This window comes from Dasypus novemcinctus, chromosome 13 (genome assembly GCF_030445035.2).
Source record: "Dasypus novemcinctus isolate mDasNov1 chromosome 13, mDasNov1.1.hap2, whole genome shotgun sequence".
NCBI lineage: Eukaryota > Metazoa > Chordata > Mammalia > Cingulata > Dasypodidae > Dasypus > Dasypus novemcinctus.
The window spans coordinates 19,472,928-19,617,106 of record NC_080685.1 but is presented as its reverse complement, the minus strand read 5'-3'; the positions used below and the strand labels follow the sequence as shown (position 1 = coordinate 19,617,106).

General features: G+C 43.2%; 1 protein-coding gene and 1 long non-coding RNA gene across 2 annotated transcripts; both read left to right on the top strand.

The window, feature by feature from the left end:
• The first annotated feature begins 42,568 nt into the window (after positions 1-42,568).
• LOC131273131 (uncharacterized) lies at positions 42,569-50,774 on the top strand. The gene is made up of 3 exons (XR_009180293.1): positions 42,569-42,712; positions 50,043-50,082; positions 50,474-50,774. It is a non-coding gene; the product is annotated as an uncharacterized lncRNA (long non-coding RNA).
• Positions 50,775-59,362: 8,588 nt separating this feature from the next.
• On the top strand, positions 59,363-139,990 carry CAPN9 (calpain 9). Its single transcript, XM_058309552.1, has 20 exons — positions 59,363-59,668; positions 90,341-90,410; positions 92,485-92,603; positions 108,740-108,873; positions 111,725-111,893; positions 112,908-112,991; positions 115,590-115,675; positions 119,072-119,149; positions 123,019-123,179; positions 124,238-124,395; positions 124,531-124,739; positions 126,685-126,721; positions 127,061-127,141; positions 129,207-129,264; positions 130,509-130,573; positions 131,115-131,183; positions 131,708-131,786; positions 133,778-133,894; positions 134,774-134,832; positions 137,494-139,990. Exons 1-20 carry the CDS (start codon positions 59,456-59,458, stop codon positions 137,518-137,520), a joined length of 2,073 nt encoding a protein of 690 aa, XP_058165535.1. The 5' UTR covers positions 59,363-59,455; the 3' UTR covers positions 137,521-139,990.
• The last annotated feature ends 4,189 nt before the right edge of the window (positions 139,991-144,179 follow it).

Sequence of the window (144,179 nt, the reverse complement as noted above, 5' to 3'; positions counted from 1 at the left end):
TTTGAGGAACTGCCAAAGGTCTTCCACAGTGGCTACACCATTTTACATTCCCACTAGTAATGAATGAGTGTTCTTATTTCTCCACATCCTCTCAAATTTGTAATTTTGTTTTTGCTTTTAAATAGTAGTCATTCTAGTGGGTGTGAAATGGTATCTCATGGTGGTTTTGATTTGCAAGAAATGTATTTTTTAAGGAAACCTTGTATCACTAGAGTAAGTGGAAAACCAATATTACTTGCCAAAATGGAATAAAAATAAATACATTGAAAGGTATACCCACATCCTGGGGAGGACTGATGCCATAAAATAGAGGGAACTGTATCTCTTAAGAGAAATGGTGGCTCCCAGTGCATTAGAGCAATTGAGAATGTCAAGCCTTCAACACTGTTGCAACTATCTCTGAACATGGCCCTTCAAGCAATGAAGATTGACTGTCACTGTGGGCTCTAAGAAGGGGGAAAGAGGTATTGAATAGATGGAACCAATGTGGGCAACAGAAGTGTTTCACAAGAGTACGCAAGGATGGATATAAGACATGTAAAATTACACCAAAAGTGTATAGGGGCTGATAGGCTAAAATGTAAATCATAATGTAAAACATAAGACAACTAAAAATTTAGAAAATTGTATAGTCTAAAATATAAACCACAATGTAAACACAAATGTTACCTTATTTGAAAGCTTTTGTCTCAATATCTGTACATCAGTTCCAGTAAATATAGTATGAATATGTAAAAAGATTATTGCTGTGAAAGGGAAAAGGTTTTATGTTGGATATGTGGGAGTACTGTATATTGTATATATGAATTACTGTGATCTAAAACTCTTATGAAGATAAGCTTAATAATTAGAAAAAAGAAAAGAAAAAGATAGGACGTAGACACTGAGGAAAAGATGGAAGTAGTTGCCTTGCCAATTTGCATACAGGGCAAATTATTGCAGTGATGGAAGGCAAAACATCAAAAACAAATCTTTTGCATTTTTAAATTTTTTGATACCCCAATTTATTTTTACCTTAATTTTTCCAAATTAATATGTATTCTATATCTAACCTTTAAACTCATCACTATATTCCATTTTACTATTAAAGGAATCTGGAAATATATTGGGCTTCACTTTTCAGGAAGTTTTGGATCACAGAGAGGTTCAACAATGGCAGTGGAGGAATACTGGTGTGGGATGTTATTGACAGGGGACACACGGTTGGCAGGGAGTTCTACAGGGCATATATCCAGGGTACATAAAAATATTTGGATATTTTCATAGTGGACACAATTAAAAACAACAACTGAGGGAGTGCTGAGTTCCCAGCCAGGGGAACTCTATCACAGTCCCTAAAGGAACAGCAACAATCCCCCAAGTGCAACAGCAATGACCAAAAAAGAATGAAGGTCTAACAATGAGCCCTTGACACTAATGACTATGCTTGTGAGCCTGTACACCTGAAATAAGAAAAAGGCCTGTAGCTGCAGGGTGCCTAAGAGTTACCTCCTGAGAGCCTCCGTGTTGCTCAAATGTGGCTAGTCTCGAAGCCAAACTCAGCATGTAAATGTGTTGCCTTCCCCCCAGTGTGGGACATGACTCCCGAGGATGAGCCTCCCTGGTGCCGAGGGATTGTTGCCAAGTGCCAGCTGATGATGTAACTAGAAAATGACCTTGAATACAAGGGTCAACTTGGACCAGCAGAATATCTCAGTCTACATATAATACCAGGAGTTGAAAATGTTTTTTGACCTGAATCAAGGTGGAAATGGAAAGGACAAATTAGTTTATATGGCTTTGAATCTCCAAAAAGGAGCCAGGAGATTATCAGAGGGGTCGCCCTTATGCACGCCTCAGCAGAGTTCCAGAGACAGATAGGGTGGATGCAACCCCATGTGTTGGTTCTTCTGAGGGCTACAGAGACCCACAGGTTCTATGGTCATGGCAGATGGAGTTCAATGCCATGTCAGTTGGCCCTTCTTTGGAGTTTGTGTATCTGTGTGATGGAGCTGGACTCAGGTGTGATCCTTTTTCACAAGACTCTCCTTTATGTTTACCAGAACTGTAGTTGGTGCTGGGGTTTAATATATACCCAGGGGATCTGAATCTCTGGACTGACCATATGATAGCCAGGCCCTGATCCTCAACAGACTTCAGCTCCTACACTCTGGTTTGTTGGACTTACCCCACTCAGCCAACATGGAGTTGAAGAAAGTCAACCACCACATGATGGAGCCAAGAGTGCCTACAACTGCAAACAGGAGGATTGCATCCAGCATCCATGTGGAATCTAAGCCCCCTCTTGATATAGATGTGGAGTGGACACAACCATTCCAAGGCCCACAGGATGGAGGAATAGAATATGGATGAAAGTGGACTTACTGATATTCTATTTATGAACTATTGTGATTAGTAATTGAAGAAAATTTGGCATTGGTGTGGAGAAAGTGGCCAAGGTGGCTGCTGGGTGTGGGGAATGGGCAAAAGAGATGAGATGTGGAGGCGTTTTCGGGACTCGGAGTTGTCCTGGGTGATGCTGCAGGGACAGTTACTGGACATTGTATGTCCTCCCATGGCCCACTGGATGGAACGTGGGAGAGTGTGGGCTATGATGTGGACCATTGACCATGAGGTGCAGCAGTGCTCTGAGATGTAGTCACCAAATCCAATGACTGTCTCATGATGATGGAGGAGATTGTTGCTATGAGGGGAGGAGTGGGGTGAAGGGGGTGGGGGGTATATGGGGACCTAATATTTTTGAATGTAATATTAAAAAAATAAATGAAGACAAAATTTAAAAAATATATATATAGAAAAAAATACAATGAAAATAATAGTTAAATTCTACCTCTACATCCTTGCATGTAAAAAGCACTGGATCTAAAGTTTTCTCCCACTTTGCTAAAAAAAGGAAGATTAGGTAAGTTTGGAAAGATGTTGAAGATACAGTATCACCAAATTGAGACATCCTCCTTGATTTAAAAAGAACTTAAAAAGAATGAGAAGGACATAACCATCTAATCATGTGTTTAGAATTTATTTAATTCTATCACCATGTATCACCTGCCGATGGCAGAGGTCCCATAACTGGCCAAAGGTTGACAGAAAAGAAAGGCTTGAGACACGGGTCAATGCAAAGAAAAAGGACAAAGAGATCAGTCATTAAGAAAACAATAGTTGATATGGAGGACAAAGTAAACTGATCTAGCATAAGAGTAATTTGTATCTTTGAAGCAGAAAACCCAACAAATAGTAAAGAATATGCATTAAAAATTATAATTGAAGAAAAAGTCTCTGAAATAAAGGAACAAATACAGCTGGAGTCTGAAAGGGCAACTGTGTTCTAGGGAAGGTAATGCCTGACATTTGACACTGAGACCTGTCCTGATTACTTTGCTACATTAAAAAGATAAAAAACAAACTTCAGTGACCAGGTAAGACAAAGCACATCAATTCAAGAGGAAATACATCAGAGTGGCCTCACACTTCTTCAAATCAATGAAAAAATGCCAAAGACAATGAAGTAATAATTACTTAAGAAATTTTCTGAAGAATATGGTGACTCAAGAATATATAGTCATCTAAGTCATTAAAGGCAACAGATAATATTGATAATCAGTGAATGTGGAGACTATAACATATTTAAGCTCTTTTTGAGAGAAGAGGGAAAACTTGAGATTGAAATCTATCAACCAAGTGATAAAGCTGAATAACAGAAATTAGGAATTGAGAAGGTGTGGTAAAAATAAATATATAACTAAGACTAAATAACTCTACATAATATAAAGGTTATGTAACTGAGGATTAAGAATTAACATATAATTGTGATTACTGAATCATTATATAGAAGCCCTTTAACTTTCTAGTATATTGTAAAATAACCCAAATTACTGAAACTTGCTCAACCAGAATCCAGATGCCTTGATCTCTGAAAATGATTGTAAAACTATATAACCTTTATCTTGTGGTAGTAAAGACCTTGTGACTGGTTGTTTTGCAACTTAAAAGTCTTATGGTCACTAGACAGTTCCTTAATGCTAATTAAGGAAGGAAACTGAGCCAACCCCACCCAATTACTCATTAGCATAAACCCTCTAAACCTGGAGACTATAAAACTATCAGTTTGGGGAGGCAGATTTTAGGCCACTGGGACTCTGACCTCCTTGCTAGGTGCTGGCACTAAACTCTCTTTGTAAAAGCCCAATGTCTCAGGAAATGGTCGTTAATGAGGTGCTTCGGGTAAGGAACCCCGCTTTTCCTAAGTATAAATTTGGTGACTCTGATGGAAACAAGGAGTAAGGGCCCTTGAGGAATAAGGGGTCCAACTGCCTGAGCTTCTGAGACCCCAGCAAGAGAGGGATGCACAATAATCAAGCCTTTTGCAGCCACTAGACCCTCTTGGTCTAAGGGCTTGGGTTTTTTCTAACTTACTGGGACCCCCAGGTGCCATGGTGCTTCAAAGTTTCGAAGAGAGAAACATTTTCTGTTCTAGGATTGGACATCTGACTAGGTGAATGGGTCACTAAGGCAGAAATGGATTGGGAAATTTGTTTGGAGGTTCTGAAGCTGACTGGTAAGGGACTCAATAGATGGATCTGGAACCTGGCAAGAAGTCCACGTGGCCATCAATAACCCCAGGATGGCTGCTGGAAGACCCACCCCAAGATTCTGCCATTCAGCACAGGATTTCTTCTGGAAGCCAGGAGAAGCCCTGGATATTCCCCAAGGACTTTATCATGGGCCTTCAAGGGGGATTGATGGGTGGGGTGATCAAAACAGTAAAAAGCTGGGATTCCTCCCCTGCCATTAGCAAAGGGGTAGAATAATTAATGATTCAAAAAGCAGGTGCAAGGCCTGAATGCCCTCTCTCACCTTTGGACCCTGATTCTGGCTGCCTTCTCCCCAGCTTGGATCAGCACACAAGTAAATCTGGGGACTTATCAATATAATGGGAAACTGTAGTCTGTAAATCAGCACTATCACTCTTCAGCCCCTTCCTCTCTACCCGGGGCCCATGATCTGTTATTTTCTCCCATTTTTCTTCCCTCCCTACCTGAATAAATTACTGGCCTAACTCTCCCGAAGTGCTCTTGAAATTCATTTCTGCAAATACAAATGCAAATGAAGATATTATTTCAAATGTCAAGAACCTAGACAAAACCCAGTAACAGTCTGAGTCCCCTGGACCTGGGTTTTGAGGCCCTGGGTCCCATATCCAGAATGTTCCGCCTTGCTCTGACCTGTACTCCTTTTCATGGTTTTCCCAGTACCATTCTGTACAGGGTTTTAGGCTCCAGCCTGAATCAGTCTTTTTAGTATATTCCTGCGAAATAAGTAATCCAGAAATTAATTGGCATTTAGTAAACTGGGTAATTGTTTAATATCTGTTTATTATGTTAATCGGGGTGTTACTTAGATATATTCAATGTTTGTTAGGTGTCTGTTTAAACTGCTAAATTGGTGTTACTGCATTTGTATCTCGTGTTCCTAATTGGTTACTGGTTACTGAAGTTCTGTAAAATGGAACTTCTAATTCTACTGTCATTCCTAAAAGTAGCCCTAGAAGCCGTGTTTTGAAAACTGAAAAAAATTTTAGCCCTGAGCCTATGAAAAAGTGGAAAGAGTTTATTTCTGTAGCAAAGTTTGGCCTCAAAATAATTTAGAACAGGGATTCTTAAGGAGGAGTCTGTGAGCATGAATTGAAATTAAAAAAGAAAAACATTTTTGTGGGGACATGTTGGTACAGGTGTGATGTTTATTTATTAAATAACACACAGTATAGCATGGACTCAGTAAGGGGTCTGTGGTTTTCACCTGAATGGCAAAGGTACTTGTGGAACAAAAGGTTAAGAAGCCCTGATTTAAAATCATGAGAAAAGTGCCTAGAGTATGGTTCTATAGAAATGATCCATCAGGACTGCTCTCTAAAAATCAGTGGCTGAGCCAGCAAAATTTCTAGCCCTCTGGAAAATGCCTGTGGGAACAGACAAGCAGGGAGGCCCATTTATGTATAGGCATACCCTGTTCCCCATATCAGAGTTATATAACTGGGAAAATAATACCCCACTTTATAGAGAAGACCCAGAGAAAACAGGCAGTGTAACTGCCTCAACCTGCAATGGGCTAGTCTCCAGGCCTGCTAACCACCTTAAGAACAGGAGATGGACCAAGACTGGAAATTGGAAAGCAGACCAGGAGACAGATAGGAAAAAAAAAAAATTCTGGAGCAATTTTAGCAGCACCAGTAAGGATTCTTAAATGGAATCCAAATGGTGCTGAGGCCTGGGTTAAAGTAGAGCCAAGAGCAGCCCCTAAAACCTAAAAGATACAAAAGTAAACAAATACAAGAAGCAAAGGAAAGCCCCTCAGCTGTCCTTAAAAGTAAAGTTAAACAAAACTGGAACTTCAAAAGGTAAGATCCCCTGGGCCCACCTCCCAGCCCTGGAGGGATGGGAGAAATTCTCGAAATTAGAAAACATTAGAAAAAAGGGTTGCCCTAGCCAACCAGGGGAGAAAAAAAACCCTGGAAAAGATCAGAGGGGCAGCAAGCAGCAGGGACCTGGAATGAAGGGCCCCGGGTGGGGGGTGGGGTGGGGGGTTAAGAATTACTACGAATTAAAAGCAAATACAGTTAGCCCTTCCGCTCTGCGACCTTCCCTGTCGTGGGTTCCTTACTTTTGCGGGTGGGCGGAGCGGGATGAGCACGCTTTCCTGCAGGCCCTGGGAGAGGACAGGGGCGCGGGCGGCGGCCCAGGGGTGGCCGGGCAGGTGCGGGGCGAGACCGCGTGTCTGCGCGCGGGGACGGGGACTCGCTCCCAGACGCGGGCGGTTTCAGAAAGACCACGCGGAGAGGGAGAGGAGGGGAAGGGGCGGCGACCGAATGAGGAATCTGAGCCCCGGAAGGACGGGAAAAAAGCCCACTTCGGGCAGGACTGGAGAGAGGGCCCGAAAAAGGGCCCTGTGGAAGCACGAGCAGTGGGCCTAAGCAAGGGGCAAAGGAGGGAGGGTTCCGGGGTGCTGGGGGTTATTCCATCAGGGAAATCAGCCACCCTTGAGCAGGGTGGAACAGAAGCGGTCAAAAGGAGAGGTCAACCTCCACTTTCCCAACGCGCCACAGTCAAATACAAAAGTCAGACTTCTCCGGTATGAAGGGAGGGCCAAAAACTTTTCATGCGTGTTTTCCAGATCGCGGGGGTCGCGGCCTTAACCCGGGCAGTGTGGAAGGGGTAAATGTATTTCAGTCGTAGCCTCCGTCGCTACAAACCTGCTAACCAAGTCTATGACCAGAAAACTTTTTCTCAGATTTTTAGTAAAAGTCTCCAGGGGAGGCTTGCGCGTTGCAAGCAACACTACTGGGTGAAATAAGCGAAACACCCCTATTCCAGAGGAAATCGTGAAAGCTGTAAAAACCAGAGACGTGGGCTGGTGGAAAACCTAAAAATAAGCCATACCGAAAAGACTGCAAATTATGATTCAAATTAGTGAGTTTTATATTTACGTGTTTTTGTTTTGTGTGCCTGGCTTTCTATTTGTGTCTTTTGTGTCTGTCTGTTCATTGAACATCTTCAGACCTCCAGATGATAGTACCAAATTAAGAAATGAAAATGCTTAACTAAAGAAGCATGTATATAGATAATGAGTATTCCTGCAGTGCCAAATTAGGAAAACCAGGCTTCTAGTGCTTTTTTAAAAAAATTTAAGCTAAAAGCATTAGACCTTAGCCAATTAATTTTACGGGACTGGTAGAGAAGGTCAGGTGGAAATCTGAATAGACAAACTTAAAAAAAAACAACAAAGAAATCTTCCTAGAGTTCTTTGTCTCACCTATCCCTGCCCCCAAGGCTTCCTAGCCTTGACTGAATTCAAGAAATCTCTTCAATCCAGCTAGAGGAGCCAAAAGGGAAGGGCTGGCTGAAGAGAGATGGGGGAAGTGTGGGTTGCGGGAGAACTCTTTCTAGTGGGGCTGGAGATTAAGGATGATAGGGGATAGAGGGAATATTACAGAGTAAGCCTTGTTTCACATAGTCTGTCCTCTAATTCCCCTATTTAGAAAAATTTTCAACCTGGGGATGAAAATAATTAAATAAAATCTAATTGCCAAATTTCAGTAAGTAAAGGAAAAAATGTCCTTGAAAACTTTGGAAAGGTTTTTTTTTTTAAGATTAGGCTGGAAATAAACAATTGTGGTATATTCTCCAGAGCCTAATAATCAGTATGCTTTTGAGGTTATTGATAACTCTAAGGTATTATGAAAAACAAAGAGGTTTTAGCCTCCTGTGGAGGAAAAGAGAAAAACAGTTTTGTGTGAACTAGTATTGTTTCCATTTTTCCCTAGCTTTATACAGGTATTGCTAAAATAAGTGTGTTAGTCAGGGTTCTCTAGGGTGACAGAACTGACAGGAGAGATCCACAAATAGTATGAGATTTTAACAAATTGTCTCACATGACTGGGGATGCACGAGTCCAAATTCGGCACGAGTCCAGATTCCGTAGGGCAGGCTGCAATCCGGGAACTCTGCTTTCCCTAGGAGACACTGGCTGTCCAAAGTAGAGATGGGAATTCTCTCTCTATGCTGAAATCACTTCTCCTTATAAGGCCTTCAACTGATTGGATGAGACATCACTCATTGCTGAAGGCAATCTCTTTGGATGATTATAAATGTAAACCAGCCACAGATGCTATCAACTCACTGATGATTCAAGGCCATGAATGTCTCTGTAATACAATTAGCCCAGTGCTTGCTTGACCAAACAACTGCGCACCACTACTTGGCTGAGTTGGCACATTAGCCTAGCCATCCAGTCCACCCCTCATCAACTTGGCAGCCATACACGGCACCGTAAACCATCCTTAATCACTAAATAAAAACAATAACAGACTTTTCCCCTTCACTTGACATACTCAACTGTTCTGTAGACAACCAGAAATGTACTGAATCCCTCCAGAATAGGGCTCAAGTCCTTGGGTTATATTCACTCTTAAACTTGACATCCTTAAGTCCTACAGCATGAAGCTCATACAAGTTGTGTCTTATGATAAGGGGACTATAGAGAAGAAAACAAAAATAATCCTGTATATATTTGCAAACATATCCATAATAAAACAAGGAAGAAATATTCATGACCATTACCATCCCGGATTCTGGAAATAGCCACATGGTCATAGTTCATATTTATCGCTACTTTCTTCCACTCCTTTCAGCAAGCACATCAGTTGGCCATGGTTTTTTCCTTGGTGGGATGACCCAAACCTTCATTCCTGAACTTCCTGGGCCCCTGATAGTTGTGCCTGGATTGGGGTGATGCAGTTTTCCATTGACTTTAATCACACAGCATGGCAGTACTAAGGGACGCCCTAGGAGATCTCCTGAATTCCAGGTAAGCTCTTCCTTACCTCCACTGTGTAATTATAGTCCTATTTCCCCTTCCGGTCAAGATCGATCACCCCCGCCAGGACAGCAATTCCCTTCTTTGCCTGATGACTCAGAGGTATGAGGAACCCAAAGTGACCAGGTGGCAGTCTTAACTTCCAGTGCAAAGGAATCGTTGCTGGGTTTCTGATAGAAGCCCTCCTCTTTTGGGAACTAAGACCTGTAGACCTGCAGAGCTTAAGTTTTCAGAGACAGGAAGCAATTTTTTTCCCCTAGTGAATCACTAGGGTAATAGTAAGTGCTGCCACTTCCAATTCCATCCTTTGATTCCTGGACCCATGAATGCTGACTATGGAGGAAATGGCACCATGGCGTGGATGCTGATTTGAGCTTACACAGCCTCCTGGAGAACATTGCCCCAGCCCCGCAAGGTATTGCCACCTAGTTGGCACTTAATTGAGGGGCAAAAGGCCATTCCAGGGGATGAAGATTGACAGCATGTTAAGAGTATGGTGATACATGGGAAAATTACAACTAATGTAACTTATGGACAGTAGTTAACTGTGACATTCTAATATTTTGCACCAATAGCAAGAAGATATTATTTCAATACTAAGGGACAACAATAGGGGGTTATAAGAGGGTATGGGATTTTTCCTTTTGGAGTAATGAAAATATTCAAAAGTTGTCTGAGCTGATGAAAGCACAACTCTGTGATGAAAATGAGAGCCACTGAGCATACACTTTGAAGGGATTGTACAAGGCATGAACTGTGTAACACAGTGAATCCTGTGGTGGAAGATGGACTGGGGTTAACAGTACAAATATGAGAGTATTCTATCATCAATGATAACAAATTTATAATACTAATATAGGGTGGGTCGGGGGAAAGTACACCACATGTAAGATATGGACTATAGTTAGTAATAACATTTTTATGATGCTCTTTCACCATCTGTAAGAAATGTTCCACAACATTGCAAGGTATTTGTAGTGGGGGATCCCGGGAGTTGTATGCTCTGTTTTTTGTATAAGTTCAAAATTATTCCTATACACTTATTGAATGACATACTTTAATAAATTGTTTTTTAAAGAATAAAACTAGTAAAAATTAAAGGGAACACTAGCTCAAAAAAAAAAAAAAAAAAGCAGTAAGAATGAACTCAGGCTGACCCCAGGCCTCTCGCAGGGATGCTCTGGCCCAGCAGCAGAGCTGACTCTGATGGCAATCTGCAGTTCCTCCACACCTCTCCCTTCTGCATTCAGATGGAGGCAGAGGGCGCTCCTCTGGTTTGGGTAATGGTGATACCACTGGTTCCTGCTCACATAACCCGCGCCCCTCTGCTGCACCATGGCCATGGCCCTTGCTTTGTCAGCAGCAGACTCTGAATCCAACCTGGCTTACTAAGTCATAATTTACACCCTGCTCCTTTCCACAAGGGATTGATCCCAAGTGGTCCCTCTAACACTGTCAGTCAGTGCCTGTCAGCTGAGCCTGCCTTTCAGTTTTCCTTCGCACATGTTCATGCTTTTGATGGCCACTCTCCATTGCACAGCCTTTGCCAAGCAGTGCAGCATTTCTCACAAAGCTTCCTTCACAGACTTGCCCCCTGGGCCCTGCTGAAGCTTGTCATCTGATTCCCTCCCAGGTAAACCCAACATCTGGAAATGTTTTCAGTTTCATGGTCTGGTAAGGGAGAGGAATGTGCAAAATCAGGACTATGTTGGAAAATCTGGCTTCTGTCTGGGTGAGAAGAAAATACCATTAGTTAAATGTGGAAAGTACCAGATGGGGATCCAATTTCCCTAGGTCTGATGACTCCATTTCCAGGATGGAAGGGACAGAGCTGTGGGCAAAAGGTCCTTCGGAAAGGACGGCTATGGCCAAGCCTTCCCTGCTCTGACTTGAGGAAAGGCAAGGAAAGGGGAGGGGCCTCCCCACTCCCACCCTCCTCCTGCCCAAGGCAGAGCCCGGTGGGCCCCGTTTCTGGTGGGGAGGCAGGAGGACCACGGGGGGACTCCAAACCACACCGTGTACACTTCCTGGACAGTGGGCTTCTAAGCCAAAATGAGGGAGGAGGGTGAGGAGTCACCCCTAGGGTATTGCTTAGAAGTCAAAGCATTGAACACTGCATCTAGAAGGAGCTTTCTCTTATCTAAACCCTTCTTCTTAAAATGAAGTACCTGAGGCCAGAGGAGTGAGACCACAAAAAGGCATCATTCCACTTATGTGGACATGTAGAGTTAATTAGGGGACTAGAGTTTGAGTCTTCTCCGTTATTCATTTCCTTTAATTATCATTTTTATACATTCACAGTATCTTGGTAGGAGAATGGTATGGGTAGGAGTAAGGGGTCTTGCCTCATATCTGAGGTAAGGGTCTTCAGGTAAGGAAGGCCCAATCCCATCACAGCGTGTAGCATTAGAAGAGTCTCTCTCTACCTAAGATCTTCTACAATACTCACATTTTCATAAGAGACTCTTAAAAGATTGAACAGCTTTCAAGACTTATGCAAAGCCTTATGCACCCAGGGCTTTTTCTGGGGAGGATGTCCATAGATTTCTTGGGCTTCTCCTCCAAGGAATCTCCCAAAAGGTAACTTTCAAGAAGTTAAGAACCTCAGGTCCAGGAAAATTGCATGTATCAACTAGAGGTTCAAGCACTGAGAAAGAACTATGGGGGAGATGTTTTGGATCCAGGAGTTGGCTGGCTAGCTGGCCGACATGTTATAGAGGACAGCAAGTGCCGCATGTCCCCAAGGCCACCAGCTTGCTGCAATCTCAGGAATTCAAGAGGCTTCCACTAATGGAGAGAAATTCCTGTTCATGCCTGCCTCTCTATCTTTGTTCTCCATCAGGTGGAGCAGCTCACACGCAGGCTTCTCAGATAGATCCCACAATCATTGGGAAATCATTTATAACATTGAAGGCATTGTCACTACAGGGATGCTTTTCTTCTCTCTCTCACAACAGGGGTATTCCAGGTGCTCAGTACAAAGAATAAGGAACTCATTCATCTCAATATAAATGAAGTATGACCAAGCCAAAGCTTCTGTTTGGGAATTCAGCCGAAGTCTGGGCATAGAGGGAAGTGGACTTGGCCCAGTGGATAGGGCATCTGTCTACCACATGGAAGGTCCGCGGTTCAGACCCAGGGCCTCCTCCCTCAGGTGTCCGGTGGCTCCCGTGATTCGATTCTAGATCCGTGTCCATTCGCACAGCAAAAACCCTGAGGAGAACACCACGCTGGCCAGTCACAGAGGCTGATCACGGCAGTAGTGATGGGGGGAGGTGCAGGAATCAGAATGGCCGAGGGTTGGAAAAAGCCTCCCAGGTGGTATCAATATTTCCTCTCCCCAGGGAATGTTGTTGACCCTGGCACCTCGGACTGTGGCTCGTGTCTAGCGGCCTCGGACCACTTGGGAGATCAGTAGAAAGGCAAACTCTCAGGCCCATCTCGATCTACTGAATCAGAATCTCATTTCCACAAGATCCCCTATGCACATGAAAGTTTGAGACGTGCTGGCAGACATTCTCCTGCTCAAAGTCAGGGGTAAACTGTGGAACGCTGTCCTTAAGTGGTTTTCATGATGTTTATTTCCCATTTGTGCCTTCTCGCCCTGTGTCTTTCTGGGCAGTTCTGCTGTCGCTTCGACCAAACAATACTAAACCAGGGAGCCTGTGCCTCGTCGTCAATCTCTGTGCTATTTATTTCTTCTCTTTACTCATTTCCGTACTCACACTGCACACACCAACTCATTTCAAAATTCAGTAGTAACTTTGATCTTCATAACAAATATAGTGTATTCCAAGAGAAAAAATGTGGAGACAGGCTGATACGTTATTAGACAGTGGGAGGAACCCTCCTCCCCTTCCTTGCTCTCTGACTGTGATCAGCCTGCTCGTGCCTCAGTTCCACCATTTGCAGTAAGAGATAACCCTAAGCCTTGAACTTATGCAAAAAGTTTTGTTGTGTTACAATATAATATAATTTGGTGGTTTGAAATGTTGAATTGGTAGTAATTTTCTCGTGTGTGTCTCATCTCCCTAGATGCTTTATAATTTCCTTGAGAACAGAAAATGGGTATTTTTCTTTTCTGGTGTCTTCTTTCCTTGTTAAAATATATTCAAGAAAAATATCAGCCTTGAGTGATAACTGTATAAAACACCCCAGGATTCCAATGAAAGTTGTACGTAACTTATTCTCTTACGAAAACAAGAGGCACATTGATACTCACTTTTTTCCCCATCCTTTTAAAAATCTCGTTTAAATTTTAAAACAGTTTTATTGAGATATATGCACATGCTATACAATCTAACCAAAATGTATGATTAATGACCTTTAATATAATCACAGTCTTGTACATTATCACTGCAAAAAAATTTAAAAGAATTTCATTACTCCAAAAAGAAAAACTCGGGAAACGGACTTTGGCCCAGTGGTTAGGGCGTCCGTCTACCATATGGGAGGTCAGTGGTTCAAACCCCGGGCCTCCTCGACCCGTGTGGAGCTGGCCATGCGCAGTGCTGATGCGCACAAGGAGTGCCCTGCCACGCAAGGGTGTCCCCCGCGTGGGGGAGCCCCACGCGCAAGGAGTGCGCCCGTGAGGAAAAGCTGCCCAGCGTGAAAAGAAAGAGCAGCCTGCCCAGGAATGGCGCCGCCCACACTTCCCGTGCCGCTGACGACAACAGAAGCGGACAAAGAAACAAGACGCAGCAAATAGACACCAAGAACAGACAACCAGGGGAGGGGGGGAAATTAAATAAATAAATAAATCTTTAAAAAAAAAAAAAAAACAAAAAGAAAAACTCCATATACCTTAACTGTCACCTCTTCATTTCTCTGTCCATCCTCAGCCTACATAACCACTAATCTAATTCTATCTTTATAAGTTGATTTATTTTTACATTTTCGATAAATGGAATCATACAATATTTAGTACTTTGTATCTGGTTTCTTTGCCTTAGCATAATTTATAGGTTTTTTTTGCCTGATATTAACATCTTGTAACATTAACACACATAACATTTGTTCAATGTCAAAGGAAAACTCTTATAGATGCAATATTACACATATTCATATTTTATATGCAGTTTTCCTATACTATACAGTCTCATGTTACATTTTTTAGCTTTTCTTCTAGTAATGACATGACCTTAGACTTTCCCTTTAAACCACTGTCATACCCATATAATAGCACTGCTAGTTACAAACATTACATTCTGCTTTCACCTTTTCTATTGATTTCCAAAGACTAACACACAACCTTTTTACTAGTTCTGCACAAGTTAACCCTCAGTTTTCCATTCTCTAACCTCATTCTATTTTCTGGTGGCCCATATTCTAGTTATTATCACCATGAGTTTACACACAATATTTAGTTCATAATAGCACAGTCATACCATATTTGTCCTTCTGTGCCTGATTTGCTCCACTCAACATAATGTCCCCTAGGTTCATCCATGTTGTCATATACTTCACTGCTTCATTTCTTCTTACAGCTGCATAATTCCATTGTAAGTATCCACCACAGTTTGTTTATCCATCCATCAGCTGATGGACACCTGGGTTGCTTCCTTCTTTTGACAATTTTTCATGTCATCACTCTCAGTTTTTCTGGTAGTGGTATTGCTCTGTCTCATGGCAAAACTATATTCAACTTCTTTGGGAACTGCCAAACAATCCTCCTTAATGTCTGTACCATTCTACATTCCCATCAACAGTGAATAAGTGTTCCTATCTTTCCACATTCTGTCCAATACTTGTATTCTCTGTCTTTTGAATAGTGGTCATTCTAGTAGGTGTGAAATGATATCTCATTGTAGCTTTGATTTGCATTTCCCTAATTGCTAGTGATGCTGCACATTTTTACACATATTGTTTTTGCAATCTGTATTTCTTTGGAGGTCTATTCAAGTCTTTTGTCCATTTTTTGATTGGTCTTTTTTTTTTTATTTTAGAGTTGTAGCAGCTTGTCATATATCATGGATATTAAACCCTTATCAGATTTGTGATTTCCAAATATTTTCTCCCGTTGGGTCGGCTGCCTTTTTACCCTTTTGGTAAAGTCCTTTGAGGTGCTTAAGTGTTTAATTTTGAGAAGGTCCCATTTATTTTATTTTTCTTTTGTTGCTTATACTTTGGGATTAAGATTCAAGAAATCACCACCTACCACAAGATCTTGAAGATGTTTCCCTACATTTTCTTCTAGTAGTTTTATGGTCCTGGCTCTTATATTTAGGTCTTTGATCCATTTTGCATTGATTCTGGTATAGGGAGTGAGATAGGGATCCTCTTTCATTCTTTTGGTTATGGATATTCATTTTTCCCAGCACCATTTGTTGAAAAGATTGTTGTGTCCCATTAACATGAACTTGGTAGTTTTGTCAAAATCAAGTTGGCTGTAGAGGTGAGGGTTTATTTCTGGATTTTCAATTCTATTCCACACTGATCAATGTGTCTCTCTTTATGCCAGTATAAGCTGTTTTGACCACTCTAGCTTTGTAACATATTTCAATGTCAGACAGTGAAATTTCTCCCACTTTTGTCTTCTTTTTTAGGATGCTTTTGCCTATTCAGGTATACTTTCCCTTCCAAATAAGTTTGGTAATTGCCTTTTCAGTTTCTGAGAAGTAGGCTGTTGGAATTATTTTTAACTTCTATGTTTATTTTTTTTTAATTTTTAAAAAATCTTTTCATTTATTGAAATACATCACTTATACATAAACATACATAAGCAAAAAGGGTATATAGTAAGAGTTGTGAACTTACAGAACAAACATATATAACATCATACAGGGCTTTCATACATCACCCTACCACCAATACCTTGCATTGTTGTGAAACATTTTTAACTAATGATCAAAGAGCATCCTCAGAATAGTAACACTAACCAAAAGTACCTTACATTTAGTGTGTTTATCCCCCAACCTACCCTATTATTATTATTATTTTATATCATTTATACATGAATATACATAAATAGTAAGTATATAGTGAAAATTGTGAACTTACAAAGCATGCATGTATAACATCATACAGGGGTCCCATATATCAACCCACCACCAATGCCTTGCATTATTGTGAAACATTTGCTACAAATTATGAAAGAATATTTTCAAAATCTTACTACTAACTATAGTCCTTATCTTACATTTGGTGTTTTTTTCCCCTAACCCACCCTATTACTATTTTTTAAATATATTTTTGTGACAGAAGTTGTAAACTTACGAAGCAATCATGCACATGTGCAGAATTCCCTTACAACACCCCTCTAGCAACACACCACACCATGGTGGAATATTTTTTATAGATTATGAGATAATATAATCAGATTATTACCAGGTCCATAGCATACATTTGGCACACGTTTCCATACTCTCCCACTATCAACACAGTACATCTTTGGCAGAGATGCATGAATATTACATTATTAAGGTTAACCACAGTCCATAGGTTACTCCAGTTGTATTTTTCCCAATTCTCTTCACATTCCCACCACCCTGCAATAGTGATGTACATCTGCTCTAGCTCACAAAGGACACTCTTGAATCTGTACCATCAACCGCAATTCTCATCCTCCTCTTGGTTTACTGTGCTATTCAGTCCCTAGATTATTCTCTTTTTTTCTCTCAATTGGCATTTCCATCCCTAGACTATCCTTTTCAGCCATATTCCCAATTATAAACCAACTGTTACTCACTATAATGTGTTACCATCAACTCTATACATTTCCAACTTTTACAGTAAAGTTAATTAAAACTTCTACATATATTAACCATCAGTAGTCCATCTCAGTCCTCCTCTTATGTCCTTTAAGAATCCACCATCTACCACCAAGAAGCTTTATGGTTCTTCTTTTTATATTTAAGTTTTTTACCCATTTTGAGTTAATTTTTGTAAAAGATGTGAGATAGGGGTCCTCTTTCCATTTTTTAGCTATGGTTATCCAGTTGTCTCTGCACCATTTGTTGAATGGACTGTTCTGCCCAAGCTGGTGGGTTTGACAGGCTTGTCAAAAACACTTGATCAAAGATGTGAGGGTCTGTTTCTGAACAATCAATTCTGTTCCATTGGCCGATCTGTCTGTCTTGATGTCAGCACCATGCTGTTTTTACCACTGTAGCTAGGTAATATGATTTAAAGTCTGGAAGTGAGAGTCCTCCAACTTCGCTTTTCCTTTTGAAGATGTTTCTGGCTATTCAGGACCTGGTACTCTTCCAAATAAATTTGATAATCATGCTTTCCATTTATTTTTAAAATTCTGGTGGAATTTTTATTTGGATTGCATTGAATCTTTATATCAATTTGAGTAGAATTGACATCTTTTTTTTACCCCAACAATTGACATCCTTTTTTTTTTTAAAGATTTATTATTTCTTTTCTCTCCCCTTCCCCTCCCCCCCAGTTGTCTGTTCTCTGTGTCTATTTGCTGTGTCTTCTTTGTCCGCTTCTGTTCTTGTCAGCGGCACGGGAATCTGTGTTTCTTTTTGTTGCATCATCTTGTTGTGCCAGCTTTCCGTGTGTGTGGCACCATTCCTGGGCAGGCTGCACTTTCTTTCACACTGGGCAGCTGTCTTTACAGGGTGCACTCCTTGTGCATGGGGCTCCCCTACACTTGAGACACCCCTGCATGGCACGACACTCCTTGCGTGCATCAGCACTGCGCATGGGCCAGCTCCCCACAGGAACAACTGACATCTTAATGATATTTAGTCTTCAAATTTGTGACCATGAAATGTTCTTCAAAGTATTTAGATCTTTTCAAATTTCTTTTAACAATGAGTTGTAGTTTTCTGAATACAAGTGCTTTACATCATTGGTTAAGTTTATTCCTAAATATTTGAGTTTTATCTGTCATATTTTATTTTTGCCACTCTTTTGACAGTTTTAGTTACTTTTACTGATATAATCTTTATTTCTAGACTCTCTTGCAAGCCTTTCTCTCTTTTCTTTTCAGGCTGTAGCATACGCTAGTATTTCCTGCAAAGCCAGTTTCTTGGTTACAGACTTTCCAGTTTCTATTTATCTGCGAATATTCTAAATTCACCCTCATTTTTGAAGGACAGTCTTGCCAGAATAAAGATTCTTGGCTGGAAGTTTTTATCCTGCAGTATCTTAAATATATCATACCACTGTCTTCTTGCCTCCATGATTTCTGATGAGAAATCGGCACTTAATCTTATTGGGTATCCCTTACATGTTATGCATTGCTTTTCTCTTGCTCTTCTCAGAATTCTCTCTTTGTCTTTGGCATTTGACATTCTGATTAGTATGTGTCTCACAGTTGGTCTATTCAGCTTTTTTCAGTTGGGAGTATGTTGTTCTTCGTGTACATGGATATCTATGTCCTTCAATAGGGTTCGGAAATTTTCTACCATTATTTCTTCAAATATTCCTTCTGTCCCTTTCCTTTCTCTTCTTCTGGGACACCCAATACACTTATGTTTGCATGTTTCTTGCTGATGTTTAGTTCTCTGAGAACTTGTTCAATTTTTTCGATTCTTTTCTCCAGCTGTTCTTTTGTAAGTTGGCTTTCAGAGGCTATTTCTTCAAGCTCACCAATCCTTTCTTTTGCCTCCTCTAATCTGCTATTATATGATTCCAGTGCATTTTAAATTTCATTTATTGCAACTTTCATTCCCATAAGATCTGCTCTATTTCTATGTATGCTTTCAAATTCTTCTTTGTGCTCATCCAATGTCTTCTTAATATTCTTAATCTCTTTAGCCATCTCATTGATTTTATTAAGGAGATTTGCTTGAACATGTATGATTAGTTGTCTCAACTCATTTACGTCATCTGGAGGCTTATCTTGTTCCTTTAACTGGGCCATATCTTCCTGTTTCTTGGTGTGGATTGTAATTTTTTGTTTGTGTCTTGGCATTTGGCTTACTAGATGTATGTATTCTGGGTGTAGTTTCTCACTTTAGTTTAGGATATTTTTGCCTTTTCTCCCTTGCTAGTTGTGTAGTAGGAGCCAAGGAAGTAGTTGGTGCTATAAACTGTGGCGGCTTAAGCTGTGCTCATACCCCAGGGACCAATGAAGCTTCTTCCAACTTTTTCCTTTGCCAGGGGTAGGGACAGAGTCACAGCTGTGTGGAATAATCCAAGTAGTGCAGGCCTAGACTGTAGTTGTCCAGAGAGACTGATGAAGCTTCATGCCCCTTTCTCCCCTGCCTGGAGCAGGGATGGAGCTGCGGGTGTGGGCTGCAATTTATGCCCTATGGGTCCAAAATGGCCAGAGTTGCCCCAGGTGACTTCTACCTCTGTCCAGCCAAATGTACCTGCAGTTATCAGGACAGGCTGGTGCAGGGCCCACCAGCTTGCTCCCTGCCAGAGGTGGGCTAAAACCTAGGCTAGGGCTGCAGGCTGATCTGGGTAAACAAGCTGGTCCCTGTGGTCACTGTGATTTTCGTTCAGCCCGGTTTCCCCTCATGCTGGGGGCGGAGTTAAAATGTCAGCTAACAGCTTCTTTCCACCTTAGATAGTTTTAAACTTTAATTGCTCTTAGGGTTATACTTTAGCCCACTAAATTTACTCATCAGTAGTTGGAGTTGGTGCCCAACCGCCTCCTCCTCCCCCATTTTTGGGAAGTGGAGCTTTCAATTCCAGCCACGGAACAGCTTCCGAGGTGGCTTGAGCCTCCAGTGGAGGATGGGCACCGGCCTCCGGGGCCTCTACTTATGAGTCTTCTCGGCAGATGGGCAGTCTCCTCCTTTAGTTCCTCCAAGGATGTTGCAGGATGCTCTTCTAGCCTCCTGGAGCCCCCAAACAGGTTCTTTAGACAGTTCTGGGTGATTACTAACTACCCTGTAGCATGAGCTGACTCTTGGAGCTCCTTACAGCCATCTTGCTGGTTGTCTCGGGCTGTTGGAATTTTGATTGGTATTGCATTGAATCTATAAATCAGTTTGGGTAGGATTGTCATCTTCATGATATTTAGTCTTTCAATCCATGAATATGGAATGTCTCTCCATTTGTTTAGGTCATCTTTGATTTCTTTTAACATTGTTTTGTAGTTTTCTGAATATAGGTCCTGTACTTCTTCAGTTAAATTGATTCCTAGGTATTTGAGTCTTTTTGTTGCTATTGTAAACGAAATTTTTTTCCACCTGATTTCCTCTTCAAATTGTTCAGTACTAACGTACAGAAACGTTATTGATTTTTGCCTATTGATCTTGTATCCTGCCACTTTGCTGAACTCATTCACTAGCTCAAGTAGTTTTGTCATAGAAATTTCAAAATTTTCCAAATACAGGATCATGCCACCCATAAATAGTTGAGTTTTACTTCCTCTCTTCCTATTTGGATGCCTTTTTTCCCTTGTCTAAGGGCTCTAGTTAGAATTTCTAGCACAATACTGAATAAGAGTGGTGACAGTGGCCATCTTTGCCTCATTCCTGATCACAGAGGGAAAGCTTTCAACTTTTCCCCATTGAATATGATGCTGGCTGTGGGTTTTTCATATATGCCCTTTATCATACTGAGGAATTTTCCTCCTCTTCCTATCTTTCAAAGCATTTTTTAAAAAGATTTATTGATTTTATTGATTGATTGATTGATTGATTACTCCCAACCCCACCCTGAGGTAGCTCCCTTGTCTGTCTGCTCACTTTCTGTTCGCTGTGTCTGCTTGTCTTCTCTAGGAGGCACTGGGAACCAAACCCAGGACCTCCCATGTGGGAGGTGAGTGCCCAACCACCTGAGCCATATCCACTCCCCCTCGAAGTGTTTTTATCAAGAAAGGATCCTGGATTTGTCAATTAGCTTTTCTGTGTTGATCAAGATGATCATGTATTTTTTTCTCTTCAATTTGTTAATGTGGATTATTATGTTAACTGATTTTCAAGCACCCTTGCATACCAGGAATATGTCCCACTTGGTCATGGTATATAATTCTTTTGGTATACTGTTGCATTCAATTTGCAAGTATTTTGTGGAGATTTTTTGCATCTAGGTTCATTAGAGAGATGGATGTGTAATTTTCTTTTCTTGTAGTATTTTTATCTGGCTTTGGTATGAAGGTGATGTTGGCTTTATAAAACGTGTTAGGTAATTTTACCTCTTCTTCAATTTTTTGGAAGAGTTTAAACAGGATTGGTGTTAATTCTTCTCAAAAACCTTGGTAGAATTCAACTGTGAAGGCATCTGATCCTGGACTTTTCTTTATTGGGAGATTTTTGATGACAGATTCGATCTTTTTAAATGTGATGGGTTTGTTAAATTCTTGTATCTCTTGTAGAGTCAATGTAGGTTATCTGTCATTTCTAGCAATTTTTCCATTTCATGTAGGGTGTCTAGTTTATCGGCATATGGTTTCTCATAATATCCTCTTATGGTCCTTTATATCTCTGTGGGGTCAGTTGTAACTTCCCCTCCTTTTATTTCTGATTTTATTTATTTGCTTTTTCTCTCTTTTTTTCTTTGTTAGTCTAGCTAAGGGATTGTCAGTTTTATTGATCTTCTCATAGAAGCAGCTTTTGGTTTTGTTATCTCCTTTTTTGTTGTTATCAATTTCATTGATTTCTGCTCTACACTGTATTGTTTTTTTATTTTCCTTCTGCTTGCTTTGGGAATGATTCAATGTTCTTTTTCTAGTATCTCCAGTTTTTCAGTTAGATATTTGATTTTAGCTCCTCTTTTTTAATATAGGAGTTTAGGGCTCTAAATTTCCCTCTCAGCAGTGCCTTTGCTGTATCTCATAAGTTTTGACAAATTGCGTTCTTTCTTTAATTCATCTCAATATATTTACTAATTTCACTTAAATTTTTTCATTTGACCATTGATTGTTTAGGAGTGTGTTGTTTGGCCTCTACACATTTGCAAATTTTCCCCTTTCTCCTCTATTATTGATTTCCACTTTCACTCCAGTATGATCTGAGAAAGTGCTTTGTATAATTTCAGTCTTTTTCTATTTATTAAGACCTATCTTGTGACCTAAACTGTGGTCTAGCCTGGAGAAAGATCCATAAGCACTTGAGAAGAATGTATAACCTGCTGATTTGGGATGCAACATTCTGTATATGTCTAAGTCTAGCCCACTTATCATCTTGTTCAAGTTCTCTGTTTCTTTATGTTTTAAGATTTATTTTATTTATTTCTCTCCCTCCCCCCGCCCCACTGTCTGCTCTCTGTCTCTTTGCTGTGTGTTCTTCTGTGTCCGCTTGCATTCTCGGTGGCACCAGAAATCTGTCTCTCTTTTGTTGTTGTTGCTTCATCTTGCTGTGTCAGCTTTTCATGTGTGCAGCACGTCTCCTGGGTGGGCTGCTCTTTTTTCACATGGGGCGGCTCAAAGGAAGGTGCACTCCTTGCACGTGGGGTTCCCCTACGCAGGGGAGACCCTGCGTGGCAGGGCACTCTTTGTGTGCCACAGCACTGCACATGGGCCAGCTCACCACATGGGACAGGAGGCCCTGGGTTTGAGTCCTAGACCTCCCATATGATAGGTGGATGCTCTATCAGTTGAGCCACGTCCACTTCCTTTATCTTCTGTCTAGGTTTTGAATCTAATACTGTGAGTGGTGTGTTGAAGTCTCCAACTATTACTGTAGAGATGTCTATTTCTCCTTTCAGTTTTGCCATAGTTTGCCTCATATATTTTTGGACACTGTGGTTAGGTGCCTAGGCATTTGTGACTGTTAATTCTTTCTGGTGGATTGTCCCTTTTATTAATATATAATGGTCTTCTGTATTTTTATAAATTTTTTTTGCATTTAAAGTCTGTTTTGTCTGATATTAGTGTAGGTACCCAAGTCTTTTTTTTTTTTAAAGATTAATTAATTTATTTATTTCTCTCCCCTTCCCCCCTACCCCCGCCCCGGTTGTCTGTTCTCTGTGTCTATTTGCTGCGTCTTCTTTGTCTGTTCCTGTTGTCAGTGGCATGGGAATCTGTGTTTCTTTTTGTTGCGTCATCTTGCTGTGTCACCTCTCCGTGTGGGCAGCGCCATTCTTGGGCAGGCTGCACTTTCTTTCACTCTGGGCGGCTCTTCTTACGGGGCGCACTCCTTGCGCGTGGGGCTCCCCTACACGAGGGACACCCCTGGTTGACAGGGCACTCCTTGCGCGCATCAGCACTGTGCATGGGCCAGCTGCACACGGGTCAAGGAGGCCCGGGGTTTGAACTGCGGACCTCCCATGTGGTAGACGGATGCCCTAACCACTGGGCCAAGTCCGCCACCCGCCCCAGTGTTTTTTGGTTACTATTTGCATAGAGTATTGCTGAGACCAGCTCAGCAATGGGTTTGCATGAAGGGAAGGCGACGCAGAACTGAAGAAATAAAAGGACAGAAAGAAAGACACAAAAGAGGAAATAAAGATGGGACCAGGGAACTCACAGCTTCTGAAGTTGAGCGCCTCAACCCTAGTTTCCACATGGTATTTATTTAGGAACTAACAAGCAGCTGTTTGTTATTTACTATAATAAGGGACAGGTGCAACATTTAGATAATAAGGTACAGGTCATACAAAGTTCAAATGCCTCCTCACACAAACCTTTTTTTATGCTGACCAGACAGTGTTCCTTCTAGTCAAGGCCTGGTGTTTCTAAGCCCGCACTTTTTGTCTGCATTATGGAAACATTTCAACTTCAAACATGTTCCTTACTGTTTTCCCACAACAGATTATCTTTTTCCAACCTTTCACTTTCAGCCATTTTTATCCCTGGGTCTAAGGTGAGTTTCTTGTAGGCAACATATGGATGGCTCATATTTTTCAATCCATTCTGTCAGCCTATATCTTTTTTTTTTTAGAAGGTGCTGGGGATTGAACCCAAGACTTTGTATATAGGAAGCAGGCACTCAACCACTGAGCTACATCTGTTCCCCAGTGAGTGTTGGGTTTGTTTGCTTGTGTTTGTTTTTAGGAAGTATGGGGGCTCAAACCTGAGACGTTATACATGGGAAGCCGGTACTCAACCACATGAGCTACATCTGCTGCCAGCCTATACTTTTTGACTGGGGAGTTTAATCCATTCATATCAGTGATATTACTGTAAATGCATTATTTACTTCCATTTTATTCTTTGGTTTTCATATACCATACCTTATTTTCATCTGTCTTTTCACTTTTTTGGTTGTTCTTTATGCTATTCTTGCCTTCTACATGCTCTTCCAAACCTCTCTCTTATCTTTTTCTTTCAGGCTGTAAGGCTTTCTTTAATACTTCCTGCAGAGGTGAATTCCTTTTTACAAACTCCCTTAGTTTCTGTTTATTTGTGGATATTTTAAACTCACCTTCATATTTGAAGGATAATTTTGCCAGATAAAGAGTTAATGGCTGACAATTTTTCTCTTTCAGTATCCTAATTATGTCATACCCCTGTCTTCTTGCCTCCATGGCTTCTGATGAGAAATCCATACTAAGTCTTACTGGGCATCCCTTGTATCCTATGGTTTGGTTCTCCCTTGCTGTTCTCAACTCTCCTCTTTATCTTTGATATTTGACATTCTGAGTAGTATTATATGTGTCTTGCAATAGGTCTATTCAGATTTATTCTGATTGGGGTATGCTGCACTTCTTGGAAATATAAATTCATTTCTTTCTTGAGAGGTGGGAATTTTTCAACCATTATTTCCTCAAATACTTTTTCTGCCCCTTTCCCTTCTCTTCTCCTCCTGAGACTCCCGTGACACATATATTGTCATTGCGCTTTGTGTTATCATTCAATAGCCTGTTCCCCTGCTCAATTTTTTTTCCATTCTTTTTTCTCTCTGGTCTTTTCTTTAATTTCAGCTGTTCTGTCTTCTGTGTCACTTATTGTTTCTTCTACCATTTTAATTCTTCTGTTGTATGCCTCTAATGTTTTTTTTTCTTTATATTTTTAATGTTACATTAAAAAAATATGAGGTCCCCATATTTACTTCTAATTTCTCCATAGAATTCCTTTTTCAGCCAGCAGATGGAGGTCTTCAGTAGGCCTCTCATTTCAAAGCCTGGTTGGAGTATGTTCCCTACAACACAGACCAGATCAATGAGACAGAGGGTTTTGCCTGGAGGTTAAAAGTCTTAAAAATCAAACTTTCTCAGAGACAGTTCTCCAACTTTGCTGGCAGCCCACTCTCATTTCCTGGGTAAGAAGGGATTCCATGTCCCTCTGCATCCTCAACAACCAGTCTGGTCAGTAGGGAGGGTGATTGAGAGGATCAGAAATCTTCAGTCCTGTGCCAGCTTCCAGGACAAACAATGACACGGCTCCAACCAGCCTGGAAGTGTTTTGGGGACACAGCAGTCCAAATTTGTGTGACAAAAGTTAACTCAGCATTAGTCTTCATCCTTCTCCCAGGGAGTTGGACCCCTGCAGCACCCTTATGTCTGTAACCTCTGGCCCAGGGCTGGAGAATTCAAGGCTCTCTGCTCCAGGGGAAAGAGGGACATGGTGGCTCAAGCTGGATCTTCTGTAACTCACAGTCTTAATGTCAAGGGTCTTTACCTGTGCCCCTCTCACTTGTGGATGGTGCCCAGCCTTCCCTGGTGTCCTAAACCTTAGAACTTTTTTCCCAGGGCACTTCTGCCAGTCCTCCAACTATTTTTATAGTCTCATGTCTTTCTAATCTGCCATCTTCCTAGAAATCAATTTTATTTCTCATTTACTTCAGAGTTTGGCCACTAATTAGCACAAAAAAGGATAACAGTAGCCACATTTGTACATAGTGGAAGGGAATAGTGACTACGTTTGTTATTCAGGAGCCTCTTAGCCAGTTCAAAACCCAGTAGTACCAGAGGAATGTTGAATACTTCCCATTGCTTCAAGTTCAAAGTGGGTCTTCCAAGCTTAGTGCTCAGGGCATGGGGGCTAGAGTGGTCTCTTTATCACATCTCCATTGCTCCAACAGTGACAAATTATGTGGATCCAAAGACTGGATCTTAACCCTTACTCACTTATAGTCACTACTCTTCAGAAAAACTTTAGAATTTTATCCCTTTTCTCCCTTACCTTAAATGTGTTATTCTTAGCTCTGGCTGCATGTTAGCATCACCTGGGGATATTTCAAAATTCCAGTGCCTAGGCCTAGGCCATTGGACCAATCTCTGGGGTTGGTACCAAAGCATTAATGTTTTTCGAGGGACCCTTCATGATTCCAATATGCAGACAAGTTTGAGAACCTCTGTTGTAACCCCATTCTCTCCACCATAGACACGTCTACCCTTTCCCCTGCCTGAGAAGGCCTCACCTCAGTTACTACGTTAAGAGTCTTTGTCTACTCCACCTAGCCACCTTCTAGTCTCCTAGCCTTGGCATATGCCATGTCCTAGAAGAAGCACATTGAGGAGAGAAGAAAATCTGTCACATAATCATATTCCCCAAAGACACCATATTGTGATAAATAACCCTGTGGGAAGGAGGAAGTGGGATGGATTTAGGAATGAGGAGGGACCTCCAGGCTAATTAGCCGAACCACATACATCTCCTCTAGGCCACTTGTAAAGAGTCCCCAGACATGAGCCTGCTTCCCTTCCCCGCAGCACCTCAGTGATGGAGAACTGCGGCTTCAAAGGGGAAGGAGCTTTATACTGCCCTGCCCAAGCTACCTCGGAGAGGATGTGCTGCTTCAACAGGGAGAAACCACATTTCTTCATCTCTTTCACCACCTGTACTTGATTTGAGACACTGACAGAGGGCTCAGAATCTCTGGAAAACCTAAAGTGCTGAGAAGTCATTTACTTTTAAAGAGTTTCCTATTGAAGCAGATCTCTAAGATTGGAGGCAAAATGATCATATGGCAAAACTTCCGTGATATAAATAAACCAGGGCCATTCTTGAGGCTGGCAGGAAAGTAAGGGAATAACAAGCCCTTATCTCTCTCTCTTTTTCTTCCAGTTCATCAACTTGACAATGAACACCTGAAGCTGTTCTGGTGGCAATGCAGGTTGTCCAGCTGAGTCTTGACTTTTGGACGATGAACTTCTCCCCCTTAAGAGTATCCTGCTAAGGGCTCTCTTTCCCCTTCTGTTGTCCTTCTCTGTCCTTCCCCTTCCCTGTACTTCGAACTGGGAAGAATAAGACGGTCTCAGCTATGTTCTGGGATGTTGTGTTACATGTTATGAAATCACTGCTCTAAGACGACTGATGCCTCCACACTTGTCTTACCCCAGAGGCAGGCATCTCCAGCAATTACTCTCTCAACCCCTCTACTTTCCCCACCTCCCCCATTAATAATTATTGAAAGTTCCAGCGCATAGCACCTCTGGGTTCAATGTAGCCTCAGACATCATACTTGAACATCCTTTACAAAGGAATATTTTTATAAATGTTTCTGTGAGGTATGTGATCATAATTAAACATTTTCTGTATCTTAATGTGTATTTCCTTTTGGAAACACATATGGGGGAATTCTAGATGCTTGCTGGTAAGAGTGGAACAATGTGAAAATCCTACCTCCTTGTTAGGCATTGAATTATGTCCCCCCAAAAGATATTTTAAAGTCCTAACCCTGGAACCTCTGAATGTGACCTTATTTAGAAACAGAGTCTTTTTTAAAAACAATTTTTTAAAAAGATTTATTTATTTATTTTCCCCACCACCACCATTGTCTACTCTCTGTGTCCATTTGCTGTGTGTTTTTCTGTGGCTGCTTGAATTCTCATTAGGAGGCTCTGGGAACTGATCCTAGGACCTTCCCGAGTGGGAGAGATTTGATCATTCTCTTGCGCCACCTCAGTTCCCTGGCCTGCTGCGTCTCTTATTGTCTCTCCTCTGTGTCTCTTTTCATTGCATCATCTTGCTGCGTCAGCTCTCTGAATGGACCAGCACTCCTGCGCGGGGCAGCATGCCTGCACAGGGCAGCACTCCGAATGGACCAGCACTTCACGTGGGCCAGCTCACCTTACAGGCCAGTTTGCTTTCACCAGGAGGCCCTGGTGAACCCTGAACCTCCTATATGATAGACAGGAGCCCAATTGTTTGGGCCACATCTGCTTCCCTGGAAATAGAGTCTTGTAGATGCAACTGTGTTAAGAAGAGGTCACATGCATATGTGCATAATGCATATGACTGTATCCTTATAAAAAGAAGGGACTAGACATGGGCAAGAAGGCTCTGTGATGATAGAGGCCGAGACTAGAGTGATGCAGCTTCAAGCCAAGGAATGACAAGAACTGCCAACCACCACCAGAAGCTAGGAAGAGGCAAAGAAGGCTTCTGTTCTAGACCCTTCAGAGGGAGCATGGCCCTGGTGACACTTTGGCTCTGGACTCTAGCCTTCAGAATGGTGAGAAAAGATGGGTCTGTTTGTGGTACTTTCTTATGTCAACTATAGGGAGTTAATACACTCCTCCAGTGAGAGCTAGTAACTGACGGTTCCTGTCCAGTTTTTAGACATTGCAGCAGAAAAGCCAAGGGCAATGTTAATTTTTCTTAAGTAGTTCAGATTCTGGTCACATTTGATCCCATTCATCTCCACCATGACAGGGGAGAACAGAGTGGAGAGGTCTCATTATAGCTTTCCTGACACTGAACAGGGAAATCCCACTGAATTAGGAAAAAAAAAAAAAAGAAAGAAATAACATGAGATGATACTGGCTCAATAAATAAGGTCCCATTTTAAATAAATATATTTTGTAGCAGGTGATATGGAAGATAGTGGGCTTGATGTGCAGAGAGAGAAGTTTTTAATTTTTGGCATGAAGAGCAAGTTAGTAGTGGAGTTTCATCAGAACCTTATCTCCTGACTCATGGCTGAAGATATCAGGGCAAAATGGTCTCCTCTCGAGCCACTCACCTTTTATGCTCACCAGCAGTGGTTGTAAGACAAGAGCACTACTTCTCAGAAGCAAGGTTAAGACCCAAGCTTTCTGGTGGGGCACACCAATCCATCACGTCATCCTCTCTTCTTGCTCCATGCCCCACTCTCATTGGTTTCTTTTGCCACCACACTTTCTTAATATTGTGAACCCTATCCCTGCTCACAGGCAAAACTTGAAGGAGTCTCGCCATATTAACCCTTTCTCCTAGTGTTGTCTCTACAGAGTGCTTTTAGGCCTTTATGTCCATGTGCACACAGCTGTCACTCAACTGATTTTTCAATTGATTGGAAGAAATAGAATGGTGTTCATAAACTGGGCAGCCTCTTCCTCTCCCAGATGTGTGTTCCTGAGAAGCTTACTATCTTCTCTGAGAATTTCTTCAATTTCTAAAACAGGGACAATAATTCCTGCCTCACAGAGATCATGCAATGAACAAATGAAATCGTATGTAGAAAGCATCTAGCACAGTACTTGCACATAGTAGGTGCTCAGCACAACTTAGGTTCATTCCCATTTCACATTCCTCAAAGAGCCAGTGGTTTTTAAACTCCCCAAAGTGTTAGCTGGTAGCAGATATTTTGTATATGCCTCTGCCCTTCATTTTGAGAATGTAAGTATTACAGAGCCATCAATTTTGAACTGTCAGTGAGGTTATATGGACTGGTTTATGATCATGAGGCCAGAACCAAAAAAAAGGGGGTGGGGGACAGCAAGTGCAGTGTGTGTGTATGTGGTTTCTATTTGTTTCTGCATTGTATGATCTGATACTGACACTCAAAGGCCAAGGAAGATGTTTCACATGCATCAGTCAAGTCAAATATTATTAGAGTGATTATATAACTTATAATTCAAACCAGAAGCTATTAAGGGATAATATAGTTATTATACCAGGAAAATTGATGTAAGTTAGAACTGTCCTCAGCAAGTTGGGATTTATACTTCCTATATATGATTTCATTTGCTCATTGCAAGATCTCTGTGAGGCAGGAATTATTGTCCCTGTTTTAAAGATGAAGAAACTAAGTCTCAGAGAAGTTAGTAAGCTTCTCAGGAACACACATGTGGGGAAGAAAGGAGGATGTCCAGTTCATAAACACCAATTCATGCCTTGCTACCTTTAAATAAAAATTGTATGAATGAGCTGTCATACTATTCACAAATATATTCTTTTGCACCAGAATCACAGGAAACACAAAGAGATATATACCTACACACATCACAAACTGTTGAGAGAAAAAGAGAAAATCTTGAAAGCAGTGATAACTCATCACATACAGTAGAATAATAATGCAATTAATGCTGCCCTCTCATCATAAATAAGGGGTGACAGAAGACAGTGAAATGATATTCAGGGTTCTAAAAGGAAAAACGTTCAATCAAGAATTTCATATCCAGCAAAATTGAAAAATGAGAGGCAAAATAAAGATATTCCAAGATAAATAAAAATTGAGAGAATTCATTACTAGCAGATCTGCCATAGAAAAACATTAAAGGAAGTCCTTCAGAATAAAAGAAAATAACCCCAGAAAGTAACTTGAAACCACAGGAAGAAATGAAGAACACTGGAAAAGTACCTTTTGATAAATATAAAAGAATGTATGTTTCTTTTCTTCTCTTAATTTTGTTAAAAGATATAAGATTGTATAAAGCAATAATTATGACACATAAAGGAGATGGGAGAAAACAAATTTATATTGGAACAACTTTGCTCTATTTTACCAGAATTTAGTTGGTATTAATCTGAAGCGAATGGTGATAAGTTGAGATGCATATTGTAATTTATAGAGCAACCATTAAGAAAATAACTCAGAAAAATACAGTAAAGGAACAGAGGAATTAAAATGGTGCACTAAAAATAATTGTTTAACATAAAATCAGGATAGGAAGAATAGATGATCAAAAAATAAGACAGAAAACAAGTAACGAAATGGCAATCTTAAATCCAACCAACATCAATAATCATATTAAATATGGATAATCTCTCTTGCAAAGAAGTGGCTGAGTAGGGTTGGAGTCTTGCTGGACCGGGGTGTTTTGGGTGTTTGCAGGGCAAGAGGTGTCTGGAAGTCGATTTAGTGTGACGGGGACAGAGGAGATTCTTATAAGAGGTAGAATTTTGGGTCTCTTTCATGGAGATCGGGTCTGCGCACGGGACCCTTCCCCCTGGGGCTGGTGGCCCGGCAGCAGCGATTCCTGGAGGCTTTGCTGTGCTCGGGAGTTCCCAAGCTCTGAGCAGGCTGCGTCAGGGGCTTCCAGGGTGGGAGGTGGCTGGAAGTCGATTTGGTGAGACAGTGATGGAGGAGATTCTTGTGAGAGGTGGGATTTTGGGAATCTGACACAGAGGTCAGAGCTTCTGGCTAGAGCCCCCCCATAGGGCTGGCGGTCCAACTGTGGCAGTCCCTGAATTGTTGTAGTGCACTAGCGCCCCCCTGCAGGCTGTTTTGGGGGCTTGCAGGGCGGTAGGTGTCTGGAAGTCGATTTGGTGAGACAGTGACAGAAGAGATTCTTGTGAGAGGTGGAATTTTAGGTTTCTAACATGGAGGTCAGAGGTTGCAGGTGTGACCCCTCCCCCTAGGGCTGGTGCTCAGCTGCGGGGATCCCTGAAGGCTGTGTTGTGCTGCAGTGCTCCTAGGCTCCCTGTCAACCGGATGCATGGTTCCTAGGTCTGTGTCCCCTAAACCCTGGTGGCCCACACTCCAGAGACTCACACCTCTTAAGTCTGCAATATCACAGACTTCCCATCCCTGAATCCACTGCACCCTGAGGTCCATCTGAGGTCCTTGATTATCCTAGCCCTCGGTGTTTTCTTTTTTTTTTCTCTCTTTTTTCTTTTTTTAAAAAATTGTCTTGGGTGCTAATATTGCATTATCTCCTGGTCTTTTCTCCCATTTTATCCCCCAAGGTCCTTTTTTGTTTATTTAGGTTTTTGTCCTTCTTTCCTTTTTCTTGCTTGTTTCCCTCCCTTTTCTTTGCCCACCCCCTTTTTTCTTCTCTCTTCCTTTCTTTTTCTTCTTATTTTATTTTATTTATATGATAGGTACTGCAGGGAACACTCCACATTTGCTGTGTTTCCTCATTCTCCATTTCCTCATTTCCCTGTGAATTGATTTTGGCCACCTACACTATCTCCTTTCCCCCACATCTTGCTATCCTCCATCATCTACTGTCTCTCTTACATTCCACCTCCCTTTCTTTTGCCCCCAAATTGCCTGAATTTAATTTCTAATACCTCTGTTCTGTTTTCTCTCTATTATCCACTCTTGATATTATTGTCTTTCTTTCCTCTTTCCCTCTCTCATGAAAACACTGGTTTTTAAATTCATACTATATTCCTCCCTATATTCAGTTGACTATCTCATTATAGGTACTCTACTTACTGCTGTAACTCTACACAACTTACATGAGTCTAATATCCATTCTTCCAGATCTTGCATTGTTGCTCTGTTAAGAATTATTACCAATACTACTTTACACATTTTCTTTTCTTACACATTTTCCTTTCCCTGGCCCTAATATTTTCCTTCAAAGTGAACTTAGCCAGGAACAAGAAAATAGAGTAAGAAGAACAAAGTGACAAAGAGAAGACATAACACTTATGCAAGATCAACAACAAATTAATCCCCAAGACTAGACAAAGAAACTAAGAAACTGATTAAACCCATCAAGATAAAATGATGAACAGACAGCAACAAAAAACTACAAACCAACCAATAATCAGGAAAACATGGCTGAATCCAATGAACAAACTAAAAACCAGGAAGGGGAGCAGAACATCAGACGAGTAATTAAAGATCTCAAAACATATATTAGAGACCAACTTAATGAAGTACAGATAGAGATTAACAATATGAAGAAAACACTTGGAGAGGAAATTGCAGACATATGCAAAAAGATAAGAGATATAATGGGGATGAACACCACAGTTCAAGAAATCAAAAATACACACTCTGCAAATAGCAGCAGATTAGAAGAGGCAGAGGAGAGAATTAGCGACGTGGAAGACAGTACATCTGAAATCAAACAAATAGTAGAACTGATCGATAAAAAGATAGAAAAAAATCCAGCTAGGATGTAGGGACCTGAATGACAATGCAAAACACACAAACATACATATTATAGGCATCCCAGAAGGAGAAGAGAAGGGAAAGGGGACAGAAAGGGTGTTGGAGGAAATAATGGCTGGAAACTTCCCAAATCTACTGAGAGAGATGGATGTACATGTCCACGAAGCACAACTCACCCCAAACATCATAAATCCCACCAGGCCCACCCCAAGACATATACTTGTCAAATTATCCAATGCTCAAGACCAAGAGAAAATTCTAAAAGCAGCAAGAGAAAAGAAAACCATCACATACAAGGGAAGCTCCATAAGATTAAGTGCTGATTTCTCATCTGAAACCATGGAGGCAAGGAGGCAGTGGTATGATATAGTCAAGGTACTAAAAGAAAAACATTTCCAACCAAGAATACTCTACCCAGCTAAACTAGCATTCAAAAATGATGGAGAGTTCAAAATATTCACAGATAAACAGAAATTAAAAGAGTATGCCAACAAGAACCCTGCCCTTCAAGATATAATAAAGGTAGTTCTGCAGGAAAAAAAGGAAAAAACAAGAGAGGCAGTGTTGGAGGTGAGTGTAAGAGCAACAAAAAAGACAAAAGGAGAAGGAAAAAAACAAAATATGACAAACACAAGTCCAATCAAAATATGGCTAACATAAATAATTCCTTGAAAGTAATAACACTGAATGTCAATGGATTAAACTCACCTATCAAAAGATTCAGATTGGGAGATTGGATAAGGAAATATGACCCATCTAATGTTGTCTGCAAGAAGCACCTCTTAGACCCAGGGATTCATGGACGCTGAAAGTGAATGGTTGGAAAACAATCTTACAAGCAAACAATAACCAAAAAAGGCAGGAGTAGCTATATTAATATCAGACAAAATAGACTTTAAATGTGAAACAATTGTGAGAGACAAAAAAGGATACTACATATTAGTGAAAGGGACTATCTCTCAAGAAGAACAGACAATCATAAATATTTATGCTTCTAACAAGGACACCTTAAAATACATGAGGCAAACACTGGAAAAACTAAGTGAAAGAATAGATGCCTCGACAATTATAGTGGGAGATTTTAATACACCACTATCAACTTTGGACAGAACATTTCAAAAGAGACTCACTAAAGAAACAAAAACTTTGAACAGATCTAATAGACATATACAGATCATTACACCCAAATACAGCAGGATATACATTTTTCTCAAGGGCACATGGATCATTCTCCAAGATAGACCATATGCTAGGCCACAAAGAAAGGCTCAATGAATTCAGAAAGATCAAAATCATACAAAATAATATCTCTGACCACAGTGGAGTGAAGCTGGAAATCTGCAAGGGCCAGAGGGCTAGATTTCACACCAACATATGGAAATTAAACAGCACACTCTTAGAAAAAACTGGGTCAAAGAGGAAATCTCAAAAGAAATTAATAACTACCTTGAAACTAATGAAAATGATAACACAACATACCAAAACTTATGGGATGTGGCAAAAGCAGTACTGAGAGGGAAATTTATAGCCATAAATTCATACATCAAAAAAGAAGAGCCAAAATTGAAGAACTAACTGCACATTTGGAGGAATTAGTAAAAAAACAACAAAGTAACCCCATAGGAAGAAGAAAGAAAGAAAGAAATAACAAACATAAGAGCAGAACTGAATGAAATAAAAAATAAGAAAGCACTTGAAAAGATAAACAAGACCAAGAGCTGGTTCTTTGAGAAGATCAGTAAAATTGACAAACCCTTAGTGAGACTAACAAAGAAAAAAAGAGAGAAGGTGCAAATACAGAAAATAAATGAGAAAGGAGATATCACCACTGACCCCACAGAAATAAAGACTATCATGAGAGGATGCTTTGAAAAACTATATCCCAACAAAAATGACAATTCAGAGGAAATGGACAAATTCCTATAAACACATAAGCAGCCTATATTGACAAAAGAAGAAATTGATGATCTCAACAAACCAATCACAAGTAAACAGATAGAATCAGTCATTAAAAACCTTCCAGCTAAGAAGAGCCCAGGGACAGACAGCTATATATATGAGGATCGGTGAATTCTACAAAACATCCTGGAAAGAACTAACACCAATCCTGGTGAAACTCTTCCAAAAAATCAAAACAGAAGGAACATTACCTAACTCATTCTATGATGCCAACATTACCCTAGTACCAAAGCCAAACAAAGACACCACAAGAAAGGAAAATTACAAACCAATTTCTCTAATGAACCTAGATGCAAAAATCCTCAACAAAATACTTGCTAACCGTATTTAACAACACATTAAACGAATTATACACCATGACCAAGTGGGATTCATTCCGGGTATGCAAGGATGGTTCAACATAAGAAAATCAATCAATGTAATACACTATATAAACAGATTGAAGGGGAAAAATCACATGATTATATCTATAGATGCAGAAAAAGCATTTGACAAAATACAGCACCCTTCCTTGATAAAAATACTGCAAAAGATCAGAATACAAGGAAATGTTTTGAACATGATAAAGAGTATATATGAAAACCCCATAGCCAACATCGTTTACAAAGGTGAAATCCTAAAATCCTTCCCTCTAAGATCAGGAACAAGACAAGGATATCCACTCTCATTTCTTCTATTTAACATTGTCTTAGAAGTACTTGCTCGAGCACTGAGGAAAGAACCAGATATAAAAGGCATTCAAATTGGAAAGGAAGAAGTCAAAATTTCATTATTTGCAGATGACATGATCCTATACATAGAAAACCCTAAGAGGTCTAAAACAAAACTTCTAGAACTCATAAATGAGTTTAGTAAAGTCACAGGTTATAAGATCAATGCACAAAAATCAGTAGCATTTCTGTACTCCAATAATGAGCAAGCTCAGAAGGAAATCAAGAAACAAATACCATTTACAATAGTAAACTAAAAAAATCAAATACCTAGGAATAAATTTAACTAAAGATGTAAAAAACTTATACACAGAGAACTACACAAGACTGTTAAAGGAAATCAAAGAAGACCTAAATAAATGGAAGAATATTCCCTGTTCATGGATAGGAAGACTAAATATTATTAAGATGTCTATCCTACCAAAACTGATCTACACATTCAATGCAATCCCAATAAAAATCAACAAAGCATTCTTTAAGGAACTAGAAAAACTAGCTCTGAAATTTATTTGGAAAGGAAAGAGGCCCCGAATAGCCAAAGACATATTGAAAAAGAAAAACGAAATTGGAGGAATCACAGTACCTGACTTCAAACCATACTACAAAGCTACAGTAGTGAAAACAGCATGGTATTGGCACAAGGACAGACACACAGACCAGTGGAACCGCATTGAGAGTTCTAATATAGATACTCGTATATATAACCATATAATATTCGATAAAGCCACCAAACCCTCTCAACTGGGAGAGAATGGCCTATTCAACTAATGGTGCCTGGAGAACTGGATATCCATATGTAAAAGAATGAAGGAGGATTACCATCTTACACCTTATACAAAAGTCAACTCAAGATGGATCAGAGACCTAAGTATAAGAGCCAAGACCATAAAGACTTTGGAAAGCAGTGTAGGGAAGCATATACAAGACCTTGTAATAGGAAATGGTTTCATGAACTTCACACCAAAAGCACAAGCAGCAAAAGAACAAATAGATAAATGGGACCTCCTCAAAATTAAAGCCTTCCGCACCTCAAAGGTGTTTGTCAAAAAAGTGAAAAGAGAGCCTACACAATGGGAGAAAATATTCGGTAACCCTATATCGGATGGGAGACTTATAACTTGCATATATAAAGAACTGCTATATCTTGAAAATAAAAAGATAAACAACCCATTTTAAAAATGGGAAAAAGATTTAAACAGACACTTCTCCAAAGAAGAAATACAAATGGCTAAAAAGCACATGAAAAAATGCTCCAAATCTCTAGTTATCAGGAAAATGCAAATCAAAACCACAATGAGATACCATCTTACTCCCATAAGATTGGCAGCTATGAAAAAAACAGAAGACTACAAATGCTGGAGAGGATGTGGAGGAATGGGAACACTCATCCACTGCTGGTGGGAATGCAGAAGGATCCATCCATTCTGGAGGACAGTTTGGCGGTTTCTCAAAAAACTAGCCATCGATTTGCCATATGACCCAGCAATTCCACTGCTGGGTATATACCCAATAGAACTGAAAACAAGGACACAAACCGATATATGCACATCAATGTTCATAGCAGCATTGTTCACTATTGCCAAAAGTTGGAATCAACCCAAATGCCCATCAATAGATGAATGGATAAATAAAATGTGGTATATACATACAATGGAATACTACTTGGCTTTAAGAACAAATACACTACAAACACATGTGATAACATGGATGAATCTTGAGAACCTTATGTTGAGTGAAGCAACCCAGGCATTGAAGGACAAATACTACATGACCTCAATGATATGAAATAAGTAAACCAAGCTGCCTCAGAGAGCTAGAGACTGGATGATAGGCTTAGGGGAAATCGGGGGGTAGAGGAAGGATGTAAGCTGACACCTACATGGGTGAAATCTGTGATAAGCTGGAGGTAAGTATTTGTACAAGGAAGAGATAAAATGGGCGCATAGGGTTACCTTTGGGTGGGGCTTTATGGACTTCAGGGGGGCTAGGGATGGGAAGATGGGTAATATTTCCCAAGATATTTGGGGGAGGGTGGGGCAACATATGAACATAGGAGATTGTCAGGTATTTGGTTGAGAGTATAATGATGAGAAAACATTTTCAAAAATATTATAAGGAAAGTTATCTGTTCAAGATGCTTAAAGGGGATAATCTGGTGCAGGACAGGCTCCTAGGGAATATGTGAATGCTCATTTTGCCATAGTGGGTTATATCATTGGATAGACACCTGTAGAATGAGAGTGAAGGTATACCCACATCCTGGGGAGGACTGATGCCATCAAATAGAGGGACCTGTATCTCTCAAGAGAAATGGTAGCTCCCAGGGCATTAGGGCAGTTGAGCATATCAAGCCCTCAACACTGTTGCAAGTATCTCTGAACATGACCGACCCTTCAAGCAATGAAAATTGATTGTCACTGTGGGTCCTAAACAGAGGGGGAAAGAGGTATTGAATAGAGGGAACCAATGTAACTGTGTGGGCAATAGAAGTGTTTCACAAGAGTACAGAAGGATGGATATAAGACATGTAAAATTACACCAAAAATATATAGGGGCTGATAGGCTAAAATGTAAATCATAATGTAAAACATAAGATAACTAAAAATTTAGAAAATTGCATAGTCTAAAATATAAACCACAATGTAAACACGAATGTTGCCTTGTTTGAAAGCTATTGTCTCAATATCTGTACATCAGTTTCTGTAAATATAATATGAATATGTAAAAAGATTATTGCTGTGGAAGGGAAAAGATTTTATGTTGGATATGTGGAAGTACTGTATATAGTATATGTGAATTACTGTGATCTAAAACTCTTGTGAAGATAAGCTTAATAATTAGAAAAAAGTAAGGAAAATGATGGGGGGTAGACACTGAGGAAAAGACGGAAGAAGTTGCCTTGCCAATGTGCATACAGGGCAACACTTATTGCAGTGATGGAGGGCAAAACATCAAAAACAAAGCTTTTGCATTTTTTAATTTTTTGATACCCCAATTTATTTTTACCATAATTTTTCCAAGTTAATATGTATTCTATATCTAACCTTTAAACTCATTGCTATATTGCATTTTACTAATAAGGGAATCTGGCAATATATTGGGCTTCACTTTTCAGGAAGTTTTGGATCACAGAGAGGTTCAACAATGGCAGTGGAGGAATACTGGTGTGGGATGTTATTGACAGGGGACACATGGTTGGCAGGGAGTTCTACAGGGCATATATCCAGGGTACATAAAAATATTTGGATATTTTCATAGTGGACACAATTAAAAACAACAACTGAGGGAGTGCTGAGTTCCTAGCCAGGGGAGCTCTATCACAGTCCCTAAAGGAACAGCAGCAATCCCCCAAGTGCAACGGCAAAGACCAAAAAAGAATGAAGGTCCAACAATGAACCCTTGACACTAATGACTATGCTTGTGAGCCTGTTCACCTGAAATAAGAACAAGGCCTGTAGCTGCAGGGTGCCTAAGAGTTACCTCCTGAGAGCCTCCGTGTTGCTCAAATGTGGCTAGTGTCAAAGCCAAACTCAGCATGTAAATGTGTTGCCTTCCCCCCAGCGTGGGACATGACTCCCGAGGATGAGCCTCCCTGGTGCCGAGGGATTGTTGCCAAGTGCCAGCTGATGATGTAACTAGAAAATGACCTTGAATACAAGGGTCAACTTGGACCAGCAGAATATCTAAGTCTACATATAATACCAGGAGTTGAAAATGTTTTTTGACCTGAATCAAGGTGGAAATGGAAAGGGCAAATTAGTTTATATGGCTTTGAGTCTCCAAAAAGGAGCCAGGAGATTATCAGATAGGGTGGATGCAACCCCATGTGTTGGTTCTTCTGAGGGCTACAGAAACCCACAGGTTCTATGGTCATGGCAGATGGAGTTCAATGCCATGTCAGTTGGCCCTTCTTTGGAGTTTGTGTATCTGCGTGATGGAGCTGGACTCAGGTGTGATCTTTTTTCACAAGACTCTCCTGTTATGTTTACCAGAACTGTAGTTGGTGCTGGGGTTTAATATATACCCAGGGGATCTGAATCTCTGGACTGACCATATGATAGCCAGGCCCTGAGCCTCAACAGATTTCAGCTCCTACACTCTGGTTTGTTGGACTTACCCCACTCAGCCAACATGGAGTTGAAGAAAGTCAACCACCACACGATGGAGCCAAGAGTGCCTACAACTGCAAACAGGAGGATTGCATCCAGCATCCATGTGGAATCTAAGCCCCCTCTTGATATAGATGTGGAATGGACACAACCAATCCAAGGTCCACAGGATGGAGGAATAGAATATGGATTAGAGTGGACTTAATGATATTCTGTTCATGAACTATTGTGATTAGTAATCAAAGAAAATGTGGCATTGGTGTGGAGAAAGTGGCTATGGTGGCTGCTGGGTGTGGGGAATGGGAGGAAGAAATGAGATGTGGGGACATTTTTGGGACTTGGAGTTGTCCTGGGTGGTGCTGCAGGGAAAATTGCCGGACATTGTATGTCCTCCCATGGCTCACTGGACGGAACGTGGGAGAGTGTGCACTATGATGTGGACCATTGACCATGAGGTGCAGTGGTGCTCAGAGATGTATTCACCAAATGCAATGAATGTCTCATGATGATGGAGGAGATTGTTGCTGTGGGGGGAAGGGTGGTGTGAGGGGGGTGGGGGGTATATGGGGACCTCATAATTTCTGAATGTAATAAAAAACTTAATTAAAAAACACTGCTAAAGAGCATTATTAGTGGGAATGAAGAATATGGTAGCTTTCTTTTTGGAGTAATGAAAATATTCTAAATTCATTGTGGTGATGAATGCAAAGCCATGTGATTATACTGAGAGCCATGGGTTGTACATTATGGATGGAGTGTGTGGAACTCAAAGAATAAAATTTTAAAAAGAGAAAAAAAAATCATATTAAATATGAATGGACTAAACATAATAACCAGAAGGCAGAGATTGCAGACTACTTTAACTAATAAAATCAAACTATATTATACTGTCAACAAAGTACACATTTCAGAAAAAAGACACAAAAGATTTGAAAATGATGAAAAAGAGTATACCAAGGTAGCATTAAGAGAGCTGGAGTGACTATATTAATAATGGACAAAATAAAATTTAAGACAAGAAACATTTCATAATGATAAAAGATCAACACATCAGGAAGATCTAAAAATTAAAAATGTAATAGTACCTGTTGTTGCCTGATATGATATTCCTGTGAATATGGTCTTAGGGAAAAACAATCTTTGAAGATGTGGTTAAGTTAAAGATCTTGAGATAAGATCATCCCAGATTATCCAGGCAAGCCCTAAATTCAATGAAAAGTGGCCTTATCAGAGACAAGCAGAGGAGAGACACACAGACACAGAGGGTAAGGCCATCTGAAGATGGGGCAGAAACTGGAGTTTTGCTGCCACAAGCCAAGGAACACCTGGTGAGACCAAGAGCTGGAAGAAGCAAGGAAGAATTCTCCCCTAGAGAGGGGCCCTGTGGATATCTTGATTTTGGGCTTCCAACTTCCAGAACTATGAGAGAATAAATGTCTGGGGTTTTAAGCCACCATGTTGTGGTAATTTGTTACAGCTTCCATGGGGAACTAATACAGTGTCTAACAGCAGGGCCTCAAAATTCAGAAGTAGACAGAATTGAAAGAAAACATAGACATTTTAACAATTTAAATTGTAGATTTCAATACCCCCTTTTCAGTAACTGATAGGACAACTACACCAGAAAATCAGCAAGGATATAGAACACTTGAATAACAGTATCAACTACTGACTGATATTTATAGAATGCTCTATCCAAAGATATTGAATACACATCCTTTCAAAAGCACATAGAACATTCACCAGGACAGACCATATGCTAGGCCATAAATGATTTTTTCAATATATTTATTTATTTATTTATTTTTAAGATTTATTTTATTTATTTCTCTCCCCTTCCCCACCCCAGTTGTCTTGTTCTCTGTGTCCATTTGCTGCGTGCTCTTCTTTGTCCACTTCTGTTGTTGTCAGTGGCATGGGAATCTGTTTTTGTTGTATCATCTTGCTGTGTCAGCTCTCCATGTGTGCGGTGCCACTCCTGGGCAGGCTGCACTTTCTTTCACACTGGGCGGCTCTCCTTTCAGGGCACACTCCTTGCGCATGGGGCTCCCCTATGTGGGGGCACCCCTGTGTGGCACGACACTCCTTGCGCGCATCAGCACTGTGTGTGGGCCAGCTCCACATGGGTCAAGGAGGCCCGGGGTTTGAACCACGGACCTCCCATGTGGTAGATGGACGCCCTCTCCATTGGGCCAAGTCCACTTCCCTTTTCAATATATTTAAAAGTATTTAAATAATTCAAAGGATGTTCTTGAGCAATAAAACTAGAAATCAGAAACAAAGAAAACTGGGAAGTCCTCAAAATTAAAAAATTAAACAACACATTTCTAAATAACACTTGGGTCACAGAAAATAATCCCAAGGAAAATTATAAATATTTTAAAGTGAATGAAAAATCAAGAACATATAAATATTAATGGCATGAAACTGGGAAGCAAGTGGATATGGCTCAAGCAATTGGGCTCCCATCTGTCCTGGGTTCAATTTCAGGGCTCCTAGTGAAGGCAAGCTGGCTCCCACCACAGAGAGCTGGCAGCCCCTGCCATGGAGAGCTGGTGCAGCAAGATGATGCAATAAAGGCAGACACAGAGGAGAGACAGCAAGAGATGCAGCAGACCCAGGAGATGAGGTGACTCAAGCAGTTGAATGCCTCTCTCCCATACCGGAGATCGCGGGATTGGTTCCTGGTACCTCCTAAAGTGAAAGATGAGAAGACAAGACAAACAGACTTTCCATGAAAGAACACACAGCAAGTGGACACAGAGAGCAGAAAGTGAGTGCAAACAATGGAGTGGGGAGGGGGGTTGAGGATTAATGGCATGTAACTAAAGCAGGATTTTATTTTATTTTTTTCATTGTTTTTAAATATATTTTTTATTTTTAAGATACATAGATCACTTAAAATGTTGCATTAAAAATAAACAGGGGATTCGTATATTCCCCACTCCCCACACAACCTCCCCCCCACACACACACACTTTTCCCAGATCAACAACTTCTTTCATTAGTGTGGTATATTCACTGCAATTGATGAACACACTTTGGAGCACTGATACACAGCATGGATTGTAGTTTACACTCTCACCCAGTCCATTTGGGAGGTTATGGCAAGGTATAAAGTCTTGTATCTGTCCCTCCAATGTCATTCAGGACAATTCCAAGTCCTGAAAATGCCCCTGTGTTATACATCTTCTTCCTTCTCCCTGCCTTCAGCAACTTCAGTGGCCACCATCTCCACATCAGTGATATAATTTCTTCCATTTAAAGCAGGACTTTAGAAAGAAGAAATTTCTCAAATGAAAAATTTAACCTTAAGAAACAAAAGAAGGAGGAAGAGAAGGAAGGAAGGAGGAGAAGGAGGGAGATGGGTAAGGGGAAAGGGAAGAAAAAGGAGGGGAAGAGGGAGGAGGAAGAGAAGAAGAAGAAGAAAGGGTGGGGAAAGAAGGAGGAGAAAGGGGAAGGGGAGGAGAACATGAAACCCAAAGCAAACAAAGCAAAAGAAATAAGGAGCAAAGCAGAAAGCAATGAAATAGAAAACAGGAAAAGGAAAAAATAGCAATAAAGAAAATCAATGGAGCCAAATGTTGGTTCTTAGAAAATATGAACGAAATTGATTAACTTTTAGCTAAACTGAGTGTCAGTGACTTTGTAAATAATTCTTTCATGAGAATCCCAAGCTAATAAATTCCCTTTGAAAGCTGGATCATAAGGATTGCCATGAGACTTTATGAAAGCCATTTGCCCAGAGACTGAGCCACTCATCCAGGCAAACAGTAGGTGTTTGCTGCATAACGCTGCCTTCTCAATGTGGGAGAATACATCATTTATGAAAAACTGAAATTGGTATGTCAGAAAGAGGAAAGGGAAAGTATGGAAAGGGGCAAAGGATGAATCACATGAAGAGACACTAAAGATAAACTGTTACCACAGAGAAGATTCAAGTTAAACTAAGAAGAGCTATGTCACATAACTAAATACGCCACCCTATGGCTCCCAGGGCATTAGGGCAGTTGAGCAAGTCAAGCCCTCAACACTGTTGCAAGTATCTCTGAACATGGCTCCTCAAGAAATGAAGATTGACTGTCACTGTGGGGCCCAAGGGGAGGGGGAAATAGATATTGAATAGATGGAACCAAAGTAAATGTGAGGGCAAAAGAAGTGTTTCACAAGAGTACACAAGGATGGATATAAAACATGTAATATTACACCAAAAACATATAGGGGACGACAGACTAATAATGTAAACCATAATGTAAAACATAGGATAACTAAAAAATTTAGAAAACTATATAGCCTAAAGTATAAACCACAATGTAAACACAAATGTTACCTTGTTTGAAAGCTATTGTCTCAATATCTGTACATCAGTTTCAGTAAATATGATATGAATAGGTTAAAAGATTATCGCTGTAGAAGGGAAAAGGTTTTATAATGGATATGTGGGAGTACTGTATATTGTATGTATGAATTACTATGATCTAAGCCTCTTGTGAAGAGAAGCTCAATAATTAGGAAAAAAGAAAAGAAAAAGATAGGATGTAGAATTTTTCCAAATCAATATGTATTCTATATCTAACCTTTAAACTCATCGCTATATTCCATTTTACTAGTAAGGGAACCTGACATTATATTGGGCTTCACTTTTCAGGAAATTTTGGATCACAGAGTGGTTCAATAATGGCAGCGGAGGAATACTGGTATAGGATGTTATTGACAGGCGATATATGGTTGACAGGGAGTTATACAGGGCATGTGTCCAGGGTGCATGGAAATGTTTGGATATACTCATAGTGGAAACAATTAAAAACAACAGCTGGGGGGGTACTGGGTTCCTGGCTGGGGGGGGGGGGGGCTCTGTCGTGGTCCCTAGGGGAGCAGCGGCAGTCCCCCAGGTGCAACGGTAAGGACCAGGAAGGAATGAGGGTCCAACAGTGAGCCCCTGATACTAATGACTATGCTTGTGAGCCTATACACCTGAAATAAGAACAAGGCCTAGAGCAGCACTGTGCCTAAGAGTTCCCTCCTGACAGCCTCCGTGTTACTCAAATGTGGCCAGTCTCGAAGCCAAACTCAGCATGTAAATGCAATGCCTTCCCCCCAGCATGGGACATGACACCTGGGGATGAGCCTCCCTGGCACCGAGGGATCACTACCAAGTACCAGCTGATGACGTAACTAGAAAATGACCTTGAATTAAAGGTTCAACGCGGACCAGCAGAATATCCCTGTCTACATATAAAAACAGGAGTTAAAAATGCTGTTTGACCTAAAGTAAGGGGGAAATGGAAAGGACAAATAAGTTCATATGGCTGAGTCTCTAAAAAAGAGTCTGGAGGTTATCAGAAGGATTGCCCTTGTGCACACTTGAGCAGAGTCTCAGAGACAGATAAAGTAGATACAACCCCAGGTATTGGTCCTTTTGAGGGCTAAAGAGACCCACAGGTTCTATGGTCATGGCAGATGGGGTTCACTGCCATGTCAGTTGGCCCTTCTTTGGAGCTGGTGTTTCTGTGTGATGGAGCTGGACTCATATGGGATCTCTTTTCACAAGCCTTTCATGCTACTTTACTGGAATTGTAGTTGGTGCTGGGGTTTAAGATATATCTAGGGAATTTGAATTTCTGGACTGACAATATGATAGCCAGGCCCTGAGCCTCAACAGACTTCATTCCTACACTCTAATTTATTGGACTTACCCCACTCAGCTAACATGGAGTTGAAGAATGTCAACCACCACACTATGGAGCCTAGAGTGTCTACAACTGAAAGCAGGAGGATTGCATCCACTATCCATGTGGAACCTAAGCCCCCTCTTGACATAGATGTGGAATGGACACAACCAAGCCAAGGTCCACAGGAAGGAGGAATACAGTAAGGATTAGTGTGGACTTAATGATATCCTATTCATGAACTACTTGTGGTTAATAATCGAGAAAATGTGGCATTAGTGTGGAAAAAGTGGCCATGGTGGCTGCTGGGTGCGGGGAATGGGAGGAAGAGATGAGATGTGGAGGCATTTTCGGGACTTGGAGTTGTCCTGGGTGGTGCTCCAGGGACAATTGCCGGACATTGTATGTCCTCCCATGGCCCACTGGATGGAACGTGGGAGAGTGTGGGCTATGGTGTGGACCACAGGCCATGGGGTGCAGCAATGCCCACAGATGTACTCACCAGATGCAATGGATGTGTCATGATGATGGGGGAGAGTGTTACTGTGGGGGGAGTGGTGGGGTGGGGGCAGTGGGGGTGAATGGGGACCTCATATTTTTTGAATATAATATTTTTTAAAAAATGAATAAATTGAGTAGAATTTGGAAAAAAAAGGGTTACAGAAAAATGATGAATTCAAAAAAAATAATGATTTAGAATGACTACTGTTGAAAAAGATTTTGAGTTTTTCTGCCTCATAAAATTATAACTTGGCAAAAAATAAATAATAAATAAATAAATAAATAAATACGCCACCCTAGATGATAGGAGAGAATTCAGATGAGATTTTTGAAAATAATTATTTTAATAAACCTCAATGAAATGTATTGTACATCAAGAATATAAAACCTCTATAATGAAAGGATTTTTATTATGTCTCCTCTGCTGTAGAAAAACTTCATAAACTTTGACCTCTGGTATCAAAGAACCTCATTTGTCAGTCATGATTAATATTACTGATCTTCCTGCTACTAAACCCCTGGTTGTGTATGGAAGTGACTTCATCAATTAAAAGTAATTAATGAACAATCATAGGATATTGTTGATAACATTAAAATACATGTGAGGTGAAACTTTTGGGGGGGTTCTGATTATTGCTTTATATTACCGAATTACAAAAATTACAAAAATGTTAGAGCAGGAAGCCACATTGTGGAATCTGTTGTGGTTTTTGACTTAAAGAAAACAAGATCATTTGAGAAAAATGAAAAGGATGGACTCTTCCCCTAGAAAAATGAGCACATACCATTTACAATGTCAGGGTTGTAAATTTGCAATCCCTAATCTAGCTTAACTGGTAGGGTTGTGAGTGGCAACTAGAGAATGGTAGGTGTTTTAAAAATTGAAGTGTATCATTCATACATGAAAATACATAAACAATAAGTGTATAGTAAAAGTTGTGATCTTACCAAACAAACATGCACATCATCATAAAGGGCTTCTAGGCATTACCCTATCACCACCACCATGCATTGTGGTGAAACATTTTTTACAAACTAGGAAAGAGCATCATCAAAATATTACTACCTCTATAGCCCAGTTCTCACATTTAGTGTATTTTCCCCTAACCCACCTGATTATTAACATCCTGTATTTGTATTTTGTATTTATTATAGTTCATGACAGAACATTCTCATATGTGTCCTGTTAACCACAGTCCACCTTCCACCACTGGATTCCCTGAGTTATACAGTCCCATGCTTTAGACAATCCATTCAAAATGTACCCTCAGTGGCGCTTGTTTTTATCACAGAGTTGTGCTGTTATCACCTCAGTCGAGTTTTGAATGTTTTCATTATTCCAAAAGGAAAAATTCCATACCCCTTCATACCTACCCATTTGTTGTCCCTTAGAATTGATACAATATCTTCTTTGCATTGCTGCAAAAATATTACAATATTAATGTTAACTGTCATTCAATAGTTACATTATTTATAATTTTCCTGTGTGTCAACCATATTCTTACACTTTGTAAAATAACGTTTTTATATTTATACCATTAACCACAGTCTTCATCCACCACCACATTGCTGTAATATATTCCCTAGATTATTCTCTAACTTTCTTTAAATTGTCATTTACATCCACAGACTATCCCTTTTAGTCCCAATCTCCATTTTTAAAAAAGATTTATTTATTTATTTCTCTCCACTTCCCCCCGCCCCCCCACCCCGGGTGTCTGTTCTCTGTGTCTATTTGCTGCGTCTTCTTTGTTCTCTTCTGTTGTTGTCAGTGGCATGGGAGTCTTTGTTTCTTTTTGTTGCTTCATCTGTTGTGTCAGTTCTCCATGTGTGCGGCACCATTCCTGGGCAGGCTGCACTTTCTTTCGCACTGGGCGGCTCTCCTTATGGGGTGCACTCCTTGCACGTGGGGTTCCTCTAGGCAGGGGACACCCCTGCATAGCATGGCACTCCTTGCATGCATCAGCACTGCACATGGGCCAGCTCTACATGGGTCATGGAGGCCTGGGCTTTGAACCGCGGACTTCCCATGTGGTAGACGGACGCCCTAACCACTGGGCCAAGTCCGCTGCCCCAATCTCATTTATAAATCAGCAGTTTTAGTTATAGTCACTATAATGTGTTACCATCAACTCTATTTGTTGCCACACTTTTACAAGAAATCTTATTAAAAATTCTAATACATTAAGCATCAACTCTCATGCTCAACCCACACTCTATCTCTTATAACCTATACTCTAGAGTTTACCACCTTCAGTTCACTAATTGTATTTAGTTCGTATTAGTGAGACCATACAATATTTGTCCTTTTGTGTTTGGCTCATTTCACTCAATATAATGTCGTCAAGGCTCACACATGTTGTCATATGCATCCCGGTTTCATTTCTTCTTACAGCTGAATAGTATTCCATTGCATGCATTTACTACAGTTTGTTTATCCACTCATCAGTTGTTGGACACTTTGGCTGGTTCCATATTTTAGCAATTGTGAAAAATGCTGCTATGAACATTGGTGTAGAAGTGTCAGTTTGCACACTTGTTTTTGATTTTTCTGAATAAATTCCTAATAAGGGGATTGCTGGATCATACAGTAGTTCTATATTCACCTTCTTGAGGTACTACCAAACTGTCTTCCACAGAGGCTGCACCATTCTACAATCCCACCTACAGAGAAGGGGTGTTCCTATTTCTCCTCATATTTTCCAGCAGTTGTAGTTTTCTGTTTTGTTTTTTTAAAAAAATGGCTCTTTTATAAGGGTTGAAATGGCATGGCATTGTTGTTTTGATCTGCATTTCCCTAATAGCTTGTGATGTTGAGCATTTTTCATGTGCTTTTTGGCCATCTGTTTTTCTGCAACCAGAGAATCTTACCTGCAGGATTCTCGCAGAACAGATTTCCTTAGAGTCTGCTGATTGGGCAGATAGAAAATTAAAACCCAGGTCGATGAGAACATTTGGGAATTGGAATCTCTAGGCAGAAGGCAAGCAAGTTGCCTCCAGTGGCTGCTTGTAACTGTCCTTCCTCCTACATAATGGTAGATGCACCAAGCCATTTCCTACTCTACACAGTTCATGCCCAAGGCCATGTGACTCAGTGGCAAAGTCCCCTGACAAAGGTCCTTCAGGTCCCCCTTATTCCAATTGCTGTAGGTATATGAGCTCAAAATACAATCAGGATTAAAGGGTTTTACTACATTTTACGATAAACCCAAGGGCTCCCCTCAAGTGTAGGCTAATCCCAGGATTCTGAAACAGGCTGAGTAACTGTGAACCTTCTGGATTTGCAATGATGAAGAACAGTGAAAGTTCTGCCTGATATTCTGGGATATTCCCTGTGATGTATCAGAGGATGCTTGAAATGTCCTCCTTGGATTTGGGATGAAACAACCTTCCCCTCTAGGAATGAGTCTCTCAAATCAACCCAGTTTATTTCCATTGGATGATCTGGGGAATGAATATGAATGGACTAAAAGCAGGGACAAGAGACCTGATTCGGGGTTTTAAGGGACTGTGGTCAGGGTCATTTACATCCTGACAAACTCAGTGGGTGTTGGGAATCCTCTTCAGCACTTTTATTCTGCTGTCCCACCAAAGCACCAATGCCTGAGAGGTAGCTGATCACTGCACTTGATGAGCAGCTCATACATCTTTGGAACCTTAGGAAGGGGGAAGAGCCCTTTTGAAAGATAATTGAACTTATATTTTCCACCAGTCCTGTAGACTGGGAGCCTAGAATAAGATTTTTTGTTTTGTCTTATTTTGTTTTAGGAGGCACCAGGAACTGCACCTGGGACCTACCATGTGGAAGATGGGCTTATAACTGCTTGAGCCGCATCTTCTCCCTGCTCATTTTTGTTTTTCCTTGTTGTCTGCTCATTGTCTTGCTCATTGTTTTTGCTTGTTCTCTGCTCGTTGTTTGTTTGTCTTCTTTAGGAGGCACCAGGAACTGAACCTAGGACCTCCCATGTGACAGGTGGGTGCCCAACTGCTTGAGCCACATCTGCTCCCCAGAGCCGGATTTAATTTGATTTAAAAAGTGATGCCTAACAAGGATGTTTTAAGACTCTAAATCCTAAAACAATGCATTTTTATACCAAGTAATCTTAGTTCCTAGTTGTCTCATGGCTACTCTTCCATTGATTCAATGATATTTACTATTTCATTGGGAGGTGGATCAGTTTTTGCTACATAACAAACCACTTCAAACGTAAGGGCATAAAACAGCAATTCATTCTTTTTCATTTTTCTCTGGGTTGACAATTTGCATCAGGCTCAATTGGCCTATCCTATTCTGGGCATTCATTCATCTGAGCCATTTGCACTTCTGGGACATCAGCTGAGATGGCTTGGGCCTCTCTCCATAGGCTTCTCATCATCCAGAAAGCTGGTTGGAGCTTGTTGACACGATGCTGAGAGGGCTCTCAGGACAACAGCAGAAGATCCAAGGTGCTTAGAGGCCAAAGTCTGGAACTCACACATTATCACTTCTGCATCATTGTCTTGACACAAACAAGTCACAGAAGCAGCCCCAATTCAAAGAAGGGGGAAATAGATTCACCTCTTATCAGGAGGAGCTGCGAAGAAATTGTGGCCATGTGTGCAATCAACATAAGGGGGACAGAAGTCAAGCAAGTTTTTGTTCAGCACTGAGTTTCAAAATAGAGATTTTCAATTCCATAACAGTCTTAAGGTATCCTCTGTAAACTAAAAAATGAGGAAAGAAGGAGTGCATGGTGTAGGAAATGTTCCTAGTAGACATGAGGAGACAATTCTCCTGGTGGACAGGTAGATGAGTTGGGAGAGAAGCTGAAAGCAAGTCCTGGGTCCAAAGCCCATGTTCTCAGGCATTCTGCCTGCATGCTTACTCCTTCTGGTTCACCCATAGAGAGGAGAGCAATAGAAAAACCCCAGAATGTCTGCAGGGAACTCTGAAAACAGAGGGTGTTTGTACTCCCCTTTCTGTTTGGGACCATGGGAGGAGACTACTTCACAGGGCTCCCCCTGCCAGCAGGGCCTCAATAGACAAGAATGGTATCATGACCTGTTTAGGTGGAGAGCCCCACACCTCCCCCCCCCCTGCGGCGGCTTGCTCGGTCGGTAGAGGTGGGGTCTGGCTGCGGACGAGGGGTCGGTCCAGCTCTGGATGAGGGGTCGGTCCCGCTTGGGACGAGGGGTTGGTCCCACTTGGGACGAGGGGTCGGTCCCACTTGGGACGAGGGGTCGGTCCGGCAGCAGATGAGGGATCGGTCTCACAAGGGGTTGCGCGGTTCGGCTGACGGGGTCGCCCGGCAAAGCCGGCGACGAAGGGGTCGCCTGGAGAAGCAGGCAACGAACTGGAGACAAGGGAGGCCAGGCCCTTGTCGGGGGCTCTCAGGACTGGAGGGCGCACGGCAGAAGAACTACCGCGGAGACAAGGTAAACACGCAAGTCCACTTTATTGAGGGAGAGGCAACAGTTTTATAGGGGCTGGGGAAGGCTGATTGGTCGAAGCCACGCCCTGTTCTGATTGGTTGCCGGCGAAAGGTCAGTGGGCGGTACTGGACGGGGGAGGGGTGGTGGTTAGGGATTGGCTGTCGCTGTTGCTGGGGGAAGGGGCAGGGTTTAGGGATTGGTGGCTGCTGTTGCTGGGGTGGAGGGCAGACTTGAGTTTCCCGCCCACGCCTGGCTGTTGCTGCTGTCGGGGGAGGGGAAAAGGGAAGACTGGATTTTTCCGCCCTGCGCCTGCGCAGGGAGAAAGAAGAAGAAGGGTGCCGCCCCACAGGCATCGTGTGGCGCCATCCGGGAGGAGGGGCGGCCGCGGAAGCATGGCTGCCGAGAAGGGGAGATCCGAGGGCACTCTGCGCCCATGCCGAGCTCCCTTCAGGGGTGGCGGTGAGTCCGACCAGCCACCCTATTATGGGGGCAGCGGCTTGGCCTGCCGCAGCTGCTCCCCCGCCAGGCCAGCAAACCACACTTCAGCCCGAGGGGTGACCACACCCCCCCATTGCCCCAAGCCTGCAAATAGCATGGGAATAAATCAGAGTTCCCCCTCACCTCGAGAGGGGCAGGGTAGCATACAAGTCAGGATTCGTGGTTGCAAACAAAAGTTGCTAGTTTAAGCAGAAAAACAATGTATTAAAGGATATTCAGGAGCTGACGATTTCAGGAGGTGGGGAAGAGGACAGAGAGCCAGGCTCAGAAATGATGTCCAGTCCCATCGTGAGTCCATCTTGGTCTAATAGACATTGTTTCTCCGACTGATGATGCAGGACACTCACAGCTCATACCGATGGTGCCAAGATGTAGGCTCTGGGGGGTGGACGCTGGTAGCACCAGTACACTGCCCACAAAGTCCTACACGCCTCCACTGCCCCATTTGCACACAATACGCAAGGTTCACATGGAAGCATCTACTTAGCAGGGTCTAAGTCACGTGCCTGTATCCTGGCAGCAAGAAAACTGGAGAATAAGTTCAGGCTTCACATTGGGAAGCTCAGGAAATGGAACTTGATGAACGGTGAAACCCTCTAGTTAGAGAAGATGTGTTCAGATGATGTGGGGCAGCCCACACAATTTCCACCATCGGGAAGGTAGCTGAGAATTAAGAGTCAGCTATCTCACACAGTATTGCCCTATGCAGGGCAAGAGATTCATGTAGCAGAGCCTGCAATTGAGAGGCCAAAGCTGGGGCCAGCTCGAAAATGAAACTGAGATTCAGAGCTTCAGCAGGTTCAGGGAGATCTAAGTGGAGGGGTCCATCATTAGGGGAAAATGTGGGAGCCATGCCAAGGCCACCAGGGCTTATTACAGTGCACTGAGCATGCTAAGAAAATCAAATACAAGTTACACTAGCTGTGACCCTTCAGCAGCTAATACAGTGAGGAAAGGGGCTCATTCCTAGAGACACCTAAACAAAGAGACCTCAAAGTACCAAGACCCCTGCCCAATGCTCTGGATAAACACACCCCCACATTCCAAATATACTATTAGAAAGAGTAAGAGAGAGGATGACTACTTGAGCAGGGAGAAATCAACATTATAGGGTGTATGATCTTGAATTTATTACTAGTTCATTGAAAGAGAGAGAGAATCATTTTAAAGTGAAAAAGCGTGTTATATAGCAATTTTTGAAATTAAATTTCCAATATTGCATGGGAATTGGAGCTCCAAAGCAAGAAAAGATAGAATATATATTGTTTAAAATTTAAGTTAGGATTTTTGCACACCTAAGTGAAGTGTAAATTCCTGTTGGGATTCCAAATTCCTAAGAATCTATGCAAAGCATCAATTTACAGCCCCTAGAGAACTAAAAAGCCAAATCATCTTGGCCAAGGTCAAATTCCCACAGGAGAAATGGCAGGTGGAGGCATGTGCCCCAGAGTCCTAGAAGAAAGAAGACTGAACAGTCCTCAGCACTGAATTTTCAAAGAACAAAATCTCAGGGATAGAAGGGCAATTTCAAAGTTTCAGCCTAAACTGTAGGGCCAAGGGCCTAGAGCTATTTTGGAGAGATTAGGTTTTGGAAGCAAACTACATTCCACAGGTGGGTGGAAAGAAAGCACACAGCTGAGCGAGGCTCCTGCATGTTGAGCAGGGCTATGAACCGGAGAAGAACCACCCGGGCCATTCATGAGCCCATGTCCAAGCGAGGATCTCTGGTGGGTTAGACAACTGTACCCTGTAGAGCAGGGGGCATGAGGGAGCTCTGGGTTGGATACCCTGCTGCCTTTCAGAAAGATCGCCTCTCATCCCTACGATACAAGGCCCACCCAAGGCTTCTTTCTACTCAAGGGAAGCTTCGTCATTGTCCAGGGCCGGGCTCCCCACTGGGGATGAGGAGTGGACAGGCAGATGGTGGAATGGGGAGTGTTCCAGAGAAGGAAGTGAGGTGCTCACCTGGCTGCCCGACTTACCAACACAAACTCAGGAAGTAGTGAGATCGAAAACCAAATTCTGGATGAGAACTCGCTCCTGCCTTCTATGATAGGGGGTGGGCAGGCGTCAGGTGGCAAGGAACATCCTTTGCAAGGGCACCACGCCTCCTTAAGGGAGAAATGTGGGAAGGGAAAGCAGCGTCCACATAGAACAAAGTCATCACTGCTCAGCTTTGTATTTCAAACTAGACTTTTGTTGTTGTTGTTGTTCTTTTGTTTCTTTTTTTCTTTTTTGTTGCTGTTTCAAACTAGACTTTTTAAAGTCTATTGTGTGACTTTGGAAGGCAGGGCTTTCAAGGAGAGAGCAAAGGATTTCCCTAAATCCCACAAAATGGGATTGTTGTAGTCAAGACCAGAGCTTGTGGGATCAACGATAGAGCAAATCTTTTAGTAAACCAGCAGGGGAAAAAATTTACATCAAAAAGGAAATTCCCACCTCCCCAAAAGTAAAGTCCTTCTGGGCTGTGGAGAGGAGGTAGGGTAGGCTGAGAAACTCCAGGGGCCTCCAGCCTGGGCCAGGCATCATGGCAGGACAGCAAGCTGCTGGGGAAGCCCTGGTCTGGCTCAGCTGTGCACCTGACCTTGAGGGGGGCTGGGGAGCCCTAGTCCTAGCCCAGGGGAAAACCGAAGCCAAGCTGGGAAGAAAGAGGAAGGGGGAAGAAATACCGAGAGAAGATGTTTAACCCAAGGTGCCTCCGCTCTGAGAATAGCTGAGCTCATAATACTTGGAAGCGACTGCAAAATTATCTTCTTGGACCTGAACACCATGGAAAGGGGAAGAATGGGCTGCGGGCTCTGGGCAGTCTGGGGGCTCAAGAGCCAAGCTGAAGTGAGTACTAGAAAATAAAGATGACATTTCTGCCCACGTGGGAAACGCTCTGCACCCCCATCCCCATTCCCCCGCCACACACGCGAGCACGCGCACGCACGCACTTCCCCTAGCATTTGCTACAGGCACTGGCACATTCACACACTGTCAAGCTGAGGGACCAAAGACCAGCGCGAGTGAGCTTTGCGGGCAGCCAGGGGGTAAGGGTGGAGAATCTTCTGGGCAGAGGGGAGCAGCAGGAGCCTGGGCCTGGCGAGGCGTGGCACTTGAGCGAAGGCGGGCAGGCCAGTGGGACCAGGGCCAAGGGCGCGAGGGAGGGCCGTGCACCCGGGCCGCGCAATGCGCCAGGACCGCCCCCTTCTGTCTCTGGCTCACACATCTAACTGCCTGCTTCGTATCCTCCTTCTAACAGTTCATGGGCATCTCAAACTCAAAGAAACACTCAACCAGGTAAATCTACAGGCTTAAAAACGTAAAAAGGTAAAAAGGCAAATATAGAAATAAAACTTAAGACCAAAAAAAAGGTATACAGAGAGGTATCCCTGACATCCCGGTCCCCTACCCACTTGATCCACCCCCAAAAGAGAACACCACTATGATAGTTCTTAGTGTAGCTTTCAATACATTTTACGCAGGTACAAATAAATATTCTTTTCTCTCTTTTTACTCAAGTGGTAGCATTCTCTATGCACTGTTCTGCCCTTGACCTTTTAATTTAACAGCATGCCATGGAGACCTTTCCATACCAGGGTAAAAATTCTCCGCATTCTTTTTTATGGTTGCATCGTATTCCATTTTACGCTGAGCTATAATTCCTTTGCTCATCCCTCTAATTGAGAACACTTAGTGTTTTCCCATTTTTTCCTAAATAATGCTCCAACAAATGACCTGTGCAGCTTTCACTTTGCAGGGGGAACTTAACATCTGCAAGGAAAAAATGGCAAGAAGTGAAATGACAGGACTGAAGTGTAGGTGCATACGCACTTTTGACAAACATTAATGGGTTGCTCTCCCAAAGGGTTATACCAATTTCCACCAGCGATTATGAGGGCATTTTGATGTCAACATGTTCATGACATCCTTTGACCTTTTCTTCCAAGCCTGCCCCTCCTCCTGTTACCACCATCCATTTGTTTCTTCAAGTCGGAAAGCAGGAGCAGGCTTTGACTCCTCCACTCTCTCACCCCAAAAGCAAACCCTGGCGATGTTCTTCTAGAACACTTCTCTCCCTCCCTGCCTCTACCACCTCATTCAAGCCATGTCCCCCTCCCACCTGGACACCTGTGAACATCTCGTAGCTCATCTCCCAGGTCTACTCTTACTCCAGCCCCGCCTGTTCTCTGCACCACAGAGGGACTCACACACGTGAGAGCACAGCAGGCCATCATCAGCTTTTACAGGTGTGGACTTCAGAGCAATTCCCTCTTGGCAGGATTCAAATCTGCTTTCCATAGCCGTGAAAAGCTACCGAGGAGTCTGCTCTGCTGTCGTGTCTCTGAGTCCACTCGAGCTCACGGACAGCCACTGACCCACGTGGAGCCTCACGCTCTTAGCCCTTAGGGTTTGCCCACAATGTTTCACGGTCCACCCCCGGCAGGGAGGAGAGCCACAGGGACCACAGCTGCGCCTGCTCACGGCCCTGTGTCACAAACACCCAGGCTAACTCAGCCTGCTTCTGGGGAAAAAGAAGCAAAGAGCATTCTTCGTAGCAGTAGGCAGGTTCAGGAGTGTGAGGACACAAAGAAAGGACGGTGACAAGGCTGAGGACCGTCAGGCAGGGGGTCAAAAGGCCCCAGGTGCCATGGCCAGGATCAATTAGATCGCTCTGGTTAGAAGAGGAAAATACAGCTGAAATGACAAACGATCCCTGTGGGACTTGTGTCTCTAGGATGGGCTTCTACAACTGGTGGCAAACAGGCAGGGCATTGCCGCAACCGAAACTGGGCACCTTCTTCTGGGGCATTCCAAGCATTTCCCAGAGAGTGAGAGGTGGGCTGCTTTAGAAAGGTTGCGGGGCCTCAAGATGGTGGTGCTGAAGTTTCTCTAACTGTTTGCCAGCTTGAGCAGAAGCGAAGGTTTGGAAATTTAAATTGCCTTTCGAAGAACCTCAAGAGTCTGTGAGAGACTCAAGGACGGAACTCGCTTTCCTTAGTCATTTGCTCAATGTGCATCCAGCAAATGTGCATTTGGCTCTCGCTACGTGCCAGGGCTGTGCTGGAAGCTGGAATTAAAGACGCATTGCTTCTGGCCTGCAGGAAGTCCAACGCCATTAGCTCTGCAGGAAAGACGAGCACAGAAGGCTCAGGAGTCCCGCACTGGGGGCCTCCCACTCTGCCTGCGGGCGGGGTCATGATGACTTCCCCCAGGGCGAGACGAGGGGGCGGCTCTTAAAGTACGACCAGGTCATGGAGCCCGAGAAAGGCGTTTCCAGGCAGGTGCAGCAAGCAAGAGGTCCTGCCGGGTCTTCCACACAGAATCAAGTCCACTCCCTGCGGAGGGACAGCTGCTGTTGAGGGGGGGAGGAAGAGGAAGCCTGGCAGGCTGGAGGAAATGGCCCGTCCTTTCAGGCTCTTTCCCCTTCCCCCTCCAATGGCTGCACAACTCCCTGGGCAAGAATACGCAGGACCCGCCCTACAGAAAGTGCAGCGGGAAGCGGATTTGGCTCAACAGATAGAGCGTCTGCCTACCACATGGGAGGTCCAGGGTTCAAATCCAGGGCCTCCTGACCGTGTGGTGAGCTGGTCCACAGGCAGTGCTGATGCATGCAAGGAGTGCCCTGCCATGCAGGGATGGCCCCTGCAAGGAGTGCACCCCATAAGGAGAGCCACCCAGAGCAAAAAAAGTGCAGCCTGCCCAGGAGTGGCGCCGCACACATGGGGAGCTGACACAGCAAAAAAGAGATGCAGTTTCCCACTGCCACTGACAAGAATTTACAAGCAGACACAGAAGAACACACAGCGAATGGACACAGAGAACAGACAACTGGGAGGGGGGCAGGAGGAAGGGGAGAGAAAAAAAAGTGTGTCAAACTAAGAGAAGGTGCTGGGGATTTTGACGTTACAATCTTAGCTGCATGAACACAAGCCCCCTTGGCTCCAACCCTAACTTTGACCAGTTAGAGGAATGCACAGAAATCATTGTACAATACTTCGAGCATCAGTGGTTTCACGTGCAGGCTAAGACTTTTGTTAAACTGCCTCCATCCTCTGAACTTCATTTTTTTCTCAAATATGAAATTAAAAGTCTTGATGGAGGGAAACGGACTTTGGCCCAGTGGTTAGGGCGTCCGTCTACCACATGGGAGGTCTGCGGTTCAAACCCCAGGCCTCCTTGACCCGTGTGGAGCTGGCCATGCGCAGTGCTGATGCGCGCAAGGAGTGCCGTGCCACGCAAGGGTGTCCCCCACGTAGGGGAGCCCCACGCGCAAGGAGTGCGCCCGTGAGGAAAGCCGCCCAGCGTGAAAAGAGAGTGCAGCCTGCCCAGGAATGGCGCCGCCCACACTTCCCGTGCCGCTGACGACAACAGAAGCGGACAAAGCCGCTGACAACAGAAGCGGACAAAGAAACAAGACGCAGCAAACAGACACCAAGAACAGAAAACCAGGGGAGGGGGGGAAATTAAATAAATAAATAAATCTTTAAAAAAATAAAAAAATAAAAAAAAATAAAAGTCTTGATGGAGCCTATTTTTGGATCCTATTTGTAGAAGTTTACAGAGCAGGCTACTTCATTAATATGATGTCTACTTTTGAAAATTTCTCCCCCAAGCCCATCTGCCAGGAATGTAGAAAGGGACATCTGGGCACCGGCAGAGGAAGAACGTGGATGTCTTCTGTGAGTTCCTGCACGTCGGGGGTGGAGGTCGGCAGAACTGGGCAAATCTGGCCCAATGCCAACTTTGTAAATAAAGTTTTATTGGCACATGGCCACGTCCACTCATTTACATATCCCCCGTGGCCACCTTTGCACTCCAACCCTGGAGCTGGGTAGTTGGGACAGAGACCTTTTAGCTCACAAAGATGAAAAAATTTACGGTCTGGCCCTTTACAGAAAAAGTTTGCCCGCTCTTGCTCAAAATCAGAATGCGGTCGTGCCTGTGAGAGAGCCGGGTAAACTGTATTAATGTAACATGCTACTGTTATGATTCACTAAGCTCCCTTCCAACGACAAAACTGCAACTCTCTGTCTTAGGCGAAATGATTCCAGGAAAGAGCCCACAGGGCACCGTCCCCCCGGAAAGCCTACCCTGCGCTGGAATGCTCTGGTTCCTCACTCTCCTTCCCCGTGAGGCTAGCCTCTCTCCCTCTCCCTCTCCCTCTCCCCAGTGCATTAAGCACCAGCTGCTTCCTCTGCCCGGAACCAGCGTTGGCAGGCCGGAGCTCCCTCTGGGCCCAGGGGAGCCCCCCCACGCCCGGGGGCCGAGGGCTCTCTCTGCAGTTTGCTCTCAGGGTGTGTCCATTTCAGGCTAAGAGGGAGGTGCCCGGGCAAACAGGTGTAGGCTGGGAGGGTGACTTAGTGCGAGATGCTGAGCTGGCTTCTCCTTGACTGCCACAGGCCTGTTGCTCTCCCACCCGTCGCCCACCCCCGGGCCAGCAGGCTGCGGCCATGCCTTACCTCCACCGGGCCTCAGGACCCCAGGAGCACCCGGCTCCCAAGGACGCCCGGATCACCCACTCCTCAGGCCAGAGCTTTGAGCAACTGAGGCAGGGGTGCCTGCAGAAGGGCATCCTGTTTGAGGACGCAGACTTCCCGGCCAACAACTCCTCCCTGTTCTACAGCGAGAGGCCCCAGATCCCCTTTGTGTGGAAACGGCCAGGGGTGAGTGCAGCGAGTAGGGGATGGGGGAGAAGAGGGGCCACGGGGCTGGGAGGCCGCTCCAGGCGCGCTGGGAGACGGTGGAAGCTCCTGGAGAGGGAAGACACTGGGAAAGAAGGGCCTGGGAGAGGGTGGGTCACAGACGAGCCCGACCTGGGCACAAGTCTGGTTTGTGAAGCTTTGCGGTTTGGAGGCAGGGGTGACTGCACCCACCCCGACCCGGATGCTCAGGGTGGGTGCCCGGGGGTGTCTGCCTGCTCCCCTCAGCCCCATCCCCAGCTCTCTGGCTTCCACCTTGTCAGCAGGCCACGAGCAAGAGCTGTGGATGATTTGCTTTGGTCAAGCAGGGCTGGGCGGGAAGGTGTTAGGAGAACACCCAGGTGGCTGATGATGCTGGTGAACGTGTGTAGCATGGTCGTAGCTGAGCACCGCCCGTCGCCTTCCGTACCTGGTTTCTGAGAGTGTGGGGGATGCTGGACTCAGAGCCCCTTCCCAATGTGTGAAGAATGAAAGGCCCAGGAGGCGGGGGTTTCCTCCCAGAAGCACGCACCCGATGTGCCCCGAGGCTGCCGGAGCCAGGGCCACGTCCACCAGCTGGTGCCTGGCACAGGAGGTCAATATTTGCCGTGCTGGCTCAGCCAGGGCCCTGCCTCTGCCCCGGCACAGCTGGCGCTCATTCCCTTTGGGTGGCTACTGGCTTGGGAGTGGCACCACGGGGACCGGCTGCCGCTGGCAAGGAGGCACAGGGCAAAGGGCGCCGGACCTTGAGGCGAGAGGCCGAGGGCTGGTGCCACTCCGCTGCTCACTCTTACCTGCCTGCGGCACATCGCTTCACTTCCCCCAGCCTCGGTCTCCTCACCTGTGAAATGGGAGCAATTATGATCAATTGAAGGATGGTTGTGAGATATTAAATGACGAATGTGGCCCAATATCCGGGGCCCAGAGGTGGTCCAAAAGGAACGGCTCTTGCTGCTCTTCCTGTTCCGGTTATTATCACTATGATGACTAGCTCCAAAGCTCAACTGACTCGTGAGCAGCTCAAGAGTCATCAGCTCTGCCTCTCTACCCACCTCACTATCTCCCCACATTAAAATAAAATCGGTGGCTTACACCCATGACCTCAGATTTTTAAAAGTACAAAAGCCTCTGGACTCTTCAGGGATGGGTCCAAAGTCCACACAAGCTGGTATGTATATTGGGGTGAGCTCTTGATTGCTATTTCTTCTTGTGAGCTGTGTGTGTGTGTGTGAATGGTCCACCTGGGTTTGTGTGTGGTTGCACATGTGTGTGAGAATGCGAGGGTGTGTCCTTGTGGGTGTGTGGAGGTGTGCTGCTCGTGTGAGAGTGTGTGGACACACACAAGCACACACTTGCCTCAGGCTTTCTCCACTCAGGTCATTGATTTTCACATAGCAATAGCACACTCATGTCCAGGCGCCACATAAATGGGAGAAATAGTCTTAATTGTGGAATTTGGTAGATCTGGGGTGGAAGCCACAAGGCTCTGTCTCCCAGGCACCTTTCTCATGATAATCTAAAGCCACTCTTTAAAATGGCTTTTCGTTTTTTCCAGCATGTTGCCAACAAAGCTGAGAGGTGGCTGCACTGGCACAGTGGAGGGGCTGGGATGCACTTAATTGGCCACGATAGACTGAGCTCTGCTAAATAAGAAAAAGGATACTTCCAAAATAAGCATAAAATTGAAAGGATACAAAATAGTGACCTCCCAGGGATGCTAAGGGTGCTGACTGTGGCTCCCAGGATTTATTTTCGCTCTCAGCACGTGAACAAATGAAAATACTGCTGTGTGCATTGGGTCATATGCTTGGGACCGTTTTTAACTGAGGGGATTCCCAAGGGAGTCGGGCAGCAGCAGGTAAACCACATGCAGGGAAGTGGATCCTGTCTGCTCCTCAAGCCACAGCAGCCCTGCTCTCTCACCCGCACCTCCAGTCCTACCCTGCTCAGGTCTCCTGGCTCCTCCTGGAACTTGCCCATGACCCCTCCTTAGCCCAAAAGTGTGGCTCCAACCCAGGAACCCGCCCAGTGACTGCCCCCGCTTCCTCAGCTTAGGCAGCATCTGGCCGGTGGGGACGGTCACTGCATGGGAATACTGACAGCCCTGCGGAGGTGGAGCCAGGGCTGGGAAATCCCATTCCACATGGGGCCAGGTCAACTGTGTCAGAACCTTTGGCCTGCAGGTCTGCACTCATGAGCCTGAAGCTCATGGAACTAGATCCGCCATGGCAAACAGCTTTCACATTGAGGGCTAAGTCTGACTCATTTGTCATAATTGCTTGTGGCACTGTTGAGGAGAGGGCAACAGGGCTGCCATTCAGTGGTGAAGTCTGCCATGGGCACATCATTTTGCACTGATAACACAGATGCTCCTCTGGCTGATCCTCTGCTACTCATTGAGAGTGAATGTTGAAGGCACTGATGGAAATGAGATAAAATTCATCGAAAATGCACAAGAGCAATATACAAACATGTACTGGGTACTGCTGTGTTAGGCCCAGATAGCTCTTCCTATAGACACTCACAACTTCTGGTATACCCCATAACACCCATCAACTTTTGATCATCTCTTCAGGTATCTTCCAAGAGGCCACAGGAAACCCCACTTCTTTTATGAAATCTCACCCTTTTGCAGAGATCAGAAGCTTTCTCTCAATCATCACTCATCCTCCCCAAAGGGGTGGAGAGAGGAAGGAAGGAAGGGAGGGAGGGGAGGGAGGGAGGGAGGGAGGAAGGAAGGAAGGAAGGAAGGAAGGAAGGAAGGAAGGAAGGAAGGAAGGAAGGAAGGAAGGAAGGAAGGAAGGAAGGAAGGAAGGAAGGAAGGAAGGAAGGAAGGAAGGAAGGAAGGAAGGAAGGAAGGAAGCTACTAAAGAAAATTAAGTGTACCAGAGTCACATCGTGGACACTGGAATTTTTTTAACTTGAATTTCAATTTATTCTTAATTCTTAACAACGCAAATCTTTCAAATGGTTTCATTTTAATAATTTTAAAAACTGAGGCCTGAAGAACTCAGGAAAGGTTCCTGGGTCATTCACTTTTTAAACCAGTTGCTCTTGAGGCCTTCAGGGAAACAGCCTTGTTCAGGCACTGGAGGTGGCAGCTGAACTGGGGAGCAACGGTCCTGGCCCCTGACTCCTCAGTCAGGCCTGGTCCAGCGCCAGCCTGCCCTGCCCCTTGTGTAAGTTGCTTCTGGTTCTCTAGTATTTTCCTAAGTCTGGCGAGGTTATTGCCTGCCGATGAAGCCTCTCTTCTGAGAAAGTCACAGAGCTTCTCACCTCCTGACTGGTCTCCCTGCCCCTTAGCCATCCTCCGACTGCCTCCAGGGAGCATGTCATCGCTGCTTAAAGTCCTTCATCAGGCCTCCTTGTCCAAGAATCAAGCACAGCTCCCCAGCCAGCTCCTGCCACATGTCCACCCCACCTCTGGCCCTGCGCGCTCCCTGAGCCCCCTCGTGCTCATGCTCCGACCTCGTGGACTTTCCCACCATGTTTCACAGGCTTCCTACCCGCATATTCCATCTCTCAGGAGGGCCCTTCTCTGCCCAGAAAGTTTCAACGCATCCCAAGTCACCCCCCCGTGACCCTTCTTTACTCTGCCAGTCACACTTACATGCCTCTGTTCTAGCACTTGTGCCATTTTCATACAAGCTGCCTGGTCCTGTGCTGAGACCAGCTCAGCAATAGGTTTGCACGAAGGGAAGGCAATGCGGAACTGAAGAAATAAAAGGACAGAATGAAAGACACACGAGAGAGACTAAAGATGGGACCAGGGGACTCAACAGCTTCTGGAACTGAGAGCCTCGACCCTAGTTTCCACATCGTATTTATTAGAAATTGCAAAGCAGTAGTTATCTATGTTTATTTTCTTTGTTTTTTTATTTATTGATTTTGTAAAAATATTACATTAAAAAAAATTATATGAGGTCCCATTCAACCCCTCTATGTTTATTTTCAAGGCTGCTTGTTATTAAAGTTGTAGCATCGGCAGTGCTAGGGAGCAGGCCATAACAAAGTTCAAATGTCTCCACATGTAAACAATTTTCGTGCTGACCAGACAGCGTTCTGTCTAGTCAAGGCTGGTGTTCCTAAGCCCACACTTCTTATCTGCATTATGGAAACGTTTCAACTTCAAGCCAGGTTCCCACATTCAAATTCAAGCTGTTTTCCCACAGTCCTGCACTACAGCACAAGAGCTGTGAGGGCACAGGCCTCACCATCCCGGGTCCTCCTGTGTCCTCAGCCTCGGCACATCATTTGCCTCATCCAAACAATGACAAGACCCAAAAGTTGCTGTGTCCCAGGCAACATCTGGTATCGACTAGAATTATACCACTTGATCCCAAGCAATCCTAGAAGCTGAATTTTTATTTTTTTTCACACTTTTTAAAATTAAAGTTAATAGATCACAAAGAATGTTACATTAAAAAACATGAAGTTCCCATATAACCCACTCTCCACCTTCCCACCCCCATCAATTTTGTAAGTTGTATTTTTTTTGAAGATATATACATGACAAAAAAATGTTACATTAAAAAACATAAGAGGTTCCTGTATACTCCCCACCGCCCTACCCCACTCCTCCCACACCAACAACCTCCCCCCTTCATTGTGGCACACTCATCGTGCACGGTAAACACATTTTGGAGCACTGCTGTACCACATAGATAATAGTTTACCCTGTAGTTCACACTCTCTCCCAGTCTATTCAGTGGGTTATGGTAGGATATATAAAGTCCAGCATCTGACCCTGCAATATTATTTAGGACAACTCAAAGTTCCAAAAATGCCCCCACATCACATCTCTTCTTCCGTCTCCCTGCCCTCAGCAACTACTGTGGCCACTTTCTCCACCTCAATGTTACTATTTCTTCTATTACTAGTCACAATAGTTTTATAGTAGAATATCAGTAAATCCAGTCTAATCCATACTCTATTCCTCCATCCTGTGGACCTTAGAATGGTTGTGTCCACTCCACATCTATATCAAGAGGGGGCTTAGATTCCATCTGGATGCTGGATGCAATCCTCTTGCTTGCAGTTGTAGGCACTCTTGATTCCCTGGAGTGGTGGTTGACCATCTTCACTTCCCTGTTAGCTGACGTGGGTAAGTCCAACAAACCAGAGAATAGGAGTTGCAACTCTGTTGAGCCTCAGGGCCCAGCTGGCACATGGGCAGTCCAGAGATTCAAGCCCCCTGAGTTACACCATCCCTAGCACCAACCACAAGTTCAATAAAAGTGACTGAAGAAGCATGTGTAGAAATGTCACATCTGAGTCCAGGTCCATTACACTCAGGAGCACAAATTCCAAAATAGGGCCCTCTGACATGGCACAGAACTCCAAACCACCTGCCAAGACCATGGAGAACCAGTACCTGGGATTGTATCTACTTTGGCTTTTTCTGGGGTCCTGCCAAGGCATGCATAAGATTACCCCTCTGATGACCTCCCGACTCTTTTTTGAAGCTTCTTAGCCATATAAACTCATTTGTCTTTGCCATTTCCCCCTTTTATTAAATGTCAAAAAGCAGTTTTTAACACATGATCCTACATGTAGGCTGAGATATTCTGCTGGTCTGAGTTGACCCTTTTATTCAAGGTCTCTTTTTAGTTGCATTACCAATTAGTGATTGGTAGTAATCCCTCAGCACCAGGGAGGCTCATCCCCAGGAGTCATGTCCCATGCTGGGGGGAAGGCAACTCATTTACATGCTGAGTTTGGCTTCAAGACTGGCTACATTTGAGCAACACGGAGGCTTTCAGGAGGTAACTCTTAAGCACCCTGCAGCTCTAGGCCTAGTTCCTATTTCAGGCACACAAGCTCATAAGCATAGTCATCAGTATCAAGGGCTCATCATTGCACCATCCTTCCTTTTGGTCTTCCAAAACTTCTTCAACAATTAAGCCTAATATATTGCCGAATTCAATTAATAGGAAATTGAAGTATAATGATGGGTTTAAAGTTTAGAAACAGAATACATACTAATTTAGAAATACTAAGATAAAGGAAAAATAAATTGGTGTGTTAAAAGAATGAAAAATATTAAAAGGCTTTGTTTTTAATGTTTTGCCTTTCATCACTGTAATAGATGTTGCCCTGTATATACAGTGGCAAGGCACTTTATTTCATTTCTTCCTCAGTATCTACATTCTTTCTTTTCTTCTAATTTTTTGTCTTTATTTTTTTAATAGTACATTAAAAAATATTAGGTCCCCATATACCCCCAACCCCCTTCACCCCATACCTTCCCCCATAGCAACAATCTCCTCCATCATCATGAGACATTCATTGCATTTGATGAATACATCTCTGAGCACTGCTGCGCCTCATGGTCAATGTCCACATCATAGCCCACACTCTTCCACGTTTCACCCAGTGGGCCATGGAAGAACATACAATGTCTGGTGACTGTCCCTGCAGCATCACCCAGGACAACTCCAAGTCCCGAAAAACCCCCAACTTCTCATCTCTTCCTCCCATTCCCCTCACCCAGCAGCCACCATGGCTACTTTCTCCACACCAATGCCACATTTTCTTCGATTACTAATCACAATAGTTCGTGAATAGAATATCAGTAACTCCACTCTCATCCATATTCTATTCCTCCATCCTGTGGACCTTGGAATGGTTCTGTCCACTCCACATCTATATCAAGAGGGGGCTTAGATTCCACATGGATGCTGGATGCAATTCTCCTGCTTTCAGTTGTAGGCACTCTTGGCTCCCTGGTGTGGTGGTTGACCTTCTTCAAATCCACGTTATCTGAGTGGGATAAGTCCAACAAACCAGAGTGTAGGAGCTGAAGTCTGTTGAGGCTCAGGGCTTGGCTATCATATGGTCAGTTCAGAGATTCAGATCCCCTGGGTATATATTAAACCCCAGCACCAACTACAGTTCTGGTCAAAGTAACAGGAGAGGGTTGTGAAAAAAAATCACATCTGAGTCAAGCTCCATCACACAGAAATACAAACTCCAAAGAAGGACCAACGGACATGGCACTGAACTCCATCTGCCATGACCATAAAACCTGTGGGTCTCTGTAGCCCTCAGAAGAACTGATACTTGGGGTTGTATCTACTTTATCTGTCTCTGGGACTCTGCTGAGGTGTGCATAATGGCAACCCCTCTGATAACCTCCCAGCTCTTTTTGGAGACTCATAGCCATAAAAATTCATTTGTCCTTTCCACTTCACCCTTGATTCAGGTCAAAAAGCATTTTAAACTCCTGGTATTATATGTAGACTGAGATATTCTGCTGATCCGAGTTGACCCTTGTATTCAAGGTCATTTTCTAGTTACATCATCAGCTGGTACTTGGTAGTAATCCCTCAGCACCAGGGAGGCTCATCCCTGGGAGTCATGTCCCATGCTGGGGGAAGGCAACTCATTTACATGCTGAGTTTGGCTTCAAGACTGGCTACATTTGACAACACGGAGGCTCTGAAGAGGTAACTCTTAAGCACCTTGCAGCTCTAGGCCTTGTTCTTACTTCAGGTGTACAGGCTCACAAGCATAGTCATTAGTGTCAAGGGCTCATTGTTGGAACGTCATTCTTTTTTGGTCATTGCCGTTGCACTTGGAGGATTGTTGCTGTTCCTTTAGGGACTGTGATAGAGCTCCCCTGGCTAGGAACTCAGCACTCCCTCAGTTGTTGTTTTTAATTGTATCCACTATGAAAATATCCAAACATTTTTATGTACCCTGGATATATGCCCTGTAGAACTCCCTGCCAACCATGTGTCCCCTGTCAATAACATCCCACACCAGTATTCCTCCACTGCCATTGTTGAACCTCTCTGTGATCCAAAACTTCCTGAAAAGTGAAGCCCAATATATTGCCAGGTTCCCTTAATAGTAAAATGTAATATAGCGATGAGTTTAAAGGTTAGATATAGAATACATATTAATTTGGAAAAATCATGGTAAAAATAAATTGGGGTATCAAAAAATTTTAAAAATGGAAAAGCTTTGTTTTTGATGTTTTGCCTTCCATCACCGCAGTGAGTGTTGCCCTGTATGCAAATTGACACGGCAACTACTTCTGTTTTTTCCTCAGTGTCTACATCCTATCTTTTTCTTTTCTTTTTTCTAATTATTAAGCTTAACTTCACAAGAGTTTTAGATCACAGTAATTAATATATACAATATACAGTACTCCCACATATCCAACATAAACCCTTTTCCCTTTCACAGCAATCATCTTCTTACATATTCATACTATATTTACTAAAACTGATGTACAGATATTGAGACAATAGCTTTCAAATAAGGTAACATTTGGATTTACATTGTGGTTTATATTTTAGACTATACAATTTTCTAAATTTTTAGTTGTCTTATGTTTTACATTATGATTTACATTTTAGCCTATCAGCCTCTATATATTTTTGGTGTAATTTTACATGTCTTATATCCATCCTTGTGTACTCTTGTGAAACACTTCTATTGCCCACACAGTTACATTGGTTCCATCTATTCAATACCTCTTTCCCCCTCCTGTTAGGGCCCACAGTGACAGTCAATCTTCATTGCTTGAAGGGCCATGTTCAGAGATACTTGCAACAGTGTTGAGGGCTTGACATGGTCAACTGCCCTAATGCACTGGGAGCCACAATTTCTCTTGAGAGATACAGTTCCCTCTATTTCATGGCATCAGTCCTCCCCAGGATGTAGGTATACCTTCACTCTCATTATATGGGTCTCTATCCAATGATATAACCTACTGTGGCAAAATGACCATTCACATATTCCCTAGGAGCCTGTCCTGTGTCAGATTATCCCCTTTAAGTATCTTAAACAGGTAACTTTCCTTAATATATTTTTGAAAATGTTTTCTCAGCATTATATTCTCAACCAAATACCTGACAATCTCCTATGTTTGTATGTTGCCCCACCCTTCCCCAAATTTCTTGAGCAATATTACCCATCCTCCCTTCCCTACCCCCCCTCAAGCCCGCAAAGCCCCACCCAAAGGTAACCCTATGCCCCCATTTTATCCCTTCCTTGTACAAATACTTACCTCCAGCTTATCATAGATTTCACCCATGTAGGTGTCAGCTTACATCCTTCCTCTACCCCCCAATTTCCCCTAAGCCTATCATCCAGTTTCTAGCTCTCTGAGGCAGCTTGGTTTACTCATTTCATATCATTGAGGTCATGTAGTATTTGTCCTTCAATGCCTGGGTTGCTTCACTCAACATAAGGTTCTCAAGATTCATCCATGTTATCACATGTGTTTGTAGTGTATTTGTTCTTAAAGCCGAGTAGTATTCCATTGTATGTATATACCACATTTTATTTATCCATTCATCTGTTAATGGGCATTTGGATTGATTCCAACTTTTGGCAATAGTGAACAATGCTGCTATGTACATTGGTATGCATATATCGGTTTGTGTCCTTGTTTTCAGTTCTATTGGGTATATACCCAGCAGTGGAATTGCTGGGTCATATGGCAAATCGATGGCTAGTTTTTTTAGAAACCACCAAACTGTCCTCCAGAATAGCTGGATCCTTCTGCATTCCCACCAGCAGTGGATGAGTGTTCCCATTCCTCCACATCCTCTCCAGCATTTGTAGTCTTCTGATTTTTTTAAAACTGCCAATCTTATGGGAGTAAGATGGTATCTCATTGTGGTTTTGATTTGCATTTTCCTGATAGCTAGAGATTTGGAGCATTTTTTCATGTGCTTTTTAGCCATTTGTATTTCTTCTTTGGAGAAGTGTCTGTTTAAATCTTTTTCCCATTTTTTAAATGGGTTGTTTATCTTTTTATTTTCAAGATATAGGAGTTCTTTATATATGCAGGTTATACGTCTCCTGTCTGATATATGGTTACCAAATATTTTCTCCCATTGTGTAGGCTCTCTTTCCACTTTCTTGACAAACTCCTTTGGGGTGCAGAAGGCTTTAAATTTGAGGAGGTCCCATTATCTATTTGTTCTTTTGCTGCTAGTGCTTTTTGTGTAAAGTTCATGAAGCCATTTCCTATTACAAGTCTTGTATATGCTTCCCTACACTGCTTTCCAAAGTCTTATGGTGTTGGCTCTTATATTTATGTCTTTGATCCATCTTTTTTTTTTTTAATATTTATTTATTATTATTATTTTTTAATTACATTAAAAAAAATATATGAGGTCCCATTCAACCCCACCGCCCCCGCCCCCCACTCCCCCCACAGCAACACTCTCTCCCATCATCGTGATATATCCATTGCACCTGGTAAGTTCATCTCTGAGCATCACTGCACCCCATAGTCAATGGTCCACATCATAGCCCAGACTCTCTCACGTTCCATCCAGTGGGCCCTGGGGGGATCTACAGTGTCCCGTAATTGTCCGTGAAGCACTATCCAGGACAACTCCACGTCCCGAAAACACCTCCACATCTCATCTCTTCCTCCCGTTCCCCACACCCAGCAGCCCCCATGGCTACCGTTCCCACACCCATTTCACATTTCCTCTGTGGACATTGGATTGGTTGTGTCCATTCCACACCTATGTCAAGTGAGGGCTTAGATTCCACATGGGTACTGGATGCACTCTTCCCGCTTCTAGTTGTAGACACTCTAGGCTCCATGTTGTGGTGGTTGACCTTCTTCAACTCCATGTTAGCTGAGTGGAGTAAGTCCAATAAGTCAAAGTGTAGGAGCTGAAGTCTGTTGAGGCTCTGGGCCTGGGTGTCATATTATCAGTCCAGAGATTCAAATCCCCTACATATATCTTAAACTCAGCACCAACTACAATTCCAATAAAGTAGCATGCAAGTCTTGTGAAAAGAGATCCCCTCAGAGTCCATTTCCATCACGCAGAAACACCAGCTCCAAAGAAGGGCCATCTGTCATGGCAGTGAACCCCTTCTGCCATGACCATAGAACCCGTGGGTCTCTTTATCCCTCAAAAGAACCAATACTTGGGGTTGTATCTACCTTATCTGTCTCTTAGACTCTGTTCAGTTGTACATAGGGGTATTCCTTCTGACAACCTCCAGACTCTTTTTTAGAGACTCACAGCCTTATAATCTCATTTCTCCTTTCCATTTCCCCCTTACATTAGGTCAAACCGCTTCCCGAAGTCATGTTATTATATGTAGACAGGTATATTCTGCTGTTCCGCATTGAATCTTTAATTCAAGGTCATTTTCTAGTTGCTTCTTCAGCTGGTATGTGGTAGTGATCCCTCGGTGCCAGGGAGGCTCATCCCCGGGTGTCGTGTCCCACGCTGGGGGGAATGCATCACATCTACACGCTGAGTTTGGCTGTGAGAGTGGCCACAGTTGAGTAACATGAAGGCTGTCAGGAGGAAACCCCCAGGCACAATGCTACTCTAGGCCTTGTTCTTATTGCAGGTGCATAGGCTCAAAAGTGTAGCCATTAGTATCAAGAGCCCACTGTTGGGCCCTCCTTCCTTCCTGGTTCTTGCCGTTGCACCTGGAGGATTGCCGCTGCTCTCCCAGGGCCCACAACAGTGACCCACCGGCCAGGAGCCCAGTACCCCCCCAGCTGTTGTTTTTAATTGTTTCCACTATGAGTATATATAGACATTACCATATACCCTGGGCATATGCCCTGTATAACTCCCTGTCAACCATATATATCCTGTCAATAACATCCCATATCAGTATTCCTCCGCTGCCATTGTTGAACCACTCTGTGATCCAAAACTTCCCGTAAAGTGAATCCCAACATAATGTCAGCTTCAGAAGAGTCTTAGATCACCAAAATTCAATATACAATATACAGTATTTCCCCAGATCCACCATAAAACCTTTTCCCTTCCACAGCAATAATCTTTTAACTTATTCATATCATATTTCCCGAAACTGATGTACAGATTCCGAAACTATAGTTTTCAAACAAGGTAACATTTGTGCTTACTATGTGGTCCATACTTTAGGTTGTACAGTTTTCTAAATTTTTTAGTTATCCTATGTTTTGTCTTATGGTTTTCATTATTAGTCTGTCGTCCCCTATATGTTTTTGGTGTAATATTAGCTGTTTTATATTCATCCTTGTGTACTCTCACATAACTCCTCTTTTGCCCCCTTATTTACCTTTGTTCTATCCATTGCACGTCCATTTTCCCCTCCCCTTAGGGCCCACAACGCCTGCCAATCTAATGCCCTGGGAGCTGTCCTTTCTCACGAGAGATACAGTTCTCTCTATTCGACGGCATTAGTCTTCCCCAGGATATGGGTCCACCCCACCCAATGGTAGAACCCACCTTGGCAAAATGAGCCTTCAGCTATTCCCTCCGGAGTCCGTCCCGCATCAGACCATACCCCCTGAGCGTCCTAACCAGGTGACCCTCCTATTTATACTTTGATACGTTTTACTCAACATTTAGTTCTCAACGAACTTCTGGCACTCTCCCATGTTTGTATGTTGCCCCTCCCTCCCACCTATTTCTTGAACCATATTACCCCTCTTCCCATCCCCAGCCCCCCTCAAGCCCAGAAAACCCCACCCGAAGGTAACCCCTTGCCCCCATTTTGTCCCTTATTTGTGCTCATACTTACCCCCAGCTCATCACAGATTCCACCCCTACAGACATTAACTCACATCCTTCCTCCACCCCCCGATTTCCAGTAAGCCACTTTTCCAGACTCTAGCTCTCTGAGGCAGTTAACTTATTTCATATCATTGAGGTCATATAGTATTTGTCCTTCAATGCCTGGGTTGCTTCACTTAACATAAGATTCTCAAGGTTCATCCATGTTATCATGTGCGATTGTAGTGTATTGGTTCTTACAGCTGAGTAGTATTCCATTGTGTGTATATACCACATTTTATTGATCCACTCATCTGTTGATGGACTTTTGGATTGATTCCAACTTTTGGCGATGGTGAACAATGCTGCTATGAACATTGGTGTACATATATCGGTTTGTGTCCTTGTTTTCAGATCTGATGGGTATATACCCAGCAGTGGTATTGCTGGGTCATATGGCAAATCTATGGATAATTTTTTGAGAAACTGCCAAACTGTCCTCCAGAATGGTTGGATCCTTCTGCATTCCCACCAGCAATGGATGAGTGTTCCCCTTTCTTCACATCCTCTCCAGCATTTGTATTCTACTGTTTTTTTCATGGCTGCCAATCTTATGGGAGTAAGATGGTATCTCATTGTAGTTTTGATTTGCATTTCCCTGATAGCTAGGGATTTGGAGCATTTTTTCATGTGCTTTTTAGCTATTTGTATTTCTTCTTTGGAGAAGTGTCTGTTTAAATCTTTTTCCCATTTTTTAAATGGGTTGTTTATCTTTTTGTTTTCGAGATCTATGAGTTCTTTATATATGCAAGTTATAAGTCTCTTATCAGATATATGGTTGCCAAATATTTTCTCCCATTGTGTGGGTTCCCTTTTTACTTTCTTGACAAACTCCTTTGAGGTGCAGAAGGCTTTAATTTTGAGGTAGTCCCATTTATCTATTTGTTCTTTTGCTGCTCGTGCTTTTGGTGTGATATTCATGAAGCCATTTCCTATTACAAGGTCCTGTAGATGTTTCCCTACACTGCTTTCTAAGGTCTTTATGGTCTTGGCTCTTATATTTAGGTCTTTGATCCATCTAGAGTTGATCTTTGTATAAGGTGTGAGATGGTAATCCTCTTTCATTCTTCTACATATGGCTATCCAGTTCTCCAGGCACCATTTGTTGAATAGGCCATTCTCTCCCAGTTGAGAGGGTTTGGTGGCTTTATCGAATATTATATGGCTATATACATGAGGTTCTATATCTGAACTTTCAATTCGATTCCATTGGTCTGTGTGTCTCTCCTTATGCCAGTACCATGCTGTTTTCACTACTGTAGCTTTGTAGTATGTTTTGAAGTCAGGAAGTGTGATTCCTCCTATTTTGTTTTTCTTTTTCAATATGTCTTTGGCTATTCGGGGCCTCTTTTTATTCCAAATAAATTTCATAGTTAGTTTTTCTAGTTCCTTAAAGAAGGCTGTGTTGATTTTTATTGGGATTGCATTGAACGTGTAGATCAGTTTTGGTAGGATAGATATCTTAATAATATTCAGTCTTCCTATCCATGAACAGGGAATATTCTTCCATTTATTTAGGTCTTCTTTGATTTCCTTGAACAGTCTTGTATAGTTCTCGATGTATAAGTTTTTTACCTCTTTAGTTAAATTTATTCCTAAGTATTTGATTTTTTTTATTTACTATTGTGAATGGTATTTGTTTCTTGATTTCCTCCTGATCTTGCTCATTATTGGTGTATAGAAATGCTACTGATTTTTGCGCATTGATCTTATAACCTGCGACTTTGCTAAACTCATTTATGAGTTCTAGGAGCTTTGTTGAAGATCTCTCAGGGTTTTCTATATATAGGATCATGTCATCTGCAAATAATGAAATTTTGACTTCTTCCCTTCCAATTTGAATGCCTTTTATATCTGGTTCTTGTCTCAGTGCTCGAGCCAGTACTTCCAAGACAATGTTAAATAGGAGCGGAGACAATGGGCATCCTTGTCTTGTTCCTGAGTTTAGAGGGAAGGATTTCAGGACTTCGCCATTGTAAACAATGTTGGCTTTAGGTTTTTCATATATACTCTTTATCATGTTCAAAAAGTTTCCTTGTATTCCGATCTTTTGGAGTGTTTTTATCAGGAAGGGGTGCTGTATTTTGTCAAATGCCTTTTCTGCATCTATAGATATAATCATGTGGTTTTTTTCTCTCAATCTGTTTATATGGTGTATTACATTGATTGATTTTCTTATGTTGAACCATCCTTGCATACCTGGGATAAATCCCACTTGGTCATGGTGTATAATTCATTTAATGTGTTGTTGAATACGATTAGCAAGTATTTTGTTAAGTATTTTTGCGTCTAGGTTCATTAGAGAAATTGGTCTGTAATTTTCCTTTCTTGTGGTGTCTTTGTTTGGCTTTGGTACTAGGGTAATGTTGGCATCATAGAAGGAATTAGGCAGTGTTCCTTCTGTTTCGATTTTTTGGAATAGTTTCAACAGGATTGGTGTTAGTTCTTTCCGGAATGTTTTGTAGAATTCACCTGTGAAGCCGTCTGGCCCTGGGCTCTTCTTAGTTGGGAGATTTTTAATGACTGATTCTATCTCTTTGCTTGTGATTGGTTTGTTAAGATCATCAATTTCTTCTTTCGTCAGTATGGGCTGCTTATGTATTTCTAGGAATCTGTCCATTTCCTCTAAATTGTCATTTTTGTTGGAATATAGTTTTTCAAAGTATCCTCTTATGATAGTCTTTATTTCTGTGGGGTCAGTGGTGATATCACCTTTCTCATTTCTTATTTTGTGTATTTGCATCTTTTCTCTTTTTTTCTTTGTTAGTCTCGCTAAAGGTTTGTCAATTTTGTTGATCTTCTCAAAAAACCAGCTCTTGGTCCTGTTTATTTTTTCAAGTGCTTTCTTATTTTCTATTTCATTTAGTTCTGCTCTTATCTTTGTTATTTCCTTCCTTCTTCTTCCTGTTGGGTTACTTTGTTGTTGTTTTTCTAATTCCTTCAAATGTGCGGTTAATTCTTCAATTTCTGCTCTTTCTTCTTTTTTGATATATGAATTTATGGCTATAAATTTCCCTCTCAGTACCGCTTTTGCTGCATCCCATAAATTTTGGTATGTTGTGTTACCATTATCATTTGTTTCAAGGTAGTCATTGATTTCTTTTGAGATTTCCTCTTTGACCCACTGTTTTTCTAAGAGTGTGCTGTTTAATTTCCAAATTGTCGTGTGAAGTCTGGGTCTCTGTCCCTTGCAAATTTCCAGCTTGACTCCACTGTGGTCAGAGATACTGTTTTGTATGATTTCAATCTTTCTGAATTCATTAAGCCTTTCTTTGTGGCCTAGCATATGGTCAATCTTGGAGAATGTTCCATGTGCACTTGAGAAAAATGTATATCCTGCTGTGTTTGGGTGTAATGATCTATATATGTCTATTAGATCCAGCTCTTCTAATATACTGTTCAAATGTTTTGTTTCTTTAGTGATTCTCTTTTGAGATGTTCTGTCCAGAGTTGATAGTGGTGTATTAAAATCCCCCACTATAATTGTAGATGCATCTATTCTTTCACTTAGTTTTTCCAGCGTTTGCCTCACATATTTAGAGGCGCCCTTGTTAGGAGCATAAATATTTATGATTGTTCGATCTTCTTGACAAATTGTCCCTTTCACTAAAATATAGTATCCTTCTTTGTCTCTCACAATTGTTTCGCATTTAAAGTCTATTTTGTCTGATATTAATATAGCTACTCCTGCCTTTTTTTTGGTTGTTGTTTGCTTGTATGATTGTTTTCCAGCCATTCACTTTCAACCTCCATGAGTCTCTGGGTCTAAGATGTGTCTCTTGTAGGCAGCATATAGATGGGTCGTATTTCCTTATCCAGTGTCCCAGTCTGAATCTTTTGATAGGTGAGTTTAATCCATTGACATTCAGTGTTATTACGTTTAGAGAGTTATTTATGGTAGCCATATTTTGGTTGGATTTGTGTTTGTTATATTTTGTTTGTATTATTTTATTTTCCCCTTCTATTTTTGTCTTTCTTGTTGCTTTTACACTCTCCTCCATCTCTGACTGTCCTGTTTTTTCCTTTCTTCCTGCAGAATTCCCTTAAGAATTTCTTGAAGGGGAGGTTTCCTGTTGATATACTCTTTCAGTTTCTGTTTATCTGTGAATATTTTGAACTCTCCATCATTTTTGAATGCTAGTTTAGCTGGATAGAGTATTCTTGGTTGGAGATTTTTTTCCTTTAGTACCTTGACTATATCATACCACTGCCTTCTTGCCTCCATCGTTTCAGATGAGAAATCAGCACTTAATCTTATGGAGTTTCCCTTGTATGTGATGGTTTTCTTTTCTCTTGCTGCTTTTAGAATTTTTTCTTTGTCTTGAGCATTGGATAATTTGACAAGTATATGTCTTGGGGTGGGCCTGTTGGGGTTTATGACCAGTGGAGTGCGCTGTGCTTCTTGGATATGTACATCTGTCTCTTTCAGTAGATTTGGGAAGTTTTCATTCATTATTTCCTGCAACACTCCTTCTGACCCCTTTCCCTTCTCTTCTCCTTCTGGAATGCCTATAATACGTATGTTTGAGCGTTTTGCGTTATCATTCAGGTCCCTAAGTCCTATCTGGATTTTTTCTACCTTTTTATTGACCACTTCTACTATCTGTTTGATTTCCAATGCACTGTCTTCCACATCACTAATTCTCTGCTCTGCCTCTTCTAGTCTGCTGATATTTGCTGCAAGTGTATTTTTGATTTCTTGAATTGTGGTGTTCATTTCCATCATATCTGTTATTTTTTTGCGCATGTCTGCAATTTCCCCTCCAAGTGTTGTCTTCACGCTGTTAACCTCTTTCATTACTTCATCAAATTTGTCGGTGATAAATGTTCTGAGATCTTTCATTGCTTGTGCGAAGTCCTGCCCCCCTTCCTGATTTTCAGTTTGTTGATTGGATTCAGCCATGTTTTCCTGATTACTGGTTTGGTTTGTAGATTTTTGTTGCTGTCTTGTCAACATTTTTTCTTGACGGGTTTAATCAGTTCCTTAGCTTCTTTGTCTAGTCTTGGAGATTAATTAGCTGTTGTTTTTGCGTAAGTGTTATATCTTCTCTTTGTCACTTTGTTCTTCTTATTCCAATTTCTTATTGCTAGTTAAGCTCACTTTAAAGGAAAGTATTAGTGCTAGGGAAAGTCAATTGTGTAAGGAAGGAAAAAGTGTGAAGTAGTATTGGTGATATATGTTTACAAAGCAACAATATGAGTTCTGGGAGGATGGGGGTTAGATCATGTAAATTGTGTAGAGTTATAGTAGTAGGAAAGTACCTATAATGAGGTAGACGACTGAATATGGGAGGAATGTGGTACGTACTAAGAGGCTATTGTTTTCGTAAGAGAGGGAAAGAGAAAAGAAAGGTAATAGTTTCAGGGACGAATACCAGATGGAAAACTAAACAAAGGTATTAGAAATTAAGAGTTAGACACTTTGTGGATCAAAGAAAGGGAGATGGAATATAGGAAAGATAGCAGATGGTGGAGGATATCAAGTTGTAGGGGAAAGGGGATAGTGTAGATAGGCTAAATCTATTCACAGAGAAATGAGGCAGTGGAGGGTGAGGAAACCCAGCAAATGTGAGGTATTTCCTGTAGGACCTATTGTATTGTTAAGGTAAAATAGTATAAGAAGAATATTGGGGACAAGAAAGAGAGGATTGGAAAAAAAAAAAAAGAACAACAAGAACAACAACAACAAAAAAAAATAAAAAATAAAAAAAAAATAAAATAAAAAATAAAAAACAAAGAACAGAAACCCCGCCGCCAGGCTCAGCTGGGCTCAGCTGGGCTCCGGTCCCCCGCCCGCCGCCCGCCGCGGCTCGGCTGGGCTCGGCTGAGCTCGGCTTTCCCGCCCGCCGCCCGGCGCGGCATGGCTGGGCTCGGCCCCCCCCCCCGCCCGCTGTGGCTCAGCCGGGCTCGGCCGGACTCGGCTTCCCCGCCCACCGCCTGCCGCCGCGGCGCAGCGCGGCTCGGCTCTCCTGCCCGCCGCCCGCCGCGGCACGGTTAGGCTCGGCTGGGCTTGTCTCCTTCACCCGCCACGGCACAGCGCGGCTCGGCTCTCCCGCCCGCCACCCGCCGCGGTGCTAGCTGCCTCGGCTCCGCCTACCCAAGGAGGGAGTCCTCCACACGTAGCTGGGATCTCCGTGTATATTTCACAGATGGATCCTCTCTGTTACCTTCCCTCCAAATCGATGTCCAGACACCTCCGGACCAGGAAAAATCCCGAAACAGCCGGTCCCAAAGAGTCTCCGACGCCTCCCAGCCGATTCCCCCCAGGAGCTAGTAACCGGGAAGTTCACTCAGCTGCCATCTTGCCTCCCCCTCTCCTCTTTGATCCATCTTGAGTTGATTTTTGTATAAGGTGTGAGATGGTAATCCTCTTTCATTCTTTTACATATGGATATCCAGTTCTCCAGGCACCATTTGTTGAATAGGCTATTCTCTCCCAGTTGAGAGGGTTTGGTGGCTTTATTGAATATTATATGACTATATATATGAGGATCTATATCAGAACTCTCAATTCGGTTCCATTGGTCTGAGTGTCTGTCCTTGTGCCAATACCATGCTGTTTTCACTACTGTAGCTTTGTAGTATGGTTTGAAGTCAGGTAGTGTGATTCCTCCAATTTCGTTTTTCTTTTTCAATATGTCTTTGGCTATTCGGGGCCTCTTTCCTTTCCAAATAAATTTCTTAGTTAGTTTTTCTAGTTCCTTAAAGAATGCTGTGTTGATTTTTATTGGGATTGCATTGAATGTGTAGATCAGTTTTGGTAGGATAGGCATCTTAATAATATTTAGTCTTCCTATCCACGAACAAGGAATATTCTTTCATTTATTTGATTTTCATTTATTTGATTTCCATCTTTGATTTCCTTGAACAGTCTTGTGTAGTTCTCTGTGTATAAGTTTTTTACATCTTTAGTTAAATTTATTCCTAGGTATTTGATTTTTTTATTGACTATTGTAAATAGCATTTCTTTCTTGATTTCCTCCTGAGCTTGCTCATTATTGGTGTACAGAAATGCTACTGATTTTTGCGCATTGATCTTATAATCTGCGACTTTACTAAACTCATTTATGAGTTCTAGAAGCTTTGTTGTAGACCTCTCAGGGTTTTCTATGTATAGGATCATGTCATCTGCAAATAATGAAATTTTGACTTCTTCCTTTCCAATTTGAATGCCTTTTATATCTGGTTCTTGCCTCAGTGCTCAAGCAAGTACTTCTAAGACAATGTAAGAGAGAAGAGGTGAGAGTGGGTATCCTTGTCTTGTTCTGGATCTTAGAGGGAAGGATTTTAGGATTTCACCATTGTAAATGATGTTGGCTGTGGGTTTTTCATATAAACTCTTTATCATGTTCAAAAAATTTCCTTGTATTCCAATCTTTTGCAGTGTTTTTATCAAGAAAATGTGCTGTATTTTGTCAAATGCTTTTTCTGAATCTATAGATATAATCATGTGATTTTTTTCCTTCAATCTGTTTATATGGTGTATTACATTGATTGATTTTCTTATGTTGACCATCGTTGCATACCCGGAATGAATCCCACTTGGTCATGGTGTATAATTCATTTAATGTGTTGTTAAATACGGTTAGCAAGTATTTTGTTGAGGATTTTTGCATCTAGGTTCATTAGAGAAATTGGTCTGTAATTTTCCTTTCTTGTGGTGTCTTTGTTTGGCTTTGGTACTAGGGTAATGTTGGCATCATAGAATGAGTTAGGTAATGTTCCTTCTGTTTCGAATTTTTGGAAGAGTTTTGGCAGGATTGGTGTTAATTCTTTCCGGAATGTTCTGGAGAATTCACCTGTGAAGCCGTCTGTCCCTGGGCTCTTCTTAGTTTGGAGGTTTTTAATGACTGATTCTATCTCTTTACTTGTGATTGGTTTGTTGAAATCATCAATTTCTTCTTTTGTCAATATAGGCTGCTTATGTGTTTCTAGGAATTTGTCCATTTCCTCTGAACTGTCATTTTTGTTGCAATATAGTTTTTCAGAGTATCCTCTCATGATAGTCTTTATTTCTGTGGGGTCAGTGGAGATATCTCCTTTCTCATTTCTTATTTTGTGTATTTGCATCTTCTCTCAACCAGCTCTTGGTCTTGTTTATCTTTTCAAGTGCTTTCTTATTTTCTATTTCATTTAGTTCAGCTCTTATCTTTGTTCTTTCTTTCTTTCTTCCTCCTGTGGGGTTACTTTCTTGTTTTTTTTACTAATTCCTCCAAATGTACAGTTATTTCTTCAATTTTGGCTCTTCTTTTTTGATGTATGAATTTATGGCTATAATTTTCCCTCTCAGTACTGCTTTTGCAGCATCCCATAAGTTTTGGTATATTTTGTTATCATTTTCATTAGTTTCAAGGTAGTTATTAATTTCTTTTGAGACTTCCTCTTTGACCCACTGTTTTTCTGAGAGTGTGCTGTTTAATTTCCATATGTTGGTGTGAAATCTGGCCCTCTGGCCCTTGCAGATTTCCAGCTTCACTCCACTGTGGTCAGAGATATTATTTTGTATGATTTCGACCTTTCTGAATTCATTGAGCCTTTCTTTGTGGCCTAGCATATGGTCTATCTTGGAGAATGATCCATGTTCACTTGAGAAAAATGTATATCCTGCTGTATTCAGGTGTAATGATGTGTATATGTCTATTAGATCCAGGCCCTCTAATATACTGTTCAAAGTTTTTGTTTCTTTAGTGATTCTCTTTTGAGATGTTCTGTTCAAAGCTGATATGGTGTATTAAAATCTCCCACTATAATTGTAGAGGAATCTATTCTTTCACTTAGTTTTTCCAGTGTTTGTCTCACATATTCAGAGGTGCCCTTGTTAGGAGCATAAATATTTATGATTGCTCATACTTCTTTAGAGATTGTCCCTTTCACTAATATGTAGTATCCTTTTTTGTCTCTCACAATTGTTTCACATTTAAAGTCTATTTTGTCTGATATTAATATAGCTACCCCTGCCTTTTTTTGGTTATTGTTTGCTTGTAAGATTATTTTCCAACCATTCACTTTCAACGTCCATGAATCCCTGGGTCTAAGATGTGTTTTTTGTAGACAGCATATAGATGGGTCATATTTCCTTATCCAATCTCCCAGTCTGAATCTTTTGATAGGTGAGTTTAATCCATTGACATTCAGTGTTATTACTTTCAAGGAATTATTTATGTTAGCCATATTTTGATTGGACTTGTGTTTGTCATATTTTGTTTGCTTTTTTTCTTCTCCTTTTGTCTTTTTTGTTGCTCTTACACTCCCCTCCAACTCTGCCTCTCCTGTTTTTTCCTTTCTTCCTGCAGAACTCCCTTTAGTATTTCTTGAAGGGCAGGGTTCTTGTTGGCATACTCTTTCAATTTCTGTTTATCTGTGAATATTTTGAACTCTCCATCATTTTTGAATGCTAGTTTAGCTGGGTCAAGTATTCTCGGTTGGAATTTTTTTTCTTTTAGTACCTTGACTATATCATACAACTGCCTTCTTGCCTCCATGGTTTCAGATGAGAAGTCAGCACTTAATCTTATGGAGCTTCCCTTGTATGTGATGGTTTTCTTTTCTCTTGCTGCTTTTAGAATTTTCTCTTTGTCTTGAGCATTGGATAATTTGACAAGTATATGTCTTGGGGTGGGCCTAGCAGGATTTATGATGTTTGGAGTGTGTTGTGCTTTGTGGACATGTACATCCATCTCTCTCAGTAGATTTGGGAAGTTTCCAGCCATTATTTCCTCCAACACCCCTTCTGTCCCCTTTCCCTTCTCTTCTCCTTCTGGGATGCCTATAATACGTATGTTTGTGCATTTAGCATTGTCATTCAGGTCCCTAAATCCTAGCTGGATTTTTTCTATCTTTTTATCGATCAGTTCTACTATCTGTTTGATTTCAGATGTACTGTCTTCCACGTTACTAATTCTCTCCTCTGCCTCTTCTAATCTGCTGCTATTTGCTGAGAGTGTATTTTTGATTTCTTGAACTGTGGTATTCATCACCATCATATCTGTTATCTTTTTGCATATGTCTGCAATTTCTTCTCCAAGTGTTTTCTTCATATTGTTAATCTCTTCCTTTACTTCATTAAGTTGGTCGCTAATATATGTTTTGAGATCATTAATTACTTGTCCGATGTTCTGCTCCCCTTTCTGGTTTTTAGTTTATTCATTGGATTCAGCCATGCTTTCCTGATTATTGGTTTGGTTTGTCGTTTTTGTTGCTGTCTGGTCATCATTTTATCTTGACGGATTTAATCAGTTCCTTAGCTTCCTTGTCTAGTCTTGGGGATTAATTAGTTGTTGTTCTTGCATAAGTGTTATGTCTTCTCTTTGTCACTTTGTTCTTCTTACTCTATTTTCTTGTTGCTGGCTAAGTTCACTTTGAAGGAAAATATTAGGGCCAGGGAAAGGAAAATGAGTAAGAAAAGAAAATGTGTAAAGTAGTATTGGTAATAAATGTTAACAGAGCAACAATGTGAGATCTGGGAGAATGGATATTAGACTCATGTAAGTTGTGTAGAGTTAAGTTATAGCAGTAAGTAAAGTACCTATAATGAGACAGTCAGCTGAATATGGGGAGGAATATAGTATGAATTAAAACGCCAGTGTTTTCGTGAAAGAGGGAAAGAGAAAAAAAGACAATAATATCAAGAGTGTATAAAAGACAGAAAACAGAACAAAGGTATTAGAAATTAAAAGTCAGACAATTTGGGGGCCAAAGAAAGGTAGGTGGAATGTAAGAGAGATAGTGGATGATGGAGGATAGTAAGATATGGGGGAAAGGGGATTGTGTAGATGGGGAAAATCAGTTCACACAGAAAAGAGGAAATGGAGAATGAGGAAACACAGCAAGTGCGAAGCACTCCCTGCAGCACCTATTATATAAATAAAATAAAATAAGAAGAAAAAGAGAGAAGAAAAAAGGGGGGTGGGCAAAGAAAAGGGAGGGAAACAAGCAAGAGAAAGAAAAGGAGAAAAATCGATAAATAAATGAAAAAGGGCCTTGGGGGATAAAATGAGAGATAAGACCAGGAGATAATGCAATATTAACAACCAAGACCAAAAAGAAAAAAGAAAAAAAAAAAAAAACACAAACACCCGAGGGCTAGGATAATCAAGGACCTCAGATGAACCTCAGGGCACAGTGGATTCAGGGATGGGAACTCTGTGATATTGCAGGCTCAAGGTGTGTCAGTTTCTGGAGTGTGGGCCACCAGGGTTTAAGGGACACAGACCTGGGAATCACGCATCCATTTAACAGGGGGCCTGGGAGCACTGCAATGCAACACAGCCTTCAGGGATCCCTGCAGCTGAGAGCAAGCCCTAGGGGGAGGGGTCCCACCCACAAACTCTGACTTCCATGTCAGAAACCCAAAATTCCACCTCTCACAGGAATCTCTTCTGTCACTGTCTCACCAACTCAACATCCAGACACCTTCTGCTCTGCAAGCCCCTGAAACACCCTGTTGGGGGTGCCGCTGCACTACAAAGAGTTCAGGGACTGCCACGGACAGGCCGCTAGCCCTAGGTAGAAGGGTTCCTCCTAGAACTTCTGACTTCCGTGTCACAAACCGAAAGTTTCACCTCTTGCAAGAATCTCTTCTGTCACTGTCTCACCAAACCGACATCCAGACTCCTCCTGCCCTGCAAGCCCCTGAAAGAGCCCGCTCAGGGTTTGGGGACCCCCCACACGACAAAGATCCCAGGGATCACCACAGCCCAGCTGCCAGCCCTAGGGGGAGGGGCTCCAGCCAGAACATCTGACCTCTGAGTCAGAAACCCAAAATTCCACCTCTCGCAAGAATCTCCTCCATCACTGTCTCACCAAATCGACTTCCAGACACCTCCCGCCCTGCAAGCCCCTGAAACAGCCCACTCACGGCTTGGGAACTCCCCAGCACAGCAGAGGCTCCAGGAATCGCCACCACCGGGCCGCCAGCCCCAGGTGGAAGGGTCCCACGCATGACCCCGACCTCCATGAAAGAGACCCAAAATTCTACCTCTTACAAGAATCTCCTCTGTCACTCTCCCACCAAAGTGATGTACAGACACCTCCTGCACTGCAAACACCCAAAACAGCCCGGTCCAGCAGGACTCCAACTCTACTCAGCCACTACTTTGCAGGAGAGATTATAAGGTACACTCATTCAGACGCCATCTTGCCCCGCCTCTCTTCTTCTAATTTTTAATTTTGTTTTCAAAAAAGTTTTAGATCACAGTAAGTCACATGTACAATATAGGGGACTCCCATATATTCAACATCAAACCCTTTTCCCTTTTCCCCAGCAATGATCTTTTTACACGTTCATGTTATATTTGCTGCAGCTGATGTACAGATTTTGAAACATAGCTATCAAACATGGTTCAATTTTGGTTTACGTTATGGCTTATATTTTAAACTGTACACATTTTTAAGTTTTTAGTTTCCTTACGTTTTACATTATGGTTTACATTTTAGTTTATAGACCTTTATACACTTTAGTTGTAAGTTAATATGTCCTATATCCATCATTGCATGATCTTGTGGAGCATTTCCATTGCCCCCCAGTTGCCCTGCTTCCATCTATGCTATACCTCTCTCTCCCTCCACTCTGGGCCCACAGTAACAATCAATCTTCACTACTTGAGGACCAGATTTACAGATACTGCAACAATGCTGAGAGCTTGACATACTAGACTGCCCTAAATGATTGGGAGCCACCGATGCTCTTGAGAGACACAATTCCCTCTATTTGGGAATATCAGGTCTCCCCTGGATGTGGGTACTCCTTCACACTCATTGTATGGGTCTCCATCCAATGATATCACACACTATGACAAAATGAGCACTCACACATTCCCTAGAAGCCTGCCCCTGTTGAATGTTAATTTCAGCCCCAGTCTCCTGAGGAGGAGAAATCAAAGCTCAGCACTGACATGACTGACGTCACACAGCCAGTAAATGGTGGTGCCTCCAGCGTGTGGGCACTGGCCATTATGCTCACTAATAAATTGCTTTCTATTGAGCGGGAGCCATCTCTCCTTGTCCTTAAAAGCAAACTGTGGTTGTCAGTAGACTGTGCTAGTCTGAGCGCAGGGAGCTCTGAGCATTTATTCCACCTATGACACCTTTGGCCTGACTTCAGACAGAAATGTTCCTTCAGGCAGAAAATGGCACCTCCCATCCACCAGAAAGCAATGCCACTTACCTTCTCTCTGGGGAGAAGACACTAGGCAGAGACCAGTGTGAAGTATGTTTATTATGGTGTACTCTTAGGATCAGCACCTGTGGAAGGTGAGAGAAGGAAGCAGGGTGAGGCACAGGGAGAGACTGATCATGCTATTGTCCCAATGAAGCCTCAGCCAACTGCACTGTCTGCTCTGGGGTTGGGATAGACCCTCTGACTTGTCCCAAACTGGGCAAACAGGTTCACTCCATGTTTTCAGTCATCTGAGGTAGGTACCCTGAAAGGAGATGTGGACTAGGCCAAGGTAGTTTGCTTTAGCAATCCCCAAGGAGGGCTGGCAACTGAGGGCCACCTTCCAGCACCCCCCAGCAGGTGGGAAGAGACCTTCCTTCCTGAAGGCAGATCTAAGTGGCACATCACAGCCTCCATGCAGACTCTCAGTTTTCTCTTCCATAAAATGGGGAAACAATACAACTTACCTTACAGAACTATAGTGAGGATCAACTCTCTTACCACATGGAAAGCACCCAGAAAGGAGCTGGGACCTAAATAAGAAATATCAGTTATTATTATTTCTATTGTTATATTTATTTCCACTTTCCAGGAAGACTATACCCAACCTTTCAGGCTATTTGAGGTTCACTGAAATCATCAGATAAGAAAAGAGTGAACCTGGAAGAAAACCTATAACTCACCTTCTGTTTGCCAAGAAGTTTGGCCTCTTTCACTTTAGAGAAGGTGGAATTTCTCTGAGATAAAAGCCGGAAGCATACCAGCAGACAAGGAGGGCACCTCTGTTTGCGCCCACAGATGCCCCCACCCGCCAGACCTGCTGAGGGGGACAGAGCTGCAGATCTAGGCTGAGGGGAAACCTGTGTCCTGGCCATCATGCGCGAGCAGCAGGCAGGGCCAAGGTGCAGGGGCCACACACCAAGTCTGGCCCTCCACCCTGCCCCACTCACATCCCTGCCAAGATGTCCCCGTGCCACCCAGCCCGGCCCCCTTGCCCGGCCCTGCTGTTCCTCCTGCCACCACCCCAGCCTGGAGTCCCCTAACTCAGGCCTGTTGCATTGCTGTCCTGGATTCCCTGCCAGCTTCCATCCTGCCCTTTCCTTTGTAGCTGAGGTTGTCTCCTTTGTCCTTCCCACAAGCACTCCTCCGTCGGTTTTATTCCAGGGAGCTTGAGGTGTTGCAGTCTACCTTACAGACATCTGTACGCCGAGAGCAGATGGGGCTGGGGCAGGCTGAGTGCCCTCTTGAAGCACAGAGGTCTAGGGGAGCACACCAGGAGGTGGTCAGTGGTGGCCTCCCTCCAGCAGGCCCAGCACTGCCTCCCCCTGCGGCCTGGGTGCTTCCCAGCACGTGCCGAGCTGCTGAGCAGGCCCATGGAGTGGGGTCCCTCCCCAGGACCACCTCCTTGTCAGACCCAGCAGGGCTTCGTGGAAGTGAGAGGAGCTGAACACAGAAGCTGCTGGAACCAGGGATGCCAAGGGGACAGCAAAGTCTGGCTGGACAGTCAGGCTTGCCCTGGAGGAAGGCCAGGACCCTGGAGGGAGTTGCCTGCTTGGCTTGAAGAGCCAGGGAAATGGCCCTGGGCACTTGCAGAGAGTGGTCTGTACCCCCGCCTCGCTGAAGGGCCCAAGGCCTGAGGGTGGACGCAGTCCAGAAGAAGAGGGCGAGGCCTGCGGGGGACCTGGTTGTCCCAGCACAGCCTGAGGGGGCAAGACGGCACTTCCCAATCCGGGACTTGTTCCTGTGGTTCCTTGGCTCAGCCTGACCTCCTCGGCCTGGAACTGCCTCGGCCTCCTGTCTCGCCCCCGCTCCTGCCTGCACCCCTCTCTGTTCTTGCTGTGCTTCAGCTGCAATTCCCTCACCCACTTCTCAGCCTCGACCCAGGAAGCTGCCGGCCTTCTCCAGCCCTGGGACACTCCCCGGGGGCCCTGTCCTCTCCTGCCGAGCCGTCCTGATGCGCCCCGTGATTGCTTCTCTCCCTCCGCAGGACCCCAAGCTGCTCCGGGACAGTTCCTGGCGTCCCCCCCCACCCCCGCTACCACAGCCCTGGCACGTGGTCGGGATCAATGTCGAGCTATTGACCTTCTGCATCTGCAGACCTTGTTAGCAATGTGCTTTCTTCCGTTTTGAACGCCACTACTCAGTAGGGAAAAGCCTTTATCTGGGGCTTAGCCCTGATGATTTACTGGGTAAACAGAGCAGGCCCTGAGAGCAAACACGCCAGGGCGCCCGGCCCTGCCTGCACCACGGGCAACCACCTCGGGCCGCCAAGGGGCCTCGCGTGTCTGAGTCCGTTTAATGCTTTTTGAGACCCTGCTGTCACCCTGTCTCTAGACCATAGATTCAGGTAACCCACACCCTCAGTGCCCAAATAATATTTCACATAAACAAATGTGCACCTCAGCAGGACGGTCACGCACAAACACATTGCACTTAGAGTACATGCATACCCAACACCCACGTGGAGTCTACCGGTGGGCACCCCTGTGCCACGTACCCAGGCAGGTCACCTCCTGTCCTCACACATGTCCCCACATCTATCCAGCACACACTGTTAATGCAGTCTACCTCACAGACATTTCACCCGCACCCACAGCACATACAAGTATCGCACCCGTTCACGCCTAGTGGCTAATCTATGCTCATGTGGTGGGCATTGTGAGTTTTCTCCTAGTTGGATTAGATTTTATAAAATCCTGAACAAAAACCACCACATGCAAGAAGGGAGCTGGGAGGAGGGGGCAGCTGCAGGCACAGTTGGCAGAGCTGGGCCACAGCAGGTGGAGGGCAGGGGTGGGGTGGGCACGGGTGGGGAGGAGGCCAAGGCCCCCATGCAGAGACTGTCTGGGGCAGGGGTCCAGCTGGGTCTCTGCTGGTTCTCAGAGTCCATTTTAAGTCAATTTTAGGAAGTAGTTGCAAGGGCAATGCTGACCGTCACTTACTAGGGCTATTGACCAATTCCGCTGACAGGTACTGGACAATGAGGCAGAGAGGGCTGTGGGGACTCCCCAGCTTCCCTTTGCATCAGGGCCCTCTGTACCCGTTCTGCAACAGAATCTGAGCTGGAGATGAGAACACAGCCCTGGAGAAATTAGATCACTGGTTGATCAGGGGCACTTATATTCTTATATTCTCAAGGCCCACTTATATTTTCCTGCTTTGCACCCAACTCCAAGCCATCTGCAAAAGCCTTTGGGAGACAAGGTCAAGGAGAACAAAGAGAGTATCTATGCCTCAACAGATGGATGGGAAATGAGCAGAAAAGGCAAGTCACTGACTGAAGAAGCAGTTGAGGAAACCTGGTACCCAGGAGCCATCTCCCTGACCTTCAGCTGACCTTCCTGCCAGGAAATACAGCACGTTGGAAATGAGGGAAATTTAATGAAAAGAACCCAAATGTTACTTGAACTGAGAACAAGAATGCGAGGACGTGAGTGAGATGGCGCCAAGTAAGATCGGGCAATTTTGTGATTCTGCCAGGTCTGAGCAGGCGGCACATCTGGTGGTTGACCTCACTTCAAGATGCAAAAGCCCAGTAAATCCATGCAGCCAGCTGCAGGCAGAGGCTCTGAGTCTCCGTCACTCCAGGAGGCTGGCAGAGAGGACACAAAGAGGACACACATCATTCTTCACTTTAGCCCCTTGCCCAACAGGAATTTCCCTTGACGTCAAAGAAATCTCTCCTGTTGATTCTTTGGGACACAAGACCAGAGGAGGAGCTGGGCTCCTGGGAAACTTAAGGCAAAACAAACTGAAGGCAGGGGGCTCATGGGAGAGGCGTGTAGCTTGCGTTTTCCCCCGCTGCCAGATACCAGTGTGAAGGTTCAGCCTCTGACCTGGGCTCCCTTTCAGGGCTGGTTTCTGAACACATTCTGCATTGAGAATCGGTTAAAATAACTGAGCATGTGATGTGTGCCAGAACTTTCCAGTAGGTCTGTCATTTGTGTTTTCCTCTCCGGGATCTTCACATGGCTTCCTCCCTCCCTGCACTGAGGTCTCAGCTCACCTGTCGGCTTCTTAGAGACCCCCTCTCCTTCCACTCCATCTCAAGCAGCCCCCATCCCACCCCAGCCCTTGTTATCCTGACACTGCCCACTTCCTGAATCCAGGTATTTGCTTATGTGCTTACTGTCTGCCTCCTCCAGGCAACCATAAGCTCCACGAGGGCAAGGACCATCTCTCTTGTTCACGGCTATAGTTCGGGGCAGGACTGGAGCTTCCACCACACACACACAGGAGAGAATGTATAATGTTTGTATACTTGCTTCTAAACTTTTCATTTAATTTTTATCCAAATCCCCCATATTTTATACCATAACATATCAATATAAATGTATTATGTATTTAGGTAAATAGGTATATTTAGGTATATATTAGGGATATATGAATAATACATGTCTAAATATTATAATTATTTAGGTAGACATATATATATAATATGGGTGCACACACATATTTTATATATATATATATATATAATTATATATATATAATTTTTCCTAAACACATATTTTTCTGGGCAGGTGGTGCATACATTACTAATCTCACTTTAAGATGAGGAACTTGAAGCCCAAAGTTCAGTGGTAGAGCCAGGGTTTGAACCCACGGCCTCTGACTCCCAGCCAAGTGCCTGAAAGCTGCCAGGATCCTAAGGGCCTGGTCGCAGCCTGACATCATGGGATCTGGTTTGGCCAGAGGCTGCACCGAGGGGCCGCCCAGGAGTGCTGAGGGGAAGACGTCTCCATGGAGGATGGGATTTACCAGAGGTCCCAGGTTTCCCGAGGCACAGTGACACCGCACCTTTCTCCTCTTTAGGTCCCCCCATGGGAAAAAATAGATCAAATGTAGAAAAGAGTGCCCTTCCTCTGAGAGAGAGGAGGGAGGCCCGGAGCCGTCTCCATCTTACTGGCACACTCCGGGGCACTCGCTTTAATAAAGCTCTTGTTCTTCTAGGAGATAGTGAAAAACCCAGAATTCATCCTTGGAGGGGCCACCAGGACTGATATCTGCCAGGGAGAGCTTGGTAAGTGTGAGAGGACGGGGCACGGCAGAGCTGTCAGGCCGTCGGAATTCAGCGGGACGGGGCACAGCAGGAGCTGCTCAGGGTCCCCTGACTCCCACGGGGCCCAGGGGTGCTGGGAGGGTCACGAGGCGTCCCCCTTCTTCCCCCTTCCCTCCCTCCCGAGTCTGCCCGCCGCTGCCCTCCAAGTGGAGCACCAGCGATGCCAGTCACATCCCCCCGTTCTTCCTCTGCCTCCCTCACCCCCCGTATCCCCCCACTGCTCTTCCATAGAAAGTCATTCTTGATCTCAAAGTTTTGGGTTGTCACATTGATGTAAACACATGTCTGGAATTACAACCTTATATTTAACCTTAGTTGTTGGGAGTTCTAAATATTATTTTGTAACATTTTATTACCTCCAAATACTGCACATAGCATATAGGTGTAAGTTATGAAAAACAGTGACACAACGAACACCCCTGAGCCCGCCACCCGAAAGAAGCCTAGAACATGCCAGCGCCACGGCTTCTCCCCAGCAGAACCCCCCGAACACGAGTCTCCATCCAGCCATCCAAAAAACTGCCTGTCCATGGGCACCCTCTCCTGGGCACAGCCCTGGTTGGGCAGTCCCACCCATCTGCATAGGCTGTCTTGGTTGTTGTGGGGGTTTTCCATTTCTTTTAATTTGCATAAATGACACCGGCTTCTGCACGTCCCCTTTCTGAATCTCAGAGTGTTTGGGGCTAAATAGAAACAAGGTGTTGTGCTCTCAGGCCAGAAAAAGAAACCATTGTCCAAAATTGGACAAAATTGACCCTTGGAGAGGAGCGGGGAGGAAGCCAGCCCTCACAGGGGCTTGCTCTTCGCCTGGCTGGCTCCAGGCACCCCCAAGCTGAAAGCAGGGACCCCATATACTCACCTCTGTATGCACAGCACCCAGCCCAGTGACTGCCACCTGGGAGGTGTTCAGTAAAGTTTGCTGAACGTGTGGTCACTGAAGTCTGTAAGCTATGACACTTTCCCATCAGCACCTCCCAAAAGCTGGACCAGGGGCTTCCAAAGAGCAGCCAGTGCATTAGAAACTAAAACCTCAGTGACTCGGCTCAGGTGTGGGGTGTTGTACCAGTCCAAGCCAGGAAACGGAGTGATTCAGAAGTAGCTTGCTTGATTTTTGGCTCACTGTGGTTCTCTCTTGCCTGTGCACAATAACCTGAAAGAAGCCGTGCCATGATGTCCACGAATGCCCTGGAAAATGATAAATGGTACTTTCCAGAAATGTGAACTTTGAGGAAACCGAGTGTGATGGGATCTTGAGTTCTACTGGCTTTTTTGTGTGAGTTAACTATAATAAACAAAGACATCTGGAAAAAAACGAAAAAGTCCTGTCTGTTAAATGGATGCTTCCATATATCTGCTCATACATATTTCAAAAGAAGCACCGAAAACACTGCTAGGTACATAGGATGTCTTAGTCAACTCTAGGTGAGGGCAGGTGGATACAGCTTGGTGTCCGGTACAACAAAGATAAAATGCTCTTTGATGTGTGATACTTTTTAAAAGTTTCCTCCAGATGTGTGTTAGCAGGAAGACACAGTTTGGGAAGTCAGTAGATTCATCAACAAATCTTGAAAATGCAAGCTAATCGAAAGCAAATGCCCAGTGAACTAGCCTTACCTATAACTAACTGGAGTCTGGGTCGGGGAGCCCCAGAAATGTGCTCCTAAATATGGGGAGGGGGACGCTTTCTGAAGACCCCCAAGTGTTGCAGAGGGAGGTAACATCCATAAGCCTGTTCCTGCAGCCGATGGTGACGGAAATTCCTCAATGGGGTTTCACGGTGCTGATGCACAATGGAGCCATATGGTCGAAGGCTTGTCCTATAACATTGCCAAGAAAATGACAGCTGTTCATGACAAAGTGGGCAGAAGAGCAGGGAGGAGGACAGAGGGGAACACAGAGCTATTGGTTAGCATCTTAAAAATGCAGAAGAGATGTGGCCACATCTGGAATTCTCCACATCTCCTTCCGGCACATAGTTTCCCCGTTCACTGTGACTTAGTGATGAAAACTCTGATTTATGGTTTTCGTTTTGCAGGCGACTGCTGGCTCTTAGCTGCCATTGCCTCCCTCACGCTTAACGAGAAAGCGCTGGCTCGAGTCCTCCCCCAGGACCAAAGCTTTGGCCCCGGTTATGCTGGGATATTCCATTTCCAGGTAAGAGGGAACCCTGGCACCAGTGGATCTGCCCCTTTGGGGCTCCTCGTGGCGCCACGTGTACCTTCCCGTTGCTTGACAACCCTAGCAGGAATGCAGCCTGACCTTGCCCGTGAGAGAAGTGCTTCTAAACAGCGCGTGAAAATCACGCTTTGTCGTGGAATTGTTTCTAAACGCACTGAGCAGTAGTGACGGTGTATGGCAAGTCCTTTCATAAACTGTGTGCCTGATATTCCGGTAAGTCTGGATGTCTATGCATAATGGGTTTTAGTATTTGGCATTTCTTGGTCTTTAAGCCTAAATTGCCTAAAACAATTATACCTCCAAGGACCTGGATAAGCTAAGGTATTCTCCTTACTTAAAAATAAATAGATAAATTTGGAGACATTGAGTGAGCTTTTCAAAAAGCTGAGAGAGAAAGCCGGGATAAGAGGCAGGAGGAGCCAGGCTGCCACCGCGGGACCCCGGGTGAAGACGTGCTGTCAAGCTGGCCACCCCCAAGAGGCCAGGGAACACGTCCTCTCGCGGACCAACCTGTGAGAAGCAACTTAAGCTGCCTCCCAGGGCAGGTGGTGGGGAGAAAGGGGGAGAATTCCCTGTCCCCCAGCTCTTATCTGCCGCTCATTAAAAGCTCCACACAGAATGTAACTCCCTGCATTTCCAGACCTCACAGGCAAACGTCACCTTGAGGCAGGGGGTCCTCAGGGGAGCCCGATGTGAACGGGGTGCGGTCAGACTGCGCCGGCATGAGGCTCTCAGAGCAACCCAGGGCGGTCCCACCAGCAGCGGCTGGCCAAGGGGATCTGAATTAGGGCAGGTATATGATAGGCCGGGACACTGAAGCAGTTTGGAAGGCTGCCGGGCTCGGCTCCCTTCGGGCGTGCCTTTGCATTCTGGTCGACTTTAGCAGCACCACCTTTGGAAATTATAGACAGTGAACGTGGTTTGTGGGAACCTCACACCCCCACCCCCAAAAAAGGCCTTGGCCTTATATCAAAAGATAGTTAAATGAATGTGCTCTTGTAGGTTTTAAGTTGGAATAAATGTTTACAGTTTGTCATAAAAAATAAACACTGAGGGAAACACAGAGACCACATCTGCTGGAATTGTGTGGAGATGCCAGCACACTCACACGTGGCACAGACGCCCTACAGGTTTCCTAAGAACTAAACAGGGTAGCACATGAGGTGCCTCCACAGGTGCCTAACCCTAACCTTCTGGCCCTACCACTGTCACCTTCTCCACACAAGCCACCAAGCTGGGGGCTGGCCCTGGTCCCTTCTAACTCTGAGGCCAGCATCCAACAAACAGATGTCTTCTTAGGTCTCTGGAACTGATGATGCAAAAGTGTTTCAAGAGCAAAGGTCAAGAGACGACAATGTGTCCCTCAAGGAATGAATCTCCACTCTCAGGCATCAGGACTTCCTTGGTGCCTGCTGGTAGTGTTGGCCTGGTGATCAGAGCTGCACCTGGGCCGCCCTCCCTCCACCCCACTGGCCTGCCACTATCTGGCTGTCTCCCCTCCCTGTCCTCAGGCTCCTGCTGAAACCACAAGCACCAGTTTCATGGGCCACCAGCATCGCCAATCACGGACTCTCTTGGACATGCCAGACTGGGAGGTGGGGGGTGTTTAAACCCAGCTAATCCAATGGAACTGCTCCCTCTAAACTGAAACTGCCGCCCCCTCTGATCGTGGGCTTCCCCAGTGAACGTGTTCTTTGATGACTCGTAGAACATCAGAGCTAGGAGGACCTCGGCAACCATGCAATGCAGCCTCGTCATTCACCAGTGGGGACATTGAGTCCCAGGGAGGGGAAGTGACTTCTCCAGGTCGCTGAGCAAAACCAGCCTAGAACCCAGGTTTCTGGTGCGCTTTGCCCTACCACACTGCCTCTGTTGAGTTCCTATCTGTGGCACTCGGACAACCAATGACCATACTTGCTGCATCTCCCCTCTTCAGCCTTGAAGTGAAGAAGAGCATTAGAAATAAATCCCCATCCTTCGTGCTCCTCTTTGGACCCTCATCCAAACGACAGCTCTGCGAGTCTCCAGGTCAGCAATCATCTGGGCAAGTGGAGTCACCTCTCTGGTGACCACACCCAGCCCTTCCAAGCTGAGCAGCTGTAGGCACTCCTCCCTCACCTTCCTCCCTCTCCAGGAAGCCAGAGGCCAGGCATGGACTTTAAACCTCTGTCCAAACAGTGCCTCTCCTAAACTCAAACCGCAAATGCCACCGAGGAAGCCTGAAGTGAACAACACAAGCAGGCCTGGCACATCTGTCAGGAGGGTTGGGGCACCCGAGGGAAGACGCTGAAGGGGAGTGGCTGTGCTGGCTGCCCCCCACACACTGATCATTAGGACCCCATTACCAAGAATCTAAGAAAATGTTTCTTTAAAATATACACATTTGAAAAATAAAAATAAAATAAAAATTTAAAAATAACTTAAAAATTTTTAAAAATAATTTTTTAAAAATTAAAATACACATGTCCTAGAAGCACACTGACTCAAGAAGAAATAGATTAATCTCAACAAACCAATAACTAGTGAAGAGATCGAATCAGTAATCAAAATTCTACCACAAAGTAAAGGCCAGGACCAGATGGCATCACAAGGGAATGTTACCAAATATTCCAAAAACTGACATCAGTCATGCTCAAAATTCTACCAAAAATTGAAGAGGTGGGAGTACTCCCTCACTCATTTTATGAGGCTGTCTTAGTTTGCCAAAGGGCTGCTGAGGCAAAGTACTGGAAATGGGTTGGCTTATAATAGGATTTTTATTTGGGGTAAAAATTTACAGTTCTGAGGCCATGAAATTTTCAAATGAAGGTCCCATCAGAGATGCTTTCTCACCAAAGTCAGCTACCGCTGATCCTGGTGTCCCGCCATGTGGCAGCTAGGCACATGGCAGGGCTCATCTCCTCAGCCTTGAGCTGTTCCACAGGCTCAGCACCTCGGGGGCCTCTTTCTGTGCTCAGCTGATACCAGACTCCGGGACCTCTCTCAGTTCCTTGGGGCTTCTCTGTTTTCCTGCAGTTCTCTCTTTCACATGGCAGGATCAATAGAGCAGCTTCCTTTCTCTGTGTCTCTGTTTAGAGTTCCAGTAAGAGGCAGACACCCAATCTGAGTCAGACCTCACTAACATAGTCCAATCAAAAGGGTCCCACCCACAGGAATGGATTAGTTCAAAAACATTAGCTTTTTCTTCTTGGGATTCATAAAATAACTTCAAACTGTCACAGAGGCCAACATCATGCTCATACCAAACCTGATGAAGATACCACAAGAAAAGAAAATTACAGACCAATATCTCTTATGAAAATAGATTCAAAAAAGCCTCAACAAAATACTAGCAAACATAATCCAACAAGACATGAAAAGAATTATATATCATGATCAAGTGAGATTTATCCTAGATATGTAAGTGTGGTTCAACATTAGAAAATCAAGTAATGTAATACACCATATTAGCGGAATGAAGGAAAGAGAAAACACGTGAACAAATCAATTGATACAGAAAAAACATTTGACAAAATACAACGTCCTTTCTTGGTTTAAAATAAAACACTTAGAAAACTAGGAATAGAAGGAAATGTCCTCAACTTGATAAAGGGCATATATGAAAAACTCACAACTGGTATCACACTTAATGTTGAAAGACTGAAAGCTTTTCCTCTTAGATCAGGAAAAAAACAAGGATGCCCACTGATACTGCTGTTATTCAACATTATATTGGAAGTTCTAGCCAGAGCAATTAAACAAGAAAAATTAATAAAAAGAATTTGAATGGAAAGGAAGAAGTAAAACTTTCCCAATTTGCAGATGACATGATCTCTATACAAAAAGTCCTGAAAAAACACAACAAAACTTCTAGAGCTAATAAATGAATCAGCAAAGTGGTGGGGTATAAGATCAATACCCCAAAATCAGTAGTGTTTATATGCACAAGTAATAAACAATCAGAAGAAGAAATTTTTTAAAAAATCCTTTTTCAGTAGCAACTTAAAAAAAACAAATATCTAGGAATAAATCTAACCAAACATGTAAAGCACTTATACACAGAAAAATACAAAACATTGCTTTAAAAAAATCAAAGAAGACTTAAATAAATGGAAGGATATTCTGTGTTTATGGATTGGAAGACTAAATATTGTTAAAATGTCAATTCTACTTAAAGCATTTTGCAGAATCAACACCATCCCAATCAAAATTCCAGCAACCTTTGTGGTAGTTTAAGGTTTTTTATTGACCCCAGAAAAATGATGTCCTTAAAGCTAATCCATTCCTATAGATGTGAACCTATTGTAGATGGAATCTATTGATTAGGTTATTTCAATTAGGTGTGACCAGGATGAGTCTTAATCCTCTTACCAAAGTCCTTTGTAAATTGGAGGGAGATGGAGAAAACAACAGAGAGAAAAGCTGCAGAAGAAGAGAGAAACTTGCAGAAGCTGAGAGAGAATGCCCTGGAAGCCACAAGCTGAAAGCAATAAAACTCAGAAGAGGACTGCCACCAATTTTCAGAGAGGGATCCTTGGGTAGGGAGCATCACCTGATGATGCATAGATTTGGATATTTCCATGGTCTCAGAACTGTAAGTTTTTAAGCTAATAAAACACCATTGTAAAAGCCAGCCCATTTCTGATATTGCACTCTAGCACCTAGCTAACTAAAACAAACTTCTTTGTAGATATGGAAAAACCAATCAATTAAATTTATGTGGAGGGGCCAGGGGCCCCAAATAGTTAAAGCCATCTTGAAAGAAGAAGAGTGATGTTAGACTCATACCTCTCAATTTTAAAACTTATTACAAAGCCACAGTAATCAAACCAGCATGGAATTCAAACAAGGACAGGATATAAACCAATGGAATAGAATTGAGAGCTCAGAAATAACTCTCCAGCACATTTATGGCTAACTAACTTTTGACAAGAACGCCATGCCCACTCAGTTGGAAAATAATAGTTCCCTCAACAAACAGTGCTGGGAAAACTGGCTCTCCATTTGCAAAACTATGAAGGTGGACTCCTACCTCACACCATATGCAAAAATCAACTCAAAATGTATCAAAGAACTAAATATAAGACCATGTGGGAGGTGTGGGGAGTGGGGCATATGAGAACCCTCATTTTTAAAATGTAATCTAAGTATCTTTTTAAAAAAAATTTAAAAATATTTAAAAAAACACAAAACTATCATTATTATTTTTTTAAATAAAAGAATATAAGAACCAGAACTATAAAATTCATGGGAAAAAACTTAGGGAAGCATCTTCAGCACCTTAAAATAAGCAATGTTTTCTTAGAGTTACATCTAAAGCACAGGCAACAAAGTTAAAAAAAAAAAAAAAAGTGGGGCAGGAACCTCAAGAGACTTCCAGGAAGATGGCATCAGAATGGGTAGGCAGGGCTGAATTTTCTCACAGAAACAATGGAGGAAGAGCAAAAAGTTGCCTAAAAGATCTACTTTGAAGATCTGCAGACCAGAAGACTGCTCCACACCCGCCACAAGGGCAACAGATAGAATGATGAAGAAGCCAAAACAAAAACCACGAGTTACTAACCCCAGCAGTCAGGAACAGAACCCATTCCCCACCCTCAAGGCAAACAGCCTGGACAAAACCTATGCCTCATGGCAGCCATCTGAAAGTAGAACAGAATCTTCCTCCCTGGGAAGAAGGAGAGTGCAGCAAAGGAAAGAGGGAGGTTTCTCTTCAGTGAATTTCACCGGCAGAGTCCACTTTGAATTTGGACAGGCCAGAATCACCCGCAAATGGAGGTGGAAAGAATCACCTCTGTGAAAAGATTCGCCAACAAGCGCCATCTGCTGGTCGGTTGGAGATCTGCAAGGAGAAAAACCACTTTTGGGTGTTGCTTACCCCAATCACCCCATTAGTGAAACCCTGGTCCTATTTTAATAACTTAAGCTGGACAATTTTAAAGACTTGTAATAAGGTGAACCAAAAATCAAAGAAGAGCTGAGAAAACCACTAGACAAGAGAGAATAATTGACATCAGAGTAAATCCATCAACATATTCAGATGCCTAGACATCAGCAAAACATTACAAGCTATACTAAAAACAGGAAGATGTGGTCAAGCCAAAGGAACAAATAAAAAATCCTGATGAAGCAAAGGACTTAAGACAAGTAATCAATGATAATCACACTAATATCCTAAATCAATTCAAAGTGTTAAAAGAAATATGACTAAAGAGATAAAGGATATTAAGAAGACACTGGGTGAATATTTTAAAATTTTTTAAAAAATTGAAAGTCAGAAAAGAAAAATAACAAAGACTGTGGGAATGAAAGACACAATGGATGAGATTAAAAATACATTAGATGAAGAAGTGGATTTGGCCTAACAGATAGGGTATCTGCCTACCACATGGGAGGTCCAAGGTTCAAACCCAGGGCCTCCTGACCCGTGTGATGAACTGGCCCACACACAGTGCTGATGTGCACAAGGAGTGCCATGCCATGCAGGGATGCCCCCATTGAGCCACCCTGTGCAAAAAAGCACAGCCCACCCAGGAATGGTGCCACACACATGGAGAGCTGATGCAGCAAGATGATGCAACAAAAAGAGACACAGATTCTGGGTGCTGCTGACAAGAATACAAATGGGCATAGAAGAACACACAGTAAATGAACACAGAGAGCAGACAACTGGGGGTGGGGAAGGGGAGAGAAATAAATAAAAAATAAAATCTTTTAAAAAGGCATTAGATGCATATACAGCAGATATTATTTGATGGAGGAGAGAATTAGTGAAATTGAGGACAGAACATCTGACTTTGAATAGACAGAACAGAAAGAGAAGAGAATAGAAATATGAAACAGTACCTTAAGGAATTGAATGACAATGTGAAACACACAAACATGCACATTATCAGTGTCCCAGAAGTGAAAGAGTACATAAAAAGGGGAGAAAATATATTTGAGAAAATAAAGACTGAAAACTTCTCAACCTTTATGAAAGATATAAACACCAATATCCAAGAAGGACAATTCACCCCAAAGAGAGTAAATCTGAATAGACTTACTGATAGACAATTACTATTCAGAATGATAAATACCAGAAATAAAGAGAGGATTCTGAAAGCAGCAAAAGAAAAGCAATGCACACATACAAGGGAACCTCAATAAGACTAAGTGCAGATCTCTTATCAGAAACATGGAGGCAAGAAGAAAGTGGTATGGTATATTAAAGGTACTGAAAGAGAAAAACTGTCTGCCAAGAATTCAATATCTGGAAAACTGTCTTTAAAAACTGAGGGTGAGGGAAGCAGACTTGGCCCAATGGATAGACCATCTGCCTACCACATGGGAGGTCCGTGGTTCAAACCCCGGGCCTCCTTGATCCATGTGGAGCTGGCCCATGTGCAGTGCTGATGCGCACAAGGAGTGCCGTGCCATGCAGGGGTGTCCCCACATAGGGGAGCCCCATGTGCAAGGAGCACACCCTGTAAGGAGAGCCGCCGAACATGAAGGAAAGTTCAGCCTTCCCAAGAATGGCACCACACACATGGAGAGCTGACACAACAAGATGATGCAACAAAAAGAAACAGATTCCTGGTGCCACTGATAAGGGTAGAAGCGGTCACAGAAGAATACATGGCGAATGGACACAGAGAGCAGACAACTTGGGGTTGGGGGGAAGGGGAGAGAAATAAATAAAAAATAAATCTTAAAAAAAACTGAGGGTGAATTTAAAGTGTTCACAGATAAACAAAAACTGAGAGAGTATGTTATACAAAGACAAGATTAACAAGAGATACTAAAGGGAGTGCTATAGCTTGAATAGAAAAAACAAGGGCAAGTGACCTGGAGAAGAGTGTAGAAATGGAGAGTATTAGTAAGGGTGACTTAAAGGATAAAAGGATAGACCATAGTACAATATGACAATGGAAAGCCAAAGGATAAAATGGATAAAGTAAGAAAAGCCTTTCAGGAATACCATTGAAAGTTAATGGATTGAATTCCCAAATCAAAAGACATAGACTGTCAGAATGGATTTTAAAAATGAGCCATTGACATGCTACTTAAAAAACGACTCATCTCAGAAATAAGGACCCAAACAGGTTAAAAGCAAAAACTTGGAAAAATTTATTCTAAGTAAAAAATAATAAAAAAAGATCTGGCATAACTATACTAATATTGGACAAAATAGATATAAAATGCAAAACTGTTACAGGAGATCAAGAAGGTCATTATATATTAAGTAAAAGAGCAACTCACTGAAAAGAAATAACAATAATATAATAAATATTAATGCACCTAACCTAGGTACCCCAAGAGACATGAAGCACACACTGGCAAAACTGAAGAGAACTTGAATAATATGATAAATGAACTAGACTAACAGAAATTTATAGAGCATTACATGCCAAAACAGCAGGATATAAATTCTTCTCAAATGCTCATGGATCCTTCTCCAGGATAGACCATATGCTGGGTCACAAGACAGGTTCCAATAAATGTAAAAAGATTGAAATTACACAAAACACTTTCTCTGATCATAAAGGAATGAAGCTGGAAATCAATAAGGGATGGAAAAAGGGAAAATCCACAATAATATGGAGATTAAGCAACACACTCTTGAATAATCAGTGGGTGAAAGAAGAAATTGCAAGAGAAATCGGTAACTATCTTGAGATGAAGAAAACTAAACATAGCATATTAAAACCTATGGACTTTCACACAGGCTCATGGTGCTGTCAAAATGGGTAAGTGCCAAGGTCTTCGTACTACCAGGAGCCTCCGTAGCCATTGATGGGACCAGAAGTGGCAGAATCAACAGTTCAAGAAAACCTATCTGGGCACAGCCCTGAAGGCCAACCCTTTTGAAGGCGCTTCCCATGCAAAAAGAATTGTGTTGGAAAAGTAGGGGTTGAAGCCAAAGAGCCAAATCTGCCATCAGGAAGTGTGTCAGGGTCCAGCTGATCAAGCATAGCAAGAAAATCACAGCTTTCATACCCAATGATGGTTGTTTGAACTTTATTGAGGAAAACAATGAAGTCCTGATTGCTGGATTTGGTCCCAAAGGTCATGCTGTTGGTGACATTCCTGGAGTCCACTTTAAGGTTGTCAAAGTGGCCAATGTCTCTCTTTTGGCTTTATAGAAAGGCAAGAAGGAAAGATCAAGATCACAAATTTTGATGATGCAAAGCAAGCAGTAGTAATAAATTTTCATATGCAAAAACAGACGAACAAAAAACCTATGGGATAAACCAAAGGCAGAGCTGAGAGGGAAATTTATAACACTCGGCACTAACATTTAAAAAGAAGAAAGAGTTGAAATAAAAAATTTAACTGCATATCTGAAGGAACTAGAAAAGAAGAGCAAAGTAACCCCAGACCAAGCCAAAGGGAAGAAATAATAAAGACTAGAGCAAAAATAAATGAAATCGAGTATGAAAAAAAACAGTAGAGAGAATCAACAAAACCAAAAGTTTATTTGAGAAGATCAACAAAATCAACAAATTCTTAGCTGATTGACAAAAGAAAAAAAGAGAAAACATGCAAATAAATAAAATCAGAAATGAAAGGGAGAAATTACCACTGGCCTGACAGAAATAAGAGAAATCATAAGAGGATACTATGAAGAACTGTAGGCCAACAAACTAGACAACATACACAAAATGGACAAATTCCTAGAAAGACACAAACAACCTAAACTGACCCCAGAAGAAATAGAAGTCCTCAACAAACCAATCACAAGTAAAGAAATTGAAACATTCATCAAAAAACCCCCAAAGATGAAAAGCCCAGGACCAGATGGCTTCACAGGTGAATTCAAAGGTGATCTAATACCAATCTTGCTCAAGCTCTTCCAAAAAAATAAAACAGGAAGGAGCACTACCAAACTCATTCTATGAAACCAACATCACCCTATTACCAAAACTAGATAAAGACAACAAGAAAAAAAGAAAATGTCTCCAATTTCTTTAATGTATATAGATATATAGATGCAAAAATCTTCAACATAATACTTGCAAATCGAATCCAAAAGCACATCAAAAGAATCATACACTGGGAAGAGGATGTGGCTCAAGCAGCTGGGCACCCGCCTACCACATGGGAGGTCCCAGGTTTGGTTCCCAGTGCCCCTAAAAAATATGGGCTGATGTGGCAAGATGCCTTGTTGAAGAGATACAATGAGAAACACAATAAGAAGGGAGTAGAGGTGGCTCAAGTGATTGGGTCCCTCCCTCCCACATGGTAGGTCCCAGGTTCCATTCCCAGTGCCTCCTAAAAAAGAAGATAAGCAGACATATAAAGCAGACAGTGAAAACAAACAACAAGGTGGGGGAGAGAAATAAATAAAAATAAATCTTTAAAAAATGTGATTAAAAGAATTAAACACCACAATCAAGTGGGTTTTATCCCAGACATGCAAGCGTGGTTCAACACAAGGAAATCAATTAGTGTAATAACCCTCATTAATAAATTAAAGACAAAAAAACACACGATCCTCTCCATAGATACAGAAAACTCATTTCATTAATACAGCATTCTTTCTTGATAAAAAACACTCCAAAGATAGGAATAGAAAGAAACTTTCTCAACATGATAAAGTGCATATATGAAAAAACCCACATTATAAACCTATTATACTCAAGTAATGTTATATACCCAGTGAAAGACTGAAAGCTTTCCTGCTGAAATCGGGAATAAGACAAGGCTGCCCACTGTTACCACCATTGTTCAATATTGTGCTACAAGTTTTAGCTAGAAAAATTAGGCTAGATAAAGAAAAAAAAGGCACCCAAATAGGAAAGGATGTAAAACTGTCACTATTCGCTGAAATGATTCAGCTTCTTAAGGTACTACCAAACTGTTTTCCACAGAGGCTGCATACTTTTACATTCCCACCAATAGTTCCTATTTTTCCACATCCTCTCTAGCACTTGCAGTTTTCTAGATTTTTTTTTTTTTTTAAATAGTTTAAAAGGGAAACGGACTTTGGCCCAGTGGTTAGGGCGTCCGTCTACCATATGGGAGGTCCGCGGTTCAAACCCCGGGCCTCCTTCACCCGTGTGGAGCTGGCCCATGCGCAGTGCTGATGCGCACAAGGAGTGCCGTGCCACGCAAGGGTGTCCCCCGCGTGGGGGAGCCCCACGCGCAAGGAGTGCGCCCGTGAGGAAAGCCGCCCAGTGTGAAAAGAAAGTGCAGCCTGCCCAGGAATGGCGCCGCCCACACTTCCCGTGCCGCTGACGACAACAGAAGCGGACAAAGAAACAAGACCCAGCAAATAGACGCCAAGAACAGACAACCAGGGGAGGGGGGGAAATTAAATAAATAAATAAATCTTTTTTTAAAAAAAATAGTTTAAAAAAAACTGCAACAAAGAAAAAATCGACAAGTTCAGCAAAGTGGCAGAAGACAAGATTAATATGCAAAGGTCAGTAGTATTTCTATACACTACTGATAAGCAATCTGAGGATGAAGTCAGTAAAAAGAATTCCTTTTATAATAGCAACTATTATAAAAGAATCAAATATTTAGGAATAAACTTAACCAAGGATATAAAGCACTTGTAGTTAGAAAACTGCAAAACATTGCTAAAAGAAACCAAAGAAGACTTAAATAAATGGAAGAACATCCCGTGTTCATAGATTTGACTTCTAATCAATTCTGCACAAACAGATGTACGGATTCAACACAATTCCAATAAAAATTCCAACAGCCTTTTTTGCAGAAATGGAAAAGCTAATTATCAAATTCATTTGAAAGTGTGAGGGGCCCTGAAGAGCCAAAGATGTCTTTAAAAAGAAGAGCAAAATCGGAGGACTCTCACTTCCTAACTTTAAAGGATATTACTTAGCTACAGTGTTAAAAACAGCATGGAAATGGCATAAAGATAGACATAATGACCAATGAAACCAAATTGGGAGCTTAGAAATAGACCTTCATATCTATGGTCAAGTGATTTTTGGCAAGGCCTTCAAGCCCCACCCCAGTTGAGCCAGAACAGTCTATTCAACAAATAGTGTTGGGAGAACTGTATATCCATATTCAAAAAAAAAGAAAGAGGACCTCTATCTCACACCTTATACAAAAATTAACTCAAAATGGATCAAAATATAAAATAAAATATAAAAGCTACAACCAGAAAACTCCTAGAAGAAAATGTAGGGAAACATCTTTAAGCCCTTGTGGAAGGTGGTAGTTTCTTAAACCTTACACCCAAAACACAAGCAATGAAAGAAAAAAAAAAAGAGAGAAATGGGACTTCCTGAAAATTAAACACTTTCGTTCTTCAAAATACTTTGTCAAGAAAGTAAAAAGGCAGGCTACTCAATGGGAGAAGATATTTGGGAAACACATATCCATCAAGGTTTTGATATCCATGTATATTAAGAGATCATATACCTCAATGTTAAAAAGACAAGCAATCCAATTTAAACATGGGCAAAAGACTTGAAAAGCTTTTCGCCAAAGAGGAACTACAAATGGCCAAAAAGCACATGAAAAATGTTCAACATCACTAGCTATTAGGGAAACGCAGATCAAAACTACAATGAGAAACCATTTCACACCTTGTAGCAAGGCCATCATAAAAAACAAAACAAAACAAAACCCCCCCGAAAACTACAAGTGCTAGAGAGGATGTGGGAAAATAGGAACTCTTGGTGGTAATGTAAAAGGGTGCAGCCTCTGTGGAAAACAGTTTGGTAGTACCTCAAGAAGCTGAATATACAATTGCCATATGATTCAGCAATCCTGTTACTAAGAATATATTGAGAAGAAGTGAAAGCAAGGACATGAAGTGACATTTGCACACCAATGTTCATAGGAGCATTTTTCACAGTTACTAAAATATCAGACTAGCCCAAGTGTCTATCAACTGATGAATGACTAAGCAAAATGTGGTATATACATGCAATGGAATACTATTCAGCTGTAAGAAGAAATGGAGTCAGGATGCATTTGACAACATGGATAAACCTTGAGGATACTATGTTGGGTGAAATAAGCAAGACACAAAAGGGAAATACTATGTGGTCTCACTAATATGAACTAAGTATGATGAGTAATCTCATGGAGGTAAGCTCCAGAGTATAGCTAACTAGGAAATATAATGTTGACTAAGAATGGTAGCTGATGCTCAATGTATGTAGAATTTTTAATAAGGTTTATTGTAAAAGTGTAGAAATGAATAGAGTTGTTGGTAACACATTATAGTGAGTATAATAACATTGCTGAAGGGGGTAGTCTGTGGACTTAAATGTCAATTAAAAGAAAACCATAGAATAATCTATGGTATATGTAACAGTGATTTTGGTGGTGAATTAAGATTGCAGTTAATAGCATAAATATAAGAATTTTCTTCTTTTAGAAAGTATCAAGACAATGGTGATACACGGAAAAAATTACAACTAATATAACATGGATAATAGTTAACGGTAATATTGTACTATTTTTGCAGCAATGGCAAAGAAGATAGTATATCAATTCTAAGAGATAACTGTAGGGTGTATAAGGGGGTATGAGATTTTTCCTTTTGGAATCATGAAAAGTTCTAAAATTGCTGAGGTGATGACAATACAACTCTGCAATGAAAATAAGAACCTCTAAGTATTACACTTTGAATGGTTTGTACAAAACATGGGGCTGTATGTCACAGAGAATCCAGAGGCAGAAAATGGACTTTGGTTAACAGAATAAATATGAGAATGTTCTCTCATGAACTATAACAAATATATAATACAGTGTGTTAATAACCAGGCGAGTTGAGGGGAAAATATACCAAATGTAAAATATGAGCTATAGATAGTAGTAATATTTTATTGATAGTAATAGTAGTAGTAGTAATATTTTGGTGATGCTATTTCATAGTTTGTAACAAGTGTTTCACAACAATGTACGTATACTGGTGGTGGTGGGATGATGTATGAGAGCCCTGTATTATGATATGCATGTTTGTTTTGTAAGTTCACAACTCTCACTATACACTTATTGCTTGGGTATGTTCATGTATGAATGAGACACGTCAATAAAATTTTATTCAAAGAAATAAATGGGCCCTCATCAAAATTAAAAATTTTTGTGCCTCAAAGGACTTTATCATAATAGTAAAATGACAAGCTACACAATGGAAGAATATATTTAGAGACCACATATCTGATAAGGTATAAATATACAGAAATCCTACAACTCAACAACAGAAATAGAAACAACCCAATTGACAAAGGACATTTATCCAAAGAAGATATGCAAATGGCCACAAAGCACATGAAAAGATGCTCAACGTCATTAGCCATTAGGGAAATGCAAATCAAAACTATAATGAGATACCATTTCATACCCAACTAGAATGGCTACTATTTTTTAAATGGAAAATTACAAGAGTTGGAGAGAATGAGGAGAAAGAAGAACTCATATTCATTATTGGTGTGAACATAAAATGGTGCCACCACTGTGGAAGAGAGTTTGGCAATTTCTCAGAAAGTTAAATATAGAATTATCATATGACCTGGGAATCCCACTTCTAGATATATCCCGACAGAATTGAAAGCAGGGACTCAGAAATATTCACACACCAATATTCATAGCGCCATTATTCACAATTGCCAAAAGATGGAAGCAACCCAAGTGTCCACCAACCGAACAAAATGTGGTATATACAAACAATGGAATTTTATTCAGCCATAAAAAAAATTACATTCTGATACATGAGACAATATGGATGAACACTAAAGACATCATGTTGAGTGAAGTAAGCCAGATAGAAAAGGACAAATATTGTATGAGACTGATATAAAATAATTAGGATAAGCAAATTCATAGTCATAAACCAGAATATAAGTTACCAAGGACCCAGATAAGGGTAGGGAATAGGGAGTTAGTGGTTCAATTGTACATATTTCCTATTGGGAATGATAGAAAAGGTTCAATAATGGATTATGGTGATGAAAGCACAATAGTGTGAATGTAATTAACAACACTGAATTAGATATTTGAATGTGGTTTACAGGGGTAATTTTAGGTCATCGATATGTTACTACAACAAAGGGTTTTTGAATCCATAGGACTACTCAGCACTAACGATGAACCATAAAATAAACCACAGACTACAGATAACAGTACAATTAGAAAAAGTTCTTTCACCAATTGTAACAAATGCATTACACTAATGCAAGGTATTAATAATAGGGTGGTATCTGGGAATTCTGTATTTGACGCATGATTTTTCTGTAAACCTACAACTTCTCTAATAAACACACACACGCCTTCAGGCTGAATGATTCTGACTGGGGTAAAATCACTGGTATAGAGAATTCTCAGGGCCCCCCAGCAAAGCATTAAATAAGAGGTTCCCATGTCCCTGTACCTACCCCTTCTTTCAATCTTCTCTTTCTTCTTTCGCTTCACTGTTAACTCAGAATCTCTCTCAAGCCAATGAATGAGAAGGAATGGGGAGGAGGTGGGACCCTGCAGAGCAAAAGGAGGTGTAGAGAAAACACAGCCTTCTTCTCGACTTATTTCTGCTTCTACCCCTTTTCCCTGGAGACCATACATATACAACACACACACAAACCACGCCTCTCACTGCTCACAGCGGCACCTGGGAAATAGCAAGCCCAGCTGTCTATTCCAGCCGCCCTGTCTGTAGCTGGGAACATCCAAACCTGAATGTAAAGGAGACTCTTGCTCCACCTCTGAGCAGGGAGAGAACCAAAGGTCAAGGGACCTCTAAGACCAACGCCTCAAACTGGGGGTCAGAGGATTGTAGAGCCGGGCTGACAGAAGGAGAACCCAACTCCACACACGTCATCAAACCCTCCCCCACCAACCCCTCCCCCCCAAAAAAAAACCCACAAGAAAACAAGAAAAGAACAACTAATTCAGGTCATGGTAGTGACCTTGTCTGTGACTTACTCTGCTCCCTTCCCCTGACTTTCAAATTGAGTCTTTGGGCTAATGTCAGTGGTGGGGTGGGAAGCGCCATTCATGGCTGAGTGGATGAAATCTAAGTGGCTCCATCCTGGAACCCTCGTGGGAGTTCCCTCAAGATTATAGGGGCAGTTTGGTCAGGGGGGAAATGTGATAAACATTTATCCATGGGACCCAGACCTCAAGTGTGACTCCCCCCCAATAATTTCTGTCTCCGTCCTGGGTAACAGTTCTGGCAGCACAGCGAGTGGCTGGACGTGGTGATTGATGACCGGCTGCCCACTTTCAGGGACCGCTTGGTTTTCCTCCATTCTGCTGACCACAACGAGTTCTGGAGCGCCTTGTTGGAAAAAGCCTACGCCAAGTGAGTGGTAGCTTCCCTGGGCTCCTGGAAGTTTCTCTGCCTAGTCTCTACTCCCCAGGAGGCCTTTTCATAGATTTTTTATGGAGGGGGAAGCTAGGGTTAAGGAAGGAGGAAACTGAGGGTCAGGGTGTACCAGGCAAGGCATGGCAGGGCCCTCTGCTTCAGGGCTCAGCCAAGGTTGGAGGTGGAAAATGGAGCATCCCAAACAGTTCTGCTATGATGGGTGTGAATCCATCCAATCCTCATGCATACTGCAACACATGCCCTTTTCTCCCCTGCATCATGATCGGCCTTTGGAAGAGATGATGCAGGAGAGCTGGGAGGGAACATGCACAGAAATTCCAGATGTGCCTGAAACGCTTGGTTCTTCAGATTTCCCTACCCAACACTGCCATGGCTCCAACATCTGGGTTATTAAACCGCATGGCTATGGAGACATTCATGTTTAATACCATTCAGATGACCTCAGTCTCTCCCACCTCCTTAATTTCTAGCGAAAGCTCACAGCTGTCCATCTGTCCTCAGGTGACAGCAGAACTCCCCTGGGAGACAGGCCAGGTGGGGGTCTCTCGAGGACATGCAGGCCTGCCTGGGTCGTCAAGCCCCAGGCACCCACCCTGGCAGAGACAGGAAGCAAGAAGGGCCATCTTGCTAATCTCTACCTCCAAGTGGGGTACAGAATGGCAAAACGAACTAAAGGCAAACTGGGTTCAAATTAATTCCGAAATCAGCAGTTCAGAACTAAAGCCAGCAAGGAGAACCAAAGATTCTCCCACCTGCCCCAGCCCCTACACTAACCCAGATCCACAGCCTGTCCAGACACCCTCAGTGCTCCCCAACACAGGTTTGAGGTGGGGACGGGACCCTCCTTCCAGGTCCAGTGAGGGGAACCCAGACCTGGCCCCACCCCTCTGAGAGGCCGCATCAGGTGAGCTTCAGGGAATCCTCTCCGGGACCAGACGCTCTGCTCTTGTAGGCTGGGGGATGGGGGAGAGAGGGAATTTCATTCTCAGTGAGCCCAGGAAAGGCAAGTCCCCAACCTGCAGCTTGCACAAGGCTTGGGCCAGGGACTCCAGCCTGTGGGGTTCAACAGGGAGAGGTATGACGGGAAGGCAGAAGAACAGCTAAGCTCTGCCTTTGCCTCAGAGAGAAAAAGAACGCATAGGTGTCCTGCGGAGCAAATCTTTGTTTATGAATTGATTTGGTCATTATAAAAGGTCACAAACGGTTGGGAGGACTCCTCAGCACAAAAGATAGACAGCAAATAAGCATCTGAAAAGGTGCTCAACAGCGTTCATCATTAGGGAATTGCAAATTAAAACAGTGAGATCAGGGCACACCTATTAGAAATGGTCACCATCCAGAAACCCAAAGGTGCCAACTGCTAACAAAGATGTGGAGCAACAGAAACTCCCATTCCCTGTTGGTGAGAATGCAAAATGATACAGCCATTTTGGAAGACAGTTTGTCAGTTTTTTATGCAGCTCAACATAGTCTAACCATAACGATCAAGCAATCCCTCCTAAACCTATATTCAAATGCTCGTAGCACCATTACTCGTAATTGCCCAAAAAGCAACCAAGATGTCTTTCAAGGTGAATAGATACATAAACCGTGGTACATTCATACCATGGACCATTATTCAGCAATAAAAAGAAATGAGCTATCAAGACACGAAAAGACATGGATAAATCTTAAATGCATATTGCTAAGAGAAAGAGGCCAGTCTTAAAGTGTATGGTATGTTTCCAATTATATGACACTTTGGGAAAGGCAAAACTATAGTAGTGGTACAAAGATCAGAGGTTGCCTGAGGTTTGGTGGGAGGCTTGAATTCATAAAGCACAGGGGAGTTTTTTAGGGAGGTGAAACTATTCTGTATAGAACATATTGGTGACTACATGACACTCTGCATTTGTCAAACTCTTAGAACTCTACAGCATAAAGCGTGAACACGAATGTATGCCAATTTCAAAAAATCACTTAGGAGGTCAGGAATCCCAGAATGGAATGCAGAAAGTGACAAAAACATTTTAAGTATATTACAAATATATGAAACAACCCCCCTGGAGGGAGTGGGAAAGAGAGGTGCTCAGGGGAGCTGGTGTGGCTCTGTGGTTGAGCACCATTTTCCCACATACAAGTTCCTGGGATCAATCCCCAGCCCTGGTACCTCAACAAAAAAAAAATTAAGTGTGGCGTATATGGGAGCTCTCTCTATTATTTTATGACTTTTTCTATAAATCTGAAACTGTTCTAAAATTTAAAATGTATTTAAAACAGTCAAGTACAGTACATATATAAATAATGCCTATTAATAAAAGAGACACCTATGAGAAATGGTAGGGAGTATTGTAAAGTGGGAAAAAAAAAGAGAAAGGTACTTGACTCTCAATCTACATAGAGGTAACACCTCACAATATATTACTATTCCTTTAAACCTCAGAGCAGTCCTAGGAGAGAGGGTACAATTGTTATCCCCATTTTACAAATAAAGAAACCGAGGCACGAGGTAAGTGAATTGGCCCCCAGTCACACAGCTTGCAAATGGTGAGTCTGGATTTGAAGCTGCAGAGTCAGGGACCAGCGCTCACGCCCTTCGCCACCACACCACACTGCCCCTCTCAGACTACCCAGGGCCTCGTTTCCTCTCAGACAGAAGCGGACCCGAATCCCTTTTTCCCTCCTTGCACGCCACCCAGCCAGGTCCAGCCGTGGGATAGGGCTCTGGCTTAGCCGGAAAGGGGTCAGGAAACCGGCGTGAATTCCTCCGGCGAGGCAGAGGGCGCCACCTGGCGGCGCCTCTTGTGCCCTGCACCACCGTGTCCAGGCTTTCCCGCTGCCCTTCCAGGCTCCACGGCAGCTATGAAGCCCTGAAGGGAGGCAGCGCCCTGGAGGCCATGGAGGACTTCACCGGGGGTGTAGCAGAGACCTTCGAAACCAGAGAGGCGCCCGAGAACTCCTATGAGATCCTCGAGAAGGCCTTGAAGAGGGGCTCTTTGGTGGGCTGCTCCATCGATGTAAGTGCTCGCTAGCCGGCCCCCTCCCGCCACCCCCTCACTCGTTCACCAAACATTGCGCTGCAGACTCTGTGCAAGGACCAGAGGTGTGAGCCAGGTGCCCTGGCCGAAACAGGAGGGGCGGGCCGACGGGGGTGGGGGTGGTGTCAATAGTTATTTACCTAAAGCAAAGTGTTTTCCAAATTACAAAGGTAAGATACACTCGCTGTATCCCGTGAACCAATCCCGAGACTCGTAATGACATTTATCATCGCCCACCCCCCCCACTTCCTGCCCTTGCCTCACTCCTTCAGACTCACCCAGAAACAGCCTGGTGTCCCTCTGTACCTTTCTCCTTGCTCATGCAAATATTTGCAAATATTTATATACACACACACAAATGTGGGGGGTTGGTTCGTTTTTACTAAAATGGAATCATACTATGCCCATTTTTGAAACTTACCACTTAATAAGTCATGAAAAATATATACCTAGTAATCAAGCCATAGTTTTCTAATTTTTATGCATAAAAATACACACATATAATTTTACTCGAACTGTTTTTTTTTTTTTAATTTGTTCAAGTTTTCTAGTTCCTCCTGAATTAATTCCAAGGACTTACTCTTTGCTAACAGATCATCCATTTTTGGTTGATCAGACTTGTGACCTAGCGTTGCATGTCACGTTGTTCTGTGATCCCAGAATCTCTCCAGTGGGTCACTGTGTCTTTCCTCTCCTGCTGTGCTACAGGAGAGCGATGGCCAAGTTGTTCTCTTTGCCGCCAGGAAAAAGGCGACTCTCCATTAGCGTCTGAGCTGAGAATGAGGGTCTCGCACCCTGGGAAGGGGCTCGGACTTTCTATAGCTCCCTGCTAACCAGCTCCAGGGAGTCTGTTTAACCATCTTCTAAGCTCGCCACGCAGCCCCAACCTGGGAAAGCAGAAGGGGCTTGGGGAGTGTGACGGGCCAGGCGAAGGCCAGCTGGGGACGGCTGCACTTGGACAATGTGTCTGTCGTTGCTCTTTCCGCGTTTTAGGTCAGAAACGCTGCCGAATCCGAAGCCCAGACGCCTCTCGGCCTTATTAAGGGCCATGCCTACACTGTAACGGGAATTGCGCAGGTAGGTGCCGTGAACCCGCGTCAGCGGCGGCGGGGAGACGCAGTAACGCTAGGCGCTTGTACCTATTCAGGACGGGACAATGCGAACAGCACATCCCGAGAACGCCTCGTCTGAAGACGTTTAACCCGCACAGCAGGAAAGACAGAGAGGCCCAGGGGCTCCACTACAGCCCCAAACTTTTTTTCAAATTGTAGAAACCTGTATGTATATGTTGTAATACATACATACATGTCATGTAAATTTTCCCATTTTTCCCCTTTTTAAGCATACAATTCAGTGACATTAATTTCATCTACTGTTCTATCATCACCATGATCCATCACCAGACTTTGTCAACACTCCAAATAGACACTGTGAACCCACTAAGAAATAACACCCCATCTACCCCTGCCCCCCACCCTGGGTAACCTCTAATCTACTTCCTGTACCAATGTATTTGCTTATTCTAGGTATTTTATATAAATGGAACCATACAAGGTTTGTCCTTTTGTGTCTGGCTTATTTCACTCAGCGAAATGGTTTCAAGGCTCATCCATGTTGTAATGTGTATTGGAACGTCATTCCATTTTATGGCTGAATAATATTCCATCATGTGTGTATACCGTATTTTGTATATCGCTTCATCTGGTGATGGACACTTGGGTTACTTCCATCTTTTGGCTATAGTTAATAATGCTGCAAAGAACATTCAAGAACAAGTATCTCTTTGAGTCCCTGTTTTCGACTCTTTGGAGTATATACCTCAAAGAGGAATTACTGGGCCATATGATAATACTATATTTAATTTTGGGGGTAACACCAAACTTGTTTTCCACAGTGGCTGCACCACCCACAGTGAACAAGGGTTCCATTTTTGTCCACTTTCTTGCCAAACTTATTTCTCTTTTTTTGTTTTGTTTTCTTCTCTCCCACTCCCCCCCCCCCCCCCGCCCCGCCCATTGTTTGCATTCACCCTCTGCTCTCTTTGTCTGTTCATTGTTTACTCATTTTCTTTTTAGGAGGCTCCCAAAACCGAACCCAGGACTTCCCATGTCGGAGGGAGGTGCCCAATGGCTTGGGCTACCTCTGTTCCCTGTTTGGTTTTTTGTTTTGTTTTGTTTTGTGTTCTAAGTCAAACTTTTTTTAGCAAGTTTCGGAGCCTGGTCTTTACTTTACTTTTTACTTTTCTTCCCAAATTCCACATCAGTTTCACCCTCTGCAGCTATATGCTAGGCTGGAATTAATTTCTGGGGACACCACACAGAACCTCCCCAATTTCTAGTGGGTGCCTGGTTTTGGAGCAAAGATTCTTGAGGGTTGCTTGAGAAAAATAAGGGAGGAAGATTCGATGAAATAGAAAGGTGAGAAGCCATGGGTTGCACCCTCTCAAATTCAAGTTCAGCAAAGTTCAGGCCATGTCATTGCCCACTCCCTGCCTCCCATGCACGAGCCTCAGCCCCGTTTGTAGAGGATTCAGGTCTGGATTCTTTGGGGATTCTTCAGGAACTGTAGCTATGTGCACTGGTTCTTTTGTCTTCCTTCCCTGTGTATGGACTCGCCTTGCTGATGGCTGAGTAGGCATTTTTTTAAATATTCTTTTCTGAGTATTATTTCAAGTAACAACAGAACTCTCCCATTGTCCTGGTTAGATTGCTTTTGCTTTCCCTCCCTGTAGAAGGGACTTGTTTTCCCTGAACATTTCACATCAAGGAACCTCTTAAATGATGACCCGCAAGCCACACCTTGGACTCTGTGGGGCTGTGTTACTTGAATTGTTTTTACAAATCAAACTGACAGTTTATGCCAAGTGCAAAGAGGGTAAAGTATTTTGCCCTGCTAGAAAGTTTGGTTAGTTGGTAAGTAAAGCCTTTTAATTCTGTTACCTTTCCTCTGAAATCTTCCAGAGGTCTCCGTCCTCTTCCCTGCACAAGCTGAGTCTTTATTGAGCCTCCTGCCTGCCTCAGGGTGTGACTCGAGAGCAGTGCTCCTCACCTGATGCGGAAGCACACAGTGCTGGGGTTCATCAAGATTAGAGCCTGTTTTTTGTTTATTGATGTTGTTTAAATTCCCAGCAGGGACTTAAAATCTCATCGTTCATCTGTGAGTAGAATGCTCAGGGTGAAGAAAATTCAACTCTAGCTCCACCAACATTTTGAGGATGATTTTTACCTCTCACTGTGCTAGTCGCTGGGGACACACAGATAAAAAGAGGCGGTCCCTGACTCAAGGGAGCCTGTAATCGAGAGAGAAAACGTGTTTGTCTGAAGATCCATGCAAACCAATGTCCTGTTAATTACGTTTCAGTTTTATTTCCTGGATGCCCCATCACCCTTCTGGAGTGATTAGTATAATGTCACGTGTAACACTGACCAGTATCTTCAGGGCGAACTAGACGAGTCCAGGGGCTGGTTACAAGTTGCTGAGGTTTTAGATGCCTTTAGCTTCTGCCTCTGAGAGGTTGAAGGGGGTAATCATGCTGCTGGGTTTTAGCCTAGAAACTAAAGCCAGCTCCGAGCACGGTCACTGCCAAGAGGCCAAGCTCCCTGAGCATGGGCGCCCAGCGGCCAAGCCTCCGCTGCGTTCAGCATCTCCCGTTTCCCTGATGCTTTTCCCTTCTAGGTCAACTTCCGAGGCCAAAACGTCCAGCTCATCAGAGTCCGGAATCCTTGGGGCCAGGTGGAGTGGAGCGGGTCGTGGAGTGACAGGTCAGTAGCGCTGCCCCCTCGCTTTGGCTGTTTCCAGCCTTCCTGGGGTGTGTGGCCAGGGCTGGCTGGGAGCAAAAGTGTATGTGGGGGCAGCTTGTCCTCAGGTCTCCCCCTGGCTCTTAGTCAGTGTCCTTTCCTGCTTCTGGAGAGAGCCTCCTTCCTCCCCTTTGGGCCTCAGGGCCCACTTTTCAGTCAAACTTCTAGTATCTCTGTAAGTTTTCATATAATTGTGTTTATGTCAATGAATGCGCTGCCTCCCCTGGGCGTACTGAACAGGTTCTACCTCAACTCTGACGGTGAAAGCCTTATCTCCTAGTTAAATTATGAGAGCTCCAGCAAGCAGGGTGCATGCATGTGTGTGTGTGTATATGTTCGGGTGAAATGACGTACAGGCCTGTATTTATAGGAGGAGAAAAGATAAAGATGATCCACCCAGAAATTTTTGTTTCTCTAACTTCCTTATAAGAAAAATGTATTTAATGCCTCCTTGTCTTCTGAGAATAACTTTAGCACTATCATGGCTTAAGGTTTTTTCTTGCTTGGAATTGATCCGAGTCATTCTTTCTTTCTTTTGGAATGACCTTCATGCCAATATAGCACCAATATTGTGATAGATTCATACATAAGCACTTACATTTTTACCATAAGCTAATGTGTACTCAAAAGACAGACAATTGAGCATTCTGGAAAGACTGCTAAGTAGGTAACTGCAGGGGTCTCCCGAAGGCCGCTGATCTTTGGCCAATGGAGAAAGAGAGGAAGTAGAATAGGAGATTCGTCCTGTTACAGAGCAGTTAACTGGGGTTTTTTATTTGGCGCCCAGTTATAAAGAACTGTCTGCTTCTCTGATTCATGCCCCCTCCTCGTCCCTTGGAGACTCGCCCAAGTGGGAGACCAGGGGATGTTTAGTGGGGGTGTGGCAGGGTGCCCTGAGCTGCTCTCCCCCACCCCCTCACCCCCGGGCTGGGCCCTCTGCCTTCCTTCCTTGCCCCAGCCATGGCCCCTGAGGCTCTGGGAACCCTGAAGCAAGTCCAGAGCTAGAGCAAACCTGAGCTGGTATTTGTCCTTGGTTCAGACAAAGCCCCCAGGTCACCAGCAGTGGGCCAGGTTGGGACAGAGCCCCTAGGTCACCAGCAGTGGGCCAGTTTTTGCGTTAACTGCCTCCAGCACTAGGACAGGGTGTGCAGGTGCCAGCGCTGACCCACTTCCCAGCCGTCCTCCCCCTCGCTGCTCTCGTCCTCCCCCCTGCTCCCTTTCCTTGGCTTTTGCCTCCCTGGAACCCAGGGGCAGTGACACAGACACTGAATTAGAGCGGCCCAGTATCAGTGTAGGAAATGATTTTGGCAGACATAGAAAGAACAGAGAACTATTGAATCCGAAATGCAGGAGACGGCTTCATATCCTGACAAGGCACGAAGAGCTCCTCAGATTAGCTCAAGCCGTCCACGAAAGGAAAAGGGCCATTTTTTATTTTCTTTTCCTGGGAAGGACACAGAGGTAGTCGTCAGAAAGTACATTTTTAACTGGGAGTCAAACCTGGAAACAAGCCTCCAGGACTGATGGTGAGCAGATCAGTGTCCTGGGCTGCACTGCCTGTCACATGAGAATAGGGCCAAAAAGAACGGCCTAGAAGAACCTGGAAATCACTGTGCTGAGTGAAATAAGCCAGACCCAAGAGACAGAGATTTAAGATCCCAGTTAGAGGAAATACCTAGAATAGGAAAATTCATAGAGACAGAAAGAGAGCAGAGGTTAGCAGGGACAGGGGGTGAGGGGATGGGGAGTTATTGCTTAAGGGGTACAGGGTTTCCATGTGCAGTAATGAAAAAGGTTGGCAATAGTGGTGGGAAACGGATGTGGCTCAAGCAATTGGGCTCCCGTCTACCATATAGGAGATCCAGGGTTCGATGCCCAGGGCCTCCTGGTGAAGGCGAGCTGGCCCACGCGGAGTGCGGCCCCTGTGGGAATGCAGCCCCGGGCAGGAGAGCCGCCCTGAGTGGGAATGCCACCTCACAGGGCAGGAGTGCCAGCCGGCATGGAGAGCTATCGCAGCAAGATGACGCAGTAAGATGATGCAACAAGAGACACAGAGGAGAGAAAATAAGAAGACATAGTAGAACAGGAGAGCTGAGGTGGCGCAAGAGAGTAATTACCTCTCTTCCACTCGGGAAGGTCCCAGGATCGGTTCTAGAGCTGCATAATGTGAATACAAACAGACACAGAAGAACACACAGAGGGCAGACAACAGGGGGACTGGGGAGAAATAAGTGAAAATAAATAAATATTCTTTTAAAGATAGGTAGTGATGATGGTTGAACAACACTGTGTAAGTAAGTAATACCACTGCATGGTACACTTTAAAATGGCAAATGTGCTGTTATATATGTTTTACCACAGTACCTTTTTTAAGTTATGAAATACTACGAACAACTTTATGGGGGAAAAAAAAAGCTCTGCTTAACCTTTCAGCCTGATTAACTGGTTGTGAGCCTCTTAAAAAACATGGCTTTGAATTTTACTCTTCCTACTCAGGCACTAGTGACCTAGAAAGGTGCAGCCTTCACTCAAATTTCCTGATTCTCTCTCTGAAGTTAAATCAAGGCCTATGTGGTGTAAATGAAGTAGTGAAGTAGCCACACCAGTGATAACATGATATTAGGAATAACTTAATTTGAACCATTTGGAGGCAGCTATGGAGTCATAACCAATGCAGTAAGCTTGGCTGGAGTCCACTCCAGAGTTTGAGGAGCAACTGTAGCTCCTCTCTGAGGATGTCCACTGGTGAGGCTAGGTATCCTTGTCTGTGTGTGCGTGTGTGTGTGTGTGTGTGTGTACTGGATAAGGCTACTTCTCAGAACTGCAAATCTGAAAGGAAGTCATGTACACAAAGGTACATTGTACATAAAATGTAAAGCATGGGCCAAATCTAAGGTATTATCACTTTTCAAAGTGTCAGCTTATAAACAACAAAGAACACAATTGAGCGATTTGCCCAGGTCACATGGCAAGCTGGTGGCAAAGGACTAAAGTCCAACTCACAGTTTCCAGTTGCACTCCATCATCTACCCTGCTGATGTTTAATTTCTTGTGATTGTCTAATGACAGTGTAACAGAGGAGGCTCAAATGGTCCCATGGGATTTTTTCCATCAGTAGTTCATGACTTACTTGGATGTACTTTCAGACCAGCCCACATATCTGAGGGCCAGTGGCTAACTGGTCTCTAAATCCCTTGATACATTTCTTAGGCCAGTGAACAGTCACTGAACAGGACTTGTTTACCCCAAAACTGACACCTTGGATTCCCGGTGGGGGACACTCCTCTGCCACCAAGTTCAGGGTGGCTGCAGCTGCTGGTCATGGTCCTCTCCCTAAACGTGGACTCTGTTTACTCGTAGTTCTCCTGAGTGGCGATCCGTTGACCCAGCCGAGCAAGAGCGCCTGTGTCATACTGCTCTCGATGACGGGGAGTTCTGGTACAGTGCTTGTCCCTTTTTTCACTGCTGTATTATTGGCATCACAGGGATGAGTGTTCCAGTCACCCTTGGGTGTAAGAAACACTGGATTTTAATTCTTTGTAAATCAAACACATCTGCCTCAATTCTCTTATAGCCACCCAGGCTGGCAGGAAATTTAATTTCAGCCATGTTGTGAGGGAGCTCACCCCTCTCTAGGTTTGTATGCGTTAGCGCTATCCACAAGATGGAGGCAGAGCCTCTGGTCTCCTGTCCAGCATCTTGCCTCTGAGCTATTCCTCATCCAAGTTTGTAGGATATATTTGAAGTCAAGGAGCTCTGATACTCACAGTGTCTACTCCCTCATGCCCAACTTGATGATGGAGACCTTTGAAGGTGACTGACTACTTTGAGAGCATAAAAAAAAGCTGAATTGGGAAGGAAACCTTCCTAATCTGGCCTTTCTCCAGGGCTGAATCTCTGTTTAACTGAAAATCTTAACGAACTTTTGTCTCTAGAAGTCTTTTCCAATTTGATTTCTTGCTGTTTGAAGCAGAAGCAGTTGACTCTTGCAACCCTACAAGAGTCCAAACTTGTGGTTCCTACTTCTCTTCCCTTTCATGCTCTCAAACTCGTAAGTTCTTGTCCAAGCTCATCTCTTTCTTGTAACACCTTGTTAAATACACTTAAAAATCAGTACATACTAATACTCCAGCTTTTTCCATTCTTGTCCCCCAGAGCAGTCTCAGTAGGCAGTCGCTTCGCCTTCCATATTTTTATTAGCAACAGTTTCACCAAATATTTTGTCACTGTACAATATGGATATGATTTTCCAGCTTCAATATTTCTTTGTGTCTTCCCTTACTCTTTTGAACCCATTCCACTATAGCTTTTGCCCCCACCATTCCACTGAAACTTCTCAACTGCTAAGCTATATCACATATTTTAGAATTTTATTATGGCAGCTCCATACTTCAGGGTACTAATGGCTTTGGTAACATCAGCTGCTGTAACAAATAGACCCAAAGTACATAAAAACCCAAACACAATGGTGTTTATTCCATATTCATTGTAATAGATCAAAGAGGATATTCCTGTTTTGTCGGTGGCTCTCTCCATGCAATGAATCAGGAACCCAAGCTCCTTCCAACATGGAGCTCCACCATCCCCCGGGATCACTATCAGAAGGTGAAAAAAGAGGAAAGTCTGGAGAAGATACCTTCACTTCCTAAAAGCCTTGGCCCAGAAGTAACACACATCACTCCGTCCATTCCTCTGGTGACGTCTAGTCATGTGGCCACCCCTAGATGGAAGAGGTGGAGTGCAGTCTCTGGATGAGTCCCATTCTGATGGATAAATTTAGGTGGCCGGCTAGCCATCTCTCCTCATGAGGGCGTAAGTCCCAAGAAGTTGGTAGAAAACATATAAGGTTCTTTAGAGATTTACAAGCTGAATTGAAAAGCAGAGATAAATTTACCCACAAGTTTGAATGCAGAGAGACTCTAGGTGACATCAGGATTAATGAATTACATGAGAAGAGCAAAAACTGTGAGCAAGGAGTAGGAACCAAACTTTGAGAGGCCACTTAAGCTCAAGCAAGTGGACGGTCTGGCAAAGAAGGAAAGAGAAGATGGGCAGAGGAAGCTAGGAAATATGTACTGGGAGTCCCAGCAAAGAATTGCCTTTTGGATGATCCATCACCCTGTCCCACAAACATTGTCTGCTCATCATAAAGGAACTGTACCTAAAACCTGGACCTGAAACCGTACAAGTTCACACATGGAATTAAAATCATCAGCACTCTATGTATTGGGAAGCAGATATGGCTCAATGGATAAGCTTCTGCCTACCATATAGGAGGCCCAGGTTTTGATACCCAGGGCCTCCTGGCCCATGTGGTGAGCTGCCCACATGGAGTGCTGCTACATATAAGGAGTGTCACACCGCACAAGAAGTGGCCCCCACGCATGGAGTGTAACCCCACACAGGAGTGCAGAACACCCAGGAGTGGTGCCGCCCACACAGAGAGCTGATGCAGCAAGATGATGCAATGAAAAAGAGACACAGAGTAGAGTCAATATGCGACTCCGCAAACTAGGGAGCTGAGGTTGAGCAAGAGAATGGTCGCCTCTCCCACTCCAAAAGGTCCCAGGATGGGTTCCTGGAGCCACTTAATGAGAATACAACAGACACAGAGGAACACACAGCGAATGGATACAGAGAGCAGACAACAGGGGGTGGGGGGAGAAATAAGAGGGAAAAAAAGGCAAAACACTCTATGTATTGAGACTTCCCTTCAAGAATCTTGACATAAAAGCCCTTTCCAATCTCTCATTTTTCTTCTTTTACCCACTCTAGTACATTACTCCTGTAATCCTCTCTTCTCCTCTCCATTTTGAATTGTCCTTTTCTACTGAATCATTTCCATCTGCATGCAAATACTATAATTTCTCCTACCTTTAAGAAAAAGAGCTTCTCTTGACCCATGTAAGCCACAAATACATTCCTCAACTCTTCTATAACATCATCAATTCCTCCTCTTCCTTACCCCTTGAACCTGATTCACTATGGCTTTTGCCCCTACCACTGAAACTGCTCTTACCAAGGTCTCCACTGACTTTCACTTTGCTAAATCTAATTTTGTGCATTTGACACAGTGGCCCTGTGGTCACTGGACTCAGGGGACCACACAGTCTCATCGTTCTCCTGTATAAGCGTTCCTTTTCAATGTCCTTTTCTGGGTCCGCTTCACCCCTCTAGTCTCTTAATTTTAAGAGCCTTAGAGTTGTCCTTGGACCTCCCCCTCTTACCTACATCTGCTTTAGGTGATCTCTTCTAGTTTCCTGACTATAAATACTGTCTTTACCCTCATAACTTGCATTTTTTATATCTTCAGCTTTTCCCCCTGAATTCCAGATTCATTTATTCAATTGCCTACTCAACATCTCCTTTGAATATCTAATAGATATCTCGAACTTAATGTGTCCAAAACTGAATTCCTGGGATTCTCTCCCACACTTGCTCTACCCATACCCTGTCCCATCTCTATCCTTCTAGTCACTCAGACCAAACATCCCTGGGATCATCTTTGATTCCTTCCATTCTTTCCTCCCCCCATTCCAATCTATCAGGAAATCCTATAAGATCTACCATTTTAAAAATGTCTAAAATATGACCACTTCTCACCACCACCACCCCTGCTGCTAGCTGCACTGAAGCACCCTCACCTCTTCCCTGGGCTATTATACTAACTTTCTACCTAGTCTTTCTGTGTCTAGTTTTGTCCCCCTGAAGTTTATTCTCAGCAAAGCAACCAGTGATTCATTTTAAACCTAAGGTGGATCATGTCATCCTCTCTTTCAATGGCTTTCCATCTCTGCAGAGTAAAAATCAAAAACCTTTATAATGATCTCCATGACCCTGCATTACCTTTGGGATCTTACCTCTTAGTGGCATCTTCATTCCCTCTGTACCAGTCTTATTGGCCTTCTTGGTGGTCTTTGGGCACAGCAAGCACATACCTGCCTCAGGACCTTGCTGTACCCCTATCTGTCCACATCTCTCATGCTCATATGTCTCTCATGCTCACATCTCCACTTAATACTCAGCTTATCAGTAAAGCCTTCCCTTGCCTACCTATTTAAAATAGCTCCCCATCCCTACACTTCCATCCTTCTGTCCTTCTTTACTTTTCTGTGAAGCACTTATTATATACAGTCAACTTACATTTTAAACTTTTTTTGTATTTTCTGTCTTCACATACTAGCATGTAAGCCCCTTGAGGGAAGGAGTAGGTACTCAATAAATATTGGTCAGATGAATGAATAAATGAATGAATTGCATCATCACTATCATCCTTCTTCCCAATGGTTCCCTCCACCTTGTTGCAGGATGGCATATAAGGATTTCAAGTCCCACTTTGACAAAGTAGAGATCTGCAATCTCACTCCTGATGCCTTGGAGGAGGATGCTGTCCACAAATGGGAGGTGACAGTCCATCAAGGAAGCTGGGTGCGGGGTTCCACTGCCGGGGGCTGCCGCAATTTCCTGGGTTGGTAGCCTGCTTGTCACTCTGCCATTCTCAAATGTCCAGTCCAACCTAGAGACATCAAAGGGATCTGTGGCCAGTAGGATGAGGCCAGAACCCTAGAGAAAGCCAGAAATGTAGAGTTAGTCTGATCTCAGAGATGACTGGGAAAGAAGGTTGCAAAGAGTTAGTAAGAAGTGGGATAAGAGCTGCTCAGGGAAATGTCCTTGTTTTATCACTTAGGTTATTTTCCATTATAAGTAATAGAAAACCCAGCTCACACCAGATTAGCAATAAAAAAGAATGACTGATCTACATAATTGAGAAGTTCAGAAGAGAAATAGGGTGGGCTTCAGGTACAGTTCCATCATGGCTCTGGCTGCATTTGTTTGTAATTCTCTGCTCTGCCCTCCTTCCCGTGTTGACTTTCTTCTCAGGCTGACTTCCTTTATTGTCATGTAAGTGCTGCCAGCAGCATCCAGGGCTTCCTGAGCCCTTCTTCACATGCACAGGGAGAATTCCCAGGGATCATTAAACAAAAGTCCTCAGCCTCCTTCTCATTGGAAATTCCTTGAACCAATATGACCTGGGGAATCCTAGGGGCTGATGGACTTTGTTCTAATTCCTCTGCTGGCAGAGACCAGTCAGAGCTCAGTCTGGAGCTGGAATGAAGTCAGTTCTACTCAGATTGCTTGACCACTCAACCGTGGGTGGAGAGGATGCTGTCTTCCCACCACAAGTCCACTCCACTCTCCACTGAAATGCCAAATGGAAGAAAATAGGGAGGAAACTTCAGCAGACTAGACAGAGAAGAATGTCCTTTAAAAGATATGTGGGAAATGGTCCAAAAGAGAAGGAGGAAATGAAAGGGAGAAAACATTGCATTCTCAGAACGGATTATAGAAAACAGGGCAAGAGGGCAGGAGGGATGCTGATGGGACCCGAGAGGGAAGAAACTATTTTCCCAGGTTTGGGAGGATTTATTGGGGGGGGGGGGGGGGGGAGTGGATTGTGGTGTGTGTGTGTGCGTACCTGAGTTGTTTTAAGAAAGGGAAACCTTCCCTATCTCTTTCAAACGGCAGATACTTTCTGGACCAACCCACAGATAAAATTGTCCCTGACTGAGAAAGATGAAGGGCACGAGGAGTGCACTTTTCTTGTAGCCCTAATGCAGAAAGATCGAAGGAAACTCAAGCGATTAGGGGCCAACGTGCTGACCATTGGTTATGCCATTTACCAGGTACGTGAGAACCTGCTCTCCAAACGCCAGTTCTAAAGTCTCCGCTCCTCCTCTGCCACACCCCTGAGACTCAACTGGCCATCCTCCAAATGTGTCCACAAAGGAAAACTAGTGCCCCTTGCTTTCTCACTGCAGTGCCCTGGCAGAGGTGAACATCTGAACAAAGACTTCTTCAGATATCATGCTTCCCAGGCCAGAAGCAAAACATTCATCAACCTGAGAGAAGTCTCTGGCCGGTTCAAGCTGCCCCCTGGGGAGTACATTCTGATTCCCAGCACTTTTGAACCACACCAGGAAGCTGATTTCTGCCTGAGAATCTTTTCAGAGAAGAAAGCCATTACCCAGTGAGTAACAGGTTCAAGAATCCGTCTTCATTCAGGGCTTCGTTCACAGAGAAGTCAGCAGGAGGTGGGAGTCATGACCTCATTTTTCCCCCTTTTCCATTATTTACCTCAGAAATAAGGCAGAAGGTTTTTTTTAAAACCCATTTACAAAGTGGTCTGCTTTTGAAATGGTGTCTAATTTAACTCAGTTCTCCCCTCCTTCAAATAAACCATGAAAAAGAGTTTCCTTCCTCCAGAATCACACTCATGAGCCCTGCATCTTTCAGACCTGGCTATCATGAAACCTCCAGTGTGGGAGCCACGTATAGGGATGTTGAATTTATTTCTCGGCACGATGAAGGGGGTGGGTTTTGCAAGTCGCCAAGAATGACATGCTCTTTTAACTCCAGTTTCAATAGATGATGGCAAGTCTGCCTACCATGTTACATACACAGTATTCTGCCACCTCTTCCTCGCAGTATCTTAGTGAATTATTTTCTATCAGTTACCTCTCTGGAGAAGATTTCCTGTTACTGCCCATTTGCCACTGATTGTGCTAATACAGAGGAAAAGCGTGGTGATTCAGGAGTCCATTCCTATTCCCAAACCATTCTAGGAACTGCAGAGAATGGCAAAATCTCCTGTTTTATGTGTGAAGGAGACAAACCCCCAATGCAGAACTGAACAAAGTGAAGACAACTGCAGATACAGTCTGCTCTAGTTTCACCTTTTGTCAGGGGGGGTAGAACTGAGCATACTTCAAAGCCTGCCTGGCTTTCCCAGGCTGATTACAAAAGGCATGATTCTTCCTATCGTTCTAAAGAGAAGCAGCAAAGCCTTTAATTTTAAAAAATTCTGCTGGAAAACTGTTCTTCAGCCTTCTCCCAGATACTTGTACAAGATAAGGGTGAATTTCCCCGTATTTGTTCACGCAAAAAGCACCGTGTAAGATCCACTATAGTTGACTATCTTGGTGGCAAGAACAAGAGGGAGAAAGCTGGTGGCTGTCAGGCCTATGCTTCATAGTCTTTGTCCCATCAGGGCCCATCAATTGTCCCATCCAGGAGGGTCTCAGACAAAAGGAAAATTCTGAAAAGATTACGTTGTGTGCACCAGGGGGTCAGGAGGAAAGGAAGTACTACTGGCTCATCCTATTGTTTGCAATTTACTTGTATCCCCTTTGAGTTTTTATTAGCTTTTCAGGATTTGATCTCTAAAATTGGATTCTTCCAAATGTTTTAGCTTCAACAAAAGCTGAAGTCTGCTCTTCCTCTCAATATTACTGCTGCCCAAACACTGAAGTTTCCCTCAAATATGTGGACAGCGAAAGAAACATGATTCCACCATTTTCCCCCAACATAAGTGTGTGCATGCCTCCTCCTCCTCCAGTGGAATAGAGATCTACACCTATGGGGAAGGACGAGGGGGTGAAGGATGAAACTTTCAGGAGCAGTCTTCTTGGCTCTGACTCAACTTGCTTTGTAACCTTTAAAAATTCCCCCACAAATGATTTACCCTCAGTTGGCTTGATGATGGGTCTCCAACAAATGTGTATCGCGTTTAGAGTTGCAGAGTTTAGAGAAAGTGAGTATATAATGAAAATGAAGCTGCTCTGTTTCTGAACCTTGGAAATTCTACAAATCTACCAAGCGTTTCATAAACTTCCTTAGTTAAAGTATATCAAGAAAATAGAGAGTGACTGTTTAGTTTCTTATATTTCTAAAAGCCAAAATTTGCACATTCTTGTTCGGGTGATGGTTACACCTGCTTCCATCTTAACTTCATCCTGGCAGAGTCTGAGCGATCAGCGGTCAAAGCATGGGACCTACAGTGAAATGCAACTGTCACTAGATAAGAAGGACATCAGTGGGACAAAACCTTCCAATACTTCTGGGCCCTTTAGCTCTGCAGATTTCAATTAGAAATTTGATCCATAATCGAGTCAGCATGTTTTCTGCCTCTACAGGGACATGGATGGAAATGTAGACATTGACCTTCCAGAGGTGAGTTTTCCGATATTGCTATTGGGCACAGGGCTCAGCTGATGGTCCTGGAAACCTTCCTTTTAACCATAGTGTTATTTAAAACTCTCAAGTTCAGGGAAGCTACCAGGTAAGCCTCTGTGATTCTGCCCTCCTAGAGAACCAGATGTGTGCCTTCTAAACCTCATATCCAGCATACAGGGGTAACATTTGGCTGGGGATGGGAGGTCCCAGTTTCCCACAGAGGGGCACAAACCTTCCTTCCACCCTGATCCCTACCTTCTTACTATTTCTTTGGGAAAGGAAATGTCAAGTTTCTTTTTTGTGGGTCCAGTTCAAATTCCTTTGGCAATTTTTTAGCCTCCGAAGCCAGTGCCACCCAGCCAGGAGACAGAGGAGGAGCAAGAGTTCCGTGTCCTGTTTGAAAGAATCGCAGGCGAGGTATAGTACACCCTCCCCCAGGAAAGGGTTGGAGTGATGGGGTCATGCCCAGCCCCCACCCACCTCCCATGAAGAGCGTGGCTTCCTGCACAGGTTAATGCAGCTAACGGCGTTTGTCAGCTCCACCAATCCCAAGGCTTAATGGTTCTTGTTGCAAAGTAAGACCAGCCCATGTCATCTGAGTGGCTCCAAAGACTGCTTTGTCCAAAATATCTCTTACACTAATCTGCCACTGATGATGAGGCAAGAGAAACCAAAGCAGCTCAAAACAGGCCTAGAAACTTTCTATCAGCAGCTAGGGAAAGTCCTAAAGAGTCTGCTCCTTTAAACCCTATCCAGAAATCCCTGCCAGTGGAATGCTAACGCTGTTCTGGTGGAAGGTGGTGTTTTCAAGGAGCCTACCATTAAATTGCAAACACATTAGCTGGGAGAGAATCACTCAGGTACAATGTATTTTTGTCTGTTGACACCAAAACCACAACTGGTAGACTGAGCTAGACCAAGGGGGACAAGCCCAGAGCCAGCCACAGGTGACTTGGAAGGAGAGAAAATCTGTCCTTTGACATCCTTTGTCATTACCCCCACACACACACTCCATTCCCCACCCTCTCCTTTAGCCAGCTCCCTTATTGGGTCGGGAGGGCTGTGCTACTCCAGCCTCCTGGTCAACCTGTGGTGGAGACTCACCCAGCTCCGTGAGCTTTTCCCCTGCTCAGACTCCTCCCTTCTAGAAACTGCCCCAACTTTCTTCTTGGTGCCTCCCAATTAGCAGCCACAAATAAAATTAACCCACAAACTAATTCATACCAAGGTGCTAATGACTATGGCAGCTTCCTGTTTCCCGGGGATCCTGGACGGGGCTACCTTGGGAGATGATCCCTAAAAGTGGGGGGAGGGGGACGACTCTCTAACGATGGCGTTTTAGGGACTGTAATATACAGGTAGGTCGGGGGCCTTGGGGACAAGGGATTGGGTTAAAGAAAAGTGGGGACCTGTGTGACTTTGCTTAAACCACAACGGACTTCAGCCCTGGGGAAGGCAGAAATGGGGCAATAGAAGGGGCAGGTGAAAGCCCAGCTTCAGTGCTACGGGGTGGACTTGGAGTAATTAAGGAGGTACAAAGAGGGAGGGACAGAAGTTGCCAGAAATGGAGATCCAGGGTTGGGAACAGAAGAGGGGAATGTTGCAGAACATTGACTTAACCTGTATCTTTTTCACAAATGCACCTCCGAGTGGAATTCAGGCCTGCAGGGTTTAGTCCTAGCTCTTCCACCAACCAGCTAGATGCCCCTCTATCCCTCCGGCCTCCTTTGTGGAATGGAGGCGGGGCTGGTCAGTGCTTCCTCACCCAGTCTCAACCTCCAAACCACCCATTCTCCGGGCTTCTGAGGTGTCGGGGTGAAAGCAGGACAGGTCTATGAAAATTACTCATGGGTGGTTCTGTCTCCCTGTGCTAGTTCAAAACCCTGGGCAACCTGACCCTCAATCAGGGCCACGCAGGCTTCAGTGTGCATAATTATTACCTGGGCAGCCTGTAAAACGCAGATTCTACTTGAGTAGGACTGAGGGGTGGGGTCTGAGATTGTCTTCTAACAGAAGGGGATGCTGAGGGTCAGAGAGTGGCATTGAGGGGCAAGCCCTTAAGTCAATAGTTCTGAAACTCACCCCTACGTGTTTTATAAACGAGCCGTACTCCCAGGGGATGGCCCCTGGCCTGGGCCCTGGGCATGAGGAGTTTTTAAAGCTCTCCAGGTGATTCTACTGTGCAGAGACTTAGTATGCAGCCCAGGTCTCCCACACTTCCTCAAATATTAGAACCACCTGGGGAGCCTTACAAGCAGTTCAGCAAGTGAGTCCTAGCCGTAGAGGCATCTGGGAGGCACCGGCTGGCCATGGTCAGTTGTCAACAGCCATTTCTGGCACTGTCCCTGAGAAGGCAAGTGGGACCCTCAGCAACACAGAGGGTCACGCTGGCCTGCGGCAGAGCCCTGAAGTTCAGAACTAGAGAAACCCTAGCAAGCAAAGTGCAGAGGGCCATGTACAGCGACTGTCTCCACTTCCACAGGACATGGAGGTGACAGCAGAGGAACTGGAGTACGTTTTAAATACTGTGCTGCAAAAGAGTAAGTGCTCACGCGGCTCCCCTGGTGAGGGGAAGGTGGAGAAAATTCTGAAAAATGCAGAAAAGCCTAATTGCCAGGATAAAAATCACCAATAATCTCACTGCCCATAAATAACCACTGTTAACATGTGTTAACACATACTTAATTGGTGTTAGATTATAGAGACAGTTTTATTTCTTTATATTTTTACCTAATAGCTTTGGGAGAGAATTCATAAACTATGCAATTCACCCCTTTAAAGTTACAATTGATTTGTTTGATTATGTTCACAGAATTGTGCAACCATCATCACAATCAATTTTAGGGTATTTGATCACTTACAACCCCCCCTCCAAAAAAAAACCCAACCCATTAGCAGTACCACTTATTTCCCTCAACCCTGAGCCCCAGCCCCTGGCGGCCACTAATCCACTTTCTCTCTACGTTCTCTATTCTGGGCATTTTGTATAAATGGAACCATACAATACATGGACTTTTGTGACTGGCTTCCTTTACTTGGCATGTTTTCAAGATTCATCCATCTTGTAACATGCTTCAATACTTCATTCCCTTTTATTGCCAGAGAAGATTCCCTTGTACGGATAAACCACACTTACTTATCCACTCGTCAGTTGATAGACATCCAGTCGTTGACACTTTTTGGCTACTATAAACATTCATGGACAAGTTTTTGTGTAGACATGTTTTCATTGCTCCTGAGTATATAGCTGAGAAATGCTGGGTCATATGGTAATTCTATGTTAATTTGTGGAGGATCTGCCAGACTGGTTTCCAAAGCAGCGACACCATTTACTTCCCTGTCAGCCATGTATAAGGGTTCCAATTTTTTCCAACAATTTTAAATCCTTCCTTTTAAACCTTTTATAAGCATTCCCAAAGGTCATTTATTGACCAAACTCTTTCATTGGTCATTTTTATCATTTCTCTGTCTTTTGCATTACAAATAACCCGATGATAAAAACCCTCATTTGTAATTCTTTCTGTGCCTATCTGATTGCTTGAGATTCCTGAAGCTAGAATAAATGGATGAAAAGATATTCTTATTTTTAAGGTATTTTTCACATTTTGCAAAATTTTCCTCCCAAAAGACCCCGCCAACTATCACCAGCACTGTCAGAGAGTGACTGTGTCACCCACTGTCACCAGCACTGGCTCCAGCCACACTGCTAGACTTTGACAGATGGGCAACATAGGTTTATCTTCATCAGGGGTCAACTGAATTCTGCTTCCATTTGTGATTTCAGAAAAAGACATCAAATTCAAGAAGCTAAGCCTGATTTCCTGCAAGAACATCATTTCTCTAATGGATGTATCCTTCCAAATCCTGAGCAGAAATAAATGTTAATGCTGGGCTCTAACACAGAGGAGTTTCTCTACCGTGCAGACTTTCCTAAAATGCAGCATCTTTAACTAGTAGCATTGTCTTTGCTACAGAAAATAACCCAATCCTGAGACTCCCATGGTGTCATAATTGTAACAGCAAGAAGAGACATAAAACTGGAGGTTCTATTCAGTTGGGGGAGTGGACAGCTTTTCAGGGGAATTGGTGGGTCCTTACTGCCACTTTGGGGCTCCCTCCAAGGGGGATGAAGGATTCTGTTTTTGTTTTGGAGGATCTTCCAACACCCCCCGCCCCCATACACACACACATACACATGCTCCCCACCCCATCCATTCCCCTCTTCAGAGATTCATTAAAATTAAACCACCACGTTTTGTATCACCTTATGCCAGCCCAGGGGGTTTTCCCAGGCTCATTGCATCTGTTCCTCTAAAGTCCCCTCAGAAGGTCCCATGAGCCTTCTTTGATTGAAAGGCTCCTCACATCTTCCTTAACTCATGGGGCACAGACCAGTGGCAATGGAAAACTAGAATTTGATGAGTTCAAAGTGTTCTGGGACAAACTGAAGAAGTGGACTGTATGTAACCATGTGCAGTGCTTGACCTCTGGGAGATTGCATTAAGATTTGAGTAATATACCATAAATTCACCATTTTAAAGTGAATTGAAAGCTTGGCAATGCATTTCAAGGTGTACTATTCAGTAGTTTGTAGTATGTTTCAAAGGTTGTGCTACCACCCCACAGTCTACTTCCAGAGCACATCCATCACCCCAGACAGAAATTCTGTACCTATTAGCAACCACTCCCCACCACCCTACCGCCCTCAGCCCCTGGCAATCAGAAGGCCAAGATGCTACAGGCTAGATGATCTATAATCAGAATTAGGGAAAGGAAAGAAATCTGATACTTCCGAGGTACCATAGTGCTTTACCTAAAAGGAGAAAGTAAAAAGAGGAACTTCCTTTGGAGGGCCTCACCCACCCATGAGTTTCCAGTCCTCTTTGAGGAATTAGTCCTCCTGAGTTGTCAAACCCCCAGTATACACAACTGATTTCTCTCCCTGCCAAAGATTCTCCAAGTCTCTGCTCTCCTCCCCTCTAGAATCTTTTCCTTCAGTTTGATGCTGATAAATCCGGCACCATGTCCTCCTACGAGATGCGGCTCGCTCTGAAAGCTGCAGGTAAGGACAGCGTTGGGAGGCCAGGTGAGGGTGGCTGGCAGCTGGCAGGCTGGGCAGTTGAGGCACTGACTCCGCCAGGCCCCAGGCCCTGTCTGTGAACTCTCACTCACTTTGCACAGCCCTAGAGGGAATGGGTCCTCCCGCCTCTGCCTTATAAGATCTGCCTTTGACCCAAAGTGAAACTCAAAGAATTTGCTTTGGGCTAAGGTGACACCAGGTTTCAAATTCAGCACTCTTTCACTCCAGGCTCCAGGTTTTGAACCACTTTGCAATCTTGGTAGGAATTTTTAAAATGTATCTAATAAGAATGAACTCAGGCTGACCCCCAGGCCTCTTGCAGGGATGCTCTGGCCCAGCAGCAGAGCTGACTCTGATGGCAATCTGCAGTTCCTCCACACCTCTCCCTTCTGCATTCAGATGGAGGCAAATGGCACTCCTCTGGTTTGGGTAATGGTGATACCACTGGTTCCTGCTCACATAACCCGCGCCCCTCTGCTGCACCATGGCCGTGGCCCTTGCTTTGTCAGCAGCAGACTGAATCCAACCTGGCTTACTTAGTCATAATTTACACCCTGCTCCTTTTCACAAGGCATTGATCCCAAGTGGTCCCTCTAACCCTGTCAGTCAGTGCCTGTCAGCTGAGCCTGCCTTTCAGTTTTCCGTTGCACATGTTCATGCTTTTGATGGCCACTCTCCATTGCACAACCTTTGCCAAGCAGTACAGCATTTCTCACAAAGCTTCCTTCACAGACTTGCCCCCTGCTGAAGCTTGTCATCTGATTCCCTCCCAGGTAAACCCAACATCTGGAAACATTTTCAGTTTCATGGTCTGGTAAGGGAGAGGAATGCACAAAATCAGGACTATGTTGGAAAATCTGGCTTCTGTCTGGGTGAGAAGAAAATACCATTAGTTAAATGTGGAAAGTACCAGATGGGGATCCAATTTCCCTAGGTCTGATGACTCCATTTCCAGGATGGAAGGGACAGAGTTGTGGGCAAAAGGTCCTTCGGAAAGGACAGCTATGGCCAAGCCCTCCCTGCTCTGACTTGAGGAAAGGCAAGGAAAGGGGAGGGGTCTCCCCACTCCCACCCTCCTCCTGCCCAAGGCAGAGCCCGGTGGGCCCCATTTCTGATGGTAATTGGGATTGAGGAGGCAGGAGGACCACGGGGGGACTCCAAACCACACTGTGAACACTTCCTGGACAGTGGGCTTCTAAGCCAAAATGAGGGAGGAGGGCGAGGAGTCACCCCTAGGGTATTGCTTAGAAGTCAAAGCGTTGAACACTGCATCTAGAAGGAGCTTTCTCTTATCTAAACCCCTCTTCTTAAAATGAAGTACCTGAAGCCAGAGGAGTGAAGCAATACGCCCAAGATCACTGCCATGGCCAGAGGAGTATCAGGGCTAAAGTCCAGGTCTCCAGCAGTCTTACTCCATCACGACAGCACTGCCTCTGCAAACATGATTTCTAAGCCCTGACACCTACAGGTTAAAATGGCCTTGAGTAAAATGTACTTACTGAGGTGTCATGGCTAGAATCCTTACCGTGGCCATTTTCTGTTGAAGACTCGGCAAAGATACATGAAGGCAGGGAGTGAGCTCAGAGGGGAGCACTGGAGGGGAGGCTGGTGTAGGAATGAGGGTGGGACTTGGACACCTTCCGTGTTAAATTCCCCCAAACTGAGCTTCCTGGAGAGTCAGCAAATCCCTGTGGGTGTCGAAGGTGTCAAAGTCAAGACAATGAACTCCTCAAACTCAGAACCAGTTTTCAGGTACAGCAGTGAGTTCATCAGCCCCAATAGACCCCAGACTCTCACACTTCATTCAAACTGAAGACCATGACTCGCTGGGTTGGGAAACTCACGCCCTGCAGGTGGAGCATTGACTTGCTTCCATTGCTTCGTCACTGGCAGCTGACAGGGAACTCCCCCAAGACACAGCATCTTGGAGCTCAGAAGAGGCCGGTCCTGTGTCTCTCCCCTTCTTGCCACAGGCTTTCAGCTGAGCAACCACCTCCTGCAGCTGGTCGTCCTCAGGTATGCAGACGAGGAGCTCCAACTGGGCTTCGATGACTTCCTCAACTGCCTGGTCCGCCTGGAGAACGCAGGCCGTACGTGTCCAGTGGGGCGGAAGGGTCCCTTGGGGAGAGTGTGCCTCAGGGAATCTTCAGTCACTTTCCATGAGCAACTAACAAGCAACCTGCCAAAAATTATGTCAGAGACCACAAAAAGGCATTGTTCCATTTACGTGGACATGTAGGGTTAAATGAGGGGCTAGAATTTGAGTCTTCTCCGTTATTCATTTCTTTTAATTATCATTTTTATACATTCACAGTATCTTGGTAGGAGAATGGTGTGGGTAGGGGTAAGGGCTCCTGCCTCATATCTGAGGTAAGAGTTTTCAGGTAAGGAAGGCCCAATCCCATCACAGCGTGTGGCATTAGAAGAGTCTCTCTCCGCCTGAGACCATCTACAATACTCACATTTTCATAAGAGACTCTTAAAGATTGAACAGCTTTCAAGACTTATGCAAAACCTTATGCACCCAGGACTTTTTCTGGGGAGGATGTCCATAGATTTCTTGGGCTTCTCCTCCAAGGAATCTTGCAAAAGGTAACTTTCAAGAAGTTAAGAATCTCAGGTCCAGGAAAATTGCATGCATCAACTAGAGGTTCAAGCACTGAGAAAGAACTATGGGGGAGATGTTTTGGATCCAGGAGTTGGCTGGCTAGCTGGCCGACATGTTATAGAGGACAGCAAGTGCCACATGTCCCCAAGGCCACCAGCTTGCTGCAATCCCAGGAACTCAAGAGGCTTCCAGCAATTGAGGGAAATTCCTGTTCACTCCTGCCATGCTAGATCTTTCTTCTCCACCAGGTGGAGCAGCTCCCTCACAGGCTTCTCAGATAGACCCCACAATCATTGGGAAATCATTTATAACGTTGAAGGAATTTTTTCTACAGGGATGCTTTTCTCCTCTCTCACAACAGGGGTATTCCAGGTGCTCAGTACAGAGAATAAGGAATTCATTCATCTCAATATAAATGAGGTATGACCAAGCCAAAGCTTCCATTCGGGAATTCAGCACAAGTCTGGGCACAGAGTATGAGCCCCATAAATGTTTCCTGAATGCATGAGTTGATTGATGGCTAACATTTATCTGTGGGGATAATAATAATATTTTTGAGGTCCTATACATTTGTAATCAATTTAATCGTTGTAACAGCCTTATGAGTTAGTACTAATTTTATCCCCCTTTTACAGAGGTGGAACCTGAGGCCTAGAGCGCTTACATAAATCACCTTGAGTAGCGCGGGCCAGCAGACCCTGCCTGCTCATCCTTCTCTTCCTTCTGTCCTAAGGGACAGCCTCCTTACTTCAGCCTCTGATTTGCTCCCTCCTCCCTCAGGTGTCCATGTGGCTCCCGTGATTCGATTCTAGATCCATGTGCGCGTGCACAGGAAAAACCCTGAGGAGCACATCACGCTGGCCAGGCACAGAGGCCGATCAAAAGGGGGGGTGGGTAGGAATCAGAATGGCCGAGGGTTGGAAAAAGCCTCCCAGGTGGTTTCAATATTTCCTCTCCCCAGGGAATGTTGTTGACCCTGGCACCTCGGACTGTGGCCCGTGCCCCAGCAGCATTGGACCACTTGGGAGATGAGTAGAAACACAAACTCTCAGGCCCACCTCAATCTACTGAATCAGAATCTCATTTCCACAAGATCCCCAGGGATTCCTATGCACACAAAAGTTTGAGAGGCGCTGGCCGACGTTCTCCTGCTCAAGGCCAGAGGGTGAACTGTGGGGCACTGTCCTTCAAAGATTTCCAGAATGTTTATTCCCTTTCGTACCTTCTCGCCATGTCTTTCTGTGCAGCTCTGCTGTCCCTTGGACCAAACTGTACTAAACCAGGGAGCCTGTGCCTCGTTATCAATCTCTGTGCTATTTATTTCTCCTCTTTACTCATTTCCATACTCGCACTGCACACACCAACTCATTTCCAAATTCAGTAACTGTGGGTCTTCATAACAAAATATAGTGTATTCCAAGAGAAACAAGGTGAAGCAGGATGATACGTTATTAGGCAGTGGGAGGAAACTTCCTTGCCTTCCTGGCTCTCTGACTGTGATCAGCCTGCTCGTGCCTCAGTTCCACCATTTGCAGAAAAAAGATAACCCTAGGCCTTGAACTTATGCAAAACATTTTGTTTTATAATATAATTTGGCGGATATGATGTTGACTTTTCACTAAATTTCTCTTGCATGTCTCATCTTCAAAGATACATTATACCTACTTTAAGAAGAAACTGGGTATTTTTCTTCTCTGATATTCTCTTTCCTCTTTAACATATTCCATAAATATATCAGCCTTGAATGATATCTGTATTAAGCACCCCAGGATTCCAAAGAAGATGTACAGATTCCAAAGGAAGTGTACATACTTAAATTATTATTCTCTTTTGAAAACAAGAGGCACCTTGATAGCCATTTTCATTTCTCGTTTACTTCAAAGGTTGACCACTAATAAGCACAAAGAAAGTGCTATGGTTGCCACAATTGTGAAGAATGGAAGGGAATAGTGACTAGGTTTGTTATTCAGCAGCCTCTTAGCCAGTCCAAAGCCCAGTAGTACCAGAGGAACATACAATGCTTCCCTTTGCATCAGGTTCAAGGTGTAGCTTCTAAGCCTAGTGCACTCTGTCCCGTCTACATTGCCTCAACAGATGCAAGTTATTTGGCTCTTTCCCTCTTACTCTCTTATACTCATCACTCTTCTGGACAAAGGGAAAACGTGTGAATTTTATGTCTTCTCTCCCTCACTTTAAAATTGTTATTCTCAGCTCTGGCCACATGTTAGCATCACCTGGGGATATTTCAAAATTCCAATGCCTAGGCCTAGGCCATTGGACAAATCTCTGGGGTTGGTACCAAAGCATTAATGTTTTTCGAGGGACCCTTCATGATTCCAATACGCAGCCAAGTTTGAGAACCTCTGTTGTAACCCCGTTCTCTCCACCATAGACACATCTACCCTTTCCCCTGCCTGAGAAGGCCTCACCTCAGTTACTACGTTAAGAGTCTTTGTCTACTCCACCTAGCCACCTTCTAGTCTCCTAGCCTTGGCATATGCCATGTCCTAGGAAGAAGCACATTGAGGAGAGAAGAAAATCCATCACATAATCATATTCCCCAAAGACACCATATTGTGATAAATAACCCTGTGGGAAGGAGGAAGCGGGATGGATTTAGGAATGAGGAGGGACCTCCAGGCTAATTAGCCGAACCACATACATCTCCTCTAGGCCACTTGTAAAGAGTCCCCAGAGATGAGCCTGCTTCCCTTTCCCACAGCACCTCAGTGATGGTGAATTGCCACTCAAAGGGGAAGGAGCTTTATACTGCCCTGCCCAAGCTACCTCAGAGAGGATGTGCTGCTTCAACAGGGGAAACCCACATTTCTCCATCTCTTTCACCATTTGTGGTTGATTTGAGCACACTGAGAGAGGGCTCAGAACCTCTGGAAAACCTAAAGTGCTGACAACTCATTTATTTTTTTAAAAAGTGTTTCCTGTTGACTCAGATATCTAAGTTTGGAGGCAAAATGATCAGATGGCAGAGTTCCTGTCATATAAATAAACCAGGGCCATTCCTGAGGCTGGAAGGAAGATGATGGAATAACATGCCTTGATCTCTCTTTCTTTTCATTCCAGTTCATCAACTTGACAATGAACATTTGAAGCTGCCCTGGCAGCGGTGCAGGTTGTCCAGCAGAGTCCCGACTTTTAGACCATGAACTTCTCCTGGTTTAGCGTTGTCATGCCAAGGGCTATTTCCCCACTTCTGTTGTCCTTCTCTCTCCTCCCCCTTCCCTGTACTTTGACCTGGGAAAAATGAAATGGTCTCAGCTATGTTCTGTGATGTTGTGCTATGTTTTGTGAAATCACTGCTCCGAGAGGACTGATGCCATCACACTTATCTCACCCAGAGTCAGGCATCTCCAGTAATTGCTCTCTCTCCCTCTGTTTTCCCCACCTCCCCCCAATAATAGTTACTTATGTTTCCAGTACATAAAATCCCTGGCTTCAATGTAGCTTCAGACATCATACCTGAACATCCTTTACAAAGCAATGTTTTTATAATTGTCTGTGTGAACTGAGATGAGAGGGGGAAAGGCGGGTGATCATAATTAAGCATTTTCTACATCTTAAAAGTGTTTCCTTTTGGGGACATATATGGGAAATTCTAGATGCTTACCGATAAGTGTGGAACAATGTGAAAATCCTACTTTTATTATGGGTTGAATTTAGTCCCCAAAAGATATTTTGAAGTTTCTGAATGTGACCTTATTTGGAAATAGAGCCTTTGTAGATGCAACCATGTTAAGAAGAGGTCACACTAATGCATATGACTGTATCCTTATTAAATGAAGGGACTAGACACAGACACAAAGGCTCTGTGATGATAGAGGCCAAGATTAGCGTGATGCAGCTTCAAGCCAAGGAATGACAAGAACTGCCAACCACCATCAGAAGCTAGGAAGAGGCAAAGAAGGCTTCTATTCTAGACCCTTCAGAGGGAGCATGGCCCTGGTGACACTTTGGCTCTGGACTTCTAGCCTCCAGAACAGTGAGAGAATATACATCTATTGTTTGTGGTACTTTCTTACGTCAATGTAGACAATTAATATCCTCCTCCAATGAGAGCTAGTAACTGACAGTCTCTATCCAGTTTTTAGACATTGCAGCAGAAAAGCCAAGGGCAATGTTAATTTTTCTTAAGTAGTTCAGATTCTGGTCACATTTGATCCCATTCATCTCCACCAGGACAGGGGAAACAGAGTGGAGAGGTCTCATTACAGCTTTCCTGACACTGAACAGGAAAATCCCACTGAATTAGGAAGAAACTCCTCCCCCAAAAAACAAATATGAGATGATATTGGCTTGATAAATAAGGTCCCATTTTTAATTAATATACTTGTGGCAGATGATGTGGAAGATGATGTGGGTTGATGTGCTGAGAGAGAAGAAACTTTACTTGTTGGGATGAGGATCAAGTTAATCGTGGAGTTTCATCAGAATCCTGTCCCCAAGGCTCATGGCTAAAGGTCCCAGGGCAAAATGGTCCCCTCTTTAACCACTCACCTTTTTGCTCACCAGCAGTGATTACAGGATAAGGGCACTACCTCTCAGAAGTAGGGTATAGGACCAAAGCTCTCTGGTGGAGCACACCAACCCATCACATGTCACCTGGTCTTCTTGCTCCATGCCTCACTCTCATTGGTTTGTGTTACTACCATATTGTTTATTAATATTCTGAACCATAATCCTGCTCACAGGAAAGCTTCAAGGGGTGAGGGAGCCTCATGTTATTATCCCTTTCCCCTAGTGTTGTTTCTACAGAGGGCTTTTGGCCTTCACGTCCATGAGCAGCTGTCACTCAACTGATTTTTCCAGGGATTGGAAGGAGAAGAATGGTGTTTATGAATTGGGCATCCTCTTTTCTTGCCCAGATGTGTGTTCCAAGGAAGCTTATTAACCTCTCTGAGACTTAGATGTCTCAACTCTAAAACAGGGACAATAATTACTGCCTCACAGAGGTTTTGCAATAAGCAAATGAAATCATATGTAGGAAGCATCTAGCACAGCACCTGACACATAGTGGATGCTCAACACAACTTAAGCTCATGCCCTCTTATCAGTCCCCAAAGAGCCAATGGTTTTTAAACTCCCAAAAAGACAACTGCTAGTGGAAGTCTTGTGTTTGCTAAGCCCTTCATTTCAAGAATGTAAGTATTACAGACCCATCACTCTTGAGCTGTCAGTGGGGCTGTATGGACTGTTTTATGATCATGAGGCCAGAACCAAAAAAAAAAAGGGTGGGGGGGGGGGGGCAGAGAGATGATACTGATACCCAGAGGCCAAGGAAGATGTTTCACATGCATCAGTTCAATTGACTATTATTAGAGTGATTTTGTAACTTATATTTCAAACCAGAAGCTTTTAAGGGATAATATTAGTTATTACATTATTTATAACACCAGGACAATTGATGTAAATTGGAACCTTCCTGAGCAATTTGGATTATGGTCACCCTAATTATATCCATCCATCCCTCTTCACCTGTGTACTATATACTTTAAGTCTCGGCACCTAAAAAAAAAAATCCATGCTCTGCTGCCTTTAAATAAAAACTGTATAAATGAGCTATCACACTACCGACAAATGTATTCTTTTGCATCAGAATCACAGGAAACACAAAAAGATGTATATCTAGACACATCAAAGTCAACCTGTTTAAAGAAAAAGAACAAATCTTGAAAGCAGTGATGACTTACCACATGCAGGAGAATATTAATACAATTAATGCTGACCTCTCATCATAAGTGTCAGATGGCAGTGGGATGGTATTCAAAGTGCTAAAAGAAAAAAGCTTTCAATCAAGAGTTTTATATCCAGTAAAACTGATAAAATGAAACACAAAGTAAAGATTTCTCAGATAGATAAAGACTGAGAGAGTTCATTACTAGCAGATCTGCCGTACAAAAAAATTAAAGGGAGTCTTTGAGATGAAAGAAAATACCCCCAGATAGTAACTTGAATCCACAGGAAGAAATGAAGGAACTGGAAAAGTATCTTTGGATAAATATGAAAGACTACATAATATGCTTCTTTTCTTCTCCTAATTTTGTTAAAAGATGTAAGATTTTATAAAGCAATAATTATGACGCATAAAAGAGAGGGGAGGAAACAAATTTATAATGGAACAACTTTGCCCTCTTTTACCAGAATTAAGTGGCAGTAACCTGAAGTAAATAGTGATAAGTTGAGATGCATATTGTAATTTGTAGAACAACCCTTAAGAAAATAACTCAGAAAAACAGTAGGGCAACAGAGGAATATAAAATGGTGCACTAAAAAAATAATTGTTTAGCACAAAATCAGGAAGAACAGATGAACAAAAAGTAAGACATATAGAAAACAAGTAACAAAGTGGAAAACCTAAATCCAACCAATATCAATAGTCATGTTAAATATGAATGAACTAAGTACAATAATCAGAAGGCAGAAATTATAGACTATATTGAAAAATAAGATCACACTGTATACTGTCTATAAGAGACACACTTCAGAAAAAAAGACACAAAAGGGTTGAAGTAAAGTGATGAAAAAGGTTATACCATGGAAGCATTGAGATAGTTGGAGTGACTATGTTTATAACAGACAAAATAAACTTTAAGACAAGAAATACGACTAGCGACAAAGAGGGGCATTTCATAATGATGAAAGGGCAATACATTAGGATGATCTAACAATTAAAAATAGTATAGTACCTGCAGTGGATTTATATGGTCCCCCAAAAGATATGCCCATGCCCCAATTCCCAGAACCTGTGAATATGGTCTTACTTGGAAAAAGGATTTGTGCTGATGTGATTAAGTTCAAGACCTTGAGATAAGATTATCCTGGATTAGCCAGGCAAGTGCTAAATCCAATGACAAGTGGCCTTATCAGAGACAAGCAGAGGAGAGACACAGACACAGAGGATTAGGCCATCTGAAGATGGGGCAGAGACTGGAGTTTTGCTGCCACAAATCAAGGAACACCTGGAGCCACCAAGAGCTGGAAGAGGGGAGGAGGAATTCTCCCCTAGAGAGGGGCCCTGCGGATATCTTGATTTTGGACTTCCGACTTCCAAAACTATGAGAGAATAAACGTCTGCTGTTTAAGATACCAGGTTGTGGTAATTTATTATGGCATCCACAGGGAACCAACACAGTGTTTAACAGCAGAGCCTCAAAATTCAAAGTAGACACAATTCTAAGAAGAAATAGACCCTTTGACAATGTAAAGTGTAGACTTCAATACCCTCTTTTCGGTAATTGATAGAACAGCTAACCAGAAAATCAGCAAGAATATAGAAGACTTGAATAACAGTGTCAACTAACTTGACTGATATTTATAGAATGCTCTACCCAAAGATCGTGAATACACATTGTTTCAAAAGCACATAGAACATACTCCATGATAGACCATATGCTAGGGCATAAACGATTTTTTAAAATATATTTAAAATAATTTAAATCATTTGAAGTATGTTCTTGAGTCAAAAAGCAGTGAAATGAGAAATCAGAAACAGAAAGAAAATTGGGAAGTCCTCCATTCTAAAAATTTAAACAGCACACTTCTAAATAGCACATCGGTCACAGAAAAAAATGCCAAGGAATAGTTGAAATATTTTGAAGTGAATGAAAAAATCCAGAACATATAAAAATTAATAGCACATAGCTAAAGCAGTACTTAGAAGAAATTTCTCCAATAATTAGGTCAAGCTTTCATCTTAAGAAACAAAAGAAGGAGGAGAGGTGAAGGAGAAGGAAGGAGAGAAGGAGAGGGGAAAAGGAAGAAAAATGAGGAGAAGAGGGAAGAGAAGGAGAAGAAGAAAAGGAGGGGGAAGAAGGAGGAGAAAGGGGAAGGGAGGAGGGTATTAAATCAAAAGCAAACAAAGCAAAAGAAATACGGAGCAGAGCAAAAATCAATGAAATTTAAAAAAACAGAAAATCAATGAACTCAAATGTTCGTCCTTAGAAAATATTAACAAAATTGATAAACTTTCAGCTAATCTGACCAAGAAAAGACACAAATTAAAATCATGAATGAAAAAGGGAGCATAAGAAAGTAGCTGTGGCTCAATCAGTTGGGCTCTAGTCTACCATATGGGAGGCGCTGGGTTCACATGCCGGGGCCTCCTTGGGAAGGCAGGCTCGCCCACATGCTGCAGAGAGCCACCGGCCTGGGACCGCAGAGAGCAAACTCAGCAAGGTGACGCAACAAAAAAAAAAAAGGGAGACAAGCAAAAAAAAAAAAAAACACAGAGAAAAGTGTGCAGCAAATGGACACAGAGAGCAGACAACAAGCAAACCGCAAGGGGGGGGATAAATAAATAAATAAATACAGACAGACACACAGACACACAGAAGAATGCACAGCAAATGGGCACAGAGCGCAGACAGCAAACAAGCCACAAAGGGGGGGGGGGCTAGAAAAAAAGGAAGCATCACTGCTGGCCCTTGTAAGAATTAAAAGGATTATAAGTGATTATGAACAGCATTATGCCAACATATTAGACAAATTGGATGTTAGACAATTTCCTAGAAAGAAACAAATCACCAAAACTGACTCAGAAATAAACCAAATGTCTGAATATACCTGTAACACGTAAAGAAACTAAAATAATAGTTTAAAATCTTCCCACAAAGAAAAGTTCAGGCCTTCATAGCTCCATTGGTGAATTCTATGAAATATTTAAGGAAGAAATAATGCCAATCCTACTCAACTCTTGTAAAAAACAGAGGAAAACAGACGTCGTAGCCCATCCCATAAGGCTAGTACAAAGACACTGTAAGAGAAGAAAACTACAGCCCAATATCCCTCATGAATATAGTTGTTGACAAAGTATTAATAATTATTAACAAAATATTAATAATTATTAACTATAACAATAATATTTATTATTTATTTAACAATAATAATTATTAACAAACCAACAAACCAATTAACCAACTAAAACAAACCAATTAACCAACCTGGTAAAGGGCACCTATGAGAAACATACAGCTAACATTATACTTAAGAGTAAAAGACATGATAAAATAACTATTTTTCCCTAAAGATCAAGAATAAGCCAAAGATATCCATGCCCACCACTCCTATGTAAACATTATGCTGGACATTTTACCCAGGGCAAGGAAAAGAAATTAAAGGCATACAGATTGGAAAGGAAGAAGTAAACCTGTCTTTATTTACAGGTGACATGAGCCTGTATATAGAAAATCCTGTAGATTGTACGTAATAACCACATGAGGAACAAGGTAAAAGTATTTAGGCAGCTCGATTTCAAATCTTAATATAAAGCTATAGTAACCAAGAGAGTGCAGCATTGGCTTTAAGACAGATATACAGGTGAATTGAACAGAATAGAAAGTCCAGAAACAAAGCCTTACATTTATAATCAAATCATTCTTGACAAAGCTGCAAAATCAGTTCAATGGAGGAAAGAATAGCTTTTTCAACAAATGTGCTGAACAATTGTAATCCTATTATTTATACCCTTAACTCACATAACACATAAAAATCAACTCAAAATGTATCATACTTAATATAAGATCTAAAAATATGAATCTTCTAAAATGAAACATTGGAGAAATTCTTTTAGATCTTGAATTGGGCAAAGATTTCTTAGAAATAACACCAAAGGCACTATTCCTAAAAGAAAAATTAGATAAATTGTGCTTTATTGAAATTAAAAATTTTCTTCTTCAAAATACACCATTACAAAAATGAAAATATAAGTCACAGAAAAATATTTTCAAATCACATGTCTTTTAAATGACATGCAT

Bases quoted from the DNA above. Each gene is read 5' to 3' on its own strand.
- CAPN9 (XM_058309552.1), top strand. From the start codon at position 59,456: ATGCCTTACCTCCACCGGGCCTCAGGACCCCAGGAGCACCCGGCTCCC. The intron at 59,669-90,340 runs GTGAGTGCAGCG...TTGTTCTTCTAG, and splicing joins TTGTGTGGAAACGGCCAGGG to GAGATAGTGAAAAACCCAGA. The intron at 119,150-123,018 runs GTACAGTGCTTG...ACCTTGTTGCAG, and splicing joins CTCGATGACGGGGAGTTCTG to GATGGCATATAAGGATTTCA.